General features: G+C 40.5%; 10 protein-coding genes and 2 long non-coding RNA genes across 12 annotated transcripts; 9 read left to right on the forward strand and 3 right to left on the reverse strand.

Annotated features, from left to right (window-relative positions):
* The first annotated feature begins 8,677 nt into the window (after positions 1-8,677).
* Positions 8,678-17,793, forward strand: LOC139752620 (probable glutamate receptor). Its single transcript, XM_071668378.1, has 13 exons — positions 8,678-8,773; positions 9,571-9,689; positions 9,821-9,955; positions 10,697-10,920; positions 11,077-11,205; positions 12,286-12,444; positions 13,069-13,159; positions 13,616-13,916; positions 14,438-14,655; positions 15,540-15,720; positions 16,483-16,582; positions 16,893-17,022; positions 17,295-17,793. Exons 1-13 carry the CDS (start codon positions 8,692-8,694, stop codon positions 17,406-17,408), a joined length of 1,983 nt encoding a protein of 660 aa, XP_071524479.1. The 5' UTR covers positions 8,678-8,691; the 3' UTR covers positions 17,409-17,793.
* Positions 17,794-20,395: 2,602 nt separating this feature from the next.
* On the forward strand, positions 20,396-29,682 carry LOC139752026 (glutamate receptor ionotropic, delta-2-like). Its single transcript, XM_071667813.1, is given in 16 exon segments — positions 20,396-20,472; positions 20,601-20,814; positions 22,028-22,125; positions 23,674-23,839; positions 24,006-24,122; positions 24,209-24,432; positions 24,580-24,679; positions 24,681-24,709; positions 25,044-25,202; positions 25,453-25,543; positions 26,602-26,902; positions 27,044-27,261; positions 27,851-28,031; positions 28,611-28,710; positions 28,805-28,934; positions 29,220-29,682. Coding segments are annotated over 16 exon segments (2,307 nt in total). The 3' UTR covers positions 29,322-29,682.
* Positions 29,683-30,682: 1,000 nt separating this feature from the next.
* LOC139752631 (uncharacterized) lies at positions 30,683-33,513 on the forward strand. Its single transcript, XR_011713545.1, has 2 exons — positions 30,683-30,788; positions 32,732-33,513. It is a non-coding gene; the product is annotated as an uncharacterized lncRNA (long non-coding RNA).
* Positions 33,514-33,805: 292 nt separating this feature from the next.
* LOC139752031 (uncharacterized) lies at positions 33,806-36,812 on the forward strand. Its single transcript, XM_071667826.1, has 6 exons — positions 33,806-33,890; positions 34,360-34,484; positions 35,204-35,320; positions 35,786-36,009; positions 36,156-36,284; positions 36,641-36,812. The coding sequence occupies exons 1-6, from the start codon at positions 33,806-33,808 to the stop codon at positions 36,810-36,812; spliced, it is 852 nt and encodes a 283-aa protein (XP_071523927.1).
* Positions 36,813-40,413: 3,601 nt separating this feature from the next.
* Positions 40,414-45,561, forward strand: LOC139752037 (glutamate receptor ionotropic, delta-1-like). The gene is made up of 8 exons (XM_071667837.1): positions 40,414-40,517; positions 41,077-41,167; positions 41,455-41,779; positions 42,414-42,637; positions 43,571-43,751; positions 44,070-44,169; positions 45,167-45,296; positions 45,428-45,561. The coding sequence occupies exons 1-8, from the start codon at positions 40,414-40,416 to the stop codon at positions 45,524-45,526; spliced, it is 1,254 nt and encodes a 417-aa protein (XP_071523938.1). The 3' UTR covers positions 45,527-45,561.
* Positions 45,562-45,569: 8 nt separating this feature from the next.
* LOC139752040 (probable glutamate receptor) lies at positions 45,570-52,462 on the reverse strand. Its single transcript, XM_071667853.1, has 10 exons — positions 52,349-52,462; positions 51,762-51,985; positions 50,676-50,834; positions 50,030-50,120; positions 48,579-48,879; positions 48,252-48,469; positions 47,833-48,013; positions 46,866-46,965; positions 46,211-46,340; positions 45,570-46,065 (listed from the first exon to the last, which is right to left on the reverse strand). The coding sequence occupies exons 1-10, from the start codon at positions 52,460-52,462 to the stop codon at positions 45,952-45,954; spliced, it is 1,632 nt and encodes a 543-aa protein (XP_071523954.1). The 3' UTR covers positions 45,570-45,951.
* Positions 52,463-64,897: 12,435 nt separating this feature from the next.
* On the forward strand, positions 64,898-67,526 carry LOC139752639 (uncharacterized). Its single transcript, XR_011713547.1, has 2 exons — positions 64,898-65,007; positions 67,152-67,526. It is a non-coding gene; the product is annotated as an uncharacterized lncRNA (long non-coding RNA).
* Positions 67,527-68,297: 771 nt separating this feature from the next.
* LOC139752647 (probable glutamate receptor) lies at positions 68,298-78,029 on the forward strand. The gene is made up of 13 exons (XM_071668398.1): positions 68,298-68,446; positions 68,812-68,933; positions 69,328-69,444; positions 70,002-70,225; positions 70,955-71,083; positions 71,433-71,591; positions 71,943-72,033; positions 72,912-73,212; positions 73,782-74,002; positions 75,020-75,200; positions 75,544-75,643; positions 76,163-76,292; positions 77,324-78,029. Exons 1-13 carry the CDS (start codon positions 68,362-68,364, stop codon positions 77,444-77,446), a joined length of 1,983 nt encoding a protein of 660 aa, XP_071524499.1. The 5' UTR covers positions 68,298-68,361; the 3' UTR covers positions 77,447-78,029.
* A 3,473-nt stretch (positions 78,030-81,502) lies between these two features.
* On the forward strand, positions 81,503-88,367 carry LOC139752652 (glutamate receptor-like). The gene is made up of 11 exons (XM_071668412.1): positions 81,503-81,793; positions 82,332-82,502; positions 82,656-82,852; positions 83,485-83,613; positions 83,717-83,882; positions 84,301-84,542; positions 85,097-85,281; positions 85,872-86,102; positions 86,923-87,101; positions 87,294-87,447; positions 87,708-88,367. The coding sequence occupies exons 1-11, from the start codon at positions 81,561-81,563 to the stop codon at positions 87,897-87,899; spliced, it is 2,079 nt and encodes a 692-aa protein (XP_071524513.1). The 5' UTR covers positions 81,503-81,560; the 3' UTR covers positions 87,900-88,367.
* A 1,066-nt stretch (positions 88,368-89,433) lies between these two features.
* On the forward strand, positions 89,434-102,043 carry LOC139752661 (glutamate [NMDA] receptor subunit 1-like). The gene is made up of 12 exons (XM_071668421.1): positions 89,434-89,572; positions 91,851-92,079; positions 92,484-92,654; positions 93,078-93,250; positions 96,303-96,428; positions 97,220-97,388; positions 98,116-98,357; positions 98,865-99,049; positions 99,374-99,604; positions 100,077-100,249; positions 100,381-100,534; positions 101,561-102,043. Exons 2-12 carry the CDS (start codon positions 91,859-91,861, stop codon positions 101,699-101,701), a joined length of 1,986 nt encoding a protein of 661 aa, XP_071524522.1. The 5' UTR covers positions 89,434-89,572; positions 91,851-91,858; the 3' UTR covers positions 101,702-102,043.
* A 14,967-nt stretch (positions 102,044-117,010) lies between these two features.
* LOC139752667 (probable glutamate receptor) lies at positions 117,011-121,672 on the reverse strand. Its single transcript, XM_071668433.1, has 8 exons — positions 121,540-121,672; positions 120,702-120,867; positions 120,256-120,497; positions 119,346-119,530; positions 118,401-118,631; positions 118,128-118,303; positions 117,648-117,798; positions 117,011-117,343 (listed from the first exon to the last, which is right to left on the reverse strand). The coding sequence occupies exons 1-8, from the start codon at positions 121,607-121,609 to the stop codon at positions 117,212-117,214; spliced, it is 1,353 nt and encodes a 450-aa protein (XP_071524534.1). The 5' UTR covers positions 121,610-121,672; the 3' UTR covers positions 117,011-117,211.
* A 2,203-nt stretch (positions 121,673-123,875) lies between these two features.
* On the reverse strand, positions 123,876-126,756 carry LOC139752046 (uncharacterized). The gene is made up of 4 exons (XM_071667865.1): positions 126,753-126,756; positions 125,090-125,333; positions 124,509-124,679; positions 123,876-124,122 (listed from the first exon to the last, which is right to left on the reverse strand). Exons 1-4 carry the CDS (start codon positions 126,754-126,756, stop codon positions 123,876-123,878), a joined length of 666 nt encoding a protein of 221 aa, XP_071523966.1.
* Between the last annotated feature and the right edge of the window lie 17,423 nt (positions 126,757-144,179).

Raw genomic sequence — 144,179 nt, forward strand, 5'->3', positions numbered from 1 at the left:
GTGTGTACCAGTAAGGTTGGCATTCAATTTTCAAGAAATCTCATGCACCCTTTCAATTTGCAGGTTGTGGCAATATATACAGAGCCTGGGAGAAAAGCTGATTACAGCTTTAGGAATGAATGCCCAACCCACAGAATAAACGTCCCTCGAGAGATCTTTGAAGCCATCTTGCTTAGTGTTTCGAAGAGAGTAGCCGACATCAGGGAGTAGCAGTGGTGGGTACTGACGCATCTAAATGTATAACACTTTCTCTCCTTGACCTTTCGATGTTGTGCGCAAGGTGCTACGCCATCTCAGACGTCGGTCACTGATGCTCATAGCGACACAGAATCGCCCTCAGGCTTTGGATACTGTTGAAGATAAGAAGGAAAGGGTTAGTCTGGTGGATGACTATCATCCAAGATCACTTGGAAGAAAAGTTCTGCGCCAGGAACTCTTACTCACCGACAACGGCCTTGCTTTCCAAATGTCCTGGTAGTTGATGCAGCCGACCTTTCATAGATTGCAGATGTCAATCATGCACCTAGTATTCACCTCTTAGGTACAAACGACATATCCAAAGAGAGAGATTGGAGAAGATCCTGAAAGAATATCGACACTTTATTCATCGTTTTTGGGAAGAAATTGATAACTTTATAATATCGGGAGTAGTACCTTGGACTGGCACTAGGTTCGCCTTCTTTAGTAAGGCTTCTAGTCTTAATGATAGAAGAGGTGAGCCTTTGTTGAAGGGAGGGAGTTGGGTTTACCGTAAACTTGTGGAAGTATTCTTAGATGCAGTCTGAGTTGCTCACGAGGGACGGCCTATGCCGAAATGAACTGGGTGTTTGTGAGTGTGCAGTTACGTGTATTTTGGTGAGAAACACAGCTCGTGTGGAGCAGGTTCATCCTCCCTCTTAAGTAAGTCCCGCAACGTCTCATCCACATGACAGAACATTCTGTAGTAATTCACGTGGTTTACGAAACAAAAACTCCCCAAGTTGGAAAAAAAATTGTCATATTCAATGAAAATCATAATGTAATTGGTGTGTCTGAATCTTGGTTAGATATATAAAATATAAGCTTTTGACATCATAGAATTAGAAAACCATTTGTGTACAATTTACTTGCTCTGTGGTCTAAGTCATGTCTCTCCTAAAAGTGGTATACACCTGTTGAGATCCTATATAGATATTCAGTGCTAAAAAAGATATTCATTGAGGTCTAATAAACGTAGGCTATTTAGAGTTAAGACCTAAAGCTAAGAGTAATTTCTTTTTTTTTCTTTTTTTAGAGTTCATACGCAGTGATAGAACTGACTTCATTGGCTCATCAGGATTCACAGGAGACAACATGCTTTTGATAATTAGGTTTCTCAATCTGCTTTTTTCTTTTGTCCTCTCTTTACTTTTTCTTTTCAAGAATGAATAGTCCAGAAATGAAACGCTTGTTTTATGTTTTTTTTGTGAGTGATCTTATGTTAGCAAGCAAAAAAAAAATCTTATTACATAGTTTTCAATCGAATCTCCAAATTAATGAGCTTGAACTGCCATATCCTATATAGATTTCATTCATTTGATGATTTCTTGTAGAAACTGAATCTCAATAACTTGGGATCATGGCATGTGATTTGCAGCAACGAAGAAAACTCAGAGTAATTCATTTTCTATCCCTTGTACAAGTTATTTTTCTTTTTTCAATTCAGATGTTAAAGTAAACCACCAAAGTTCAACACTCTAATCATAAGTTTATATGTACGTTTAATGTAATGTCCCTATTCATGATGATTCTACCAGTAGAAACTTTCAGTATACCACTTGAACAACACATTGCTGATGATACCTTGAACTTAAATGATGCGAGTCAACAGCATTTGAGGAAGTTATCAGAACTGGCTTTTAACGACAACATACTTTGGTTCAATGGTGATCTTTTACGAAAAGATCGATGGGGTGGCATTTAGACTTTCCAATGGAATCCATCCTCGCAAAACTTTTCTCTATGTAGCTCTTATCATGGAAAGTGGTTGGAACCATAATGCCCTGCAGAGTTTAAGCCAATTATATATATATATATATATATATATATATATATATATATATATATATATATATATATATAATATATATATATATATATATATATATATATATATATTTTTTTTTTTTTTTTTTGATATATTTCTTTCTTGTATCTCCCCTGATGATGTGATCATTACACGAAAGTGCACTTGGGAACTTATTGTGTTTCATTTTCCCCGTGGACTCATAGGAATATAGTATTATCATCATCATGATTATACTTTATCGCTGTCTCCCGCGTTAGCGAGGTAGCGCAAGAAAACAGACGAAAGAATGGCCCAACCCACCAACATACACATGTATATGCATACACATCCACACACGCACGTATACATACCTATGCATCACAACGTATACATATATATACTCACACAGACATATACAAATATACACATGTAAATAATTCATACTGTCTGCCCTTATTCATTCTCATCGCCACCCCGCCACACATGAAATAACAACCACCTCCCCCCGCATGTGCGCGAGGTAGCGCTAGGAAAATACAACAAAGGCCACATTCGTTCACAGTCAGTCTCTAGCTGTCATGTATAATGCACCGTAACCGCAGCTCCCTTTCCACACCCATTTTCCCCGTGGACTCATAGGAATATAGTATTATCATCATCATGATTATACTTTATCGCTGTCTCCCGCGTTAGCGAGGTAGCGCAAGAAAACAGACGAAAGAATGGCCCAACCCACCAACATACACATGTATATGCATACACATCCACACACGCACGTATACATACCTATGCATCACAACGTATACATATATATACTCACACAGACATATACAAATATACACATGTAAATAATTCATACTGTCTGCCCTTATTCATTCTCATCGCCACCCCGCCACACATGAAATAACAACCACCTCCCCCCGCATGTGCGCGAGGTAGCGCTAGGAAAATACAACAAAGGCCACATTCGTTCACAGTCAGTCTCTAGCTGTCATGTATAATGCACCGTAACCGCAGCTCCCTTTCCACACCCAGGCCCCACAGAACTTTCAATGGTTTACCCCAGACGCTTCACATGCCCTGGTTCAATCAATTGACAGCACGTCGACCCCGGTATACCAAATCGTTCCAATTCACTCTATTCCTTGCACGCCTTTCACCCTCCTGCATGTTCAGGCACCGATCACTCAAAATCTTTTTCACTCCATCTTTCCACCTCCAATATGGTCCCCCACTTCTCCTCGTTCCCTCCACCTCCGACACATATATCCTCTTTGTCAATCTTTCCTCACTCATTCTCTCCATGTGACCAAACCATTTCAAAACACCCTCTTCTGCTTTCTCAATCACACTCTTTTTATTACCACACACCTCTCTTACCCTTTTATTGCTTACTCGATCAAACCACCTCACACCAGATAGTGTCCTCAAACATCTCATTTCCAGCACATCCACCCTCCTCCGCACAACTCTCTCTCTCTCTCTCTCTCTCTCTCTCTCTCTCTCTCTCTCTCTCTCTCTCTCTCTCTCTCTCTCTCTCTCTATGTATATATATATATATATATATATATATATATATATATATATATATATATATATATATTTTCTTTTAAACTATTCGCCATTTCCCGCGTTAGCGAGGTAGCATTAAGAACAGAGGACTGGGCCTTTGAGGGAATACCCTCACCTGGCCCCCTTCTCTGTTCCGTCTTTTGGAAAATTAAAAAAAAAACGAGAGGGGAGGATTTCCAGCCCCCCGCTCCCACCCCTTTTAGTCGCCTTCTACGACACGCAGGGAATACGTGGGAAGTATTCTTAATCCCCTATCCCCAGGGATTAGACAAAATACTCTAAAGAATTATTAAGAGTCACATTATCACATATGACAGAGTTGATAGAGATGCTCTGTGGAAGGTATTAAGAATATATGGTGTGGGAGGCAAGTTGTTAGAAGCAGTGAAAAGATTTTATCGAGGATGTAAGGCATGTGTACGTGTAGGAAGAGAGGAAAGTGATTGGTTCTCAGTGAATGTATATATATATATATATATATATATATATATATATATATATATATATATATATATATATATATATATATATATATATATATATATATATATATATATATATATATATATATATATATTTATACATATATATCGTAAGGTCCATTATGATTGTAATATTAACTTCGTGAACTTCAGATACTTAACATTAACTAAAATACCAAATCAGTTTATCTTGTAAAGTGTTGCAACGACACTTCTACCCATACGACCCTAATGGTTTTTGTAATCACATTCTACATCCATGTGTTTAGATTCTCTATCCGCTCCTCAGTCACTGATTCATGGATCTCTCCGTCTATTGACGGCGATCCCCTGAATTCTCGTGCGCTGGCTGGTGCGCGCGTTAATAAATATGTTCGGGACTCAGGCCAACGTCTCAGTGCTCCACCACACCTTGCCTCACGCACCAACCTCTCCAGGGGATCAGCCCTCTACTGCTTCACAGCTGTAAGACCCTGTGTTGATTAATATACACCTTAGATGTTAGTAGTGACTTCTGCGTCTTGCTTGAGTCGTACTCTTGTGGATTTGTTGAGGGAAATGTAAGAAAATGAGGAGTTTAATCACTACGTGTACAGAGGGTTATCCAAGACTTATTCTAGGAGTCTGTCATGGGTAGAAAACCTTCCTTAGAGAACTGATTTTTGCTGATGTTAAAAAGAAAAAAAAGATAAGGGTAATGTAAACTTAAAGTCGTCAATATTGTGCAGTATGTGGGAGAGGAAACCATAGAGAGGTGGAAATGAGAGACATAATGGAAATAACAAAACGAAAGGTAAAGGATAAGGTATTATTATAGCATTTCTATCTAGTAGATGAGTTTCATTGCTAAATGATATGTAGCATGGTAAGTTTTTATGGTGTTTCATGGCCCCTCCAAGGGATGGAGGCTTGTTTCTCTGTATAATGCACACACATTATAGAGAATTATAATGGAGAAGTGTGTGTGGTTTTTAGATATGATCAGTGTCCTATGCTTTAACAAAATCGTAGCACTGAATGCCTGTGGGTGTGTCTGCATACGTTATTTCTTTTATGTGTGAACACGTATTTCGGTGTACATAATTATTTCGGTGTACATAATCATTTCGGTGTACATGATTATTTCGGTGTACATAATCATTTCGGTGTACATGATTATTTCGGTGTACATAATTATGATGCAGAAGATTAATCGTTTACTTAACAGACTTCGATTCAGCACAGGTATCGTTAAAGAATCTAACACCCAAAATTACTGAGTGTGGTGTGATAAACACCATCAGCTTATATCATCGTGAATCAGTGAAATCAACGGAAACTTTACGAAACGAGGTAAACCAGTAGATCAATGCTAGACTGCCGTTCAGTAATTACTTCTATAATACCAGCTTCTAACGATGGTTGCGTCAAAATTAATGTTCACCTGTGAATCCATGTTCACCTGTGAATCCATGTTCACCTGTGAATCCATGTTCACCTGTGAATCCTTATCATTTGTCGATGATATTCAACTATTTTTCAAGATGATAAGAAACGATCACTTGGGCTAAAAGCATTCGACCACTGTGAGTACAATATTCAGTATCTGTCATCTATACTTTGTCCTGAGAATATTCGTACGACTGACTTGGCTGAAATGTTTGATTTGATCCACACAGACCACCTATGAAGTACAGCCACCCAGCCCAGCAAACAGGTCTAGCTGACCGTGCGAGGTTTGTCTGGATGTGGGCGCGAGGCATGTCGACCCGATCCATCGCGCGAGCCACTGGTACCAGCACAACAACGGTGAACAGGTGGATCAAACGGTGGCAACAGGAAGGGAACGTCAACAGGAGATGCCGCTCTCTCAGATATCGTAATGATGAGTATCTTGAAGAAGGGAGATGGGCCTCTTTCCTGTACCTTAATCTCCTGGCCTCCGGTGAATTCAAGCAAGTCTCCCATCTCACCCAGAATTATCAGTGAGGCTTACCAGCTCCTCATCTCGAGAGACGTTCTGTTCTAGATTGAAATAATGTACTGTACTTTCATTCATATCTGTAATCAGTGTAGATTGCATTTAAAACTAGCCCTCAATCTTCTGTTAACGCCGCTATGGTATTCAGCTAATAAAACGTATGAAATTATTCTTGATAGCTTTAGAATATCTTTTGTCCTAAAACAAAACAAAAATCCAGTCGCAACTTTCATGCAATAAAGGATTTGATGATAAAGACAACAACTTTATTTGATTAAGATGTACTTAAAAGAACATTAGATTGTAAATACACGCATCTAGCATTAGAGAGAAAAATCTTATCATTATGATGAAAGAGACAGATATCTTTTGATCATTTTTTCCATCATCACTGCTGAAATAGACTTAAGTATATAACAAACGCATAATCAAATTTAGAGTATAACTTTATATAATTTCGGTTTGTGTTTGATAACATAGAATATCTAAACGAATAAAACGTAAGTGGAATTTGATATGATATGAAATATCAAAGATATTACTAATAAGCCATGGGACACTTAACATATGATCTGACCCTCTGGACATATATCTATAGACGTCATTACATCGGCATGAAAAATATAAGAATAAACTGGGACGTCATTACATCGGCATAGAAATCATAAAGAATAAACTGGGACGTCATTACGTCGGCATAGAAATATAAAGAATAAACTGGGACGTCATTACATCGGCATAAAAAATATAAAGAATAAACTGGGACGTCATTACGTCGGCATGAAAGATATAAAGAATAAACTGGGACGTCATTACGTCAGCATAAGAGATATGAAAAATAAATTGGGACATCAGGAAGTCCATATGAGTTTGAAAAACAAGTATCTATGTTACAACTTTTCATTTCATCCTTCTGTCTGTTGCAATGTCTTGAGCAAAGACTCTCTGCTCTTACCTCCTGAGAGATTCATGTAGCAAGATTTGGAATTTTCATGTATTGATTTATTAACAGTTTTAAGATATTAAAAATAATTTCGAAAATGTGGGTAATTAATATCTTTTCATTACTTTGGATAAATAATCATTCGTAATAATTATGATTATGGCATATCTTTTTTTTTTTCCAGTACCGTATTGGTTATCAGAGAAAAAAGTATGGTAGTAATGGCGTTCTTACAAGGCTTAAAATTTCCACTTTAAGGCCTTCACAAAACTACAGATTTTAGACAGATTACAAACGGCATGTGATGTTCTTTTGTTTATTTCCAAAATATTTTGAAATATGTGTTATGATGTATCTATGTAAAGCCATTCATGTTGAAACTGTACAAAGTCTTCTTGCATTTCCTGGAAGCAGCTTCTTAAGATACACTGCATTCTTATTTCACTGTATTCTTCATTCATGTCTTTATTTCTTTCTTCGAAATGGTGTTCTCATTGTGTTTTCGTTTTATATTTTCTCATGGAATTAACGCTTATATTTTGCATTCGTTTTACAATACATACATATATATATATATATATATATATATATATATATATATATATATATATATATATATATATATATATATATATATATATATATATATATGTATATATATATATATATATATATATATATATATATATATATATATATATATATATATATATATATATATATATATATAAATACATATATATATATATATATATATATATATATATATATATATATATATATATATATATATATATATATATATATATATCTATATATATATATATATACATATATATATATATATATATATATATATATATATATATATATATATATATATATATATATATATATATATATATATATATATATATATATATATATATATATATATATATATATATATATATATATATATATGTATATATGTATATATATATATATATATATATATATATATATATATATATATATATATATATATATATATATATATATATATATATATATATATATATATATATATATATATATATATATATATATATATATATATATATATTTGAGAAAACCAGTAAAATGAATAAACACAGGAGCTTCAAAACTTTCGACTATATTTGAAACCTCTGTCATGGATACAAAGTGACGGTGAAGAAGATAATGTGTATAAAACTATAACTGACCACACCAGCGAAACATGGAATTTCTGACTTGAGAAAAACATTGGATTGGTTGACCAAAAAGAGGGGAAGGTGAGGTGTGAATAAGCTTTCCATCTACCTAGTTAAGTAGATCAAATCCACCATTACACAGCTTTGAGGCTTTCAGTGTCCAGTAGACATTTCGTTATGATATCATTGATACGAATTATTATTTAGGGGTCATAACAATGGTAGAGTTGATAAGAAAGCATTCTATAATGAGCCATTCGATATGTGGCACCCAAATGGTCTAGATGTCTCGACTCTTCTCACTCCATTGGATGTGAATGATTTTGTCTGTTCTTCTCTCTTCCATGATTGGCAGTGTGTGTGTGTATGTGTGTGTGTGTGTGTGTGTGTGTGTGTGTGTGTGTGTGTGTGTGTGTGTCTTCTTTCCCGTGTATATATATAGCTTTTCTACTGTCTTTCCTCTATGTTGTTCAGGTGGTAAGCGGGAGGCAGAGATGGAGGTGCTGGTGAGAACCTCCTTCTTGTTCACGATTCTTCCCATCTTCTTGGCTCTCGCCCAGTTTCCTCGACGGGATGGTAAGTGGTCAGTTCCCTCACCTCAACACCATTCCAGAGTCAGAATTACATAAATCACGCTAACCAGAGATAAGTTAGAACCCACATACGTTGATCAGTTAAAAAAATACCAATGTTAGGTTAGGTTAGGCTATCATAACTCAGGTTAAGTTAAGTTTCTTTGGTACTGTGTTTCTCTTGTAAAACAAATATGAAAGGAAGGCAATCCTAACTTTAGAACCCTAACCTAATCTAACCTAACCTAACTTTATTCAAAGACACCACTGCAACAAGTTGAAGAGAGCTCTAGCGACAGTGGCAAATCCACTGATATGATTTTCTCTAACATTTATAGATAGGAATCGCCACTCCCATAATGCAATTACCATTTTTTAATCACCACTCCCATAATGTAGGTGACCATCTCTACTGTAAAATAATTGCAATTATCATTTTTGATTAGTCTTCGTCTTATTTGACTTAACTGAAATTTACAAAGTGTATGAAAATTAAGTTTGTACCAACATGAAATCAGTATCCAGTGGGAGTTTGAATGAGTCATGTTCAATGCCCGTAAATTCTTTTTTTTTTGATGTAATGAACAGCAAGGAAGTATTATCTTCATTTATCTGAACGACGTATCATACATGATGATATGAATAAAACCCAACAGACTATCAAGTAATCAGTAATAGCATTCAACACAACGAACTCCTCCTTTCTAAATATACGTCTAAGAATTCTGTCTTGAGTACTATAATTTATGTATATACAATCATCTCTAAAAGACCATCAAAAATTTCTTGTTCTGTTTCCAGATGAGACGATAACACAGGCCTCTGGGGCTGTGGGTGCTGTGGTCTCTGTGTCCCCACATCCTGACTGCTCAGTCTTCCTCATCACAGACGCCAACTCCTCGGCGTCTAGTGTTGCCACGGTGTGTAATAAGTAACTTCAAAAGACCGACAGTTCAGACTCGATAATGGTTTGATGTTACGTGAAAACAGCGTCTCCCTTTTCGGCAAGCAGATAACGCATTATTATCTATAGCTTCACCTCTCATTTCAGATGGTAGGTCAGCTGCGTGTACCAGGAGGCGTGGCGGTGTTCGAGGCAGCAGCAGCAGCAGCAGTAGTAGCAGACGGTCAAGAGGCTACCCTGATGCAGATGGAGCTCTCCAGGGTAGTCGGTGAGATTCAACGGGTAGGTCACTCACACGTCACCTCTTGAGGTGACTAAGTGACTGCTAAAGCAAGAAGAGTCAGTCGGTCATCACCGGTGAGGTGGGTGGGTGGGATATTCTTCAGGTATTGCTGAGGGAGGTGAAGCACTTTCTCTTTATGATCTATTTTCTTTCCGAGTTTCCCCGGGGTCTCTGTCTGTCTGGCACGGGCTACTGTCGTACCGATGGCTCGTCCTCAAAATGTCTCTGGTTAGAGTGATTTATGTATACGTCAGCTGCTTATCATGGAGAAGAAAACTGAGCTTGTCGACTCTGGTCAGAGACCCTTGTTATGTTCAATAAAAGCTTGAACTTGTCGTTGTAAGATTCCTTCATAAAGTGAGCAGTAACTATGGAGGTTCTGATCTAAAAATGCTGCTTCTGTGTTTAGTGTTTCTCAGTTTGGGGGATCAGAGACTACTACTGAGTGAAGGATCATTTAAAGGAGAGTTGTCGTCGAAACCCCTTTCAATGATCTTCAGATCCATCTTACAGATAGATGAACAGCACGTTTGCTGCTCTCACTACCCAGGCATTGTTCATGAAGAGTTGGTTTCGGCGGCGGTCGAGTACTGGTAAGAAGTCTTCTGCTCACCTTGACAATATACATCAGATTTAGTCAGTCACAGACTAGCCTCCTGTTGGAGGAAATAGTCACTCACATGTGCAGTGAGGAGCATAGGTTACTCTTCATAGTAATGCTGTCATGTTACCGTCGACAGCTGCGTCAGCTGTCAGTGTGTGTGACGGTGGTGGTGGTGAGCGACGACCCAACCTTCCTCGCCGCCTTCGTCGGGTGGTCCCTCAAGGGCCGCCTGCCGGTGTGGTCGACCAGGCTCCTCGTCGTCACCCGCCTGCCCCTGCAGGAGCTGTCCGACCTACAAGGATCCTTGTCCAAGGCGAATGCCATGTTGCTTGTTGTGGAAAACACACCAACCTCCCAAAGGTAACTTCGATTCTGTGTTTCAATTTGTTTCGCATGATTTCAAGTGCTATTACGCAAGACATTATTATAACTTATACCGTTGATTATTACTTATAGGGCTTATATGGAAAATTCTTTTGATAGTCTTTTTCAATTACGGATAAAAATCTTCGACAGGTGCTGTCTGTATATAAATCTACCAAACATTCCCCAAGAAGAACAGGCCTTGCGGGTTGCCTCATGGACGCCCCATCGGGGTCTCAGCCTCACCACCCACCTCCCACTCTTCCCTGACAAGTTCTTCAAGTACGTATATAAGATTTAGATATTCTAATATCAAAGAATATGTTGCTGAGTAACTCTACAATTTTTCTTTTCGTCACACACTCATACAACTGGTGTTGCAGTTTACATAATCTCAAAGAAATGCAATCTTATTCGTTGCCAAATTATCATTTGGTTTTGCCATCACATAACTTTACCTAAAATGAATTAGTACTTCTATCTTGCCAAAGACATACGATGTTACATATACATTACTTGATCTGAGAGATATGTTACTGTTAGTGTTGCCGAATACATCTGATGTTGTAAACAGTGTAAGATCTCTCCAGAAAAAGCTTCTTGGATTAGTAACGAGACAGTGTGGGTAATCTTGATGGGTAGTGGTAAATTCTTCTTCACTTGGGGGGGACTGGAACAACATGGAAGTAGACTGGAACACCTTAGGTCCGCAAGGGGGCAAGAAGGAGTGGAATCTTACTTACATAGAACTTTGTGTAGCAACATATGTCAGAAATCTGTAGGATTAAAGATGCATGATATGTACCAGAACAGCTGGACTTAGTTAAGCAGCAATTGGAAACATTTCTTACGAACCTCCACTTGGAAAAAGTGCCCACCCACTACTTGCATCAGATTGTGCAGTCAAAGAGGAAAGTCCTTAAGGACAAAAATGTCATTTTAAAACAGTATAGAACATAAAGAAAGGAATTGTGAAGACTTGAACCACTACTTTCAAGGATGTATAAGGAGGAGCCGGAATTCCATAACTTGGCTAGAGGGCAGAGCTATATCATACTTTGGGTAATCTGCAGACAGGGCGTAGGAAGGTATGTCGTAATGGTGAGGGAAGGATAAGCGAAGAGAAGAACAAATGCAACGAACACAAGGTAATACACGGAGCTGAGACAATAAAACAGTTGGTAGTTTGGGATTGATGAGTGTAAAACTCCATTTCAGTTTGCACATATAGCTATTAAGAAATAGGATCTAGTAGCTTACCACACTTATCCTTTTACACCGGAACCTCTCACGCAAATGGCGATAGGAATGACAAGTCTTCTGAGAAACTTCATTGTACTCAATATATCACTATTTTGCCAGATTTATAACCCGGCCGACGCTGGTAGTGGCCGTGGAGGCGCTGCCCTACAATGTAATTAGAGTAATAGATGAGCCTACAGCACCTGGTGGCCAGCGACTCACCTTCACAGGATCGATGGCCAACATCGTTGACTTCGCCTCCAGGAGTATGAACTTCACGTAAGTATAATGTTCTTGGTTCTAGTAAGGGAGGATATTGTGCAGTAGCAGCAGCAGCTGCAGAGTGCTACCTTTTCATTCAGATTTGAAATAATGATAGTAACAGCAACAATAATGATGATAATGATAATGATAAGGATATGATGATAAAGTTTGCACTAACTGATTTCACAGAAGAGGTTTTGTTATTTCACTGTAGATAGCGTTAATACTCCTTGTATGGTCTTTGTTATTTCACTGTAGGTAGCGTTAATACTCCTTGTATGGTCTTTGTTATTTCACTGTAGATGGCGTTAATACTCCTTGTATGGTCTTTGTTATTTCACTGTAGATAGCGTTAATACTCTTTGTATAGTATTTGTTATTTCACTGTAGATAGCGTTAATATTTCCTGTATGGTCTTTGTTATTTCACTGTAGATAGCGTTAATACTCCTTGTATGGTCTTTGTTATTTCACTGTAGATAGCGTTAATACTCCTTGTATGGTCTTTGTTATTTCACTGTAGGTAGCGTTAATACTCCTTGTATGGTCTTTGTTATTTCACTGTAGATAGCGTTAATACTCCCTATATAGTCTTTGTATAAGATCTGACCTCTTAGATGCTCAGATCTCTTCTCCTCAGGTATAGATACGTGCGATCGAGCGACAAGTCGTTTGGTTCCCGCCAGCACAACGGGTCGTGGACTGGCATGATAGGCATGGTCGTCAGGAAGGTGAGTATGGGTGATCATCACTCACAACGACAGACTGAAGGGGTCCGGTTATGGCACCAAACTGTTCTTAACGCTACCTCGCTAGCATGGGAAGTGGCGAATATATATATATATATATATATATATATATATATATATATATATATATATATATATATATATATATGTGTGTGTGTGTAATATATATAAATACGTGTGAATCAAAGATCCTAAAAGCATACACACCGTTGGATGTATACGTATTTTGCCAATGGATTAGTGCTTACTAAACTGTTGAAATCTCCTACAGGTTATTAATGGAAGAATGCAATGTACCAGGAAATACTTGTATTAATGTTCAAGAATACCTTTGCACATAACAATCACATAAACAAGACAGAAGAATAATAATTCTAGATTCCAATGATAACAAGCTTATCATTCTGTGAGTCTATATCTTATCTTTCTACACACAAGGAGGCAGACTTTGCAACAGGGCCCTTCGCCATGACCTTCTCGCGGGTTGAAGCGGTCGACTTCACCTACCGTGTGAGGTCTGGTGAAATGAAACTCATGGGTGCTACAGGGAGGCCAGAGGTGGCCCCGTGGGGTTTCCTGTTGCCCCTGACCTCACTGGTGTGGGTAGCTATTCTGTTATCACTGCTGGTGGTGCCTCCGCTGTTGTTCCTGCTACCCAAATGCTTCCATCTCAAGGACCTAAAGAAGGGAGATAAGTCGGCACATACGTTCATCTTCATTCGTATCTTATTACAACAAGGTAACTCATTGGTGATACATTATCAGTTGTTTTATTTATATATATATATATATATATATATATATATATATATATATATATATATATATATATATATATATACGCACGAATATAGTGCATATGAACGCGCACTTTTATAGAACACACAAATCTCTAGCAGCCAGGCTCGAACCCGGGACCCCTGTGTGGCAAGTGGTATCGGTCCGGCCTGCCACGCAAGGGTCCTGGGTTCGAGCCTGGCTGTTGGAGGTTTGTGTTCTATGATATATATATATATATATATATATATATATATATATATATATATATATATATATATATATATATATATATATATATATATATATATATAGTATATGATAGAAGGCAGAATGATTTGCTAGACGATGGGACATTGGGGTCCAACCCAGTCGACCTAACCTCTACTATGGGTTCCTCCAAGCACGAAGCATTCCATCCAGGGATGCCGCCCCCTTGCCAGGAAATGGACACTAAAAGTGGCTATATTTTCTTTCCACTAGACGTATCAGAGGAGGCGGTATTCGTGTGGGAGCGGCTGGTGTTGGGGGTGTGGATGATGATGACGCTGGTGTTAACCCGGAGCTACGCTGGCAACCTCATGTCCCTCCTGGCAGTAAGGCACCTTCCCCAGCCTTACCAGACCCTCCAGGACATTCTGGACGACCCGTCCGTCATTACGATATGGCAAAAGAACTCAGCGCCGGAGCAGTACCTCAGGGTATGTTGTTCTGATGGTTGCTTCGTCGAAGTAAAATACCTTCTTTTTCCATGTATGAAATATGGGAACTTTTGAAAATTACTAAGAAGAACACGTATTTGATGAATCCATTTTACAGTAGGACTCAGTTCTGCAAATGATGGTAGTATGTTTGTATATAAATTTCTTTTCTCTCGAATTCTCTCTCTGTGTAACTCATGGATAGTTAGTTCGTCTACATTCCCCTGGAGGTACCTTCCATAATCCTCCATTTCATTCTTTCATAACCGATTTAACTTCCTCATTACACTGCTCACAGCCTTTCCTCATACCTCTACATACCACCTTGTACATTCCACACATATTACCTGCACATTTTTTTTTTAGCGCTACATTCCTTCATCCCTTTCCTTCCACTTACTCTCTCATGGTGTCTTTGCACAACAGGCCACCTTAACAGTCTCGTTCGCTTGACCACTTCCTTTACACAAACATCATTTCCCCTTTTCCTAAACTCACCCCACACCAGACACACACACACACACACCCTCTAGGATATGACCGCACAGATCACCTACCGCTTCTTTCAGGCAAGTTCACTTTCATCTCTCCTTTTTGCGCGCCTGTATATGAAAACATAACTCAATAATGCTAAAGTACCTCGAACCACACTCAGCTGTTACATACTTACAGCATGTATGAACCTTTCTCAAACTCTGTATTCCCACACGCCTTTCTTATTTCAGCTTACACAACAAGTTTTGCCCAATTTCTAATTGCCGAATCACCACTCTCGAATTAAAGTTCTTTATTAAACAGGACGATAATCTGCTTTATATAAATATTGCCTCAGAGGTATGACTTCCGTTTTTGAAACTTCCTGTGTCATCTCTTACTCCTGTAAGTCCGTCCAGTCTGGGACGTTTCGGGAAATTGCCGACATGGAGGCAGAAGGACGACTCAAGTTCCACACGTCGTCTCAATTCTTCTCCAGCGTCAACACTCTGGTCAGGTGGGGTGACCACGTCATCGTGAATGACGACCGGACTATAAAGTACCTGGTGACCCTAGACTTTTCTCGAACAGGTTTGAAAAACTAGCCTTTTCATACGACATCTTGAAATGTCTCGTATGCTGTCTGCATTGATCATGTCATTGCTTATGTCTATCTAGTCATCCACCACTCTTATACAGTAAATGCATTTTCTTGTATCAATCTTTTTTTTTAACAAGTCTTTTGTTAATTTCGTTATGTTCTCTGGCTTTGTGTGTGTGTGTGTGTGTGTGTGTGTGTGTGTGTGTGTGTTCTCTGGCTTCGTGTGTGTGTGTGTGTGTGTGTGTGTGTTCTCTGGCTTCGTGTGTGTGTGTGTGTGTGTGTGTATGTTCTCTGGCTTCATGTGTGTGTGTATGTGTGTGTAGTATAACTTGCAGTACCATCCTCATCATTTTCTACCATACGGCCTTTTTCTGACAAATGAACCTCTTATCTCAAAGGCACTGCAGCCATAACCCATGTATGGTACATTACTGTGAACCACATACCATGAGAGGGAACCACTGTCTTCTATACTGTGAGACAGGAGAGACATAGATGACCGATGAATTATTTCCATATGACGGCAACACACTCTCGTGTGATTGGTACCCCTGAATGGGTGGTGGGTGAGGACAGGCATACCAACCCTCCCGAGATAGCCCTAGTCACACGTATAAGGTCGGAGTATATTTACGACCCCTACACCTGCACAGATACTTGTCTTAGCTACTGTACGACCAAAGTTAGAAATCAAACTTGCATTTGGACGAGAAAAAAGATAAAAGATTGATATGTTCATTTTGCGTTGACAGGTCGATGTGACTTCTACATTTCGAGAGATGGATTCCTGCCTTATTCTGCAAGCTTAATCACCCAGAAATATAGCCCACTTACGTATGGTTTAAGCATGAGGTATCTATCGATCTATCTATCTATCTATCTATCTATCTTCTATCTGTTTATCTATCTTTCTATCTGTCTATCTATCTTTCTGTCTGTATATCTATCTATTCCTCTATATGTAGGTAGATAGAAAGAGAGATAGATTAGTAAATAGATAGATGGATAGATAGATTTAGATAATTAAACAGATAGATAACATTATATATACAAATATTAAAAATGGAATATCAAATCAATAGAATATTTGAAATGTTTTTTTTCTTTCTTTGCCTTTAAGGTAAAAAAAAATATCTAACTCCACACCTTCCTATGTTTACAGAATCATGACACTGTTGGAGACTGGGTTGATATCATACTGGGTAACAAAGAGCATGCCAAATACCACTTACTGTCGCTATCCTCCGAAGAAAATTACGGTCAATACAACCATCGCAATGAGAAATGTTTGGGTACGAGAGGTTCACGATATTCTGTGAGGAATATCTGCTCTTTTTAATCAGCAGTTCATTCAAAGGAAGATTCATTCCCTCTATACCAATAATTGATGCATGAAATTCAACAAAGAATATTCTAATACTCTTCAGTAATTCATTTTAACTAAAAACAGACGTACGTTGATGAATATCACCAATAAACTGAATGATATTAAGAGAAATATTCTTTAATCTTCGTCATTTGGTTCATTTTACATTAAGGCAGATTTTTCGTTATCTTTTCTCAGGGGATGTTCGTCCTTCTTGGTGGTGGGCATGCGTGTGGCTTACTCCTCTTGTGTCTTGAAGTGCTAAGCTCCCTCAGCGGCCTCTCCCAAGATCTTCGGGAAGGATCATCGTAAACACGAGTGTCTGTTCGTGTGCCTTTATGTGTGAAGAAAAGACTTATATAAATGCGTAATACAGGAATTAGGATGATTTTTGGACGAAGCCTTATTACCTACGTACGAGCACTTCTTTCGCGAAAGAAAAAACCTTTTTTTTTTTCCTTTGCAATTCTTTCGCGAAAGAAGCGCACCATTCCTTTTTTTTTTCCTTTTCTTTGTTTAGTATTTGATTTTCACTGAAGGAAGTATTCTCTGTTTAAGGAACTGCTTCTGATGAGTTCCTTAAACGTCGAATTTCTTCGTTATATGAGCGGGAGGTCCGCCTTCTTTCATTTTCTTTTTTTTTCTTACAAATGCAAAAATGGATTCGCCTCGTATTCATCTTGCAATGTGAATTTTATGGTTTCCAATAAACTTCATGGTCTTCATATCCTCATATATATAATTGTGAATGTAGAATTTCCTTCCTTTGTATTTCTCGGAAAGCAAAAATGGGTATGTTTGAAGGAATAGTGGTTCCAACAATGTTGTATGGTTGCGAGGCGTGGGCTATGGATAGAGTTGTGCGCAGGAGGATGGATGTGCTGGAAATGAGATGTTTGAGGACAATGTGTGGTGTGAGGTGGTTTGATCGAGTGAGTAACGTAAGGGTAAGAGAGATGTGTGGAAATAAAAAGAGCGTGGTTGAGAGAGCAGAAGAGGGTGTTTTGAAGTGGTTTGGGCACATGAAGAGGATGAGTGAGGAAAGATTGACCAAGAGGATATATGTGTCGGAGGTGGAGGGAACAAGGAGAAGAGGGAGACCAAATTGGAGGTGGAAAGATGGAGTGAAAAAGATTTTGTGTGATCGGGGCCTGAACATGCAGGAGGGTGAAAGGAGGGCAAGGAATAGAGTGAATTGGAGCGATGTGGTATACCGGGGCTGACGTGCTGTCAGTGGATTGAATCAAGGCATGTGAAGCGTCTGGGGTAAACCATGGAAAGCTGTGTAGGTATGTATATTTGCGTGTGTGGACGTATGTATATACATGTGTATGGGGGGGGGGGGGTGGGGCCATTTCTTTCGTCTGTTTCCTTGCGCTACCTCGCAAACGCGGGAGACAGCGACAAAGTATTAAAGAAAAAAAAAAAAAAAAAAATATATATATATATATATATATATATATATATATATATATATATATATATATATACTTTCATCATCAAATTATGTTGAAAAATATACAAACTCTTATACGATATGGATTACGTATGATCAATGAGTCGTCTTGGCAATCCTGCATCAGGGAATTTAGTCTTGGCTCCCGCGCAGACCTGGGGCCCATAAATAGTGAGGTACATCGACCTCGCATTTCATACCTCCACAGCAGCTGCCTGGCACTTCTCCTACCACTCCCTCCAGCCGCCTGATCTCAACCAATACACAAGGTGTAAGATTCTCATACAGACTGACACTACGTATACTCGTGTTCGTGAAAATTTCTTTGCGTCTAAGCTGGAGAGAAAAAATTATATATATTTTTCAGTGTATTTCAAATAGATTTTTGTATTTTCTTTTTTCTCTCTCTCTCTCGGAAAGTTGCGTAGAAGGAATGCGCAAGAGAACTGTGGCTTTATATTGTTCGTTGTGTGTGTGTGTGTGTGTGTGTGCATGTTCATATCTTGCAAAGATGGAGGCCTTTAGCTATAGTTTTGTGCTCTGATATCGTTTGAAAAGAGCTAGAAGTGGGTGTGCTCTTTTCTATATAACACAACGATCTATCTATCTATTTACACATCTATATCTGTCTATCTATCTATCTATGTATCCATATTTCCCCCCAATCAAGATGCTACTTACTCGTCGAAATGTGTTTTGCGCTGTAATGTACATTGCACATACCCAGGAAACTGCTTAAGATTAGCAATATTTGCTGTACTCATATGGCGTCACTGAACTGCGGATCAGATCGCCTTCTGTAAGATCAGTTGTCACAGAAGTTATAGTTGGCGCCAGCTGGTCCTTGCCAATGTGAGTAGAGTAGTTTCATATTTCTTTGTCTCGTACGTTCTGAAACCTCCTCAAAAAAGATTATGACAATAGTGGATGCGTCTAGTGTAGTGAAGCGTTGATGAATTCCCTGGAGTGAGGAAGATGTCCATCATAACTCTCACGTTCATAAAATGAGAGGAAATGTGACTTGTTCTTAATCCTGAAAATTAATGAAGGAAAATCTATGAGGCCATAATCCTTTTTTTTGACCAAAGGGATGAGATCTCCCATACGTATCATTCTCACTCATGCAGTTGTGTAACGTGAGTTACCAAATGATTTTCTGAGTTAGTAGATGATTATTTGTGTCATCGTATATTCTAAGTCATATCATACATACCTTAAACAAAAGTGTCATGGTTTTGATGAAGGCAACGCGCACCAGATATTCCGGACTGCCGTTTTTGAACCTTTTGAAAAGCAATATACTTCTATGTGGCAAGTTCGTGGCTTCTTCAACAATACGAAAGCTTACTATGCTCCATGATGTAAATTCTGAATGTCAAAGTTCTCTTTTAGGTTCAAATCAAACTTTTCGATTAAATGTTACATACGTTTTGTAAAGGAAATCAAGTACTGAACCATAGTGCATATGTGAATAGAAATTTTATCTTTGTTTTATTATTCTTGATGGTGAAAGTCACTTCCAGATTATATGCCCAGCAAAATCTAAAGAACGTGGTTACTTATTGGTAGTTTTCGACACGGTATTTAATGATTTTGAGCTTACTAGATTCGAGCGAACCTGATCTTGCCAACAAGTTGAGTTGTCTGTGTAGAACACAGCAGTAGCCTTAAAGTCAGTGAAGACTATTTCATAAACATATATTAACTTTATTAAAGAATCCAATAGCCTAATCTTTGCTTCGACGGATAAAACAAAATCGTTATCTTCCACGTAATCCTAAGATCACTTTTACTGGGGCTCCTGCAACGTCGAGACTGAGCCACACACGGATGCAGGGGAACGATGGGCTCTTTGAGAGCCAACGAATCCTCGACTGAGGATGGTATAGCCTCACCGAAGATGACTATCAACCCCCCGAGGTGTAACCACAATTAAGCGGATTCTCCAAAAGGTATATCCAATACTTCATTTTCTTAAGACAAATGGACGTCAATTGATTCGGAGTCTTCTGGCTGAATAGTCTTTTATTTCATGTGATTCTACACAGGCCAATGGAGCATCGTCGCCCGTTCCAGCTGACAGCCCTGGCTGAGCGGGTGCGGTTCGTGTGGCTGTGGGAGGGTGGCATGTCCACCCGCGCCATTGCGCGGGAGACCGGCACCAGCGCTACGACCGTGAACCGATGGATAAAACGGTGGCAGAAAGAAGGCAACGTCAACTCAAGATCTCGTCCCGGCAGACGTAGGGAAAAGCTTCTCGAAGTACAAAGACGGAGTTATCTATTCTATCATAGCCTCTTGTCCTCCTATAATAGGATCCTCACTTGTTCTCCAGTATCATACATGTATACCAGCCACACTTACCAAATGACCCCCTTCTGGTTGAGGAAGGTACCTACATATATACCTTCCAAGTGTGATGATCCGTCATGGTAGCGGATCGTCCTAAATGGTCTGTCGCAAAAAATAAAAGGCCTCGAAAAGTCCCACTGGTGTGTTGCTGTTTGGATTATCTCATGTTCACATTGTCCCTTGGTATCTTGTTGATATAGTGATGTGTCAGACACCTAACGTTGCTTGTAGACGAATGTTCATATAAAAAAGGAGAGAGAAGCTAACATGTATCTGTCAACTCAGGATTGTCTAATGTAAAGATGGTTTGTACTTACTCAAGTAGAAAATGTAGTTTAACGTCAGAGAACTCGCTAATGAAAATAATAAACTGAATTTCATGTAAAATCTTTTTTCATTTGGTTCATCTTTCTGATAAACATTGATAGAAAAAAATGAATGATGGCTACTAATGATATCAGAAATACGCTGAAGCATATTTTAAGAACAGTAAATATTTCTCTAGAGACACTTACACAGTTTATGTTCAGTACTATACGAAGACTGTGAAATGTGGTAGAGTTTATCTGCAAGTGCAACACATACCTGATGATATCATGTCAGAGGCAGGCAATAAGCTCCAGTAACCAGTAAAGATCATATACCAGAGAAAAAGAAGAAAATATGATAATACACAACAATGAGAAGACTATAGCCTCGCAACAATTGCTCTACTTCTCCATGGAAATTCAATGATGTTATTCCAACACTTAGAATACTGCAGGTCCTGGTGGCTTTCACAACACGGTAAAAGACAAAGGATATGAATTTTCTTCAGTGTCAACCTGCGGCTGTGACTGGTGTGGTGTACAAAATTCTTTGTTAAGTTGGGATAAGTTTCTTGTTGGTCAGACGGGGAAACAGTTGGGAACACGTATTGATGAACATTAGCATAAGAACTGGCCAACACAATAATGGTTTACTCAAACATAAAAAGCTTCTTTTGATCACCAAATAGACTGATAAACGCTTCCACCATTAAAATCACCAACTATTCTCTGGGTAGAAATGCTGAGAAATCTTACTAAATCATAGACTCCCTCGGAAGAAAAAGAACTGATTTGTATACATTCATTTGTTTTAGGTGTTTGCTGGACAAGATGATGTCGCCTCTTACGTCGCTGGAGTTGATCACGGTTGTCTCTGCTATACTGGGATCTGCACAGTTTCCACACCATCATGGTAGGTGGTTGTTACAGGAGGTTAGCTGAGACTCGCTTCTTATATATATACACATAAAGACCAAGACGAGCAAGAATCTATGTTGACACTATGCCAACCATAATGACTGGCCAGTCTCGTGTCAGTTGTAGTTATTATTAATACTATTATTAGTATTATTACTATTTTTATTATTATTATTATTATTATTATCATTATTATTATTATTATTATTATTATTATTATTATTATTATTATTACTATTATTATTATCATTACCATTATCATTATCATTATTATTATAATTATTATTATCATTATCATTAATATCATTGTTATTATTACTATTGTCATTATCATTATCATTATTATTATAATTATTATCATCATTATCATTATATCATTGTTATCATTACTATTGTCATTATCATTATTATAATTATCATTATTATTATTATTATCATCATTATTATCATTATTATCATCATTATTATCATTCTGATTATGATTATCATTATCATTATATCATCATTATTATTGTTCTCATTGATATTGATATTATCAAATCTATTGATCTAGTACAGTATGCACTATGTACGAAGATCTGGCTTTGTGTCAGCACAATGGTCACAGTGTTCGTAGTGATTACCAGATAACATGAGATAAAATAGTCGAGAACACAGAGCGTTTATTCTGCTACAGTGGCTGGCAATACCTAAAATCTAGGTTCGACTGCCTCGTGGAGGAATTCGTTCTCACATTTCACCAAAGGATTATACCGTCTATAACAACGAAATACCCTAATACTCAAAGTGATTTAGAATCTGAATCACTGATATCCTATCATGGATAACGTCTGGGATACTGCCATCGTCTATTCTTTCATTACCTGTTGTTAAGGATCGAGAATACACTATGTTGGCTTGAAGTGACATGAATCTACGTTGTTTGCCTCATTACAATAGGATTGTGGATCGCCACAAGAGGATCATGCGTATAATGGCGATTGTTGATTTGTTTTTGTGGAATTTATCACTCGATAGAAATGGTTATTCGCAAAGCTTTTCAGCATAAAAACAGAAAATCTAAAATCTTAATTGATAAGTCTCTTTAGAATCATACACTTTTGCCTTCCTTTTAAAAAAATTCACCAGTCTCTTTGCAATAATGTTATTTCTTAAGATTTCTCCAATACTTGTGTTTTCTTTCCAGTGTGATTATGTAATTCATATTTGATTGCTGTTGTCTTAAGATTTTGTCAGATAAGATATGAGCACTTACGCCACACAGGTTGCTTTATATCTTATTTCTAACTGAAACCCAAGCGACTTACCGAAATTTTACCCAAGGAATAGTATTTCTAAAGAACTCTTTCCATGGTTCGGGACGTTCTCTTGTTACAGCCGACGACCAAAGTTTAATGTTTATAAACCATTCCAAACCACGAACATTAGGTAATACAATAAACCATGTTGTATGACTGGTGTGAGTGATTGAAAGTAAATCAGTATGTCTGAAGATGTAACTTATAACATGAACGAAGTATGAATACTGGAAACTCCCTCAAAGTTCATCATTTTCAAAGTTGTATGAATTTCATTCCTGGCCAGCCAAACATCATCCATTAGATCTGGCGTTTGAGGCGGTGGATGCAGTACTGTCAGCGGTGCCTCATCCACACTGCTCCGTATTCCTCCTCACAGATGCCAAGACCTCCTCATCCACTGTCTCTAAGGTCCGTTGATACACTCTCTTCCGTTTACCAGCCAACAGGTTAAGAAATTATGATGGAAATTGTATTGATCTGACGTTTTTCAATGTAGATGACGGCTACCTCCCGCTCATGACACAGAGTAATCCTCTCTTAACTCGAACTTCCTCTTTTTCCTCCGCTACATCAGGTGATGGGGCAGGTGCGAGCCCCCTGGGGGCTAGGCGTCTTCGAGGCGTCAGTCGAGAGCCACAAAGTCAACGCGACGCAGACGCAACTCTCCCGGATGGTCGATCAGGCTCGTCGGGTAGGTCGCTTTCGAATCTTGTCGTTTTCCTTCTGACGTTATTTTGGTCGCTGGTATCATCACTATTACCACTTTATCGTCCACAGCTTCGTCAGTTGTCGTGGTGCGTGACGGTGGTGGTGGTGAGCGACGACCCAGCCTTCCTCGCCGCCGTCGTCGACTTGTCTTACAAGAGCGGCCTCCTTGTGTGGCCGACGAGGCTCCTCGCCGTCACCCGCCTGCCCCTCCCGGAGCTGCAGGCCCTTCAGTGGACCTTCTCCATGGCAAACGCTATGTTACTAATTGTAGAAAATACCTCAGATGGATTTAGGTAAATAGTAACACCAGAAGTCTTTGCAGACGAATCCTTCAAGTGATTAAATTCACAGCACTGTTGAATACTTTTGATTACAGTGTCGTTAATGAGTATGTATTCACTTATGGTCAGTACTCTATTGCTAGACTCAATCCTCGACAGATGCAGTGTGTATATACACCTGCCATACAGTCCTAAGGAAGAACAGGCTTTGCGTGTTGCCTCCTGGACGCCCCACCGGGGTCTCAGCCTCACCACCCACCGTCCCACTCTTCCCTGACAAGTTCTCCAAGTGAGTACATGAGATATTCATTTCCCTCGGTATGACAACGGCTTGACGGATTGGCATATGATGTAGTTCAGTCAGATACTACGTCTTCTGTTGTGTATGCGATAGCTCTGAGTTTCAATGAGGCTTGATATAGAAATTTCAGACTTTTTCTTTTGATACATATTAGAATCTTTTGAGAACGGTAACTCGTACCCAGTTGGCTCCGTCGTCTTTTGAGGCCACCAAAAAAAAAAGCCCTATTGCATAAAGGTTGAACTGAAGTCAATACCAGACTTCCATCGTTGAATAACCTCATGTATGAGAGTGTAATACCAGTGCTCATGCTGCCAGACAGATTGCCTTCCCGACCCACGCTGGTGGTGGCTGTGGAAGTCGAACCTTACCATACAATAACGGTGACCAAGGACCCCAGTGCACCAGGAGGAGAACGCCTCATCTTCACGGGACGAATGGCCAACTTGGTCGACTACATCGCCAGGGGCATGAACTTCACGTGAGTGATCTGTTGCCTCTCATTAACGAAGGAACATATCGCTAGGAAAAAAAAATGTGTTACCTTCGTAACCTTTGTAGTATCTTGTCAGATATTTCGTGTATTCAAGATCTGTGTCAATATTTCAAGATTTCGATAATCAAAACATGTTTTTAGTCAATGTGTTTCAAAGGATGATAACAAGTATTAATATGACTGAAGTAAAAGGGATATATTTTGGCACCAGAATATTCCTTGATTCTTCCCTTAGGTACAGATACGTCAGATCGATTGAAAGAACATTTGGTGCCAAGCAGAAAGACGGGTATTGGACGGGCATGGTGGGCATGGTGCTCAGGGAGGTACGTGTGGTAAGGAGGAGGGAGGTTAAGTGTCCACACACTGCCAACAGGACAACACGTTGGATGTGATGGCTGTGGTGGTCGAAGGGGTGTGTGTGTAAGCCAACATGACAGATGACTAGTTCATCCATTCATCATAGTAGTTATGATGATGGTCAAGGATGTAGATTTACAGAAGCATTACCAGGACGAAAAGCAACGTACATTGATGAATACAAAGTAAAATACGATTGTCTGAAACTTGTGAGAAAGATGTGTAGAGTGACATATTTGCCCTTACGCTTTATGGGCTAAATGTGGTTCTTTCACATGACTGATGTCGGATTTTTCCTTTGCCATACATCAGTATTTCGATTTCAGATTTGTTTATTTCTATGGTTTTCCCAAGAGATGATCTTTCGCATGATGAAGACATCAACTGTCTTTTTAAAATGGTACTATTTTCTTGACTTTGACGTAAGAATGATGTGAAATATCAGGCACAGTTCACTAAGTTAATATGAGAAAATGCATTGTGTCATATCTCATTCCTCAAAATCCCTGAACCACTCATGATCCTTGATAACTACATTGGATACAACAGTCGGTAATGATTGCCAGAGTTCCTGGTAAGTGGCGGGGAAAATAAAATCGTTTTATCCATATCAAACACATGGAGGAAGAGGATCAATCACTAATCATGATGAATAATATGATCGAGTATGATCAAATTTAGCTTAATTTGAAAATACTTTCCTAAGAGAGATGCAGAGAAGCTTGAACTGGATAGCTTATTGGTAGGATTAGATGTTACTTTTTTTGAGCGTGTATGTATCATTATGAATAACGTAGTAGCTGTGTATTAAGCCTATTGCATAGTAGATAACACAAGGCGTTGCTGTAATAAGAAATTTGCTATCATTTGCTCTAATGCCTTCAGAAAATGGAGATAAAAAAACATTCTTTCCTGCCAAAAGTTTACTCTCACTTGCACATTAATCCCATATAACCATTATCAACATCTTTTCTTTTCTTATTCATATGTTTTATTAAAGTTCCTTCCCACCACATCTCTTCAGGAGGCGGACTTCGCAACGGGACCGTTCATCATGACCCCATCCCGCGCCGAGGTGGTGGACTTCAGCTGGCGACTGTGGACAAGTGACCTGCGGCTCCTGGGTGCCATAGGGAGGCCAGAGGTGGACCCCTGGGGCTTCGCTCTGCCTCTCGCGCCCATAGTGTGGTCAGCCATCTTGGCAGCGCTCCTGGTGGTGCCTACACTCTTGGTTCTACCGTCCCACTGCTTACAGCTTCAGGTGTCGAGGGAGGGAAAGTGGCTCAGAAATACGTTCAACTTCATCCGCATTTTGTTGCAACAGGGTAAGTCCACGAGGGTAAATGCAGCCATTTGTTGTTGTTGATATCTGGACCTCTTCTTGTGTGTATATACATTTATACATATACGTATATATGTTATGTTCTATATATTCATCAGTGCTGTCGTGTGACTTCATTTTCCAGACATGCTGCAAACAGGGAAGTGGTCGTGGGAGCGACTGGTGTTGGGGGTGTGGATGATGATGACGCTGGTGTTAACCCGGAGCTACTCCGGTAACCTCATGTCCCTCCTGGCAGTGAGGCACATCCCTCAACCTTACCACACCCTCAGGGATGTGCTGGACGACCCCACCGTAGCCATGATATGGCAGAAGAACTCGGCGCAGGAGCAGTATCTTCGTGTACGTTGTCCATAATCAAGCACACGTGAAGAGATATATGAACACACACAAATCTAACCCAGCTTTATGTACAATAAGTCAAATAACTAAGCATAAGATAAGGGAACTTGTTATCCACGTACGATATATATACATCATACCGGTAGCGTGTGCTTATACAAGCTTTTTTCTCATCCTTGTTTACGTACATTTCATCTACAAGCTGTCTCCTTCCCTGTCTCCTTCCCTACGTCTACACACTGTTTCCTATTTCTTGTAATCGTACACTCAGTCTACACACTGTTTCCTATTCCTTGTAATCGTACACTCAGTCTACACACTGTTTCCTATTCCTTGTAATCGTACACTCAGTCTACACACTGTTTCCTATTCCTTGTAATCGTACACTCAGTCTACACACTGTTTCCTATTCTTTGTAATCGTACACTCAGTCTACACACTGTTTCCTATTCCTTGTAATCGTACACTCAGTCTACACACTGTTTCCTATTCTTTGTAATCGTACACTCAGTCCACAAACTGTTTCCTATTCCTTGTAATCGTACACTCAGTCTACACACTGTTTCTCCTCCCTTTCAAATTCTTGAAGTCCGTCAAGTCCGGGATATTTCGAGAGATCGCCGACTTGGAGGCCGAGGGACGGGTCAAGTTTCAGCCACAGTCGCAGTTTCGGGAGAGCGTCAACACTCTCCTGAGGCGGGGTGACCACGTCCTGGCCGAGCCTGCAGCAACCGTAAGAAACCTGGTCATTCAGGACTTCTCACGAACAGGTTTTCGAATGCATCTTTTTTTTTTTTTCTCGCACGTATGATAAATATCTTTGGATGGTTTCAGAAGTATATCTTTTTATATATATGATGAATATCTTTAATGGTTTTGAAATATATCTCTTTGTCACGTTTGATATATATCTTTAATGATTATCAAGTTTCAAGAAGATAAGTTCCTTGCAACATATGAGCCAATTGCGAGGGAACTGTTAACAGAGAGGAAAATGAACTATAAATTTTCTTTCGACTTTCGATATCAAAATCGCCTATATTTTTTTTTTTCTAACAGTATGGAACTGATGCATATAATTCAAAATATATGTAAATATATGAGCTCGTGAGTGTTTGCTCACATATGCCTAAATGTACATATTCCTGTACTTTCTTGTGTATGTACCTATGTATGTTAGTATGTTAATTAATGTGATTACGTAAGCACCTGTAATTATCAATTTGTAATGTACTAAAGAATTCAGCCTCCTCTCCTCACCATATATGCTCTGGTCACAAAACCACATATATACGTATCAAAAACATGATTCAGTTCACGAAGCCTCATCTCACCATTTGTATTCCCAGGTCGGTGTGATTTCTACGTTTCTAAGGAGGGGTTCCTACCCTATTCATCAAGTCTAATTAGCCAGAAGAACAGCCCACTTCTACATGGTCTAAGCAAGAGGTACCAATACACTTGTTATCTGTGTCAAGTGAACATTTTGTGTCATATATATATATTATATATATATATTAGATTTCTTTGTTTTTCCACATAGGGTTAGGTCAGTGACTGAGTCTGGCATCTATCCTTACTGGGTTATAGGAATGCTGCCCAATGTGACACACTGCAGCCGCCTCCCGAAGAAGATTACTGTCAGCACATCTCTCTCTGCTGGCAACCTATGGGTAAATGAGACCTGAGAATATATAACGTAGAGTATCCCCTCTATATGCATATATATATATAATATACATATTCGTATATACATACCTTAAATGAAGGGAATAACTGAATTATGTTTACGTGTGACTAAGTCAAGGGATGGGGTAAAATATTTATATTGACGTGTGACTTAAGTCAAGGGATGGGGTAAAATATTTATATTGACGTGTGACTAAGTCAAGGGATGGGGTAAAATATTTATATTGACGTGTGACTTAAGTCAAGGTGACTTTGAGCTTGTTTTTCAGGGCATGTTTGTGGTTCTCCTTGGTGGACATCTTGGGGCTCTGCTGGTCTTCTGTCTTGAGCTGTTTGTAGCTCATGTCGTCTACCACAGCTCATTTAGCTGAGAGACGAGAGCCGACCATGGACTGGGGGATAGTGATGAGCGTTTGTCTAGTTACAGAGATACACAGCTTTCAACAGAACGATCAGGTTCAAAAGAGAATGTTACTCACATTGTGATGAATGTAAAAAAAAAAAAAGGAAATTTGAAAGGTTATGCTCAGAATATTGCATGCATATAATGATGTCTAAATGAGAGGAAACCTAAATATTTTCAGTGTTAAAGATCTACTATAAAGAAGAGACGGGATATAGATTGTAATCACATATATTGTTTATTGAGAATATGGAGGTCTGTCACATATCAAAGCTGCCTTAATCCTTTATACGTTTGTATTATGATCACTGTTTTCTGATATTTATGAATCTAACTTGAATTATGCGTAATAAATGTTTTCGCTTATCATTGTTTTCATTGTAGATTTAGTCGGTTTGTTATTCGGGATCAAGTCCCATTAACTGCTATAGAGCCATGAGAGCCATCAATGTTAAGTTATAACCACAAAGCGAAGATAAGAATAAAAATGGTTATCAGTTATCGGTAACTACAATATCTTTATCATGGGGATGGTGATCAGTGGTGGTCTTTGCCTTGCTAGTGATGATGTAGAGGAAAGTATGGATTAATAGGTAATGGTGGTGATGGGTGGTGGTGGTGAGAATAATGTTGGTGGTGTTGGAGATGGTGGGGGACGATGCTAATTTCTTTCCCTAGTGGTAGTGTGGGTGAGGAGGATGTTATTGTTGACGAGGGAGTTTCAGTCATTCTTGATATAATAGTGCTATCCTCTTTGCCAGTGTCTGCAGGAATATCTACTCACATTAGGTTTAGCAAAAGTAGGAGTAGCGGGTATTACTGGTAAGTATGACGTATGATGAGAGGGCAGAAGTGTCTGTAATATAGATCTGTCAATATAGATTTGCTGAGTTTACTAATAAAAATGATATTTTTGGTCTGATTTATCCTCTCACACATATATTGTCCTTTGTAATTTATACGATAAGCATCTTACCATACTTCAACGTGTTTTATATATATATATATATATATATATATATATATATATATATATATATATATATATATATATATATAAGGAGGTACTCTCGTGGTGGAATATGAGGGGAGGTGCCGCTGATAGTGTGAGAAAAGAGAGAGCCATTCAATAGAAAAAAAAAATTATCAAGCCATCATTGAAAACTATTATGAAATATTTAATCAGAGTCTCGTAAATGATGAATAGGGTCTCCCTGGCATTAACGATTAAGTCAACCAGTTATTCTATGGTTAGAAACTGACTACACTCATGTTTCCCTCGAGCCACACGTCTGTGTCGGTCTGCGCAGCATACGGCGCAGCCCCGAGTCGATAAATACGGCCGGACACTGGTTCTCTGTGGCATTTCTCCAGAGAATCGTCTACCACCGGGATATCGTCTCCTGAGACCCCTATTTCTACCCGCCAACAAGCTGTAAGAACAAGTATGACCTGTTGTTATAGTTGCGTGGCGATATGCTTGGAGACTGTAAAATATCTGTCATAATTCATGTTTTCAGATTTTCATTGATTTTGAGATTTAATGGAATATCATTCAAGAGAAATTCTAGTTACATCTTTTTGCCTTTGCTTTGTTTTTGTTTGAGTGAGTGAGTGAGTGAGTGTGTGTGTGTGTGTGTGTGTGTGTGTGTGTGTGTGTGTGTGTTTGCAAACGAATTACGAGATTAAATCTAAAATCTTCTGTAGAAGTGTGATAGAGGCACAGTAACAAAACTTCCCACACGCGTCAGTACAGTACATAAACCAATACAAACACACACATATACGTTCACGCACATACACAAATACACATTCATATATATATATATATATATATATATATATATATATGTATATATATATATATATATATATATATATATATATATATATATATATATATATATATATATATATATTTTTTTTTTTTTTTTTTTTCTCCAATCCTAAAGTGTCATTTCTCCCCAAAAGCCACCACAGGTCATTCAGAGCATAATGATGTGTTCGTAACTTCTGTAGCGAGAGTGCAGGGTAGCCAAACGGTAAGCTCTCTGTGTCTCCATTGTGTGAGGTGCATTGCTGGTATGAATGTTTCTCATATGCGATGAGTCAGTGTTTGTACAGTTGTAAGGATGACTCGTGTCCATATAGAAAACGCGAAAGTATAGCTCGTACATGTCTAGGGCACATAGTTTCAGATGGGTGTAATGAGGTCTGAACTGCCTTTTCGGTACTTTTGTTACAGCTTCATAATTGACGGAATTGATTTCACCCATTTTACTGGTAGAGTCTTATGAAAGCCTTTGAGTTGGTTCCAGCTAATTCAATGACAGAAACCTACTTGCTCAGCACTGGGAAGATTTATCATATCATGTCAGGTGTTATGTGTTGCTCAAGACTTATTTATGAGGGAAATAAATTTACATTTGGTTGTGGAAATGAAAAGAAAAATGAATGAGAAAATCATAATTTAATGTTTCCGACTCATAGTGTTGTGGATCCAATGCCTTATCTATATCTTACGTTTAAGAATAGTTGAGGGCACAAAAAGATGTCACGTAACTATAGATTCTGAAGTCTTTCCCTGTGTATCGGATAGAAAATTCATATAAAGACGAAAATATAGATTAGCTGTTTTCATCACCTAGGAATATGATTTGGTGTCCTTTTTTTCTCCTGAATTACATTTTCATTGATTTTCATCACCGCTCTACAGTTGAAAAAAATGCTTATGTTTATGGGTAAAAATCTCTCCCTATTTCTGCTCAGCCCTTAATGCCCAGTTGTGTCCAACTGAATAGAAAATGCTATTTACCATTAAGATTACTACCTATTGTTTAAAGAGTTCAAGTGGAACAGGAGGTAGGGTGGCATGCATGCTAACTCATAAACACTAAAATTATAGTGCATACGATTATTACAGTTCTGTTGCGTGTCCATATTGGGTCGTAACTGAACAATTCGTTAAAAAACTGCAGACGTAGAATTATGAAAATATTCAACACACTGATGACACAAATGGACGAGGGTGAAGTGAGTCAAAAATATGATTTTTTTTTTCATTGCAACCTTTACTGTGAACTCTGCCAACGTGAGGTCTTGTGGACAAATGCATGAGAAAGGCATATCATCCCATTCCACTTTCTTTTATCGTATCATTAAGCATCTTAAAGGCTATATATGAAAACCAATGACCAAACTACTATTCTAATGGTATTCCGACCATACGAATATATATATATATATATATATATATATATATATATATATATATATATATATATATATATATATATATATCTTGTACATATCAATTTGTATAGCAGTTCCCCAAAACATTGTCCCTCTGACTGTGTTTGTGTCTGATCTTGCACGCAGGCCTATGAAGCCCCGCCGTCATTTCCGGCTCACAGCTTTGGCTGACCGAGCAAAGTTTGTGTGGATGTGGGTGGAGGGCATGTCCACCCGAGCCATCGCGCGGGCGACCGGCACCAGCGCCACAACTGTGAACAGGTGGATCAAACGGTGGAGGCAGGAAGGCAGCATACACTCCAGACCCCATCCTGGCGTATGTCGTAAAGAGAGATTCCTAGAGATACAGAGACGGAGTTACTGCGTCCATCCTAACCCTATGGCCTTTGATATCTTTGACAGAAGCCCCTCGGCATGTCCTCCAGTGTCGTACGTCAGCCAGACGTATCTACTGACCCCATACTGGCTAAGGAGAGTACCAGTGCATCACTCTAATCTTGTTGTTGATTATAATAAAAATTATATCTAGAATTTTTCTCTACATTTCCAACACACATGTTTTTATATTTTGATTGTATGTCTACATATCATGATCGAAGGCGAATATGGAAGGTGGATGTAATTTGTTACTGATATTGTGAACATCAAAACAGAGGATGTTGTTTTGATAAAGTTCGAGAAAGCTTGTTGACAATCATTCGGTTGTTAGTGGCGCTGACCCCACAAACAGTTAAGGACTCAGCGTTCAGTTGGTTGAAATGTACAATACCTGATAATTAGTATTATTTGTAAATATCTGCTATATTTCTTTGATATTATCACTGGATATTTATCTATTATATTCTGGGGTCTACAGCGAAACAAAACTGTTTCAAAATATCAGGCAATAAACAATATGTTTTTCATTGCATCGTTGTTTCTTTTCATCATACTGTATCTATATATATCTATACAAATCTGTTTGTGTCGATGGACAAACAAATACATTCGAACCCTGGGCAATGCCTCGGGCTACCCTGGCCACAAGGAGGTTAAAAGACACACACACACACACACACACACACACACAAATACCAGAGAGAGAGAGAGAGAGAGAGAGAGAGAGAGAGAGAGAGAGAGAGAGAGAGTGTGTGTGTGTGTGTGTTTACTTTTCGTGTGTTACCCCATGTCTACTCCATACTCAGGTGCTGATCAGAAAAGATGTCGGTGCCAGTGAGGACTCTACTGTTAATCCTGGTTGTTCTCGTTGTACCAGTTGTTACACAGTTTCCTCGGTCGTCCGGTGGTAGGTAAACAATTTCACATTACCCTGATGTAGCTCACTACAGCATGAATCATATATCGTCTGTATTCCATCCTACTGTATTTCCTACATTACCCTCGGTCACTCTGTGTTAACAACCCGTTACAGTTTGTTGTCCGAATCTGCTTATAATTATTCTCCCTCTAGTTTAGACTCGAAGCTGTAAGCACTGTCTTTTTTTATTTCATTCAAGTTAAGTACAAGTTTGAGCTGGACACTTATACTTATTTACGAACGGACACTTATACTTATTCATTAATGGACACCTATACTTATCTACTTACAAACTCGTGTTCTTACGTATACAATATATCTCTTAAAGGCAAATGTTGGAAAGAGACAACGAATGCCATAGTTGCATATAATATATATACGACGCTTATCATCATGGCACCATAAATTCAACATTTTCAGCGACTGATTAGAAAAAAAATTTTCCACTCCGGCTCAGATGAACAGAAGGCGATCACATTATCTGCTGGGGCGGTGCGGGCCGTTCTCTCAGCGGTGGCACAACACACCTGCTCCACCTTCCTCCTCGCAGATAACAAGATGTCAGCGTCCACGGTCTCCAAGGTGCGTTTGTTTTTTTTCATAATCCCGCACGTACCAGCTGCGTGAAGGTAATGCAAAGGAATTCCAATAACAGCAAGCCACTGGGTTCTATTCGATGGTGCTTGTGGTGGTTAGAAGAGGTCAGGAACTCAAAGGGTTCGTGTGGTAATAGAAAGGAAAACAGACGGATGATTCCGTCTTTACTTATGAATACGTATAGAGAAATCAATGAAGAGATCTTTTCTATGGTTTTCAGTATCTTAAGCCAAGTGATCATTTTCAGGGAATTAATGGATCAATTGCCTGGGTAATGACACTCTCTTGCTTTTGATTTCTATAAACCTTCCTAGGTGCTTCTTTGGTTATCGTCTGCAATTTACTGTTTATCATATTAATAATTGTTCTACATGAATTTTGTCTACGCTACCTTCTTAAAGACAGGCATCTCTCTGTTGCATTGTTCCACGATAACGGGTTCATCCAAAAAGAAGGCCCCCGGCATTCATACATTAGCATATATGTCTCCTCTGCTACTTTGAAAGTTTTATCGAAGATTTTCCAGACTAAGTTCATATCATCATTCTTGACGACGTCATCCCATATTAGCCTATCATTATCTATCACTGTTAGATAGATGAGGATAATGATTATGTTTTTTGGTAGTTTGTTAGTTTTTCATCTTTTTATTTTTTTTGATCAAGTAATGGCAATATAGCTTTCATTTTCCTTCCCAACATCAGGTGTTAGACCAGCTTCGCACGCCCTGGGGAACAGTGGTGTTCGAGGTGACATCGAAGAGTGAGAAGTTTAATGTCACGCAGGAGCAGCTCTCCCTGGTGGTCGACAAGGCGCGACGGGTAAGGTCAGTCATACGTTATTACCGAGATGGACTGATCACCCTTACAGATGCTGCGGTGTACAGGTTGATCCCACATTACTACAGAGAGGAGATACCTGTTGTGTTCACATTACTGCAAGTGGAAGCAGAGCATTTCCCACTTGACTGTACATCTATGCTGAACTACTGACTCGCATCACTGAAGAAGTTGGTTACTTGGGTTTAAGACATATCAAGTGACAGGGTCGTTGAGTTATAACCAACGCCTGAAAAAGACTTCAATGCCTTCTTCAGGTGTTTAATATAATCTAATGCCACGTATACGCATTACATTATACATGTGGCCTCAGAGTTCCCTTGTCATTACTCTCATGTTAATACTGTTGAGACAAGATCACCCTCTCATATCTTCACATGCAGACAGGTCACGCTCACATAACCTCTGCAGCGGGTGGTGTCATTAATACCACGCTGACGTTCACAGCTGAGGGGGACGCTGTGGTGTGTGACGGTGGTGGTGGTGAGCGACGACCCAGCCTTCCTCGCCGCCTTCGTCGACTTGTCTTACAAGAGCGGCCTCCTAGTGTGGCCGACGAGGCTCCTCGCCGTCACTCACCTGCCACTCCCGGAGCTGCAGCATCTCCAGAGACCATTCTCTATGACCAATGCCATGTTGCTTATCGCAGAAAGTGCCATAGAATCTTTCAGGTATGGTTGATTTCCCTTGTTAGATACACCTCAAGGGATATCAGGATAGATATTGTCATATGTGATGATAATAATGGTATTTTGGTTGTGATGACCGTAGCTTTACTCTAACCAACAGTCTTTATTGTTGTTAACATCCTCGACAGATGCAGTGTGTATATACACCTGCCATACAGTCCCAGGGAAGAACAGGCCTTGCGTGTTGCCTCCTGGACGCCCCACCGGGGTCTCAGACTCACCACCCACCTCCCACTCTTCCCTGACAAGTTCTCCAAGTGAGTACATAAGACAAAAAATCTTTTGCTTGTTATGTCACAATGCGGACTTTGCCCAAGTCGATTATTCCTGTTAATCATCAAGCTATTTTCTTTTATTTCTAAGTAGAGAATAAATCCCCTCTGAGTTTCCCAAATGAGTATTATTGCTTCTTCATCAAGAGCGTATCTACTGGAAGTGAAAACCATCATGTATAAATCATTTCCAAGGATGCTTGAAAGGAGAGACCTTCTTGATTATAACTATGTGAAGTTCAGGTGATAATTTACGCCACTCAATCCGATGATTCACCTGATAAGGTTTTCTGCAAGAACTCGTACGACCAAAGTCTATCACTAGATCAATATCATGCCAGATTTCTCTCTCGGCCAACGCTGGTGGTGGCGGTGGAGCTGCAGACCTACCACACGATGGAGGTTGTGGAGGACCCGGAGGCACCAGGTGGACGGCGCCTCATCTTCAGGGGAGCTCTGGACAACGTGGTCGACTTCATGTCAAGGAGCATGAATTTCAAGCAAGTGTTCTGATGCGTCTCGTAGAGTAAAAGCATGAGTAAGAAGGTAAATTTTTCGTGAGCTTATCGACCTTGCACGAACTGTTTACCTTTCATATATATATATATATATATATATATATATATATATATATATATATATATATATATATATATATATATATTTGTTACTGATATTGTGAACATCAAAACAGAGGATGTTGTTTTGAAAAAGTTCGAGAAAGCTTGTTGACAATCATTCGGTTGTTAGTGGCGCTGACCCCACAAACAGTTAAGGACTCAGCGTTCAGTTGGTTGAAATGTACAATACCTGATAATTAGTATTATTTGTAAATATCTGCTATATTTCTTTGATATTATCACTGGATATTTATCTATTATATTCTGGGGTCTACAGCGAATCAAAACTGTTTCAAAATATCAGGCAATGAACAATATGTTTTTCATTGCATCGTTGTTTCTTTTCATCATACTATATCTATATAAATCTGTTCGTGTCGATGGACAGACAAATACATTCGAACCCTGGGCAATGCCTCGGGCTACCCTGGCCACAAGGAGGTTAAAAGACACACACACACACACACACACACACACACAAATACCAGAGAGAGAGAGAGAGAGAGAGAGAGAGAGAGAGAGAGAGAGAGAGAGTGTGTATGTGTGTGTGTTTACTTTTCGTGTGTTACCCGTGTCTACTCCATACTCAGGTGCTGATCAGAAAAGATGTCGGTGCCAGTGAGGACTCTACTGTTAATCCTGGTTGTTCTCGTTGTACCAGTTGTTACACAGTTTCCTCGGTCGTCCGGTGGTAGGTAAACAATTTCACATTACCCTGATGTAGCTCACTACAGCATGAATCATATATCGTCTGTATTCCATCCTACTGTATTTCCTACATTACCCTCGGTCACTGTGTGTTAACAACCCGTTACAGTTTGTCGTCTGAATCTGCTTATACTTATTCTCCCTCTAGTTTAGCCTCCAAGCTGTAAGCACTGTCTTTTTTTATTTCATTCAAGTTAAGTACAAGTTTGAGCTGGACGCTTATACTTATTTACCAACGGACACTTATACTTATTCATTAATGGACACCTATACTTATCTACTTACAAACTCGTGTTCTTACGTATACAATATATCTCTTAAAGGCAAATGTTGGAAAGAGACAACGAATGCCATAGTTGCATATAATATATATACGACGCTTATCATCACGGCACCATAAATTCAACATTTTCAGCGACTGATTAGAAAAAAAATTTTTCCACTCCGGCTCAGATGAACAGAAGGCGATCACATTATCTGCTGGGGCGGTGTGGGGTGTTCTCTCAGCGGTGGCACAACACAGCTGCTCCACCTTCCTCCTCGCAGATAACAAGATGTCAGCGTCCACGGTCTCCAAGGTGCGTTTGTTTTTTTTCAGAATCCCGCACGTACCAGCTGCGTGAAGGTAATGCAAAGGAATTCCAATAACAGCAAGCCACTGGGTTCTATTCGATGGTGCTTGTGATGGTTAGAAGAGGCCAGGAACTCAAAGGGTTCGTGTGGTAATAGAAAGGAAAGTGGAAGGATGATTCCGTCTTTACTTATGAATACGTATAGAGAAATCAATGAAGAGATCTTTTCTATGGTTTTCAGTATCTTAAGCCAAGTGATCATTTTCAGGGAATTAATGGATCAATTGCCTGGGTAATGACACTCTCTTGCTTTTGATTTCTATAAACCTTCCTAGGTGCTTCTTTGGTTATCGTCTGCAATTTACTGTTCATCATATTAATAATTGTTCTACATGAATTTTGTCTACGCTACCTTCTTAAAGACAAGCATCTCTCTGTTGCATTGTTCCACGATAACGGGTTCATCCAAAAAGAAGGCCCCCGGCATTCATACATTAGCATATATGTCTCCTCTGCTACTTTGAAAGTTTTATCGAAGATTTTCCAGACTAAGTTCATATCATCATTTTTTGACGACGTCATCCCATATTAGCCTATCATTATCTATCACTGTTAGGTAGATGAGGATAATGATTATGTTTTTTGGTAGTTTGTTAGTTTTTCATCTTTTTATTTTTTTTGATCAAGTAATGGCAATATAGCTTTCATTTTTCTTCCCAACATCAGGTGTTAGACCAGCTTCGCACGCCCTGGGGAACAGTGGTGTTCGAGGTGACATCGAAGAGTGAGAAGTTTAATGTCACGCAGGAGCAGCTCTCCCTGGTGGTCGACAAGGCGCGACGGGTAAGGTCAGTCATACGTTATTACCGAGATGGACTGATCACCCTTACGGATGCTGAGGTGTACAGGTTGATCCCACATTACTACAGAGGGGAGATACCTGTTGTGTTCACATTACTGCAAGTGGAAGCAGAGCATTTCCCACTTGACTGTACATCTATGCTGAACTACTGACTCGCATCACTGAAGAAGTTGGTTACTTGGGTTTAAGACATATCAAGTGACAGGGTCGTTGAGTTATAACCAACGCCTGAAAAAGACTTCAATGCCTTCTTCAGGTGTTCAATATAATCTAATGCCACGTATACGCATTACATTATACATGTGGCCTCAGAGTTCCCTTGTCATTACTCTCATGTTAATACTGTTGAGACAAGATCACCCTCTCATATCTTCACATGCAGACAGGTCACGCTCACATAACCTCTGCAGCGGGTGGTGTCATTAATACCACGCTGACGTTCACAGCTGAGGGGGACGCTGTGGTGTGTGACGGTGGTGGTGGTGAGCGACGACCCAGCCTTCCTCGCCTCCTTCGTCGACTTGTCTTACAAGAGCGGCCTCCTAGTGTGGCCGACGAGGCTCCTCGCCGTCACTCACCTGCCACTCCCGGAGCTGCAGCATCTCCAGAGACCATTCTCTATGACCAATGCCATGTTGCTTATCGCAGAAAGTGCCATAGAATCTTTCAGGTATGGTTGATTTCCCTTGTTAGATACACCTCAAGGGATATCAGGATAGATATTGTCATATGTGATGATAATAATGGTATTTTGGTTGTGATGACCGTAGCTTTACTCTAACCAACAGTCTTTATTGTTGGTAACATCTTCGACAGATGCAGTGTGTATATACACCTGCCATACAGTCCCAGGGAAGAACAGGCCTTGCGTGTTGCCTCCTGGACGCCCCACCGGGGTCTCAGACTCACCACCCACCTCCCACTCTTCCCTGACAAGTTCTCCAAGTGAGTACATAAGACAAAAAATCTTTTGCTTGTTATGTCACAATGCGGACTTTGCCCAAGTCGATTATTCCTGTTAATCATCAAGCAATTTTCTTTTATTTCTAAGTAGAGAATAAATCCCCTGAGTTTCCCAAATGAGTATTATTGCTTCTTCATCAAGAGCGTATCTACTGGAAGTGAAAAACCATGTATAAATCATTTCCAAGGATGCTTGAAAGGAGAGACCTTCTTTATTATAACTATGTGAAGTTCAGGTGATAATTTACGCCACTCAATCCGATGATTCACCTGATAAGGTTTTCTGCAAGAACTCGTACGACCAAAGTCTATCACTAGATCAATATCATGCCAGATTTCTCTCTCGGCCAACGCTGGTGGTGGCGGTGGAGCTGCAGACCTACCACACGATGGAGGTTGTGGAAGACCCGGAAGCACCAGGTGGACGGCGCCTCATCTTCAGGGGAGCTCTGGACAACGTGGTCGACTTCATGTCAAGGAGCATGAATTTCAAGCAAGTGTTCTGATGCGTCTCGTAGAGTAAAAGCATGAGTAAGAAGGTCAATTTTTCGTGAGCTTATCGACCTTGCACGAACTGTTTACTTTTCATGTATATATATATATATATATATATATATATATATATATATATATATATATATATATATATATATATATATTTATATATATAAATATATATATTATCCCTGGGGATAGGGGAGAAAGAATACTTCCCACGTATTCCCTGCGTGTCGTAGAAGGCGACTAAAAGGGAAGGGAGCGGGGGGCTGGAAATCCTCCCCTCTCAATTTTTTTTTTTCTAATTTTCCAAAAGAAGGAACAGAGAAGGGGGCCAGGTGAGGATATTCCCTAAAAGGCTCAGTCCTCTGTTCTTAACGCTACCTCGCTAATGCGGGAAATGGCGAATAGTATGAAGGAAGGAAGGATATATATATATATATATATATATATATATATATATATATATATATATATATATATATATATATATATATATATATATATATATTCAAATTAATATCGGCAAAGCTGATCAAACTACTCTTTCTCAGGTACAGATACGTGCGATCGGTCGAGCGAACTTTCGGCTCTAAGAAAAGCGACGGATCTTGGTCGGGCATGGTGGGCATGGTGGTCAGGGAGGTAAGTCATGGTAGCTATGGTGGTCAGGGAGGTAAGTCATGGTAGCTATGGTGGTCAGGGAGGTAAGTCATGGTAGCTATGGTGGTCAGGGAGGCAAGTCATGGTGAGAATGATGGTCAGACCATATCTTACGTATGTTTAGCAGCGAAGTATAGAATTTATCATTTAACCTGAGCTCAAATATCCTGTTACTTTCCACCCATTCATTCACTTTCTATTTCTTAAATCACAAGTACAGATGGTCATACAAAGGGTGGAGAGCCCAAATGCACATAGCTACATGTTAGCATGACGTGGTCACGCACCTGCAGGAGACAGATTTCGCGACGGGACTGTTCATCATGACCCCATCTCGTGCTGAGGTGGTCGACTTCAGCTGGCGACTTTGGACGAATGACATCCGGCTTCTGGGTGCCAGGGGAAGGCCAGAGGTAGACCCCTGGGGCTTCCTGCTGCCACTAGCACCCTTGGTGTGGATGGCCGTCCTAACGTCCCTGGCGGTGGCGCCTGCCATACCTCTAGTACTCATGAAGTGCGTCACACACAAGGCCCCAGGAGAAGGAAGATCACTGACAGACATGTTCAACTTTATTCGTGTTCTGTTGCAACAAGGTACGTTAGTGATGGTGTTCAGAAATATTCTTATCTTTCTTTACTTTCTATGTATCAGATCATTGTATATTACACACACACACACACACACACACACACACACACACACGTCACTGGGAGTGCAGTCTCGTCAAAGGACTTGTCACTGCAAAGCCTACGACTGCAGAAGCCTTTGGAAAGAGTTCGTGGGTAACACCAGGACTCTTTCATAGAATTTGGCCCTAGGAGTAATTTACTAATAAAATCAAATGTAGTGTTTTTCTCATCCGGGACTATTAAATCCTATCATCTTGTTGAAAAACCATAGTAGTGGAAATCAACAAATAAAGATTTTATCTCGTCCTCTTATTCTGGGTAGTCTTTTCCAGCTGGCTAGGCATACGAAGCAGCAAATTCAGTCTGAATTTATCCACAAGAGAGTGTGGAGCAAGCACCCATCACTTACCATTTTCAACATGAATTAATTGATCTATTTTCACAGAAATATGAATTACGAGTTCATTACATGGCTTTGTGGACTTTGTTAGATATTTCTACTATTACTGACCTCTTGTTGGCTAAATCATGTATAAGGTGATTTATATTGTATATATACTCTCCTCTCATATAAATTCCTGCTGATTATTTCTCCCAGATATAGCGGAGGAGGGGGGCTCTTCTTGGTCGTGGGAGCGACTGGTGTTGGGGGTGTGGATGATGATGACGCTGGTGTTAACCCGGAGCTACGCCGGTAACCTCATGTCCCTCCTGGCAGTGAGGCACATCCCTCAACCTTACCACACCCTCAGGGATGTGTTGGACGACCCAAGTGTCATCATGATATGGCAGAAGAACTCAGCGCAGGCGCAGTATCTCCGTGTATCGTATTCAAACTTATTTTTTCCCGTCATCAAATGTTTTCTTACAGCTTATTCATCTTGCAGCTTATTAAGCCTTCAGCAATGACGGTATGAACCACTTATATTCTCTAGGTATGATATGTCATCCCCAGGTTATCTGTTTGCATCAGTGGCTTTCCTCGTCTCTTCCCTTTCCCCTCTCCTGGTTTTACTCATCACCCTGATTACTAAAATTAAGGCTACTACTCTTCTTAAATTTTCTTTATATTAATTTACTTCATTCTTAAACTTCCTGTTCTTTAACTCACATTCTTCTTAAACTTCATTCTTAAACTTCCTGTTCTCTAACTCACATTTTTCTTAAACTTCATTTTTTTTTTAAGTGATTCACATCCTTTTTAAAATTCCAATTTTTTAGATCTACGTCCTTCCTAAGCTTCCTTTTCATCTATTGAGAATGTATAGACCATCGTCATCACAGGACTGGTGCGATAGTTTTAGTCGAGTGCAGCAGAGAGAGACAGACAGAGATAAGAATAATAGCACTTGCTCTTTAAGGTTTCCTCGTTCAGTGGGCAAGGAGCACAACAGAACATGTCTTTCATGGATTACCTCAGTCTTCGTATGTCAGCTTAGACTATGACTGCAATCGGTGTAGCTTACTATTTTCTCGTGGAAGTTAATAGATGAATGAGGAACGTCAGACAACACTCATATCAAAAGATATTTCTCAGTTTCTGATTATTTTTATGAAGAGACATTGAGATGTATAACCTTTGTCCATATCGTGTATAAACAGATAATTTCACTAACATGATTTTTTTATGAAATAAATTTATCATAGGATCTGTATTGGTGCTAAATGTTTTTATTTGATTAATGTGATGACAACACTGGTAGTTTGCATCCCATTGATAAGCTGTTTAATGTATATATATGTCATTCTTTCAAGTCAGTCCAATCTGGCACATTTCGAGAGATTGCCGACTTGGAGAGCAGAGATCGCCTCAGGTTCCACACACCAGCACAGTTCAAAGAAAGCATCGACACTTTGTTAAGAAAGGGAGACTATGTCTTCGCAGAACCTGCCACCACCTTGAGAAATCTGATAGTCCAAGATTTTTCGCGAACGGGTATGGGAGAATATCCTTGTCATATATTATGAATTTTGTAGATAGATCAAAAAGCATCTTCGATAGAGATGTTATTGTTATGTAAACTGAACGTATATGAAGCGAGTAGTTTAGGCAAACTCTACATGTCTCAGAATTATAGTTTTCAACTTACATGTAATGATAAGGATATGATTATTCGTAGAAAGAAAATTTGAAAGGTAAATAAACGTGAGAGGGCATGTGTGTGTGTGTGTGTGTGTGTGTGTGTGTGTGTGTGTGTGTGTGTGTGTGTGTGTGTACGTTAGGACAAACTTTTGCAATACTTCGCCTTCTCAGGTCGTTGTGATTTCTACATATCAAGAGACGGCTTCCTCCCCTACTCTGCGAGTATGATCAGCCAAAAGAATAGTCCAATTCTACACGCCATAAGCAAGAGGTACAAAGGTTTTCCTTTGGTGATGTTGTATATCATCTATTTAATGAAGTGTTCTTGATTGTGTCGGCATTTACAGATTTTACACACAGACACACACACACACACACACACACACACACACACACACACAGTCCAGATCTGTAATGCCTTCATTCCTCACCTACTCGCGTATCACTTCGTCTATATCCCAAGTAACACCCTCTTGTAATGTCTTCCTATCCTATATATCTGTTTTCCCATTACCTCTGACCCTACTGAACCAATTGACACATCTCTTTCACCATCAGTTCCTAGTCATAACTTTAAGATACCCCCTCCAGTTCTCACAGGCTATATTCTTTGTCGTAAGCATTCTCCAAGACATTGTTTAATACTATTCATCCCACACACATGAAATGATACACCTTTCCTCTTTATAGATACCATTCCTCTCTTTTTCTACTCACTTCCTTCTTGAACTTTGTTATACTTCTATGGAATGTCATTTATATTTTTTCCCCAAGGGCCATACACCAAGGCAACTTCATATTTTCTTTTTAGAAGTAGATTATGATGTAATCATAGGTTCAGATCCTTCATACTTAACTTCATATCTAAAGTATATAAAACAGCTTTTGTGACTTGACGGTAGCTCACCGCTTTTTGTCAAATGGATTGATGATTTCATAAGGTAATTTGATACAAGAGATAAAATTCTAATCATTTTTGGTTCTAGGAAATATCATTAAGGATGCTACCATAGTATTTTAGTTTATTTGGCCATAATTCTTATAAAATAGATATTTTTCCCAAAACATATCGTATATCTGATCCTGACTAATAATCTTGGATACAAGTTCTATACATTCCGATACATTTGTTACCTGGATCACTTTAGAAAACAGACAAGTCCATCATCATCATCTAATCATCCTTGTAATTATTATTCTTGCATGATTGTACGATACTCGGATATCTGACACTTCCAATCGACCAAGTCTTCCCCCATCTCACACAGGGTGAGGACGCTGGCAGAATCTGGCCTGTACCGGTACTGGGTAGTAGACATGAAGCCAAATGTGTCATACTGTCGACATCCACCTAGGAAAATCACCGTCAGTACATCTCTCTCTGCAACAAATCTTTGGGTAATGTATTCTCACAGTATTCCTTAAATGGCCCAAACCTTAAAGTATATCTTACGTGGAAATGAGATTCAAAGTGATCTGTCTACAAGTGACAGAACGTCACTGATGACCGTCTTTGCTGTGGTTTTCAGGGAATGTTTGTGGTTCTTGTGTGTGGATACGCTGTTGCTACCTTCCTCCTCTGCCTCGAAGTGATCACTGCTTGGTCAAAGTCAAGACAGAGACACTAAATAGCTATCACTATCAACACAGTAAGTGAGGCGGGTATACGCATACTGTATATGACGACACACACACACACACACACACACACACACAGACTTCGTCTGTTGTGCGGTGGTCAACACTGCAACCCAGTTAGTTGTACGAACTTTGCCACTTCACTTGGAGGTTCTAACTACAAAGAAAACACAGATAATCATTTTTTTCGTTGAGAGTTTATAAGGTTACAACGCACATAGTATAACATCAGGGGTCATGAATATATACAGCAAATGCTGTACGCATAGTTGGTACACACGGAGAAATGTACTATAATTATGGAATGAGTCGTATATTGGTAAGGCAACCATACCCACATTACCTGTGAGCCTCTATAAAGACCGGTATATATCTAGCATTTCCACACACACGCTGCTCCTTCAAGACCTTGTCCTCAACACCACTTCTTCCCGAGGTCCTGGAAGTGAAGACTTGGAGCAACAACCATCTCAAGACACAGGAGAAGCACCCCGCAGAAGTGCCCGCCAACCAGAACCATAAACATCCCCTGAAATGGGAAGACTTCGTCCGTCACATTCGAAAGCAATAGATTAGTAAACTGTGTCGACTTTCATTCATACATCCACCTACCGCTTTGCAGAACTAGTATGATGGCAGTGTCTTATGACTTCTTGCACACATGGTCTGTTTACCCATAGGTTGGCTGCAGAGAGTGAGGAGTTGACGATGATTTTTTTCGGAGGGTAGCGACAGTAGGTCGAGTTCGGTACCCGGTCCAGGTACCAGTATCGGAAAATACCGGACTCTACCAGCGTCATGCTCCTGTTTGGTGATACGAAAGAGAAACAGAAAAAAATGTGTGACTAGACGAGTTGATATGCATGTACACCTCGTATACTTAGAGTATAAAATGCTATAGTAATGACGATGATAATTATAATAATAATATAATAGATAATAATAACAATAACAATAATGATAGTAATAATGATAATGATAATGATAATTATAACAATAATAATAGTATTAATAATAATAATACTGAAGATAATTGATGACAATGATGATAAAGATAATAATGATAATAATGATAATAACAATGATGATAATAATAATGATAATGATAATGTTATTATCATCATTATCATTATTATAACTATCATCATTATTATTATCATTACCGTTATTATCGCTATCATTACCATTATCGTTATTATTCAAAGAAAAGAATACAATGATTTCTGTGTAATATCATTCATCAATATTTATACACACACACAAACACACACTTAGCGTAAAGGAGAATATGAGAATTTATGAAAACACGACTGAAGAAGGCACTCGCACCTCTTGCTTAGAGCGTGTGAAAGCGGACTCTTTTTCTGGACGACCAAGGCGAACTGCAGAGGCAGGAATCCATCTTTTGACATATAAAAATCACACCGACCTGTGAGTGGATAATTGTACGTTAGCTCGTGAAATTCAACATAGCAGTATATCGTCCATTTTCAGCGTACTGATGAATATTTCCAAGTCTTTTACACAGGGCAACGAAAATGATGAGGAAAATGTTTCTTAACCTCTGAGTCGAGATGTTGATACTGTGTGACACAGAGGAAGAATAAATGAAAATAGTGTTGATTGCCATCATCTTGTGCATATGGCAATTACATATCTAGTTTGCTGAACACTATATGATCAATGTTATTGATATTACAACGACAAGAAACTTATTTTGAACCCATTTCCACTCTTTGTAAATGGAATGTCGTTTGTTTTGGAATAATCGTGACTTACTTGAAAAGAATCTAACACCTTAGTGAATGAATGATATAAACTTTTATAGTATTATGAAAGTGAAGAGCATACGAAAGGTTAAAATGCTCTCAAAAAAAGTTCAACAGATGGGGTTCCACGAGTGTAAAACTCCATCCCCATACCACACGGATCAGTGATGACAACATGGTGATTGCACATATAAGCAGACACATTTACACAGACACGTACCTGCATGCACTTACAGAAGCACACACGCACATAAGAGTAAGTACATAATCCAGCTGAAGATTGCATAGATATGTACGAAACTTGCGTTAACAGGAACTTGTACAACGACACACATAATTAGACACATACTTAAAGGCATGCAAACAAACAGATGAAGATGAAATTCTACATTAAGACTCCAGGTTTTAATAACATAGATAATATGGACGTATTCATAGTGCCTGCTACTAACAATTCACTCATAAGATTGATCAACGTTGGGTCAAAATCCTTCATCAATTTTTTTTTCCTCCATTTTTTTCCGCACCTGTTCGCGAGAAATCCTGGACGACCAGATTTCTCTGAGTGACGCCAACGTCAACAATGATATGATCTCCCTGTCTCACCAAGGTGTCGACACTGTCTCGAAACTCGGCCAACGTCAGGAACTTGATGCGTCCTTCAACCTCCAAGTCGGCAATCTCTCGGAAAATTCCAGATTTGACGGTCTGGAAACATCGAGAAAGGGACGTTGAAGATCTACGGAAGCAAAACATGTGATACGAGAAGAGAGGATTTCCAATCTTTTCATATTTCCTGCTCGTCTTAGTCGCCATTTACGACATGTGGGAGATACGTGGGCAGTATTCTTTCTCCCGCAACCCCTGGAGTAATATATGCAAATTGTATTCACCATAAGACCACATCCATCCAAGAAAATAAACAGTTATGAATACGAGAACGTACCCGAAGATGCTGCTCTGTCTTTGAGTTCTTTTGCCATATCATGATTATGGACGAGTCGTCTAAAATGTCTTGAAGGTTTTCGTAAGGTTGAGGGATGTGCCTCACTGCCAGGAGGGACATGAGGTTACCAGCGTAGCTCCGGGTTAACACCAGCGTCATCATCATCCACACCCCCAACACCAGCTGCTCCCACACCCACACCATCGTCACGGATATATCTAAAGAGATGATAAACTTTCATATTTCATTTCCTCTGAAGCAGATGTCTCCATACATAACTTATGATTAATGAAAAGGGGTTTTCTTGAAGTCGTCTCGCTGTCTTACCTTGCTGCAATAAAATGCGGATGAAGACGAATACATCCGACAACCACCGTCTGTCTAATGACGCCTGAATATGGATGGCGTGTGAGAGTAGGAACAATACCGTAGGCACCGCCAGCAGCGCCGTCAGGATGGCCACCCACACCAGCAAAGCGAGGGGCAGCAGGAAGCCCCACGGATCCACCTCTGGCCGCCCCCGTGCACCCATGATCCTCAGGTTGTCTGTCCACAGCGGCCAACAGAAATCCACGACCTCACCACGAGCCGGGGACATCACGAAGGGACCCGTGGCGAAATCTGCCTCCTGCATGTGTGTAAAACATGAGGTCAAAGATCATCATTCGTTTCCACTGATATTTGGAATGTATGAAACCATGAAACATTTGTTAATGAAGTCAATATAATGACAAACGCCGTAGAAGTGTTAACAGATGGGGCAAAACTATAAACTCGCACATACTGCAGTATTTTGTATTGCATTGCAATGGAAACGTCATTACAGCAACTATATCTTTTAATGCATATGCACTTGGCTCATAGGCATATCTTTATCTCCTGACATCAAAAAGATAAAACTTTGTCTCTTCGCTTTTCAGTACTGTGTTTTGAAATTCTTTTCGAATATAATGTAGATATAAACTTGTCATTCTTTCTCAACGATATATCCTTTCATGAAAAAGATTTTGAATTAGAAAAGGAAACCTGGTACCAATCATTTAATAGATGTGTCAGTTAGGTATGGTAGCAACAAAGTTCATAGCAATTATCAAGTGTGTGACAGATATCGCAAACAGATCTAGACGGTTATAAATCTTGTGTAATCATGCACAAAGTCAGGTTCAACTCGACAGTTTTTTAGGATCAGAAAAGCTTTATCATTTGCCTCTTTTGTTTTTATCTTGTGAGTTTTACTACTAATAAAAAGAGTGAATTCCTTGGTTAATTTATACGTTATTATTATAATGGAGACTTCGATGAACTAATAAGTAGTTATCCAAGAGTAAATTTAACGTGCATATACTTATGCGATTTTGAGTTGATATAAAATGATTATAATGTAATCATATAGTAATCACATTTTTTATTATAATCCAAGGTAATTATAAATCTAAGTAAAAATAGTGAGCAGGAAAGGTGAGAAATATTGCGTTTTTTATCTTTTTCTCAAAAAAATGACTACATCTTATTCCTCAAGTTAATATAAAAAGAATGTCCAGGTTCTATAGGTAGAAACTAATTATGCTCTGTCACTAATGATATAGTACAACTTCTTCAAAGGTCATTTGTAAATACAATTGGAACACTTCGTCCTTCCTGATGGCCACTATATGATTTTTCTGACCAACAGATTCACCAAGACTCGTTATGTTACCACACTTCCCTTCACTGCTCACCAGACTCACCATACTGAACCAGGTACTGTCTCTCTTTGCCTGGTGGACCTCAACACTTACCTCCCTCATCACCAAGCCAATCATGCCTGTCCACGAACCATCGTCCTGCTTGGAGCCAAAGCCCCTGGTAGTCGAACGCAAGTATCTGTATCTGTGAAGAGAGGAGGAGGAAAAATAACACGTTGATTTGATGACTCTATCGTAACATAACATCTTGCAATATGATCCTTACTGCTTGATCCTTTAGTCATCTATATCTATTTCATATACGCTAGATAGAAGGGATAGACAGGTAAATATGATTGGTATACGTTAAGAAACAAGTTGCAGAAAAAACACTTTGATTTGATGACTCCATCGTAACATAACATCTTGCAATATGATCCTTACTGCTTGATCCTTTAGTCATCTATATCTATTTCATATACACTAGATAGAAGGGATAGACAGGTAAATATGATTGGTATACGTTAAGAAACAAGTTGCAGAAAGCCCCCCCCCCCCCCCCGCCCCCACCAAAAAAAAAAAGAAAACAAGAAAAAAAAGAGTAAATCCATAATTAGTTTTTTCTTTTAAGAATAAATCTTACTATAGGAGTTCCTCATGATCACTGAATTATAGACACATGATCATGGAGTGATAGGTCTTAAAGCATCTACCTTTCCTCGAGTTTTAAGCCTCGCTCTTGAAACACTATATTACTTACGAGAAATTCATACTCTCTGACATGTAGTCCACAAGATCAGCCATTGTTCCTGTCAAGGTGACCCAGTCTCCTCCAAGTGTCTCACTGGACTCCAGCATCGATATGGTGTGGTAGGGTTGGATCTCCACCGCTACCACAAGCGTTGGTGATGACAAAAATCTGGGATATAGCGATACTTCATTATGAACTGGATGGAAGCGTTTCCAAATAATTCACACTTGGAATTTCATTGAATAATTACAGAAACGATCATTTCCTTTAGCATCATTGTCTCTGGAGCAGAAAATGAGGCTATTTCATCCATAGTATCATGCCATAGATCAAGTACCTGTTTAATACATCATCGTTATCTCAGTCGTTTTTTAAAGGGCAATATGAAGCAGCTACTATCTAATGGCCGACTTCACTGGACACAGAAGGATGAAAAGCAACTCGCTAACAATGGTTAGAGAGAATGGTCATTCAGATTCAGCCAAGACTATTCCGGGTCGTTACATGTATCTAAGAATAACAAGGCAAGGTTAGATAGATGGCATAGACAAAGATTAAGGTCCATGTCACTTACAAACGATGACAGAAGAAACTTCAAAGTGTTACCTCCATACTCACATGGAGAACTTGTCAGGGAAGAGTTGGAGGTGGGTGGTGAGTCTGAGACCTCGGTGTGGCGTCCAGGAAGCAACATGTAAGGCCTGTTCTTCCCTGGGACTGTATGGCAGGTGTATATACACACTGCATCTGTCGAGGATGTCGTCCACACTTAAAACATATATATATATATATATATATATATATATATATATATATATATATATATATATATATATATATATATATATATATATATATATATATATATATATATATATATATATATATATATATATATATATATATATATATATATATATATATATATATATATATATATATATATATATATATATATATATATATATATATATATATATATATATATATATATATATAATGTACGTCAATGCCTCCTTGTTAACCAAATCACCATAAGTATTATAGTGGCACTTGACGTATACTGTTCACCAGATCTAACAAAGATGTGCATACCTCGGCGAACTCGTTGTGTTCTTGACAATGAGTAACATGGAGTTGGTCATGGAGAGAGCCTCGCGGAGGTTTTGCAGCTCCGGGAGTGGCAGGTGAGTGACGACGAGGAGCCTCGTCGGCCACACCAGGAGGCCGCTCTTGTAGGACAAGTCGGCGAAGGCGGCGAGGAAGGCTGGGTCGTCGCTCACCACCACCACCGTCACGCACCACGACAACTGACGAAGCTGTGGACGAGAAAGTGGTAGAAATACTGAAGGGACTTACCCATCTCCCAGCGGTAATGTGAGGGTCATGTACTCTCCTCAGTAGTAAAGTAAGAATGATCTACCTCACCTCAACTGTAATGATAGTTGACCTACCCACCACAGCAGTGATGTAACAGTGAGCCCATCCACCACAGCAGTGATGTAAGAGTGAACCCATCCACCATAGCAGTAATGTAACAGTGAACCCATCCACCACAGCAGTGATGTAACAGTGAACCCATCCACCACAGCAGTGATGTAACAGTGAAGCTACCCCTTTCAGCAATAATGTAACAGGAGAATCCACCCACCTCAGCACTGACGTGAGAACAACAGACTTACCATCCGGGCTTGGTGGACCACTTGAGATACCTGCGCCTGAGTTGCATTAGGTCCGTGGCCGTCCGCTTCCACCCTAAACACACCAGCGCCCCAGGAAGCCCATAGCTGAATCATGAATTGGCATCAGGAAGGAAATGGTGAATATTTATTTTCATATATAATTCAGCGAAATGACCATAAGCATATTCAACATACTTGAATCATTTGGATGGCTCATGAATTCCTTGTTGAGTGGGGACAGTGTTTGGCCTCACCGTAAATGCAGTGGATGATGGAGTCTTACTATCTGTGAACAAGATTGCAGAGCAGTCCTGATGTGGCAACACTGAGAACACGGCATCCACCCCCTCAGCTGTGTGTGTCAAAGTGGGATTTTTAGCTGTTGGATATGGACGGCGATATTAACATATAGATGCTAAATATTCATGACAGTAGTTGTTAACATGTAAACTCATACCTGTTACTTTTGTATGTCCTTTATATGTACTTTCTAGACTTCAATTAGATATAAAGTAATACTTTTGCATTTACTTATATACGTAAGGATGTCATTACTTAATAGAACTTTCTTCATTAGTAGTAAAGAGTGAGTAAAGACTTAGATGATAAGCGTTGGAATATTATCCTTACCATTATCATTATCATTATCAAAAGAAACGTCTAATATCATCCTTACCATTATCAATATCATTACTATCATTATCATTATCGCTATCAAAAGAAACGTCTAAACCTATTAGATTATAATGAGGAGACAATAAAGTTCATTGTTTTAAGGAGATAATAAAGTTCATTGTATTAAGGAGATAATAAAGTTCATTGTATTAAGGAGATAATAAAGTTCACTGTCGTACACCTACCATATAGGGAAGGAGGTTGTGCAGTGACCAGGAAGATGTTCCACGTTGTGAACAGAAGTAGAGACCTGATAGGCATCACCATCATCACTCACTCTCATCCAGCACCTGCACGTTAAGGAAAGAGAAATGAAACTGTTTACCCTCACACAAGACCAGATGACCACATATGTCCAATCTGATATTTCCTGGTATATGTTGTCTCTGTCTTAATAAGCAAACTTTCTTCTTCTTCTTCTTCTCTGAAAGGTTTTTCTTAGTTCGCCCCAACCAAAAGAGAGAAGATCGTCTCTTCTATGAGATTCAAGTAGGGTTTCCTCTCTTTGGGATTTTGGTGAATCTTCTGCCCTGGGCTTCGATATCTTCAAGGCAACAAACAGGGTGTGGCACAAATCTTTTTGTCTTATAAAATCCCCTTATCTTTTTCATTACAGTCGTTCAGGTGGTTCCTCTCCTATTGCCTAGCATTTATCGTCTTCATGAATAACCATCATTCCTATTTACTGTTCCATTTTACATACTCACTATATCTTACCTCCTCACGTCATTACTGATTCTTTTTCTTGCACTGAACTTGTTCCCTAAGTAACTAAGCTAAAGTTAATAGTGTACAAACACTCAGCTTACAATATCCTTTTACATCTCATTCATATCCTACTATCAATCTTCAAAAGATCATAGTACAATCCTGAAATAACAATGTTGAGGTTAGGATATCATCTACCTTATACTGAAGCGCATCGTAACACATATCATAAGATCAGGTATTGTATAGACCCCGAAATCATCGTTCCGACGAACAGCCATTCTATATCATTACGAGTCTCATTTGTCTAAGTATAGAGTACTGTTTGCTTATCTGGGTTGGCCCTTCTACCACCTCCACCATATCAACTCTCGTGTCACCACCTTTCTTCAACCACTCCTTTATCTCTGCCATGCGGTTGCTTCCTCTTCTCTGTTAGACAGGTATCGTTCAGCCACTGATCGCTATCGAGAGTTGTCTCCGTGTGCCCCAGACAGAGGTCGAGAAGGCTGGACTTTCGGCAAGCATTTTGGCTGCTGCTTCCCATATCATTTCTAAGGAAACCAGCCACACTAGGTGAGACCGTAATAATACCTCCATTCCACAGTTATTGAAAATGTAGTTTCCCAATTTAGTCTTTCCCTGTTCCTATAACCTTTCTAGATTTTACTACCAAGTCTGATTACAAATGAAGAGGTCAAATCAATTCCTTCAGTATCTTTCACAAATTCGCTATTTTGTTCCCTTTTCATGATGAACAGAAATGTATACTGCCATTAGAACTGGACGAGGATATTGTGTGTTTAACTCCTGTGATCATTTCAAGATATGAAGAAGAAAATGTTAAAGAGACCTACCATACATAAATCTTATTCAAAATCGTCTTTCTTTATGCTAGAAAAAGATATCCAACATCTTACTAATTCAGACACTTGCTTCCCAGCACTGAAGATGGGCAGTATTAAAACAGCACTTACGATTTGATACATCTTTATTGAGTCTTAGTGAGTCATTATCAAATTCATAATCTCGATATAAAGACTTGCTTATATAGTTATAGGGAGTGATACATACAGATGAATAAACAATAAGCGGGTACTTGGAAGAACATAACATCACAAAAAGATAGCACTGGAATATCGTAAACTACATGTAAAGACTTTTATCCAATGATTTAACGATAATTCTTATACAATTCCGATGGTTATTTCATATAACATTTTATTTCCTTAACAGTACACACAGTAAGCCTTTGGAAAACTACAATACATTAGGGATACATTGTATGATACGTAGATAATGATGTTAGCTGACCATCAGAACATAACGGGAGATATTTTCTTAAGTCAGCTACGTTAACAAAAGATACCATAGCATTAAAAGGTGACAATCTTTATCATCGCAGGATCAGTGTTTTAAAGTCCTTTTTGAAATAGGAAAGAATGCTGCTCTCTCGAACGTAACCTGTATAAGCAAATGTCATCCGAATATCCAACATTAACAGAATATCTTACCTTTTTAGTATACGCTTTTAGACATTAGCTTATTTCACCTCGTGTATAATGGCATGTTATATATTATGATTTACAACACTATGTGTGTGAGTTGGAGTAATGATTATCTCCCAAAACGCTAAAAGGATTCCTTTGGTATCAAATGATTCTGGAGGAGTTGTGTATTGATACGAATCTATGACTTTTCATTTGTTTTGAATATATATATATATATATATATATATATATATATATATATATATATATATATATATATATATATATATATATATATATATATATATATATATATATAAATTCTGATACGTTTAAGCTATGTCTTTATCTAGTCTTGGATAACGTGATACATACAGTGGTATACAGGGGTGAGCCCAGGAGGCTGATATGGTACAAGGGCTTGATATTACTGCAAAGTCTGAGAGATACGACAACCAGATTCGCAAGTTGTGGGAGGTACGATAGCCAGATGAGCAAAATGTACGATAGCAAGATTAGCAAGTTGGAGAAGATACGATACCCAGAGTCGCAAGTTCTGGGAGATACGACAACCAGTTTCCCTGTTTATGCTACGAGAAATCTTCTTTTACGATATCTGTCCAGGGCACACCTTGAGTAGACGTTACCCTCTCGCTGCCACCTTTTGATCCACCTGTTCACAGTCGTGGCGCTGGTGCCGGTCGCTCGGGCGATGCCGCGGGTGGACATACCCCCCACCCACATCCACACAAACCGGGCGCGGTCAGCCAAATTGGTCGGTCGGAACGGGCGGTGCTTTTTCATGATCCTGTGTGGAGGTCAAGGGCAGAGGGTGTGTATGTAGTCTCAACAACCCTGGCACTGGTATCTATCTATCTGTTTATCTATCTATCTATTCATCTATCTTTCCATCCATCTATTCAACTATCTAACTATCTATCCATCTAGCTTTCCATCCATCTATCTATCTCACTATCTATCCATCTGTCTATCTAACTATCTATCCATCTATCTTTCTATCCATCTATCTAACTATCTATCTATCCATCTATCTATCTAACTGTCTATCCATCTCTCTTTCCATCCATCTATCCATCTAAATATCTATGCAGAAAAAAAAAAATCACAAAAATATTTGTGCTGAAAACACTCGTAGAAAAGTAGACTCGTTTCCCAAGAGTTTAGCTAATTTCTTACATCTGAAATACGATAAAACACAAAACACGAAATTATGAAACCTTCTCTCTGTATCCTTACATTCATTTACATCACATTCTCTCACGTTTCCAAGGAGGAGGTTTGATATTTTCCCCTTTTTCCCTCCTTTGAAATACTCTGTGTTGACTACTTACGCAGCTGAATCTTCCCAGCAAACACGATGGGAATGAAGGCGGTGTGGGTTGTCAGGCTAGTGTGAGGTGAGGGGAGACGGGTGTGTCCTGGGATTGTGGGTGACGGCAGGAGCAACACTCAGAGAATGAACACTAGGTATCCAGAAGCACAGTATTTATGCTCTGGTGTCTGCGCAACGCAGCAAAATGCCCGAAGCCCTACTCTGAGACTCATTCTTTTTTTTTTCAAATTCCAACACCACCACATAAATTCCGTCTCTCTCGTGTGTCATTCTAGACTACACATGGGATCTCTGCGGTGGTGTTGGCGTTTAAAAGAATAATTAGGAATGGTTTGCACCTGGTGAGGCCAACACCCTCTCTACGAAACATGTAAAGATAAATTAGATGTTAGATAAGATTATCTGAACTACTGAAATGCAGTTCCACCTTTATTACATCATTACGGAGCGATGTGATCAACATATCACTATATATATATATATATATATATATATATATATATATATATATATATATATATATATGTAGGGGATAGGGGAGAAAGAATACTTCCCACGTATTCCCTGCGTGTCGTAGAAGGCGACTAAAAGGGGAGGGAGCGGGTGGCTGGAAATCCTCCACTCTCGTTTTTTTTTTTTTAATTTTTCTAAAAGAAGGAATAGAGAAGGGGGCCAGGTGAGGATATTCCCTCTAAGGCCCAGTCCTCTGTTCTTAACGCTACCTCGCTAACGCGGGAAATGGCGAATATAATGAAATATATATATATATATATATATATATATATATATATATATATATATATATATATATATATATATATATATATATATATATATATATATATGTATATATGTATATATATATATATATATATATATATATATATATATATATATATATATATATATATATATATATATATATATATATATATATATATATATATATATATATATATATATATATATATATATATATATATATATATATATATATATATATATATATATATATATATATATATATATATATATATATATATATATATATATATATATATATATATATATATATATATATATATATATATATATATATATATATATATATATATATATATATATATATATATATATATATATATATATATATATATATATATATATATATATATATATATATATATATATATATATATATATATATATATATATATATATATATATATATATATATATATATATATATATATATATATATATATATATATATATATATATATATATATATATATATATATATATATATATATATATATATATATATATATATATATATATATATATATATATATATATATATATATATATATATATATATATATATATATATATATATATATATATATATATATATATATATATATATATATATATATATATATATATATATATATATATATATATATATATATATATATATATATATATATATATATATATATATATATATATATATATATATATATATATATATATATATATATATATATATATCATATCCCTGGGGATAGGGGATTAAGAATACTTCCCACGTATTCCCTGCGTGTCGTAGAAGGCGACCTAAAAGGGGAGGGAGCGGGGGGGCTGGAAATCCTCCCCTCTAGTTTTTTTTTTTTTAATTTTCCAAAGAAGGAACAGAGGGGGCCAGGTGAGGATATTCCAAAAAAGGCCCAGTCCTCTGTTCTTAACGCTACCTCGTTAACGCGGGAAATGGCGAATAGTTTAAAGAAAAAAAAAAATATATATATATATATATATATATATACATATATATATATATATATATATATATATATATATATATATATATATATATATATATATATATATATATATATATATATATATATATATATATATATACATATATATATATATATATATATATATATATTTTTTTTTTTTTTTTATTATTATTATTATACTTTGTCGCTGTCTCCCGCGTTTGCGAGGTAGCGCAAGGAAACAAACGAAAGAAATGGCCCAACCCACCCCCATACACATGTATATACATACGTCCACACACGCAAATATACATACCTACACAGCTTTCCATGGTTTACCCCAGACGCTTCACATGCCTTGATTCAATCCACTGACAGCACGTCAACCCCGGTATACCACATCGCTCCAATTCACTCTCTTCCTTGCCCTCCTTTCACCCTCCTGCATGTTCAGGCCCCGATCACACAAAATCTTTTTCACTCCATCTTTCCACCTCCAATTTGGTCTCCCTCTTCTCCTCGTCCCCTCCACCTCCGACACATATATCCTCTTGGTCAATCTTTCCTCACTCATTCTCTCCATGTGCCCAAACCACTTCAAAACACCCTCTTCTGCTCTCTCAACCACGCTCTTTTTATTTCCACACATCTCTCTTACCCTTACATTACTTACTCGATCAAACCACCTCACATCACACATTGTCCTCAAACATCTCATTTCCAGCACATCCATCCTCCTGCGCACAACTCTATCCATAGCCCACGCCTCGCAACCATACAACATTGTTGGAACCACTATTCCTTCAAACATACCCATTTTTGCTTTCCGAGATAATGTTCTCGACCTCCACACATTCTTCAAGGCCCCCAGAATTTTCGCCCCCTCCCCCACCCTATGATCCACTTCCTCTTCCATGGTTCCATCCGCTGCCAGATCCACTCCCAGATATCTAAAACACTTCACTTCCTCCAGTTTTTCTCCATTCAAACTCACCTCCCAATTGACTTGACCCTCAACCCTACTGTACCTAATAACCTTGCTCTTATTCACATTTACTCTTAACTTTCTTCTTCCACACACTTTACCAAACTCAGTCACCAGCTTCTGCAGTTTCTCACATGAATCAGCCACCAGCGCTGTATCATCAGCGAACAACAACTGACTCACTTCCCAAGCTCTCTCATCCCCAACAGACTTCATACTTGCCCCTCTTTCCAAAACTCTTACATTTACCTCCCTAACAACCCCATCCATAAACAAATTAAACAACCATGGAGACATCACACACCCCTGCCGCAAACCTACATTCACTGAGAACCAATCACTTTCCTCTCTTCCTACACGTACACATGCCTTACATCCTCGATAAAAACTTTTCACTGCTTCTAACAACTTGCCTCCCACACCATATATTCTTAATACCTTCCACAGAGCATCTCTATCAACTCTATCATATGCCTTCTCCAGACCCATAAATGCTACATACAAATCCATTTGCTTTTCTAAGTATTTCTCACATACATTCTTCAAAGCAAACACCTGATGAACACATCCTCTACCACTTCTGAAACCACACTGCTCTTCCCCAATCTGATGCTCTGTACATGCCTTCACCCTCTCAATCAATACCTTCCCATATAATTTACCAGGAATACTCAACAAACTTATACCTCTGTAATTTGAGCACTCACTCTTATCCCCTTTGCCTTTGTACAATGGCACTATGCACGCATTCCGCCAATCCTCAGGCACCTCACCATGAGTCATACATACATTAAATAACCTTACCAACCAGTCAACAATACAGTCACCCCCTTTTTTAATAAATTCCACTGCAATACCATCCAAACCTGCTGCCTTGCCGGCTTTCATCTTCCGCAAAGCTTTCACTACCTCTTCTCTGTTTACCAAATCATTTTCCCTAACCCTCTCACTTTGCACACCACCTCGACCAAAACACCCTATATCTGCCACTCTATCATCAAACACATTCAATAAACCTTCAAAATACTCACTCCATCTCCTTCTCACATCACCACTACTTGTTATCACCTCCCCATTTGCGCCCTTCACTGAAGTTCCCATTTGCTCCCTTGTCTTACGCACTTTATTTACCTCCTTCCAGAACATCTTTTTATTCTCCCTAAAATTTAATGATACTCTCTCACCCCAACTCTCATTTGCCCTTTTTTTCACCTCTTGTACCTTTCTCTTGACCTCCTGTCTCTTTCTTTTATACATCTCCCACTCAATTGCATTTTTTTCCCTGCAAAAATCGTCCAAATGCCTCTCTCTTCTCTTTCACTAATACTCTTACTTCTTCATCCCACCACTCACTACCTTTTCTAATCAACCCACCTCCCACTCTTCTCATGCCACAAGCATCTTTTGCGCAATCCATCACTGATTCCCTAAATACATCCCATTCCTCCCCCACATAAGTATACTTATGTAAGTAGGAGAGATGGCCAGAGAGCGTTATTGGATTACGTGTTAATTGACAGGCGTGCGAAAGAGAGACTTTTGGATGTTAATGTGCTGAGAGGTGCAACTGGAGGGATGTCTGATCATTATCTTGTGGAGGCTAAGGTGAAGATTTGTATGGGTTTTCAGAAAAGAAGAGTGAATGTTGGGGTGAAGAGGGTGGTGAGAGTAAGTGAGCTTGGGAAGGAGACCTGTATGAGGAAGTACCAGGAGAGACTGAGTACAGAATGGAAAAAGGTGAGAACAATGGAAGATATATATATATATATATATATATATATATATATATATATATATATATATATATATATATATATATATATATATATATATACATATATATATACAGTGCATTCCTATGAGTCCACGGGGGAAAATAAAACGCGATAAGTTCCCAAGTGCACTTTCGTGTAATAATCACATCATCAGGGGAGACACAAGAGAGAAATATAAGTCAGTTGATATACATCGAAGAGACGAAGCTAGGACCCCATTTGGTAAACATGCGATTGTCCTTAGTATGTCTTCTATATAACATACAAACCTCCAACAGCCAGGGTCGAACCCAGGACCCCTGCTTGGCATGTGGGAGTGCTACCCAGGGGTCCCGTGTTTGATCCTGGCTGTTGGAGGTTTGTATGTGATATAGAAGTGCGCACTCACATGCACTATATCCATATATATATATATATATATATATATATATATATATATATATATATATATATATATATATATATATATATATATATATATTTGCTTGCCTTCATCCATTCCTGTCGAAACCCCGACCCACAGGAAACAGAATAACTAACCCTTGCCTCAGCGAGGTAGCGCCAGGAAAACAGACACTGAGTGAACTGATAGCTCGAAGCTTTCCCTTTTATTCAAGGTTCAGTTCTAGATCAAGTACATGCAACCCAGACAGACATTCAATTCAGTATATGTACATTCATCTTCATGCGACACCATAAGCTTAAAGTTCTCATGACCAGAGAATAGGCGGCCACTGGCAAGTGAGCATGCATATCGCATGGTGATTTCTAACCCCCTTAGCTCTATACCATATTTGTGGAGGACAAGTGAAAGGGAAATGTGTATATTACATGCTGCTCTTCGCTGATCTTCACAATATCTCGTTAAAGTCATACATAACTCGCTACGAGAAGGCGGATGCAATGACAAGTCCCACCCAGTGATACTATTATTTTCTAAAATCATTCAAATTAAAACTTTATTCCTCTTAGAGATGAAAAATCATACTTTTCATGTCTCTTGTGGTATTACTCCTACAGGAAAATGAACAATAGATCAGCTTTCAAATATATGAACCTTCAAATACGCTGAAATCATATTCCTTGATACTGAACTGGAACTGTGTCGAAGCGAAATGAACGAGTATCTCAAGCAGGTTAGGAGAAGTGTTGGCCTGCCGGTGGGAAGTCAGGGATCAATAAGTCTTAAGTCTGACGGTATTAACATAAATAATGGACCCCAATGGCTGGGAAATGACTCCCCTTGCTTCTAACATAATCAGATAACGACTGAAAGTCTCTTTTGCCAATGTCGACAATATTGTCTTCATACTGAGGTTTACTTTATCGTATAAATTTCTCAATACTTCAGTGGAAGTTAACTTAATTTGCCTCAATTTATTGGTCTTTTTGAGTTTCTTAAGAACTCATTTCTTAAACAACATGCACTCATGCCTCACATGCATAGTGAGAGAGTGTGTATGTGGTCTTGGAATTATCTTTAAAACTTGAAGAAGGTGTTAAAGATATTTCGGTTGGTGAATGTGGCAGCTTACGTTGAAGGCCTTAATGACCCCTAGCAGTTGATAGGCCTAAAGCCCAAACAACCAACGAACATACACTTCTCTACTTCATCGTTCCACCATCTTGGCTTCGAAGTATAGTGTAGTATAGTGTAGTGTAGTGTAGTATAGTGTTATGTAGTGTAGTGTAGTGTAGTGCAGGTTAGTGCAATGTAGGTGTGGTGGAGTGATATGTATTGTAAGTTAGTGTAATGTAATGTAGTGTAATGTAGTGCAGTGTAGTAAAGTGCAATGTAGTATAGTGTAGTACAGTGTAGTGTAGTGTAATGCAGTGCAATATACTGTAGCCAACAGGGTGGATAGGGGATGAGCAGCCAGACGAGCGACTGTCCTTTTATGTCGGGTGGACGTCATCAACAACTCCTCGCCTTTACCCGCTACCCACCAGGCGCACCCTCTCCATCCCCCTACACTGTGCGGGGTATGGTGGCGCCTGCCTGCTGGCCCAGCACCTCTCGAGGCAACAAGACCCCTGCACTGTTTACATACTACAACCTGGATTCTCCCTAACATCCTCTCCAGCCATTCCACGGTCAAACCTTACTGCCAGGAGCTCCCCCGAAGCCTCTCCAGCTGCCCAGAGTGATACTCACAACTAGGAGCTCCCCCGAAGCCTCCCGAGCTACCCGATGCGACAAATATTTTGTCAGAAGCCTCCCCAAGAGCCTCCTCACGCGACCAGAGGCATGATAAGCAGTGCTCTGAGACTGATCGTAGTGTTCCCTACGGCTTGCGTGGGTTCGGACGTCTCTTAACCTTCACAGGTTAAGGGATGTGACGGGGGGATCTCATGGTCCATTGGTTAGTGTCAGATGGAGAGCTTCTGTCGCCTCGTAGTCGAATGGATAGCACACTAGCCAACCAGCACATGGTCGTAAGCTCATATCCCCAGGGTCCAGTGGTAAACAGTTTCCATCTTTTTCATGCTTTTCAGTACAAATATTCGCCATTTCCTACGTTAGCGAGGTGCCGTTAAGAGCAGAAGACTGAGCTATGGAAGGAATTAAAAAATCCTCACTTACACCCCTACTCTGTTCTTTCTTTTGAAGAGTAAAACAGGAGCTGGTGATTGCTGAATGTCTGCTGTGTCCTTACTTTCATTTCTGGGTGGGATGAGGCGAGATGTCATTTCGCCTCAAGACTACGTGACCTTATGGTTCAGGGCTGCGTTGGCTGCGTCGACGCGTCTTATAAAACGACAACTTCGTGTGGTTTATAGAGTTATCAAACGAGTGACTTGTACAAGAAAGAAAGTTGATGACCTGACACACCCGTAGTGACCTGAGTGGAAGGAGGGTTGGGATTGGGTTACCTTAGTGTCCTCTGAACTCACGCGCGTTATCATACCACCCTCACTGCCTGCTGCAGCACCGCGTCACATGTGATCCTCTGAATATCTACTAGTTTCTCTGTATATTTTTCCTCCTTCTGTGATGTGTTGATATTTGCTTCTTGAATGTGTTGAAATACACGAAAGCGATTGAGCAAACTTTCTTCCTTTGATATTTCCTCGTGGTCTACGAGTTCATATATATATATATATATATATATATATATATATATATATATATATATATATATATATATATATATTGGAAAGGATCACAATTTTGCGCGTTATCAAGATATTCCTATGAGTCCACAGGGAAAATGAAACGCGAAAAGTTTCCAAGTGCACTTTCGTGTAATAATCACATCATCAGGGGAGACACAAGAGAGGAATATAACAGTCAGTTGATATACATCGAAGAGACGAAGCTAGGACGCCATTTGGACAGTCACATGTTTACCAAATGGCGTCCTAGCTTCGTCTCTTAGATGTATATCAACTGACTGTTATATTCCTCTCTCGTGTCTCCCCTGATGATGTGATTATTACACGAAAGTGCACTTGGGAACTTTTCGTGTTTCATTTTCCCCGTGGACTCATAGGAATATATATATATATATATATATATATATATATATATATATATATATATATATATATATATATATATATATATATATATATATATATTGTAAATGAAATAATGATACAACATATTGTTAATACAACTGAGAAAAGGAACGTCTCTTTTCCCAACTACAAAATAAACATCGAAATATACAGAGGGATAGATACATAACCCTCCCACCAATGAACATTCACCGCGCACCATCCTAAACAGACGCGACATATCAGCCCTCCTGGTTCTGCCAGAGAGGCGGGCAGGTCCGCCCCCATGCGCGAGTGGGTCCAGGCTTATAAATACCCTCGGCTGGATGTGTCCTCCGTTCAGTAGACACACTGCTCCTCCTGCTGCCTGGAGCCCGCTCCAAGGTACAGCCTGAAGTGGTCTCTAGAGGTGGTTTGCTTGTCCGTTGTTTGCTTGCGCTTCTGTCGTCCTGGTGTTACAGTGTCGAGGATAAACACTGAGGGAAGGGGCTATCCGTTCCTCTCTCTCTCTCTCTCTCTCTCTCTCTCTCTCTCTCTCTCTCTCTCTCCGAGTCTTTTGCACCCGTGTTTATGCCTGGGTTTGTGTGTGCTTTTATACGTTTGTAATGATTTGTGCTTCAGTTTAATTTTTTTGGGAGGGTTTGATTATGATTATTATTATATATACGTTTGCAAGTTAGCTTTTTTTTGTGCTTTTGTGCATTCATCAGTTTATGCAACTGTGTGTTTTTATTTTTGTGTGCGTGTGTGTGTGTGTGTGTGCGTGCAAGCACTGTACTTATTTGTACTCTCTACGGAAAGAGTTCAAAATGTATGGAGACCCATCTCTTGAATTGTCTTTATCTCAGCCAAGATTTTCTCTTTTATGCACAGCTAACGCCTAGCATTCACTGTAGAAAATATTTACAGTGAAGATATAGAGGGTTATGTGTGATATGCATGTTGACGAGTGTTAACCGTGTAAGATGGAGGACGTGTGTGATTCTGGACTGAACACGAACAACCCACTTTCTCTTTAAGAAGAAAAATACAGTAAAACTGAGCCAGCCAGGAAGGAAGGGGAACTTTGGCAGACACTGTGGTGTTGCCTCACTGCGCTGCCACCACAAACCCTCCCGAGTCGTGCTACTGTGAGAATACTATTTGTGTGTTACGATGAGGGAGAGAGAAAGAGAGAGTTTTCCACACAAATGTTGCCCCTCATCTCTTAACCTTATACGTATGTACCATGGCTTCTCTTCCCGTCTCTACACACACACACACACACACACACACCTTTACACACACACACACACACACAAACACACACCAAATACCCCAGCTCAAGGCAGGTACCCATTCATCGACCAGCCCCGCTAGGTGGATGAATGGCTGACTGTAGACCAATTGCTGTGCCCTGGATTGCTGTGCCCTGGATTCGAACTCGGGTGTGTCCATGCAGAGCTGAACATGATCCACTTAGCTCATAGAGATGATGCATTGATATACAGACAGACAGTACAAAAAGTCTTGAAATATCTGGTGTTACACAGGAGTTGAAAAAATCGCATTTGAGATTAACTTGGAACCTAAGGTTAAAGAAATATACTAATTCTAAAATGAAATACTGGTCTTAGCTATATATGTCCTGCATGATTGTCATCTACAACCTCATTGCCATGATGATCAAACTTGTCAAAATAAATTCCACAGAAAAGAAATTTTTCTTGAGTAGATTATATGAGGAAAAACAAGATCATGATATCTGAATATGGCATACAAATGATGCTCATCACCTTGAATCCTTATATTCTCATCGGAAATGGTCTTGAATCTGCTTATGGTGAGGGTGATGTGCTTTTGATAGTAATTACAACCCTAGAGTGAGCTAACTTCCAGCAGCTGGGAAATGTAGACTCCTTTAAAGGGAGGAGTTCTGTAACTCCCAGTGATATTACACTCTCGTCATAGGTGGATCTTCACTTGTCGTGTGTGTGTGTGTGTGTGTGTGTGTGTGTGTGTGTGTGTGTGTAAGTATGTGTGTGTGTGTGTGTGTGTGTGTGTGTGTGTGTGTGTGTATGTGTGTGAATATGTGTGTGTGTGTGTGAGTGTGTGTGTGTGTGTGCGTGTGTGTGTGTGTGTGTGTGTGCATGTGAGTATGTGTGTGTGTGTGTGTGTGTGTGTGTGTGTGTGTGTGTGTGTGTGTGTGTGTATCACTTCTCATTCATCTTCGGTGTCACATGTCGATGTATAATAATTTTCATTAGTAATTGACATGATACATTATGAATGGATCTGGTGACTTCACTGTGTCTTCTTAGATATCGAACAACCAAGATATATAAATAGTTAGGAGTCCAGATGACGACAACAAGGCTCATCTGCAAGTCTTATAACTTCTCTTGTTAACAGACACATGGTATATAGATCTAGCAAAATGGTAGAGGTTGATTAAGAAATTTCATAAGGCTTTGTTGTTCCTTTAAAGAAAACTGCTTAACAAACACAGGGGCAGAGTGAGAGACGCACTGACAGTCAGTCTTACACAGAACAATGGAGCGACGTCGGACATTTCGCTTAACTGGGGTTGACGATCGCATAGTGTTCATATGGATGTGGATGCGCGGCTGCTCCCTGCGCACCATCGCCAGGAAAACGGGCAGCAGCGTGACGACTGTGAGCAGGTGGATAAAACGGTGGAGGAGGGAGGGCAACGTGAACACCAGACCCCGCAGTGGCAGACCCAGTGTAGGGAGGAGGAACCACCCTCTTCGAGGAACACAGCCACCCCAAGGTGGTCCTCCTCATTCCAAGGGGTTGGCTGTGTTCCCTCACCCGCTCATGGGACAGATGTATCCTCCTCTGTCTTCCTGTTATTCCCACCCGTCCTGTAATGATGTGTCTATTAAACTTGGTACATGATCCGACGTGTCTTTTTGCTGCCCCTGTTGGAATGTTTCTGTCTCGCGTCATTTCTCAAGTGATCCGCTGCAGTTGCTCGCACTAGTCGCTTCCATATGATGTAAGGACCCTTGAACACACACACACACACACACACACACACACACACACTTTTACATGTGCTCACTCCATCTTTGCAGAGTCCTTCCAGTTTTCCAGAATTATATTCCGTTCTTACATCCAGGACGTCCTGCTGGCCTCCTTCTATCAGTACAATTGGATCGATGTTATTTCAAAAATTCTTCCTTCGTTCATTCTCTCCAGTCGTGCCGACCATCACAACCTTTGGCGTGTTCAGTTCATGTCATTCATGGTACAGATAGCACTTTCTGTATTCTTTATTTCGCATTATGTCTAACGAGAATTATGATGATGTCATTTGTTACTAACAGTAAGAAGGAGTAATGCATTACCCTGTTACTCTTCACTGAGTCTGGTTGTGCTCCTTGCCATGTCTTTTGGCGTTTTTCCCTTCTCTCTAAACTTTACGTACAATATGCAATTGTTGGAAAAAGAGATAGACAAAAAAATCTTGCATTCCCAAGATGATTTTCTAATCACAGAGTCATTCCAATGTAATCTCTTAATGATACAATATACATCTTGTTCATGCTTCTGCCAAATACATGTACGTATATATGATAAGTTACTATCAGTTTCCTTCGACAAAGTAACGTCTTCCTTTTCTTTTTATCTTCCTCTTGAATTCCTAATGTAGTGCGTCACTGTAAGAAAAAAAAAAAAAAGAATGGTGTCTGCTGTTGTGTCACTGCTGCTGTAGTGCATCACTGCAAAAGAATGGTGTCTGCTGTTGTGTCACTGCTGATGATGGTCTTGGCTATCACTGCCTCCCTGACCTATGCCAAATTTTCACGTCCATTTGGTAAGTTGAGAAATGGTAGTTCTCCATTCTGTCTTTTTTTATGTATATATATTTCTGGATGTCATGCATTCATTTTATATCTTGTCTGAGTATATTTGGACCCTACATGTCCCTCTTTTAATCATATCTTTCTTGAATTAAGTTAAATCTTGTCGCCAAACGTAGCTCAGAAATAAAGCAGATGACCCCCGCTATGGGTTAAGGGTACCATAGGTATGATAGCTTTTACTGAAGCATGGGATTACTTAGGATTATGAAGTGGACACACCTAAATTTAATGACCGACGGTCAAAATGGTTAAAACTATAAGTTACAAATATAGATGGTTATGTTTACTCAGCTTAATCAAAATGCTATGATCGCAGAGAGTGAGACTCTGGCGATAGCAGTGGGTGCTATAGACTCCGTCCTGTTGGGAGTGTCTCGTCACAGCTGCTCCGTTATGCTGCTCACAGATGGCAGCACCTCACCCTCCACAATCTCTAAGGTACGATAACTATGTCAGGTGTATGATATACTCTCTGGCTGTCAAAACACACCGATGCATACGATAGGAAACTTCTGGAAGAAATAATTTTTTTTTTTTGCCTCGTTGAATACCGACGTGTTGAATGGGTTCTCAAGAGCTATGATTCTTTATGTGAGTAGATATTCCGCTTTCATAATAGATGATATGATATCAGAGTCGACAGGTGTCTATAGTTAAATCAGTGACTGACGTCGTATAGTCAATGTCCTAAATTCCTTATGATAAGATTATTCAAACCCCTTTTAGAAACAAGTGCTCCTCACATAAATGTCTTATACGTGAACTTAGATCGTCGTCTCTATCGACATCAAGGAACTAATGCATCAAACTCTCCCACTTCCTGTGTTATCAGGTGAAGGGACGGCTCCATGCACCCTGGGGTGTGGCGGTGTTCGAGGCAGCAGCAGCCGACCGGGAGTCGAACGGGACGCAGGCACAGCTCTCTAGGGTGGTCGGCCAGGCTCGGCGGGTAAGCCACTCTCACACGACTGACAGAGGGGTTACAGCCACTCCCGTGCTCTCTGTTGAGGGAATTGTTGTCACTCTCACACAGATGGTGAAGGAGTGTAATCCACTTCCACTCTAGTCTTAAAGTAAACGTGTCACTCCGAAGTTAATAGGCCATTACGGCAGTAATTGGACGCGAGTAAACCATCAGTCCTGCTTGTTTAGGACAGTAGTTCCCCTATTGCATATATACTTACACAGTTTGAGGACAGTAGTTTCCCTATTGCATATATAGTTACAGATGCCGGTCGGTTTGCCATCACTGCCACAACAGATGGGTCATTGTCACATTACTTCTTAGACAAACTAGGAAGCTTCTACGTACATACCAAGACTGGTAGTTTCTTCTTTCGTTAACGGTGAAGTGTATACGCCTTTCACACACAACATTCACCTTGCGTAGGCCCACAGACATTACCGCTGTGGTCATAGGTCCCATTCTAATAAGGTAACTCCATCACCTTTATGGCAAGATGTAAAGGAACTTTCACATTATTTCATCCACGTTATCGTCCACAGCTTCGTCAGTTGTCGTGGTGTGTGACGGTGGTGGTGGTGAGCGACGACCCAGCCTTCCTCGCCGCCTTCGCCGAGTGGTCCCTCAAGGGCCGCCTTCTGGTGTGGTCGACCAGGCTCCTCGTCGTCACCCGCCTGCCCCTCCCAGAGCTGCAGGACCTCCACGGAGTCTTGTCCAGTCGGAATGCCATGTTGCTCCTCGTGCAGGATACTCCACAATCCCCAAGGTAGTCATGATGGATTACTCGAGTGAGATACACTGAAACGCTCATAAGAAAATGGATCCATACGACATGGCATGTGACTGACTTAGATGATCCAAAGTCGTGTATGTATATATCTAGCTGTAATGTTCGTGGTCATTCCATCTCTTCATTATTACTTTTGTGTAAATACAGAGTGACCCACGTGTCTAAGTCAAGGCCATCTCGTGTGAAAAGATAATAAGAAAAAAGAAAAGAATTTAGAATGTTAGAATTTTCTATGTCGGTATATATTCACAGACATCATTATAACGAATAGTGTAATACATTAGTTATGAATAACTACCATCCTAATGTATATATATTGGAAAGGATCACAATTTTGCGCGTGATCAAGATATTCCTATGAGTCCACGGGGAAAATGATACACGAAAAGTTCCCAAGTGCACTTTCGTATAATAATCACATCATCAGGGGAGACACAAGAGAGAAATATAACAGTCAGTTGATATATATATATATATATATATATATATATATATATATATATATATATATATATATATATATATATATATATATATATTCATTTCTTCTAATACTCAGCTTTTTTCGTACCATCATCTCTCTAATCACATCTGTTATCATATTTAGAAATCTTTAACTCGCTCGTTTATTTCTTCCCCCGTGTATGCATATTAGTGACAATATGTTTAACGATGGTTACTCTTCACGACACCTTCCTCCTGTAGGTGTAGCGTGTATGTGTACCATCCGTACAGCCCCTGGGGTAGCCACGGGTTCCTGGTTGCCTCCTGGACGCCCCACTGGGGTCTCAGCCTCACCACCCACCTCCCACTCTTCCCTGACAAGTTCTCTAAGTAAGTGGAATGAATCTGTCATGAAGTTGCTCTTTATCAAATCACAATCTTATCTTTATATTCCAGGCTTAAGCGAAAGTCGTTCTTACCTCATATTGCACTTCGTATGGAATGTAATCCTGTGTGTGTGTGTGTGTGTGTGTGTGTGTGTGTGTAGTTTGATCCTACTAATGAGAAAAGAATTCGAGAATCTTATATTTCGTGTTATAATAAGTAAGAAAAACTTGCTTGCATATCGCCTTGGATTCTTTAAGTAGATCACACATGCTTTCGTTTCCCCGTCTTGGTAAGAAACCATTGACGGTGTTCAGTTGCGGATCCTCTTCCCTCACCCGTCTTGGTCTGGCAGATTCCTGGTGGCCCCGGACCTGGTGGTGTCAGTGATTGTCATGGCCAACCACAACGCTGAGGTAATTCACGACCCTGAGGCTCCTGGCGGAAGACGTCTCCTGTACGCTGGGCCGATTGCCAACGTGGTGGAGTACCTCTCCAGGGGGCTCAACTTTACGTAGGTAGAAAGAAAACAAGATCTATGTATTTTGCTGCCAATGTTAAGGGAAATGACTGTTAGATTTGTAGTAATGGAATATCTTTCGTCTCAAGTCCATGAGCAACGGGGACCTAGATTGGTCATAACCCGTTAGGCTCATATTATTCAGTAGTTAGCAATTTCACCCAACTTACTGTCCCAACGTGGAGGTGTGTGAATACTAATATATCGCAAATGAACGTGCACTTTCATAGGCTCCACGGTCGGCATAGCCGAGTAGTAAGCGAACCCGGCTGCCATGCAATTATTACAGGGTTCGAATCCTTGCCACGTAGATCAGGTCTTTTTTTTTTTTTCTTCCCCCACCAGGTACACCTACGTGATCCCTCATGACAGAACCTTCGGCACCAGAGGGATAAATGGGTCTTGGACGGGTATGCTAGGGATGGTGAAGAGGAAGGTGAGTAGACCGATGTCACTAGTGTCTTCGAGGCTCCAGATGGGCTGAGCAGGGAGGTGAGTGGAGTGAAGCATCACACACTAGACTCAGTTGGTCAGCTCATGTATGAGTGACCCCCATGCCATAGTCTATGAAGTTCACTTCACTGGAGATAATGTACGAGACCTTAACTCTCGTACTAACCGTGCAAAGAACAAACATATGGTTTGAGAAAGCCGTCAATAGATATAGCTTAAAGCTAAATGATGGGTTCTGTAGTTTACAAATAGATATTTTTTGTACTTTCAATAGATATGGCTTAAAGGTAAATGATGGGTGCTGTAGTTTACAAATAGATGTTTTTTTTGTACTTTCAATAGATATGGCTTAAAGCTAAATGATGGGTGCTGTAGTTTACAAATAGATATTTTGTACTTTCAACAGATATGGCTCAGAGTTAAATAACCGGTGCTACAGTTTACAGGTAGAAATGTATCATATTTGATTCTCCTTAAAGACTTAATGCATCTATTATATATTTTCAAGTGCTTGTGTGTTTGTTTGCTATGCTTTCACAGCGGAAAACTAGCAACCTCAATGTTCCAAATTTTGGATGTAGGTACTTCAATATGAGGACAAGGTTATTAGCTTACTACACTTTGTTGTAACCATCAAAGTCTGGTTTCGAAAATATCCATCTTCGTTACACTTAGTTCACCGCACTAATTCAAAATAAGTTACCTCGCAGCTTTAGACTATAATGGAGTCACCTCAGGAAAGAAAGCGGTATCGAAGAGTAACAGAATCTGGTCTTAAAGACAATTAGATTGTCATGTTCTAAATCAGAATTATTTTCGTATTTTGATAATGTTTTTGTGTTTATTCGCAAACTCGTGAAGGAAGCGGACATTGCCATAGGCCCCTTCAGCATCACGTCCACACGATTTGAGGCCGTGGACTTCTCGTGGCCTCTGTGGTATGACAGCTCCAGGATTCTCGCCAGTCGAGGGCGGCCAGAGGTAGACCCGTGGGGCTTCTTGTTGCCCCTGGCGCCCCTGGTGTGGGTGACCATCCTGACGGCGTTGGTAGTGGTGCCCGCGGTAACCTCCCTGCTCTCATCTTGTTTCCTCCTCGAGGCTTCTAGCTGGAGCGGTTGGCTGTCGGATACATATCGCCTCTTTTGCATATTATTACAACAGAGTAAGTTAGATTTGTGTGTGTGTGTCGTATGACTGATTGTCTGTAGTGTATTTTGTGAATCTATGAAGCTAAACTATTTCGATGAACGTTCTATTCTTAAAATGGTATTTTAGCCATCAGTTTGAGGTGAGAGGTGGGGCAGAAACCGAGGATATTGAATGAAAGAAATGAGTCTTTACTGAGGCGGCGGTCTGTGTTGCAATGTAAGTCATCAAATGAAAAAGAAAATAGATATCTATTTCAGTCTTATATGAACGCTAAAGGAATCACAGACCACTAAAGTAGTGTGAGTCGAAATATTCTCTTCACTAAATCTCCAGGAATCTGTCATATATGCCATCTCCTCTGCTAATGCATTGTAAAAAATCTCTCAAAATAGTTGTGATTTGGCATTACCCCACACAAGTATGAACCTCCAAGACTTAATCTCTTGAGACACAGTTGCTTAAGAATGTCATATATACAGAATGTCACACTGCTGAAGCAACGATAGAAGTTGAGTGTTGATTATCTTGACTTCTTCTTCAAGTCATTTCTCTGAATCACTCCGTCTGTCCTCTTCCCTTTAGCTGTCTCGGTCGCAGCGGACTGGTGGTCGTGGGAGCGACTGGTGTTGGGAGTGTGGATGATGATGACGCTGGTGTTAACCCGGAGCTACTCCGGTAACCTCATGTCCCTCCTGGCAGTGAGGCACATCCCTCAACCTTTCCAGACCTTACGAGAGGTCATTGAGGAGCCTTCAACCGTCATGATATGGCAGAGTAACTCAATCAATGCAGAGTACCTCCGTGTAAGTCGCTCTCGAGAACTGACTCTCATTAAACAACCTCTTGTGCTCGGCAGTGATTTTTCGCTTTCTCCAGTGGATGTCTGAGGACGTGTGAGTTATTCGAACGAAGAGGGATGGACTGGGAAGTGGCTGCTTAATCACCCCACTTATATAAGACAGTTTGGGAGGGAGAACCGCAGACATCTTAATCATTAGTCTCACACCATCATTCTAAGTGATTAGTGAACAATTAAATGATTCATATATATATATATATATATAATATACATACACGAATATAGTGCATATGAACGCGCACTTCCATATAACATACAAAGCTCCAACAGTCAGGCTCGAACCCGGGGCCTCTACGTGGCAGGTGGGAGTGCTACTACGGCGCTGTTGTTATGATGTTACACACCTGATGGTATTATCAATGTAGGAATGGCCAAGGGTCAGTCGTCCATTAAAACTCTACCCATATCACCAGCTCGAGTTCAGAATTACAGCTTCAGGGAAGATAATGACCCCCTTGAATAGTTCCTCCCTCCGAGTTGACTCCCCAGGACGCAAGAAATATAAGCATTTAAAATGATTGTTAGAAGCTTATTACAAGTCATTGCTTACAACGTAATGATCACTGTAGGTGTCATGTTGTGCCATATGAGACCCAAGATTGAGGATAGTAGTATCATTTTTAAGGAGGCTGACTCTCGACCATGTAAGATATGATGGTAGGCAAAGATATCCTACCAAGTGACATCTGTCGTTACGTTTATGTCTTCTTTCATCCTCGTTTCTTTCAGTGTCTTCAATAAACACAGAACTACAGATTCAATCACAGTATCAGTCCTGAAACCAAACGTGAACTCTGCCGCTAAAAAATGAAATATATGTGAAATTAATCATTGACTCTGTTCTAGTTTCACGACAATATGTCCCTCTACTGGTTTAGTTCCATGTCACATTTCATGAAATCTTGTGAGTCGATATATTTTCTCCATCTGTTGTAATACTTGGCGTCACCTCCCTTCCTAGGTGGTAGAGTCCGGCATCATACGAGAGGTGGCGGACCTGGAGAGTGAGGGGCGTGTGTTATACCGCACACAGAGAGAATATCGGTCCATTCTCGATCGCTTGGTGGTTGCTGGTCATCACGTCCTGATCGATGTGGACATCACACTCAGGAACTTAATGGCTAAAGACTTCACCCAGAAAGGTTGGTTCTTTCAGATTCTAGAATTCTCTTTTATTTTCTTTTTTTTTTACAGAGAAAACCATACTGGACGCACGTCTCCCTTGAATACTATTCGTCAATGATTTACTAAGAAAAAAATAAGGTTCCATTACACCTGAACATTATTGAGGGAAAAGAAGATCAAGATATATGCATTTCATATATGCATACTTCAGATTACAATTTAGAAACTCAATATTATGTAAATTTCCCTCAGTTCCTCACATGTGTACATTAAACTTCTACTTGTATATTGAAGCTGAGATTCTGATATGATCTTTTTCTATAATAGATATTTATGATGAAGACGATCCTTGTATGGCAGGTGATTGTGTGTTCTACACCTCCAGGGAATCCATACTTCCCTTCTCGTCCTCTATCATAAGCCAGAAGGATAACCCCATTTTGCCGGCCATGCGTAAAAGGTAGGAATATTCGGGATATTCCAGGATATTCCCAGTATGTCTCAAATCATGATATGTATGAGGATAAGAGATGAGTAGCGAAGATATACCCGGTAAGTGGGAGTATGTTACGTATAACGATAGATATGTGTGTGGAAATATACTGTCTCTCTCCCCGTCGACCCAACAACATACAGATCAGTATATATCTAACCTAGCAATACTCTGGTGGTATATGGGGCCCTTGATATACGCACGCTAGATTAAAGTTAGACACTGGTGTGTATTAGTACGCTTATCCCTTCCGTAAGAGCTCATTCCCTTCTAGGCAGAGAAGACAAGTCTGCAGAGATTGAATCGCAGTGTGAGGCGGGCGGTCTGGGTTGTCCCCACGTCCTGTAGTGGCGCCCTTGCCTCTCGCGTGAGGAAAAATATCTCAGGGACGGAGTGAGTGAGGGAGGGAGGTGTAGGAAGTGTATCGGGGAAGGTTACCTGCACTTACCCGAAACATACAGCCTATCCTTCACCTGTATCTTGCAGAGTCATAGCGTTGACGGAATCCGGGATCTTTGAGCAGTGGTTTAAGACATCAGTTCCCAATTCTACCCAGTGTCTTCATGCTCCGAGGAAGATCACAGTGCAGACGTCCCTCTCCTTAACCAACCTATGGGTAATGTGCCTCATTATATGTATATGCAACACTGGTGAGAATATTCCTTATCTATAAGAGATTATTCTAATCTTATTTATAAATTTCGAAATCAATTTCCATTCCAGTATGTTAATTATATATATATATATATATATATATATATATATATATATATATATATATATATATATATATATATATATATATATATATATATATATATATATATATCCCTATGAGTCCACGGGGAAAATGAAACACGAAAAGTTCCCAAGTGCGTCCTAGCTTCGTCTCTTCGATGTATATCAACTGACTGTTATATTTCTCTCTTGTGTCTCCCCTGATGATGTGATTTCATATAGCAATACTTCAGTTACATTTACAACTTTATGAATTTCCCCAGACCTCACATGGTCTTGAACTCACTGTAAAGCAGTCAAATCCCGTATAACATATTGACATCCTTTCAATTCTATTCCGGGATGCCTACTCCTTCTCGCCCTCACATGCCAAAGGTTAACCCCATTCCCACAAAATCATGATATTCGATCCAATCTTTCCGACCTCTCAATATTTGGTAATGATCTATCCCTTCGTATCCTCACGTATCGAAATATATCCTCTTGGATATACCTGTCTCTCATCTCCCGTGCCCAAAACAACATTTCAAAAAACTCTGTTATGCCCTGATAACCACGCTCATTTTAATTTAACACTTCTCTATTTACGTTATCTTCCGATAAAGCTCACCTCACAGAAGACATTAGGTACTCGGGGGACGGCGTCTTTTCCCACGCACTAGTCCCCTTGCCTCCGTGCGCACAATCTATCCAGTACGCACGCTTGGAAGGTGATTACACGAAAGTGCACTTGGGAACTTTTCGTGTTTCATTTTCACCGTGGACTCATAGGAATATCTTGATCACGCGCAAAACTGTGATCCTTTCCAATATATATATATATATATATATATATATATATATATATATATATATATATATATATATATATATATATATATATATATATATATAATTTCTCTCTTTCAGGGAATGTTCGTGGCTCTGGCTGCTGGAAACATCTTTGCACTACTAACACTGTGTCTGGAAATGGTCAGACCTCCTGTTACCCAGACGGGTTGGAGCTCTATGAGAAACTCTTGCGGCAAATAAGTTACAAATGTTTTCCGTCTTATGGAATGAATACAATAAATACTCAAGTCATTTCACACCTCTGACACGTATAGCATCACATTCCTGCCAGTTAATTTCTATATCAATCGGATTGTACCTTTTTATATCACCTTCGATCCTTCGATAATTGATAACCTATTTCGCAGTTATTACGCTTCTTGCCCTTCGACTAAGTTTATCTAGATGGGGACTTACGACATGCCTTAAGAGTTAGTAGAAAGTGAGGTTTGACATCAATGGATTGAAGTTGTTCCTCTTACCCTTCGCTAATAACGAAGGTATGATTTGCTTTACACATCACGACCCATAAAGGAATTCCACGATTCTGATAAGTTTATGGAATGGGACGGAGAGAGAGAGAGAGAGAGAGAGAGAGAGAGAGAGAGAGAGAGAGAGAGAGAGAGAGAGAGAGAGAGAGAGAGAGAGAGAGAGAGAAGGTAATCGTATTCATATTTTCGTTATATTCGTTAATTCATCTGTCACACGCATGCTTGACGTATGCACTGTACTTCATTTCTTAAGACAGAATATACGACGGGTCCCGACGTAAAGACCATGTGAATTTCCGATGTTTTATTTCCCTTAATGTTTATTCAGGGTATTGGGCATGATAAATAATGGATTATCCATATAAATGCTCGACAATCCACGTAACTGAATCATCATGTATGAGCATTAAGCAAGTTTACATGGAACTTAAAAGACTGTATTGTTATGGATATATCTATATATCTATATCTATATATATATATATCTATATATATATATATATATATATATATATATATATATATATATATATATATATATATATAATATATATATTGTTCTCGGAAATCTTGAGTGGAGTTGAATGCTCCTAGTTCCTCCTGGTCAATAAATAGCGCGGTGCACACGCCCCCACAAGCCATTCCTCTACCACGGCTGCTGCTGGCAACACGTTCGCTCCTTGGGAGCCTTGCAGCTTTACCCTGACGCTCACCTCCACGGTGCTGTGTGTCTGCTGCTGTGACGCACCTGTGTCACCACCAGCGGTGAGGACCAGTCCTGACTGTGATCACTGTGTCGTGAAGGTAAGGACTCTCTCTCTCTCTCTCTCTCTCTCTCTCTCTCTCTCTCTCTCTCTCTCTCTCTCTCTCTCTCTCTCTCTATGTATACATGAGAAAATAAATCTATCACCAGGAGATATCACCCTGCGAAAGTCGTACGAGTGATCTGTAAATAAAGATAATGAAGGTCTGTTTTTTTTTCTAATGAAAAAAGTGTGAGTTGATAAAGAAGAATTCTGAAGATTCTAAAGACTGAATAAGTGAGATCCATGAGACGATAGCCCGAGGGATTAAATCAGTTATCTTTCTCAAAGTCGACCTTAGACCAAACATGGATGGGAAGGGTTTTAGAAACATATTGACATACGAAGAGACATACCAGCCGATCTGTACGTCTAAGTCCATCTACATGTACCTTGTGGAGAGAATATCTGAAGATCTAGACGCGAAGAAAGGCACTGGGAAGGAAGGCCGTGGGTCAAATAAGGGAAAGACTAAGTGAGGACGAGACATGGGGGAAAGTGAGTAAATGGAAATAAGAATAAAGGGATGACTGTATGATTAATCTAAGAAAAAAATATTAAGTTTAACCTGACTTATTTTTCACAGATAACAGTTCAGTAAAAATATGCAAAGAAGGCAATAGAAAATATCTTCCTTTAAGATGTTTGTCTGTGAAGATGACTATAATATCTATAGAAGAGTTCGGAAAAACCTATAAATAGAAGACTGACACACACACACACACACACACACAAACACACACACACACACACACACACACAGACCTACAAACACAGCTGACGAATCTGTACAAACTGGCAATAAATAGATGTTTATAAACACACATTTAAGTAGATGGTTATAGTCTCTATCTATGTTTCCTGTATGAAAATATCAGCGATTAATCTGAACACCAGACATTATTGATCAATTTGTATATATCTCGAGTACAAATGGCACGAAAAAAGAAATATTCCTCGGAGATCTTGTCAACATTTTCTTTTTTTTTTTTGAGACAAATTTTGTCAGAAACTGATTATCAGGGATTTTAAAAGTCATCTTATACCACTTTCGATGTGATGTTTCCTTTAATGAGGTCTTCGTACTTCTCGATCATCCATAGATATCTATCGCAATATGAATTGAAAAATATATGAATTATATCTAAAGTGCCAAAAAAAAAATGATAACATTACTACGCATACACACACTTATTCTATTGCTAGAAATATATTCTATAGCCAGGGTACTTTAACAGTCCTTCCATACCATGTTTCCTCTTGGCATCAACTGACGTGTTTCTTTTTTCGTGTCTCGTCGTTCAACAAACCCGAATCATCCACTCTCTCGCACAGAACTATGAAGCAGCTACTCCGCACACTGCGGCCCACTGATTTGAACGATCGTGTGGGGTTCGTGCGCATGTGGTTGAGAGGTTGGTCAGTCCCAGCGATTGCCCAGGCGACAGGCAGCAGTGTGACGACTGTGAGGAGATGGATAAAGAGATGGAAACGAGATGGCAATGTTAATACAAGACCTCGTAGTGGCAGGCCCTGCAACGTCATGTATCGTCTGATTCAAACACAGGATACGAAACACGTTCGAAGCAGTGAACCTGCCAAGACCTACCTAGACCAAGTGTACTTACCCTTCTCGTACCACTACAAGTCGTTCACTCCACACATTCTAAAAGGCGGTAGTATGATCTGCAGTCCCTGTACAGCTCTTCAGCAATATCCTTTCATTTAACGATTCATGAGATACCGAGCTAATGGTTGTTAGAATCCATGATGATAGCGATATGAGTAATATGTTATCTACTAAAGTTTGTGAATGTGCCACTTCGATTAGAAGAGTTCGAGTTTAAGAATCATTATAGATAGTAGAAAAACAGTATGTCACCTTGACAGGTAATTGCTTGCTTCTTGCTATCCTGTTAATTAGTTGAGACCAATTAGGAGACGGCATATCAGTAAGTGTGAATGTCTTTTAACAATATCTAAACACCATGTCTATCCTTATTGAGGTAGGACGTGAAGGAAAAAATACAGATCAATAAAACCAGGGAATTTTCATGACAAGAGGGATGATATATCCCAGTCATTGGAGTATTATTGAAGAGATTATAGACACGTAATTAACCATACTGACATGATAATCAAACTGCCTTGTAATGATTGTAGAGATTATAGACACGTAATTAACCATACTGACATGATAATCAAACTGCCTTGTAATGATTGTAGAGATTATAGACACGTAATTAACCATACTGACATGATAATCAAACTGCCTTGTAATGATTGAAGAGATTATAGACACGTAATTAACCATACTGACATGATAATCAAACTGCCTTGTAATGATTGAAGAGATTATAGACACGTAATTAACCATACTGACATGATAATCAAACTGCCTTGTAATGATTGAAGAGATTATAGACACGTAATTAACCATACTGACATGATAATCAAACTGCCTTGTAATGATTGTAGCTTTAGAAACAAAAGATGAAATAATAATAAAGATAAAACGAAATGAATTTGACTTTTCATACCATCACTTGCAAAAAAATATCTCCATGTCCTATTTCTCTCTAGCTTATCCCTTCCATCTCTCTATGTCTTTCTCCCGTCCCGTTCCCTTCACATCGATAAAAGTTCTGTTCAGCCGTCAGCTGTTCTATGTAACTCCCACTGTTTGTCGAATGCTGACCCTTATCATAGTTAAAGATATGTGAGAAATAATGTTGATATTGGCAAACGACGAAAAAGCAGCACCATTTCTAAAACAACTAAGCTCTCCAACCACACATTGTGTACTTTCACAGGGATTGAGAGCCAACTACAACACAGCATTTGCTTTCACAGGGATTGAGAGCCAACTACAACACAGCCTTTGCTTTCACAGGGATTGAGAGCCAACTACAACACAGCATTTGCTTTCACAGGGATTGAGAGCCAACTACAACACAGCATTTGCTTTCACAGGGATTGAGAGCCAACTGCAACACAGCCTTTACTTTCACGGGCATTGCAATGTCTCCTTCGCTATCTTTGCGTGTGCTGTGGCCACTGGTGTCGTTGGCGGTGGTTACTGAGGAAGTGTGTGGTATCCGTAGCAGCGGTGGCTTAGGTGGCCTATCAGTGGGTGGTTCCGTGCACCAGGTGGACGTGATGGTTAGTCAGGTGGTAGAAAACCACTTGGCTGGGTGTCACTTGGTGCTAGCCACCACAGAGAACAATGGCACGCTATCTTCCTCAATTCTCAGGTGAGTGAGTTACGCAAGTGCTTGAAAGGCAGTGCTGGAAACTGAGGAGAGAAAACAAAAGGAAAAAAAAATCTAGTTCATTATTTTTACAGTATACGTACTCAAAACACATGATTGCACGAGAGGTTCCCTATGCCACACCTGCACGTATGAGGTCCTTGCAATGTTCTCTGTGCAACAGCTGCAAGTCAAGAGGTGGTTGTTGACGACCTGTGTAACAGCTGCTGCCGAAAACGTTGTTTTTTTTCTTTTTTTTTAAGTTGTTCTCTGTACCACAGTTATAACGAGGGAATGCCGCATTTTCTTTTTCCATAGATTTGAAACATAGTCCAAAGACAGTGGGAAAATTTACTTGCTCTTTTAGATGATATGAAAAATACGTCGTCACAGTTGCTAAATATGGGTTCATGTCCCATCATCCTCTGACTTGTCGCATAAGTTTTATTGTGATATATAAGGACGTATAGACGTACAGGGATAAAAGAAAAAACTATAAGACATGACTGAAGGTAAATATCTTTTTTTTTTCTTTTTCTAGACGCCTTTTGGACATCGGGCAGGCGAGGGTCTTGGTGGAAGTGAGTAAACTATTTTCTCAGGACCAGCCAGTTCGAGATCACCTCCTGCAGAAGCTGTGGGGTGATGGCAGACTGACCTGTCGTGCACTCGTTCTTGTTGTAGACTCGCACAACACACATCTGTTACTTAGGTAAGGCTAATAATTTCACACACGTATGAACACACGTACTGTCGTATACGTCCTAACTTTCTATACAAAGTTAGGACTTTTCTTATGAAAGAAAAACCAATCGCTGTGAAATCTTTCCGATTGAAAAAGAAAAGGATAGAATTATCTTTCCAGATTCGTGGAGGCATCTAGACTATGGCTCCGGCCAGACATACCCACGGTTGTAATAAGTGGATCGAGTGTAGCGACATCCATTCTCCACCACACCAGCCTACGTAACACCATCCACCTGCTCTACCTCGCCCTCGAGAATGTCACACATATGAGACCCATAGTCAAGACATGGCTCAGGAGAGGAACCACTGGCAAAGGTAATATCTTCCTAGAACGATTCGTTTTCTACTTATACAAGTGGTGGCGCTTGTTCATATCTGGTGTTCCTGCTAGGTTTAACATCTTGTGGAAGTTGATTTGCATATCTGTTTTCAACACCAGCAAAAGAAAAGTATAGGGAAAGGATATGTATAGAGAGGGTGTCCATCTTAACTGTAGAATGTTGCTGCAGGGCGACACTCATTGAAACATCCTGCTGTTGATATTGTGCCATGTTTGCTAATAGGCGGGAGCGGTACACTACTGGGCGCGCAGGATTCGAACCCAGATCATCCTGAATGCGAGTCTAATGAGCTATCCGCTCATGCTAGAGATATAATGTTAATACTTTACCATGACACCATTTATAAACTTTTATAAGAAAATGGATACGGTGCAATATATTGGCCATAACTGTGCTACACAAATCACAATGTTTAGGAACTTGATATAAGGTCATACGTATTATGTTTGTTGATTAGATATTCAATTGAGAGTAAAATATTTCCTCCAATCTCCTTTACTATGATATAAAATGATGAAGAAATGAAGCGTCTAGTTTTTGTGATATCTAAGACTTTGTTACTTTTTTCTCAACAAACTCGTTACGTCGTATGAATTCCTTGGTTAGATGGAGGAGAGCGTGTGAGGGCGTTCCAAAGGTGTCTGTACTGCGACAGAGGAGAGATGGGCGTCCAACTTCTCCAGCGATCGAACCTGTCCGCTCCCAACCACTGGGAAGACAACATCCTCTTTTCTGGTACGTCATTTACAAGGGTGACATGTAGTACCTCACATGCGGCGAGAGAGAGAGAGAGAGTGTATGTCCTTCGGTAACACATTCCTCCTGGTGTTTCCTCCAGACCACCTTGATAACTTCATGGGCCATACCTTCAGGGTGGTGACCCTGGTGTATTTCCCCTTCATCACGTACGACAAGGACGCCACACACCCTGAAGGCCCTGTCTCACCCCTGGACTCCCTTGATGTTCGTATGCTGGACGCCATCGCGGCTCACCTGAACTTCACGTACGTGTCTGAGGACGTCTCCCTCTGTGTACGTAGAGACGAGATGAGGAGATAATGTGGGAGATGCTCATGAATGAACGCAAGTGTTGGGGACTTGGAATGTGATGGGAATCGATTTCTATGTCGGGAGGTCAGATATATATATATATATATATATATATATATATATATATATATATATATGTATATATATATATATATATATATATATATATATATATATATATATATATATATATATATATATATATATATATATATTGAAAAATCACGTATGTTTAACACACAATTTGTACAATCATCAAACATTTCTTAAAAATTAATTCTCGAATAATACATGAATATCATTTCTTTCACATCAAACACTAGAAAATGTGGTTCGTTCCTAATTAATGATATATAAGCAACAGTTCTTCAGGTACGAGATACGGGAGCCATGGGATGGGACGTGGGGCGTGCCTCTGGCTGGTGGCAACTGGTCGGGCATTGTGGGAACCCTGCAACATGAACAAGCAGACTTCTCCCTCAACCTGACGCCGTCACCAGCGAGGATGGAGGTCATCACCCACTCCAGGATCTACACTCACGATCCCTTGGTCATAGTGTCGCTCAAGCCAGGTCCTCTGCCGCGACACCTCGCCCTAAAGAGGCCATTTGTAGGTGCTGGAAATCTGTTATCACGTTCGCTTCGTGTGTCGCGAATTTGGAGACATTCTTGAAGGTGGAGCTTTACAGAGTTGCTTGATTCTTTCTGGGAGGGAGGGAAGGTAGAGTTGAATAATGTCTATGGATTAGTCACCTAGAATTTCTTGAGTTTATATCTTAAAATGGGTTGGAGGTGTGGAGGAAGTCTCTTGTGCTAGAGTTTGTGTGGAGTGCAACGTAGTGGAGGGTTTGAAGGATCTAATTCTCTGACTTTCTGAAATGAAAAGGAATCACTCACAAGACAAAAGAAAAAACCTGAAAGACAAAAATTCACTCCGAATAATCTACTCTCAAAACATTTACGACCATTTGATGATTGTTTAAACAGTACCTACTTTCAACCATACGCCTGCGATGGCGCCACAGTCGACCCATAAAAAACATACAATATGTAAGTATACAGACGACATATCATACTATAAGACATGCAGATATACAGACGACACACCATATCACATGACATGCAGATATACAGACGACGCATAATATCAATCCTCCTCGCTTTCCAGATGAAGTGTGGATAATGGTTATCGTGTGCACATCCTCCGCTGGTGTTATCCTGTGGCTACTGCAGAAGGTGTGGTCGAGGTGGGCAGCCCAGCGGAGCATCAGGCTTGACACCGCTCTCTTCTATAGCTGGGGTGTGCTACTGCAGGATTCGCCGGGTAGTCCTCCTGCTAATATTAGCAGCCAGGTGAAGATGCTTGGGTATTACCAGCTGAGTAATGTGTTGTGATATAGTGATAAGTATTATCAATAATGGAATGACAGGAAGGGACTTAAACTGAGAGAAAGGATGGGATAAACAGTTTGGCACTGTTGATATTTACTGTTGTTATGTGAATTTTTACTGATGAGATATTTACAGAGGTAGCTAGACCTCTGAATATGGGAAGGGGTCCTGGGAACGTTTTGTTTAGCTTTGTTTTGTTTAACTGAACGAAGATAGACACAATTCCATCGGAAACAAAAGTGTAAGAAAGAAGATTTTAACAGCATGCTACGTCCTAACGTGTAAGTCGTTCAGAATGAAAAAATATAATTTGCAGTGGGTAACCCTCCCACCCTTTTTTTTTTCTTTTACGAAGCATCAACTCTGGAAATTTTTGGAGACAGTTTTCTGCCACGCTCAGGATATGTGATGGATTCGAAAGCGTTTGGACACACATTTGTTTCATTTTCTTGACAGTAACCGGCACGTACTCTATGCAGCTTTGAGACTGCACTCCATGCAGGAGCAGAGAAATGATGGATTCCTTCTGAGTAAACGTCTCCTCCCCTCAGGTATGTGTGGGTTGGTGGTTGTTATTCTGCCTCGTAGTCACAACAGCCTACCGTTCCTCCCTCATTGCACACCTGTCCGTCCAGAGTAAGTTCCCCCCAGTCAACACTTTCGAAGACCTCCTGAGCAGAGAGGGTTGGTCTTGGGGAGGTCTCGTGCTCTGGGGAACTACGTTTCTCTACTTCAACCAGAGCAGCGACCCTGTCATCCAAGAGGTGTACAAACAGATGCCGGTAAGTTCGGTGGTCTGAAAGAGGGACTTTGATATTTCTTTTCTCCATGATGATGATGATTCTAACACTTAGTCTGTGGCGTGGAATCATAGGCGTGAGAATGAATAGGGATTGAGACTGAAGAAAGGAAGTTGGTTAATGGAGGTGAGAAAGAGGGTTAGGCGATAGGACAAGATGGGGGGGAAAAATCGCTCCATATCAACGACTGCCTGCGATAGACCGATCCCAGTGATAGTAGTGCATTTAGATTCAAGGGGGAGACAAAATAACAGGTACAGAAAGGATTCGAAAGCAGATATATATACCTAAAGCTTATGAAAGTCTTTGGAAATTCAAGGGGAGACATAATAACAGGTAAAGAAAGGAAGGTTCGAAAGCAGATATCTATATATGCCTAAAGCCTATAAAGTCTTTGGAGATGTAGAGGACCGCATCAGAAGACTCACCAAAATCCTTAAGAGAGGAAAGGCGTTGAAGACGAAGTTTATCGTCCGGATGATACAGACTGACGGAGTGACAAGAAGGATATCTCTTATTTGACTGTCAGTAGCGCATGTCATATATCAATTCTCCACAACACAACGCAGTATCTATCTTAAGGACCTCTTGGTTACGAGTCGAATGTTATGGTTCCTACACCACCGTAGTATGTGAATACAAGTGATATTGTTTTCCAAACAATATTAAGATAATTTCTTAGTGTTATTAGCACCATGATTCTCATATGGAATCGTGTTGATGAATTCTATTTCAAGATCGAGAGAAATCTTGTATCATCACACTCAGACGAGTTCCTCGTTCCCCCCTTCTCGTCTTCCAGACCTACGAGGTGGAACAAGGAATGGACCGGGTGCTGTCTGGCAGCTTCTCGTACGTCACCGTCAAGTCGTACACGAAGATTGACATCGCCTCTCTTTACTACGACGAGTACGGCAACACGCCCATCCACCTGGGCGCCACTGAGTACCCAGTCTTAGGGGGTAACTCCTGGGGCTTTCGGTGAGTCATCTTTTTTTTTCCTCCACTGCTCAACACTGCAGGGAAAACTCCCTCCTTAACCTAGAGACGAAATCTATCCATCTAGAGAAGAAAATTGTTACTATCATTTAACTCTCCTGGCTGGATAATGAGCCTAAGTGAATTAATTATGATAATTTTGAGCATATTCTCATCCCTTATATCATTTCCCAGGCAAGGAGCACCGTTTTTGAGCCAGTTCAGGAGGACGAAGCAGCGGCTGATTGAGACAGGGATGGTGGACCACTGGATGGATGATGTCATAAAGATCAAAGTTAGGCAGATCAGGGAGAGCAGGAGCGGTGAGGGCGCGAGGATGGCCTCTGAGGTGAGCCAGAGAGAGAGAGAGAGAGAGAGAGAGAGAGAGAGAGAGAGTCAAAGAAGCAAAGTAACTAATACAGTCAGAGAAGCAAAGTAAAGTAAGTAACACAGTCAGAAGGAATCTATCATTTCTCTGCTCCTGCATGGAGTGCAGTCTCAAAGCTGCATAGAGTACGTGCCGGTTATTGTCAAGAAAATGAAACAAATGTGTGTCCAAACGCTTTCGAATCCATCACAGACTGAGGCTTAGCAGCAAATCGTCCACAGGTGGAGGACGGGCAGGTGGTGTTGAGTCTCGACCACCTGCAGGGTGTGCTCTACCTGCTGCTGCTGGGCTACGTCGTCGCCTTCCTCGCCCTGGTAGGGGAGAATATGACGTTCCGCCACGTCGCCCGTCTTCAGCCTTCCCAAACAACGATGAAGGAATCTCACGCGGGAATTTCCTTTTCTTCAGGTTAACGCAAAAAAAAAAAGAAAAAAAAATATCCACATCCAAACTAATTTTGAGTAGAAATACCATCTGAAGACTCGTTTTTTTTTTTTTCTTGCTCTTATCACAATACTGTGGTAATGCTCGACGTCTTTGGTTCCGCTGTCACACAAGTGACTTCGAAGTTAGCGATGCAAACCAACTTCGAAGTCAGATCAAAGGCTCTTCCAGTGCCAGCGGAATATAGATGACCGCTATTAACATGATACTTCGTGAATGATCAGTGGAAGAGTAACAGTATGTTCATGTAGAGGATGTTTACGAAGTATATGATTTTGTATTGAATAATATAACTGTTCTGAAAAATTGTAAAGGAAAACAACTTCAAGCCTAAAGAAAGGCAATAGTAATTTTCTATCAATGATAACATTACTATTATTCATATTCATGTTATTGTCTACATGTTTTCTATTCATGTTACTGTATCTATCTATCTATCTATCTATCTATCTATCTATCTATCTATCTATCTATCTATCTATATATATATATATATATATATATATATATATATATATATATATATATATATATATATATATATATATATATATATCAATTCATAATCCTTCTCTGAGGTCCTGTGTAGTAATTTATGACTAGATCAATCATTTCATCAATAGAATGTAGGGATATGGAAAATGGAAATAAATGATACGAACATTTCTAAATCATACATACCAGGCAAACATCTTGGCCACTTGTATATTTCTAAATCAGTCTTTGGGTGATGCTATGATATGTGACAACACTAGTTTAGGGCAACAGTGAGGTATATATAACCATCAGATGATAAAGTTTCTTTCATCATGTTTACTGTACATGTTAAATGTTTTTCTGTCTTCTTAAGTTAAGTAATGTCGTATAAGTAATACTTTTTTTACGAGATGAGTGAAAAATAAACTTGACTCACAGCTGCAACAATGATCATTTCATCTTTTCCTCTCCATCATCTTATATATTTTCAAAGAGCAATTTGCCACTTAAGGCAGTAACGTGAAAGTACTCGTATAGATGCAGGCAAAAATGAAAGCAAAGATGTTGAAAAATCCTGAATTCCGTGCGTTTTGTGAACAGGTAAGATTTGTAAGAGCACAAGGGTGAAGGAACACGAAGGATTTCAAGTCAAAGACAATCCACCAGGTTATATGTGATAAAGGACGAAATCTGGAACTCCTAGACCAGTGTGGTGAGAGTAGAAAGACATAATAGATATCTCATAGACCAAAATACTATAAACTTTTCACGGCACTAAGGAGGTGTAAATAATCTCTTCCAGTCTCTCATGCCTGTATCAACTGATAACCATAACTTGAGTTCTTGACACCGATATAAACCATCCATTTTCTATAAGGAGAGGATGCCTTCTTGCCTATATGAACCTCACCCAAGAGTTATCGATCACTGGCACTCTCACCACCAGCGAGATGCTCCGCGAACATCGACGCCAATAAAAACCCCCGTTGCACAGGTATCACGACTCAATTCTCTGCTGGTCGCTGTCGCCAACAGTCCATAAGCCGCACACACAACACCACACCACCATCCCCTCCTCTCCCTCATCACTGGTGATACGTCTTGCGTTGCTTAGTGGTGAGGGTTGACGACCCACATTTGCAACTATTCAGTGCTTTGACTTATGGTAAGAAGAACCTTTCTCTCTCTCTCTCTCTCTCTCTCTCTCTCTCTCTCTCTCTCTCTCTCTCTCTCTCTCTCTCTCTCTCTCTCTCTCTCAATCTATCTATCTATCTATCTCTATCCCTCTCTATTATCCTAAGGTGTACAGAGAGGTGTGGGAGATCTGCTGTAGACGTGTGTGTACAATTACCCATCTACACTTGTACGTGGATGGAGAGAGTTTTACACTCGTGGGAGCCCGCCCACATCTCGTGAACTTTTTTTCTTTCTCTGCTATCCAACAGCTTTTTATGTCTCTGTATAAAGTTAACATTTGCCGTTTGAAAATGAAGTTTACTGCATCAATGCGTTACTCGTGTACTATCAAATTACTTTGTTATTTCTTTTATAACAAGTTCCTCGCTTCGTCTCATGTTATGACCTCTATTTGTTCTCTCCTCGCATCTTTCGAAGAACAGTTCACTGTCTACATCAACGAGCTCATTGAAAAACTTGAAGGTTGTGATCAGATCACCCCTCACTCTTTTCTCTTACCAGTAACTCAGGACTCTTAATTCAGATGTGTCCGTACATTCGTGTCTGTGAACGTATATGTTCCTAAGTGTTTGTGATTACTATTTGTGTTTACTATACGCGTGTTATTGGGGGGCCTTTTATACTCGTGTTACTCTGTTTCTCAACCTTGCATATATATATATATATATATATATATATATATATATATATATATATATATATATATATATATATATATATATATATATATATATATATATAACTCCTACATACAATTCCATGCATCATCATATAATTAGTTGATCAGCACACCTTACCTGACTCTTCTTCATAACACGGTAACTCTGGTGACTTCACGATCCAGTTTTCCACGTCACTGAGATCCTGGATGTACGTCTCCTCCCGCACAGAACGATGGCGCGCCGACGTACTTTTCGCATGACGGGTTTTAGCGATCGCGTAGCCTTCGTCAAGATGTGGGAGAGCGGCAGGTCTGTGCCCTGCATTGCTCGCGAGAGTGGCAGCAGCAAGACGACGGTGAGGAGGTGGATAAGGAGGTGGAAAGAAGAGGGCGACCTGAAGACAAGACCTCGGTGTGGTCGACCTCACCGTACCGCCGAGAACCCACTGTCAGTGAAGGAGGAGACGGAGGATTTCGACCACGTCTTGAGGGCCATCATGGCTAGCCATGCATACCTGAACCAACGTTATCTACCGTTCTCTTACTACTGCAGTTGTATGATGTGTGTCTTTACCTAAGGCCTGGAGACTTAGTACTAAAAGGGGGGGGAAAGGGGGTGTCATGCCCTTGGGGGCCTTGTTGATTTGGGAGGGTCGTCACGAAATGGTATGATGAAATCCCATAACCAGATCTGAGTTGATAGCTTGTTTTTTTCGTTCTACTTTTCCGATGATCGTGGAGAGAGAGAGAGAGAGAGAGAGAGAGAGAGAGAGAGAGAGAGAGAGAGAGAGAGAGAGAGAGAGAGAGAGAGAGAGAGAATTAGCTTTTCAGAAGGCCAACCCAAACAGCAAAGTGTGATAAACTCCTCTCTCTCTCTCTCTCTCTCTCTCTCTCTCTCTCTCTCTCTCTCTCTCTCAAATTCTGTTGTGGCTATTGTTATGTCTTTGTTTTGAGGACGTGAACGTTGACAACACATGACACTCTCCTAAGGAGTTAGGTCTCTGTTCACTGTGATTCTTAGAACATCACAGAGTACAAATGTAATCTTATAACTTTTCTAAGGAAAAGGAAACAGAGATTAAAGTATAATGAATTCCTGTTGTGCCATTTAGTCACCCTTTACTGATCGAGTGACAAGACCATTCCATATTGTACAAACTTGCTGGCCAGATATGGATAGTGTGGGTCCGCGCGATGGTCCACCAGGATGATATATTCCCCTTCGACACCTGATGATGACAGACCCTCGTGGTTGAAGGAGACTTCTGACTCACGCGCTTCCACAATACAGTGCTAGTCCTCCTCCAACATACCATTTATGCATGTATTTACACACACACACACACACACACACACACACACACACACACACACACACAGCCAAGAGGAATATAATAGAATTAGGACAGTATCTCGACGGCAACAATCATTGTGGCCTGAATAATGATAACGGATAAATGTAGTGACGGTAAGTCACTGTGGCCTGAATAATGATAACGGATAAATGTAGTGACGCTAAGTATCTTATAAAGATAACCAACTTCCTCCTAAAATAATCATATTGATTATCACTTTATCTTTCCAGCCACTACGATGCCTCCTTCACCTTACATCCTCCGTGTACTGTGGCTCCTGGCGTGGCCAGTGGTCGGAGGCGTCCGTGGGCGTGACGCAGAAGGAGGTGGTCTTGTCAACAGGCCCTCCAGCCAGGTGGAGACGATAGTAGGTCAGGTGGTGGAGCGCCATCTGGCTAGATGCCACCTGGTGCTGGCCACCACCACAGACCCAACGCCGATGTTTTCCTCAGTTCTCAGGTGAGCGAAAAGTGCTTCACAGACGTACGAGACTTCCTTCGCCTAAGCAGAAGTTTGAAGATTTTGGGTGATTGAAGACACACACACACACACACACACACACACACACACACACACACACACACACACACACACACACACACACACACATACACATTTACCGATCGGCTGCAAAGACAGGATGAACACTTGGGTTGCATGTGGGCCGACTGCCGCGCCCAGGATTTGAACCCATGTAGAGGGAGGTGGCGGCCCCAAACCCGATGGTGAATCATGGTCAGTAACGCTAACCACTACACTACACCTATACACACAGGAAGTCGTAGTGGTCTATATAGATAAAAAGAAAAGACGTCCTGAAAACACGGAACGGAACAGAACCTGAAGTCAGGGTTTGATTTCAGACATCTGGCTGCTGGAGGCCAGACCAGTGTTGTGGTGGAGGTAGGATCTCTGTTCTCCCAGGAGCAACCAGGACGGGATCATCTCCTTCAAGGACTATGGGGCAACGCCAGCACCAACTGCCGCGCGCTTATCCTACACGTAAACAGTTTCATCACAGCTTTCCTCTTCAGGTGAGGATTTAAGACAATAGAGTATAGCAAGACGTACGAAATAGTATTCCATGTACCATTTGTCTGTTCTATAACCACTTGATTCATACGAAAAGGACATCTAATGTCACGTTTTTGATCCTGTTGATGATTCTTGGTACAAGTCATGTATTTTGCCCACTCCTGAACGGGTTATATATTTTCGTTTTCTTGTAAGTTTTCGTCTTTGTTATATATAGAAATGCTCAGATCTCAATAAGAAATGTGACACATTTATATTTGAAGCCTTTCTTTTTCAGCTTATGATACATTACATCAGACACTTTTACTGCAAATTTCAATTCATGTGTACATACTCATTGAATGCGTCCACACACACACACACACACACACACACACACACACACACACACACACACATACGCATCTCATCTTCCTTTTCAGATTTCTGGAGTCATCTGCGTTGTGGTTGCAGCCGGATACGCCAGTAGTTGTGATCGGTGGGAGGAGAGTAATGGACACCATCTTGCACCACGCCAGTCTACGTAACACCATCCATGTGCTGTACCTCTCCCTCGACAGCCACCCCCACCCTCACCGTCCACATTCTCACTATGGTAAACCTTAGGATTACGACTAACGCAGTGAAGACGTTATTTCGTCCCTTAGTATCATCTCCTGTGCGACTGACAGCTTCTAGATAGAGTCCGCCATCTTAAAAGGCGAGATCTATTCCTAACATACTGTCTTGCTTTACAAATACGCCCCCACAGACCATCACTGATCGACTAAGGGAAGGTTTCTGGCATGAAGACTCAGACTATGGTGACGACTGTCAAAATGACATACCACAGATGGACAGACAGACATGGTCCTGCTGACGTATCCCTCGTCTTGAGGTCTCCAGTGAGGGCAAGGTCGTGAGGCCAAAGGTGTGTAAGCTTCATTCTCCACAACCATCTGTGACTAATGCTGAAGACAACTCTCAACCAGAAAGATTCGTCGCATATCACCAGCATCATGTTGGAAGTGGACGGACGGTGCTGTGAGGGTGCCTCTGCTCACGTAGTACACACGCATATCTTTTTTCGTTTGTATTTCTTTTTTCAAATCTATTATACATTACCCTCCCCCACCAACATGGAACTGTGATTTTAAAGAGAACGCAGTAACGGGATCTTCAACATAAAAATTATATCTAACGAGATCAACATATCAACATGAGAAGGAACGAACTACCAAGGACTTGTATACACTAAGAACTAATGATCAGTCACTTTCTATATAGTCGAGGGTAAATATGAACTTCATCTTTCATACTCTGTAGGGTCATTACTTGACGTATGGCTCAGACAAAAGGAACTCATAAAAAGATAACGTTTGTGGACGAAAGAACATCAGGGCGTGTGAACACTTCAGGGATTACAAAAGGAACTCAGAAAAAGATAACGTTTGTGAACGAAAGAACATCAGGGCGTGTGAACACTTCAGGGATCATAAAGCTTCTGTGTCATCAAGTTATCTTAATATAGAGTTATGTTACCACCTTCCAGCGTTTCTAGGTGACTGTGTCATCAAGTTATCTTAATATAGAGTTATGTTACCACCTTCCAGCGTTTCTAGGTGACTGTGTCATCAAGTTATCTTAATATAGAGTTATGTTACCACCTTCCAGCGGTTCTAGGTGACTGTGTCATCAAGTTATCTTAATATAGAGTTATGTTACCACCTTCCAGCGTTTCTAGGTGACTGTGTCATCAAGTTATCTTAATATAGAGTTATGTTACCACCTTCCAGCGTTTCTAGGTGACTGTGTCATCAAGTTATCTTAATATAGAGTTATGTTACCACCTTCCAGCGTTTCTAGGTGACTGTGTCATCAAGTTATCTTAATATAGAGTTATGTTACCACCTTCCAGCGGTTCTAGGTGACTGTGTCATCAAGTTATCTTAATATAGAGTTATGTTACCACCTTCCAGCGGTTTCTAGGTGACTGTGTCATCAAGTTATCTTAATATAGAGTTATGTTACCACCTTCCAGCGTTTCTAGGTGACTGTGTCATCAAGTTATCTTAATATAGAGTTATGTTACCACCTTCCAGCGTTTCTAGGTGACTGTGTCATCAAGTTATCTTAATATAGAGTTATGTTACCACCTTCCAGCGTTTCTAGGTGACTGTGTCATCAAGTTATCTTAATATAGAGTTATGTTACCACCTTCCAGCGTTTCTAGGTGACTGTGTCATCAAGTTATCTTAATATAGAGTTATGTTACCACCTTCCAGCGGTTCTAGGTGACTGTGTCATCAAGTTATCTTAATATAGAGTTATGTTACCACCTTCCAGCGTTTCTAGGTGACTGTGTCATCAAGTTATCTTAATATAGAGTTATGTTACCACCTTCCAGCGTTTCTAGGTGACTGTGTCATCAAGTTATCTTAATATAGAGTTATGTTACCACCTTCCAGCGTTTCTAGGTGACTGTGTCATCAAGTTATCTTAATATAGAGTTATGTTACCACCTTCCAGCGTTTCTAGGTGACTGTGTCATCAAGTTATCTTAATATAGAGTTATGTTACCACCTTCCAGCGTTTCTAGGTGACTGTGTCATCAAGTTATCTTAATATAGAGTTATGTTACCACCTTCCAGCGGTTCTAGGTGACTGTGTCATCAAGTTATCTTAATATAGAGTTATGTTACCACCTTCCAGCGTTTCTAGGTGACTGTGTCATCAAGTTATCTTAATATAGAGTTATGTTACCACCTTCCAGCGTTTCTAGGTGACTGTGTCATCAAGTTATCTTAATATAGAGTTATGTTACCACCTTCCAGCGTTTCTAGGTGACTGTGTCATCAAGTTATCTTAATATAGAGTTATGTTACCACCTTCCAGCGTTTCTAGGTGACTGTGTCATCAAGTTATCTTAATATAGAGTTATGTTACCACCTTCCAGCGTTTCTAGGTGACTGTGTCATCAAGTTATCTTAATATAGAGTTATGTTACCACCTTCCAGCGTTTCTAGGTGACTGTGTCATCAAGTTATCTTAATATAGAGTTATGTTACCACCTTCCAGCGTTTCTAGGTGACTGTGTCATCAAGTTATCTTAATATAGAGTTATGTTACCACCTTCCAGCGTTTCTAGGTGACTGTGTCATCAAGTTATCTTAATATAGAGTTATGTTACCACCTTCCAGCGTTTCTAGGTGACTGTGTCATCAAGTTATCTTAATATACAGTTATGTTACCACCTTCCAGCGTTTCTAGGTGACTGACGCCATAGAGAATGGCGACGTAAAGTAGTAACCAAAAGAGGAACCATATTTCACAGCAACGTCATGGCACTTGGATGTTTGCTAGAGTATTTGATGGAAATACATTTCGTCTCAGTGTCATATGTGGTGGGGTGTGTTTATCAACTTCCTCTGACTCACTGGCGAATCAAAGCTCAGCTTTATGGTCGGATAATTTTATTTTGGAGAGTGATACATGAAGGCAAATGCTTTCACAAGACGGATTTGAGGTTGTCAGTAGCTTCCTTACTGTAATTTTGTGTTTTTCTTTACAAATGAGAACTGGTGTCAATATATTACGGTCTTTATAACATCTTCACTCCATCCTCTTTACTCTACACTTTTGTTACTACATTTTCTTTTCTTGTTCAGTAAGAAGTGAGGCTGTGGAGGTGTTCCGACGATGCCTTTACTGCAAAGACGGACAGATGGGGATCCACCTTCTACAGCGATGGAACCTGTCTTCTTCTGTCCACTGGGACGGTACTGTCTTCTCTGGTACGTCAGCTTGAAGAAATGTCTACGTATTTTCATGTCTGATATCTATAACAATAAGCTTTTCGCTTCCATGCATGGACTTGACGAAACTATGTCTGTGGACTGAAAGTCAGCAGCCCATGTGTAGGATGTGGCAGAAAGAAGACAGAGCTACTTGGGCTAAACAGAGTGTTGTATAGAGCTACATAGATAATACAGAGCACACAGACACCAGGCGAGGTGGTCTGGTCTTAACTCGACTGAAAAAAGAATGTAATTCACATAAAAACAAGTGAAAGAAAAGGATAGCAAAGCGAAAGCTCTGACCCTACGCACCACTCCCTCCGGCAGTACACCGTACAGGAAACATGTAGAAAAAAATACCTTGCAGAACTAAAATGTTCTTGGGAATTTTTCTTCTTTTTTATGAGAAGGTCAGAAATTCGAGTGAACGTGAATTGGTGATATATCCCATCAACGAGTACATGCATCACTTGACTTATATTTATATAAAGTTAATCATAAAGATAGGCTATGAGCTCCAACCTTGAGACTTGTATCCATATTACCTCAGATGTGGAAGAATTATACAGTAATTCCTTTCTAGTTCCATAAAAAGAGGCCGCAGAGAGAGAGAGAGAGAGAGAGAGAGAGAGAGAGAGAGAGAGAGAGAGAGAGAGAGAGAGAGAGAGAGAGAGAGAGAGAGAGAGAGAGAGAGAGAGAGAGAGAGAGAGAGAGAGAGAGAGAGAGAGAATCCTGACTCTGGAATGACTTCCTCAATATATATATATATATACATCTATATATTTCAGAGAGGCTTGAGAACCTGATGGGGCAGACGTTGAAGGTGGTGGCCCTCGAGTACTTCCCCTTCGTGACCTACGAGCAGGAGAACGTCCTGGGTCCTGACGACCTGCTGACACCAGTGGATTCCTTGGACTCCCGCGTCCTGACCACCATCGCCTCACACCTTAACTTCACGTAACGCCTCTATAGAGATTCTGATCACGTAACGCCTCTATAGAGATTCTGATCACTTAACGCCTCTATAGAGATTCTGATCACGTAACGCCTCTATAGAGATTCTGATCACGTAACTCCTCTATAGAGATTCTGATCACGTAACGCCTCTATAGAGATTCTGATCACGTAACTCCTCTATAGAGATTCTGATCACGTAACTCCTCTATAATGATTCTGGTGATTCTGTTCGTAGTTCTTTTGTTTATGTTCTTGATACGACAGAAGGTTTATCTCTGTTCTAACGAACTGTTTAATGTGGTTAAGGTAAAGCCTCTAATTTTGTTTCTCCTGTCCCTTGATAGACACAATTGTCTGTGTGAGAATAAGGAAGAAAACTGAATGTAGATGAGTTGTTTCTTTTTGGGTAGAAGTCACGATTAGGATTTTGGCTTCGTCGTCATGTGGATGTAGATCAAATCTTCCCCAGGAGTTGCTTAGGAATTATATTAGACTTCGCCAGTAGAGATGTAACTCATATTCGAATACCCATCTGGAATACTCTTTCACAGTGAACATCTACCAGGTTCAACACACACACACACACACACACACACACACACACACACACAGAGGGAACTTAGAATATCCCCTTAAGTGTATAGTGCATATGTGGAGAACAAGTATGAAGATGAGATGAATTTGTACAACAAATGGTATGAAAACTTAATCCTTTTCCAAATTGCAGTTATGAGCTGCGGGAGCCATGGGATGGGGCATGGGGCGTGCCTCTGGCTGGTGGCAACTGGTCGGGCATCGTGGGAACCTTACAGTATGAACAAGCAGACTTCTCCCTCAACCTGACGCCGTCACCAGAGAGGTTGGAGGATATAGCCCACTCCATCATCTACAGTTATGATCCTCTGTTTATACTCTCACTCAAACCTGGGACTTTGCCTCGATATTTAGCTCTTATGAGGCCATACGCTGGTAAAAATACCTAGTTCTAAGCACATGTTGGTCTGTGTTCCTCATAATCTTACGCACATCTGCTCATAAGCTTCACTTACGGGTTCTAACATTAGGAGTATAGCTTATGTATCTTTACGTAAAAGTAATATAGTCACAGTGAAATTCCAGTTCCAAGACACTACAGTTTAAGACACTTCTCTTCTATCTTTAAGTAAGTGATGTGTTACCGACCATCTATTAGCATGTTTTGTTGTCGTAACAAATCACTTCCGTAGGTTCGTCTTCTCAAATAAGAGTAGATTAGATTCTTCGATGTTTTGGAATTGATCAGTCCTTCTTCAGGTAAAGCTCGGGTTATATGCACTCTCGTTGGATTATCATTGAATTACGTTGTTGTTCATCTCTCTTTACATCTGTATCCCAACATACGAGTGTTGCTGTGTCAACAGAAGGTAGAAAGACGTGACGTAGTGTACGTGTGATATACAACCACGACCTGGATATGTGACCTCCATCTCATTCCAGACGACGTATGGGTCATGATCATAGTGTTTACGTCTCTCGCTGGCCTCGTTCTGTGGCTGCTGCAGAAGACATGGTCCTCGACGTCAGGTCTGCGATTTGCAAGGCTTGACTCGACAATTTTCTACATGTGGGGCGTCTTGTTGCAAGACCCTCCCAATCATCCCCCTACCAACATTAGTGGTCAGGTGAAAAGTCTGGGTTTCATAAAAATTAGTGTATTGTGTATATCTGTACCGAGGGATGACATCGATAAGTTTCGGTAGACTTGAAGAGCAGCAGGTGTTTTTGAGAACCTGGGAATAATAATGTTGGTAAAGCTAAATAAACAGATGAGAATAACAATATCTTTCAGCGCTCACGTCTGAAAGATTCAGCGAAGTATATCTATATTTAGTCCATGGAGAAAAGAGGTGCATAAAACATGAAGTAAGTGAATACATATTATGCATAAATTAGCTTGTAAGGCAATGTGATTTTCTTATCTACATATTTCTTAATTTCATCTTCAGGTATTTGTTGGTTGGTGGTTGCTGTCATGTTTAGTTATGACCACAGCCTATCAGTCCTCCCTCATTGCACACCTGTCAGTTCAGAGCAAGTACCCACCTATCAACACCTATGAAGATGTTCTCAGCCGAGATGGCTGGAGCTGGGGTTCGCATGAACTGGTAGGGACTACTTTCCTCCACTTCAATCGAAGTTCTGACCCTGCCACCCAAGAACTCTACAGAAGCATGCAGGTAAGGCAAGTGTTCCTCAATGGATTCGTGATGATATTCTTCCTTTCTATTAATTCCTTCCTTTTTTTTTTTCTCCATGCTTACGAATTCTGATTTAAAGCTTAAAAGTATTTTCCTAGTTGATCAGTTAACCGAGCCATCAAAACATGAGGTCTTCTGTAGCTCTTGAGCAGACGAGAGTGGGGTCTCTCTGTCTGTCTGTCTGTCTGTCTGTCTGTCTCTCTCTCTCTCTCTCTCTCTCTCTCTCTCTCTCTCTCTCTCTCTCTCTCTCTCTCTCTCTCTCTCTCTCTCTCTCTCTCTCTCTCTCTCTCTTCCAATCAATCACTGCAGCCTGTGTCATCCCGAGGCATATGACATATCAAACTCCAGGATAGAAAAAATAGCACATTTTTTGTTGCTGTTGTTGTTGTATGCCCGACGAAAGAAACGTGCTCCCATTCTGGTCTTGATTTTAATGACTCCTCTTCTTCAGACCTACAAGCTGAAGGATGGGGTGGAGCGCGTGCTAGGTGGAGCCTTCTCCTACGTCACGTGGGAATCGTACATTAAGATTGAGACTCCTGTCCATTACTCTGGTAGCAACACGCCCTTCCACGTCAGCACCACCGAGTACCCTGTTTTAGGGGGTAACTCTTGGGGCTTCCGGTGAGTTTAGATCGTCCCCACCTGACGATGGTTGAGGGATAAATGAGTGGGTTACATCTACAGACAAGTACACACCGAAGCATAAATGAATTTTTTAAACATTCAGTCATATTTTTTTTCTTTTCTACTAGGAAGGGCGCCCCGTTCCTCGGGCAGATCAGAAGGCTGAAGCAGCGGTTGGTCGAGGCCGGGTTGATAGACTGGTGGACAGACGACGTCATAAACAATGACGTCAGGAACAAAAAGGCGAGGCGAGGTGGCGAGGTCGTGGCCACGTACACTGAGGTGGGGCGCGCTAGACGCACGAGAGAGAGAGAGAGAGAGAGAGAGAGAGAGAGAGAGAGAGAGAGAGAGAGAGAGAGAGAGAGAGAGAGAGAGAGAGAGAGAGAGAGAGAGAGAGAGAGAGAGAGAGAGAGAGAGAGAGAGAGAGAGAGAATGATGACAAGACTGTGAGAGTAAACACTTAGACATCTCTACTCTTGTGCAGCTTTATGGAAATCAGGCTGGGAAATACGACTTATTTATTGTGTGGTGAAGCTTACACAAGCTTTAAATCATTCCCCCCCGTACGTAATTCACAGCATAGTGCAGTACTTTATGAGATATATCTACATGTATGTTTACTGTCTTTCGTATCTTTTTTTGTGCTGGTTTGATACCACGGTTAAATGATGCAAAGTAACTCGTCATCTCATCTTGCATCACTTGCATTCAGGAAAATTGTTTACCCTATGACGTTGCAGCTCATCGCTTCTCCTCACAAAGCCAGTCACCTTCCTCTCTTCCTTCTAGCATTGCTGGGTTGGCTGACTGTCCTTTGTACTTTTCGGTCTATCGACTGCCGTTTTTTTATTAAGGACGCGAACCTCAAATCATAACCGTCCCTTGATTATCAGATCTTCATTACAGTAGGGACCCTTACGCTACACTTTTGTTTGGTAAGAATCCCTCACTGACTCTATCCTTCATTCTTGTCCATCATATTTACATGATTTCGACCTCTGATCAACATACTCGTAAGCCAACATAACAAAAAGCATCATGACACTGAACACCTAAGGATGAATGTGGATGAACATCTATGGACGCTTGAAATATGTTCTCGTCATAAATTTTTTCGCATCAGTGTTCTTTAGAGTAGCCAAGATATATAAGCAATTATGAAGATTACGAATAACAACGGTGTATCCTTATGTATGATTTGTATCTGCTCTTACTTAAGCTATTGTGTCATTTCATTTTACTCATGGGATGATGCGTTACTCTTTAATCCCTTGGCGAGTGAGAGTTAATGTCATTGATCGTCGACAGGTTAATGACGGGCAGATGGTGTTGGGGCTCACCCACCTGCAAGGCGTCGTGTACCTGCTGCTGTTAGGCAACATCCTCGCCTTCATGACCTTCTTGACGGAGAGACTCATCCATCAAATCATCGTCAGCGGTTCTGAATAATGGAGGGAGACACGACCCGCTGTCGGAGCCTCGCCACGATCAGGGAGCCTCGCTCTTCAACTAAAAATATATCTTACGTGTTTATAAAACGCATGGAATCTACGATTTCTGAATTTATTTCCATTCATTTACTGACCACAGTGCTCTGCATACTTTCACTTTACCACCTTAGGTGACGCATTTTCCTACAAGAATATGATGATGGACAGGAAAAGATAAAATAGTCAGCGTTGCAGGTGTGAGGGCAAGTCATTCTTCACTCATTTCTCAAAAAGTTTTCCATATGAGATACGACATTGCATAAGAAAATAGATAAACACTTTACATATACAGTAAACTTGATGAGTAAAACTTTATCAACCTTATTACGTTTGAGAAGTAAAGGCATTACAGGTTAAGTTTGTCTTTTTTTTCTCGATGTTTATCATGGTGTTGGATGAGGCTCGTCTTCTTCAGGAGTTATGATCTTCAGCGTCTCGTCTGAAGCCCCGGGCTGAGGCACAGTTAGGTAGGTAGGTAGGTAGGTAGGTGCTCGGTGAGCTGCTCCCCCTCATTACTGAATGAGGAGACGGAAGACATTCTCCCCTAATAAGGTGAAGAGGCCAATGGAGTATCCCAGGGGCAGGAAGTAGAACACACCTTGCAGATGATCCAGACCCAAGACCGCCTGCTTCTCATTAACCTGTGGACGCCATGGATGTCATATGTGATAACAATACATACCCTCTGAGAAATAATAATGCCTATCACTTGGTCTACTCTGAAAAATGATACATAACATGATAACACTGGACAGCATTGAGAGATAATAGATAAAATGACATGATAACATTGCATGTCTACAAAACTCACAGGATGATTTTCTGCATTACCCTCTGTTGATGAGCTCTGAGTACAACACATGAGAGTTTAACACATGTTGGTAGAAGAATTCTATTCCCTCATCTCTCATGTAATTCCTTCTCTTTAAGGCCAATTTGACCCCATGAATTCAAGATTGGCTTTCCCAGGAATATGCACAGTGTTAAGAATGATTGTTGAATAGGAATATTGATTTTTTGTTGTAAAAATGAAAGAAAATAAGGAAGGCAAAAGCACCAACGGCTTATGATATCCTAAAATCACGTCTGTGGAATAGCAGGGACACGTGAACAAAGATAACGTAAGAAATAGTTACATAAAGAGAAGGTTAGAACGTTTTTAGTAAGTACAAGAATTAGAGAGGGAAAGACAGACTGAGTGTCGGTATGTGTAAAGAATAGTCGATGACAGACAAGTCAGAGATATGGATCAGTATGAAATGGATGGTACAAAGACAAGGTCAAGTTGACAGAACAGAAATGAGATGGACGACGAAGACGTCGGGAAGTACCTGGGACTCCACTTTGCTGTGCCATTCTATTCTGTACTATCCAATCCTATGCTGTGCTATACTGTCCAATCCTATGTTATGATATACTATCCAGTCCTATCCTATTGTCCTATATGAGACTATATCTATGTGTAACGCGACAGAACCACAAAGGATGATATATGATAAAAATTAGATGATATCCTGCACACATAAGAATAAAATGGTCCATTCGTAACGAATCATTTTCTTTTTTCTGATTCTTTGTGAGAAGGTACAGGTCTCTCTCTCTCTCTCTCTCTCTCTCTCTCTCTCTCTCTCTCTCTCTCTCTCTCTCTCTCTCTCTCTCTCTCTCTCTCTCTCTCTCTCTCTCTCTCTCTCTCTCTGGCGGCAGGCAGCCATCTACCAGGGTACTACCTGCCCAGTTATCTTGAGGGTTCGTGGCGGATGCGCAGTGAACCACCATCTTAGTGGCTGTCGGGTGTCACTATTCCCTCAGCCCAGGTTCCTCCTGTCTTCTCCCTCTCTCTCTGCCTTAGCCATACGGAGGCTGCTGGCATTCAGCACACGACCATACAATGTCTCCATCTGATACACGTAACACATGACAGATTGTAGTAACTCACACTATTCGCCTTACAATGCGTAAGAATTCTCTCTCTCACGCCCATGTCATGTCCCTACCTCAAAATGCACAGTGTCTGCAGTTCCGCCACCGTCTGCCCTCTTATTTCTACCATCATTTTCTATGACCTCATCTAACCAACGGTCTATCAGACCAGCCTCGACCAGTCGCTGCTTCAGCCTCCTGATGGGACCGACGCAAGGCGCCCCCTGCCTGAAAAATACATCATAGCATCTAATTGCACAGTACCCCTCAACCAGGTGGGAAGACATGGTAAGTAAGGAGCTCAAGTTAAAGAAGAACCGACTTAAGAAAAAAAAGATAAATTCATTACACTCAAAGACGAAGTACATGATGTTCCTCGTATTATTATAGAAGGATACTTTCAAATAACCCACCAGGACTAGGAATTCTGCTCTTAGGGTACATGGAGGAATAGTTTGTACGTAATGTTATCGGCCCATATCTGTCACTCCAGCTGCTAAAGGGAGTTTTATACACGGGTTTTTCTTCAGGAGACATTACCAATGGTGGTTGAAGATGTGGCTGTCGGAACACGACATCAAATGTGGTTCATGCATGATGATACACCAGCTCAATCAGCCCTTATGACGAGGGAATGTCTTCATGATGTGTATCCTGACAGATGGAGAGGCAGCGGTGGTCCCAAGCTATGGCCTCCTCAATTACCAGATTCGAATCCTCTTTCTGTCCACTTGTCAAGTGATTGGAAGAATTTAGTTTACGCTACAGAGGTTTCAAGCACAGTATAAACTGTGATCACTAGATCGTCATACATGCTAAGAAGAGTGAGAAGGTAGGATGGACACCCTCATCACTGTTTGACACTCGTGGAAAACGATGACATAAACTTGCCTGAACCCCCAGGAGTTACCACCGAAGATGGAGTACTCAGTGGAACTCAGGTAGAGTGGCATGTTGTCATGTCTGTTGTGGTAAAGTGACGCAATGGCCGTCTTGGTGTAGAGACTGGAGACTATGAATGCAAAGCCTCCCTCCAGGACCCTCTGTATCCCGTCCATCAACTCGTAAGTCTGAAATAAAGTCATAGTCATTCATGTACAAACTGGAGCTAGTGTTCCAGCATGTCGTATGCTAATCATTAATATTTCATCTGATGCTAAATGAGGAAAGAGATGCTAATGTGGTGGGTGTCACAAAATGGATGTTTATAGATTATTTTGAATTTCTATCATACACAATATCCTACTGGTTCTGTTCTTCGACGAAGATATAGGAAAAAAATCACTTGGTTTGTGGAGAGTTTAAATACATTGTCACCTTCCGAAATGAGGTGTATACAAGAAGATTCACTCAATAAGAAAGAACTAACTTACTTAATAACCATCAGTTTAGTATATCTAATGTACACTTCAGTTCTCAAATACCTGTAATGTCTCATCTTGTCATAACATTTGGGGTGATGCAAACATGGGGTCCATGTCACGCAGAGGGACAGCATGAGAACAATTCTTCCTCAATGAAGAATTACGTGCAGGATTTCATCACGCTTGAGTCACTCGTAAGAGTCAGTATAACTAGAGTATTATAGTCACCTTCAGTATGAAAGAGCCTCTGACATGGTAATACCCCTGCCAAGTGTATATCCTCAAGGCCAGATCTAATACGGGCCACATAATTCTCTCCAGAATACTTCGTTATCATTCTGAATATTTGATGATATATTTGCTTATGAAAAATCAAAGAAATCTAAAAATCGTATTAACAAAACGATTTTAAAAGTTCAACACGAGCAAATAGTATTAGCTTGCCTGACTCCTTAAAAAAAAAAGGACTTTAACGATCTTTATCACAAAAAAATCTATGAATGATAAAGACAAAGTCCAGTCACCTAGACCCGACACCATACAACAGGATTGAACCCCACCCACACATACCCACACATACACACGCTGCAGCGTTAACTCAACAGTATAACATCTTACTCACAACATCTCACTCACTTCCATGTGTTTATAGATTGCCTGGACGACGGGATCAGTGCTCTGATTGTAGTATATGAAGAGTGTCCCCCACAAGTATGTACTGCCCCAGGATAAACCATCTCGCTGCAGAATGTCTTCGAAGTCGTTGATGGGCGGGAACTTACTCTGGACTGTGAGGTGTGCAATGAGGGAGGAACGGTAGGCTGTGTCGATAACCAGACAAGACAGCAGCCACCAGCCCACAAGCACCTACACACACATGAGAAGAAATACACTGAGGTTATGATGTAGTTTGAGGAGACCTTATCTAGCCATCAGTCGAGTGAAAGGAGGAACACATACACATGCTATGTATCAGTAGAACATTGTTTAGTTTTGTGTTTAGATAGGTATTAATCTACGGTGGTCTTCTATTGTGACGTTCATCCAGGTTACTGGGAGAAAATGGAACATACAAAACTAAGAAAAACGATGACATTCTCACTTAAAAAGTGCATTATTATTGCTTCGTCAATAAGTTAAATTCATACTTACTTTGAACACTTTATTGTGTCCTTCAAACTCTCCTCTAACATGACAGTACGCATGATCTACGATCATTTACACGTGAGGTATGTCATTCTAGGAAAGGTATAGTTTTATTTCATCCATCTCTTATACTACCTCTTCCCCAAAATACAAGGTAGTTATAGATCAAATAAGTCCTATCATTACTGATAGGTTCTGCATGATCATTCATGTCCTATTATGCTTTTTTGCCTCACATTTTCTAATAGATGTATCACTACTCTCATGTTTTCTGACCAAATACTTCATCCTACAATACTAAGTAAATCCTTTACTCAAAACGCTAGTAATTTTGGTAGTCCGTTTGATAACCAAATCTTGATGTTACCATGAGTAATAAAGATCTAGATGAGTTATACAAGCTTTTTGCCAATCACTTTCCTAAGTATTGGGTTTGCTGGAGAGCTTCAGACTCAAAGCGACTTTAAGAACATGAAAGTTTGTAAGTTAGTGAGTGGCCTCAGTTTTGATAGATGACTGTATATAGTTCATACTCTAGAAACCAAAACGAACGAACTTTCATGAAGCAATGAATCTTTTGAGGGACGTAAGTGGATAGCGACACCTTCTTAAAACTCCTGCGGCATTTCCTATTGGAGCAACCGTTGCTAAGAATAAGTTCTCATGGTAGCACAACCCTGATTGACAGAGATATTTCAGGAGGATGAAATCATAAGCAATTATGAGGGTTCTAAGACACAAGACTCACTAAAGGTGAGTTCTTATTCAATGATGTTACTCAAGCAATTATGAGGGTTCTAAGATACAAGACTCACCACTGGTGAATTCTTATTTCATGATGTTACTCACTACTCACTAGCACTATGTAAGAGCAAAATGCTGTGTGTATTACAACCAGCTTATCATATCTTTGGAGGGAGATAACCGTTCTCACCTGTCCACTGATATTGGAAGGACGTTCAGATGGCTGGTCCTCCAGTAATGCACCCCAGGTATAGAGCAGGGAGGAGTCAAGGCTGAGACCACGCTGTCCCGACACCCACGACCAACCCTTCTGCAGGAGCCAAAGGATGACGCCAGCAACTAGAGTGCACCCGAAGATCGACGTCCATAGTCCCCCTGGAGATAAGATGAAGGTCTATTGTTTGTTATCAGTTGTGAGAGGCGAGATATTGCAAGTGCTGGTGGTGTCTCGTGAGCATGATGACTATGTGGAAACTCATTAAGATACAATTTTGTCATGAATCTTGCTACTGTAAGAATAGATGAAGAAAAGTTTAGAAATATGAAAACTTAGATTTTTGTGTGTGGAGAGAGAGAGAGAGAGAGAGAGAGAGAGAGAGAGAGAGAGAGAGAGAGAGAGAGAGAGAGAGAGAGAGAGAGAGAGAGAGAGAGAGAGAGAGAGAGAGAGAGAGAGAGAGAGAGAGAGAGAGAGAGAGAGAGAGAGAGAGAGAGAGAGAGAGAGAGAGAGAGAGAGAGAGAGAGAGAGAGGCATCTCATTCTCTCTTGACCAATGAAGTTTAAACATTCGGGTATGTTATGTTAACATCACACAGATATATAAACTGTAACGTGAAATGGTTTATGCCACCTTGAGATTGAAAGAAACTGTCTCCTCTTTATCCACTTTACCTGCAAATGGTCTTATAAGAGCTAGACGCCTGGGCAAAGGTCTTGGCTTGAGTGACACTATAATCATAGGATCATAACTATAGATCCTGGAGTGGGTCATGACCTCCATCCTCGCCGGTGTGGGCGTCAGGTTGAGGGAGAAGTCCGCCTCATGGTGTTGTAAGGTTCCCACGATGCCCGACCAGTTGCCACCAGCCAGAGGCACGCCCCACGTCCCATCCCATGGCTCCCTCATCTCGTACCTAAAGCAAGTCTCGATTTTGTAAATTGATCTCATCATTTAGACCAAGTTCCATGCATGTTACTATACATATAAGGTCATATATATATTTCTGCATTATCTTTTTCGTCTGCGCCAAAGATAATCGGACGAAAGAGGGAGTTTCATCTTAACGTGAAGTTGAGGAGTGTAGCGATGGCGTTGAGTATACGAATGTCAAGGGAGTCTAAGGGCGTCACTGGACCGTGTGGATCCGATGTGTTCTTCTCGAAGCTGATGAAAGGGAAGTAGACGAGCGTCACCACCCTGAACTTGTGGCCACTGAAGTTTCGAAGCTTCTCTGAAAAAAGAAAAGAAGAAAAATCCATTTTTCTTTATCGTATTGCGATAGTGATTCCGTACTTATTAGATTGTTATTTTATGTCACATGATGTTATTTTATTCGGAAACTTTTTACCTACGACGTAGATTATTCAGTAATCTCCCCAATATGTTTCACTTCACTTATATCATACTTTTCTATGTCTATGTCTGTTTATCTCTTTTCTTGCATGTCTAAACTTTAGGAGAGTCTATCTGTCTCTTCTCCTGCATGTCTTAGGTCTGGGGTGAACACTACATATATCTTGCCTCTTTGTATTCAGCCGAGAACATCTGGTAAATTGCCTTTACTATAACCCTCACGTTCCTTGCTCATCTTGTGCTCTGGTATCTTTTTTTTTATAGCATTATTAACAGCTTGTTCATTTTACAGTTCCCTGGTGTGCTGAGTGAGCAGATATCTCTGTAAATCTTACATTTGTTTTTATATGCTCGTCTTGATCAGTGGCAAAGTCACTGCCCATGTCTTATAACCTGAATGAGTTGAAATAGATATCATTAAGTCAGAGACAGAGAGAGTCCCTGTTTTTGGGGGGATTAATACAGTAAGAAAGCTAATATATCAAATGTAATAAATTGGTGTAGGAAATTCTGTCCATTGGTGAAGTGGTCAGGTTGGCTACGAATGAAAGGGCCTTGGTTTCTCTCTCTCTCTCTCTCTCTCTCTCTCTCTCTCTCTCTCTCTCTGTCTACGTATAACAGCGAAACAGATACACTGAAAGTGGACAAGAATCTCACTCATACCAATCCAGAACTCAAGGGCCACAGACATCTGACGACTCCCGGGAGAGAGGATTCTCATAAGAGAGTAGCAATAGGGACACCTAATACTTATCAAGGCTGCTCCCCCTGCAGGCGACGTACCTGGGAGGAGGAGAACATCGCGCCACTGAACATCTGAAGACATTTTCGTCTGCTGGAGCGTCCTGACTCCCAGCTGCCCCTCGTTGCAGTAGAGACATCTTCGCTTCACCTTCACACGCTCGCCTCCTCCTCGAAGAAATAGGATATTCATAAACTCGATTGATCATTGGGTTGTATCATTCTGTAAACAATGTCTGGAAGAAAGAACCTCTTCCCCAAATTTACAAATAGATGGAGCATGTGTTGGGATATCTAGAGATTTTATATCACTGCTGTCTTTCCTCGAGTTTATATGTATATCTTTCTGGAACTGAAGGGTTATTTTTGTAAAACAAATCCTAAAATGTGATTATGATGAACATCGAATCTAAGCAAGTGACCATCTGTGTTGAATGAAATCAAACATTACCTCTCTGAAAGTCTCTTTTCCTGAGTCCTGTGGTGACTGGCGATGCTGGACGTGTGAGATGGAAGGTGAATAAGAGGACGTTGATGGTGTTGCGTAGACTAACATGGTCGGCTATGTTTGCCACGACGCCTTCCTCACCTACCAACACCACATGTGTCTCTGGCCACATCCATAGCCCAGATGCCTCCACGAATCTGGAAGAATATATATATATATATTTTTCTTGGTCTACACGAACAATTAAACTTACTTCTCTCTCTCTCTCTCTCTCTCTCTCTCTCTCTCTCTCTCTCTCTCTCTCTCTCTCTCTCTCTCTCTCTCTCTCTCTCTCTCTCTCTCTTATCTGATTCATTGTGGGTTTGTTATCAAGAGATTGTAAATCAGTCACTCGCAAATACATATTTCTATTCACAGATCATTCTGAGAGATTCAAGGTTTAGGCCTTGGGTAAGGATGCCTAAAAGTATTTGTCAGTTGGAGTAACCAGTTAAGTATTATAAACATTAGTACCATACTCCAGTATATCTTGCTTTCCTTTATCATTAGTGGTTGAGGTATTATGATTCGGAAGCGTTTACAGAGCTTTAAGACATTCATTTACAGGTTGTGGAGTGTCAGTTCATTGAGAGAGAGAGAGAGAGAGAGAGAGAGAGAGAGAGAAGAGAGAGAGAGAGAGAGAGAGAGAGAGAGAGAGAGAGAGAGAGAGAGAGAGAGAGAGAGAGAGAGAGAGAGAGAGAGAGAGAGAGAGAGAGAGAGAGAGAGAGAGAGAGAGAGAGAGAGAGAGAGAGAGAGAGAGAGAGAGAGAGAGAGAGAGAGAGAGAGAGAGAGAGAGAGAGAGAGAGAGAGAGAGAGAGAGAGAGAGAGAGAGGGAGGATCACACTCCCCCAAAAAAGGTTCCATTACCTGAACAGGAGGTTGGCGTCGTCCATGTCCTCGCCTACGTGGAGGAAGATGGCACGGCAGGTCATCTCCGGTCCACCCCACACCCCCTCCAGCAGGCGGTCTTGTGCTGGCGGCTCCTGGGAGAAGAGCGAGTCTACCTCCACTACAACGCTGGCCTGGCCTCCAGCAGCCAGGTGTCTGTAACACGCCAGATGGTTCCCACTGTGAGGTTAACGCCCTCGAGTACACAGAGTTACCTTGGACGAGGCTGAACCATCGTCTGTTGGGAGTACGATCTCCCGTAAGAACTTCTCGCTCCGAGTTCATTGCCCTGCTACTGGAGGTAGCGCAGCCTTGAAGCCTCCGGGGTTCCTGGGGTTATATGTGCTAAACTCTTATCCATCTTTTTGTCATTGTCTTTTTCAACAGTACTCTGGTCTACTCACCTGTGGATTGAGGAAAGTAATGTGTCTTTGTTCTTTGTCGTGGCCAGCACCAGGTGACAGCCAGCGAAGTAGTGCTCCACCACCTGACTCACCATCACGTCCACCTGGTGCATGGAGCCACCCACTAGGCCGTCTACAGTGTCGTTATTGCCATACACCTCATCTACAACCACCAGCCATATCAGACACCACAACACACTGTTGTGAGAGGAAGAAGGCATCAGTGGCCCTGGAATGGTGATGATTTTAAGATATAATTCGTTGGTCCACCAGAAGGTTTCCATAAAAATGCTATGACTTGTTTATACTATCAACTCACACCATTTGATATGGTCTATCTAAACTATACTTATTGCTATGTTTGAGATGAGGACAATGGTTTCCTAACGCTTGCTTTACGCGAGCGATTATGAACTGGTTTACCCTCACACGTACAGAGGCACAAGGGGTCATGATGTGGTTCTTAGGTGTAGAGATGATAGCAAATGTTTGTGAATCGTGTTATATGTCTTATGACCTAACATAAGTGTTGCTGTGAGAATATCAATTTGGAACTGAATATTCCAGTTGAATTATGATCCATGATAATGTATTTAACAGAATAATTTCCCAGATGAAGACTTCTTGAAATTGTTGTTAAATGTCTTTGAGTTCTTGATAATCATAAGTGACTCATCTGATAAAACATATAAGTGGATGATAAGGACACTGATAAGCTGGAGGTACAAGTTATCAAGGAATCGTATCCCATATGTATATAGTTATAGAATCCTATAACATATACTCTTTATCTTTACAATCAAACATTCGCTGCTTTCCATGATTGATAGAGATACGATACCCAAAGGAAATGATAATATTCCATACTCTTGGTTTACCAAAGTATATGTACCAAAGTATTGGGAACGACTTGCGTCTGACAGCTGACTATCTCAGAGGTTTTCTTCTTCCCCTGGACACTTTGAATATGAATTGAGTTCATACTCAGAATATATACGCGGTGGTACACATCTTCAGTGGTATTTTCATAATGTAATGTAGAGAAGCCTTGATATATATATATATATATATATATATATATATATATATATATATATATATATATATATATATATATATATATATATATATATATATATATATATATGCCATACCTTCTCCTGCATGTGACGAGCATCAGAAGATAAGAATTAAACAGGGAAAGTTGAAAATATCAAGACTCTATTTCCCTCTCACAATGGTTCATATAGATCACCCACATCCAGTGTCGTAACGCCCATATTGTTCGTCTTATCTATTTTGTTGGTCTATTGAACATTCTCTGAGTGTCAGGCATTACACCAATACAGAGAGTCTGACTTGACAGCTCAAGTGTACACGTTTCTGTTCGCCATTTTTAAGAATAAAGGGTATTAAGATACTAACCACTGAATCAGGATACTTTACTTAATAATACAGTAACAGGAGTACATAAATATCCCACTCTATACAGTGAACCAATTACCAATTATAACACAGCACACATGTGTACTACCATCCATTCACTCGCCTACGGGTTTCAGTCCTATCATCATAAGGAGAAAGAGAGATGAGTGTTGGAGTAGATATTCCAACACTACATCGTCCGTCTGGCTGCTGCTCATTTGTTGCGACAAAGTGACGGCCATTGAATATCTGTCCAGCGGCTTGTATATCATGATAGAATTATTAAGATGAGATGTGGAGGCTGTCCAGCGTCTGTATATCATGATAAAATCATTAAGAGTAGATGTTCCACCTCTTATGATAATGGAGAGAGGGTTGGTAGGGGCAATGTAGGGTCACACTGGGGAAATAGAATGGGGTCATGGAGGCATCGTAATTTCTGTCCGTTGCTTTCGACAATGGTCGTATTCTGTTGCGACAGGGTCTACCGGAGCGAGGTCTTGTGCTCAGGTTACGCTCTTTTCTCCACCTGTTTATCCATCTTCTTACAGTCGTCACGCTGCTGCCCGTCTGCCGTGCAATGTGGGGGATGGGTTTGCCTTGTACCCACATCAGTACGAATGCTATGCGATCCGTGATTTCAGTCAAGCGCAGTGGTCGTCGCTTCTCCATAGATCTGTGTGCGAGGACTTAATAAGAGACTTTGCTTCAGAAGGAGCCACTGGTAGTGCAGAGAACCGAACGTTTGGCAGAGGGTGAGATGATGTGATGATGATGTGTGCACTAGGTGCGGACCTGGTGAACATAATGGTGTTTAGTGAGATTTGTATTGTCTTGTGGTCGTCCTGAATTCGACACTTACTCGACTTATAAAATAGGGGTTTGATTGAACGTTAAAGTCATTATCATTTCTAAATCGTTATAGACACACACACACACACACACACACACACACACACACACACACACACATGCATACGTATATATATATATATATACATATATATATATATACATATATATATATATATATATATATATATATATATATATATATATATATATATATATATATATATATATATATATATATATACATATATATATATATAATCTTACCTTGCAATAACGTAGCGTCTATATTTAGCGGTGCTGTTCACGACGGGTTATCAAGAGAGAGAGAACATATGCAAGATCGAGAGGCAGCACAGCAATACTGCTACTCCCGGCAGGAGCTTGTGAGCAGCTGGAGCTGCAACATAGAACTGAGTCGTGGACAGCTGGGAGGCTGTATTTATGGGCCTGAATGCATTGCTGCCCACACATCCACTAGGGGGAATGCCTTTACGTGATTCATGCCTGACAGACAAGCGATTGAGTTCTATTTTTTTTTTTTTTTCGTTTGTCATCTTCTGTGTTGGAAAACTAATGATGAAATTACGTCAAATTCCCAGGTTGCAGTTCATGTCTATATATATCTGGGTTACATATGTGTATCTTATTCTAGTCATCGGGTTCTGTCATGGTAATATATATATATATATATATATATATATATATATATATATATATATATATATATATATATATATATATAGTTTTGAAAGAGGGGCAAGAATGAAGTATGTTGTGGATGAGAGAGCCTGGGAAGTGAGTCACTTGTTGTTCGCTGATGATACAGAGCTGGTGGCTGATTCATGTGAGAAACTGCAGAAGCTGGTGACTGAGTTTGGTAAAGTGTGTGGAAGAAGAAAGTTAAGAGTAAATGTGAATAAGAGCAAGGTTATTAGGTACAGTAGGGTTGAGGGTCAAGTCAATTGGGAGGTGAGTTTGAATGGAGAAAAACTGGAGGAAGTGAAGTGTTTTAGATATCTGGGAGTGGATCTGGCAGCGGATGGAACCATGGAAGCGGAAGTGAATCATAGGGTGGGGGAGGGGGCGAAAATTCCGGGAGCATTGAAGAGTGTGTGGAAGTCGAGAACATTATCTCGGAAAGCAAAAATGGGTATGTTTGAAGGAATAGTGGTTCCAACAATGTTGTATGGTTGCGAGGCGTGGGCTATGGATAGAGTTGTGCGCAGGAGGGTGGATGTGCTGGAAATGAGATGTTTGAGGACAATGTGTGGTGTGAGGTGGTCTGATCGAGTAAGTAATGTATGGGTAAGAGAGATGTGTGGAAATAAAAAGAGCGTGGTTGAGAGAGCAGAAGAGGGTGTTTTGAAATGGTTTGGGCACATGGAGAGAATGAGTGAGGAAAGATTGACCAAAAGGATATATGTGTCGGAGGTGGAGGGAACGAGGAGAAGAGGGAGACCAAATTGGAGGTGGAAAGATGGAGTGAAAAAGATTTTGAGTGATCGGGGCCTGAACATGCAGCAGGGTGAAAGGCGGGCGAGGAATAGAGTGAATTGGATCGATGTGGTATACCGGGGTTGACGTGCTGTCAGTGGATTGAATCAGGGCATGTGAAGCGTCTGGGGTAAACCATGGACAGTTGTGTGGGGCCTGGATGTGGAAAGGGAGCTGTTGTTTCGGGCATTATTGCATGACAGCTGGAGACTGAGTATAAACGAATGGGGCCTTTGTTGTCTTTTCCTAGCGCTACCTCGCACACATGAGGGGGGAGGGGGATGGTATTCCATGTGTGGCGAGGTGGCGATGGGAATGAATAAAGGCAGACAGTGTGAATTGTGTGCATGGGTATATATGTATGTGTCTGTGTGTGCATATATATGTGTACATTGAGATGTATAGGTATGTATATTTGCGTGTGTGGACGTGTGTGTATATACATGTGTATGGGGGTGGGTTGAGCCATTTCTTTCATCTGTTTCCTTGCGCTACCTCGCAAATGCGGGAGACAGCAACAAAGCAAAATAAATAAACAATATAAATATATATATATATATATATATATATATATATATATATATATATATATATATATATATATGTATATATATATATATATATGTATATATATATATATATATATATATTTATATTATTTATTTATTTTGCTTTGTCGCTGTCTCCCGCGTTTGCGAGGTAGCGCAAGGAAACAGACGAAAGAAATGGCACAACCCACCCCCATACACAATATATATATATATATATATATATATATATATATATATATATATATATATATATATATATATATATATATATATATATATATATATATATATATATATATATATATATATATATATATATATATATATATACATATATATATATATATATATATATATATATATATATATATATATATATATATATATATATATATATATATATATATATATATATATATGTATATATATATATATATATATATATATATTTTTTTTTTTTTTTTTTTTTTTTTTTTTATACTTTGTCGCTGTCTCCCGCGTTTGCGAGGTAGCGCAAGGAAACAGACGAAAGAAATGGCCCCACCCCCCCCCCCCCCCCCCATACACATGTACATACACACGTCCACACACGCAAATATACATACCTACACAGCTTTCAATGGTTTACCCCAGACGCTTCACATGCCTTGCTTCAATCCACTGACAGCACGTCAACCCCTGTATACCACATGACTCCAATTCACTCTATTTCTTGCCCTCCTTTCACCCTCCTGCATGTTCAGGCCCCGATCACACAAAATCTTTTTCACTCCATCTTTCCACCTCCAATTTGGTCTCCCTCTTCTCCTCGTTCCCACCACCTCCGACACATATATCCTCTTGGTCAATCTCTCCTCACTCATTCTCTCCATGTGCCCAAACCATTTCAAAACACCCTCTTCTGCTCTCTCAACCACGCTCTTTTTATTTCCACACATCTCTCTTACCCTTACGTTACTTACTCGATCAAACCACCTCACACCACACATTGTCCTCAAACATCTCATTTCCAGCACATCCATCCTCCTGCGCACATCTCTATCCATAGCCCACGCCTCGCAACCATACAACATTGTTGGAACCACTATTCCCTCAAACATACCCATTTTTGCTTTCCGAGATAGTGTTCTCGACTTCCACACATTTTTCAAGGCTCCCAAAATTTTCGCCCCCTCCCCCACCCTATGATCCACTTCCGCTTCCATGGTTCCATCCGCTGACAGATCCACTCCCAGATATCTAAAACACTTCACTTCCTCCAGTTTTTCTCCATTCAAACTCACCTCCCAATTGACTTGACCCTCACCCCTACTGTACCTAATAACCTTGCTCTTATTCACATTTACTCTCAACTTTCTTCTTCCACACACTTTACCAAACTCAGTCACCAGCTTCTGCAGTTTCTCACATGAATCAGCCACCAGCGCTGTATCATCAGCGAACAACAACTGACTCACTTCCCAAGCTCTCTCATCCCCAACAGACTTCATACTTGCCCCTCTTTCCAGGACTCTTGCATTTACCTCCCTTACAACCCCATCCATAAACAAATTAAACAACCATGGAGACATCACACACCCCTGCCGCAAACCTACATTCCTACCTATATATATATATTTCATATATTACGTTTTATGCCAAATGAGTTGGAATCATTAAGAGTTGGCTTGCCACCAAACTTTAATCAACATACGACTATTCATTTTATTCTACATATCAAGACTATACAACTTTATGGACTACAGTGTCGAACTCTCTAAATGGATCCCTCTAATTCGATGTGTCTGTCGGATCTTAGCTTCGCTGTGGACAGGTGTTCGGTACATCTGTCTTCAGTAGGGAGGCAGTGGGTTAAAAGGTCCTCCTCCGAATCCTCTGTATTATTTAGGGATGCGCTGGTAAGTTAGTTCCTCGGCTAGGAAAGTCGCCAGAGCAATCACATAGCCCAGGAAGAGCAGATAGAACACGCCCTGCAGGTGGTCGAGACCCAGCACAACTTGCCCGTCCTCAACCTGTGGACGGCAATAAAGTAAAGTCCATTTCAACAGATAACCCCATTATAGACCAACAGGTTTCCCTTCATCTGTTTTTCTCACGTACTCCCTTAACCTCTGTCTTAAAAACACAGGAACAGATCAACAGATTGAGGGTAAAATCAACTGCCCAGGAGGAGGTAAGATATAATCAGTTAAGTCTTCCTGAAGTCACAAAACCTAATCGAGATGTAAAGACGAGGTATTTGTCATATCTTTACAACCCATTATGGTAACTTACCATTTACCCTTCCATTACCACACGAGTGTGTTACTGACCCACCTCAGAATACACGAACGCTTCCACGCCTTTCTTCTGTCTGTTGTTTCTAATATACGTTTCTATGGCGTCGTTGGTGAGGTAGTCGACCAGGCCGGCGTCAATCAGTCGCTGCTTGATCATTCTCACCTCACCAAGGAATGGCGCCCCTTTCCTGGGAGATTAGAGAGTTGAAGTTTGGGCCACAGTGGTTGACTATGTACGGTTGTGCAGGTAGGCAGAGGGGTGTGTATTATGAAGGAAGATATGGGATGTGTCTAGGACGTATACTAAGACTGGAACTGATGTGGTCAATGCTCCAAACCTCTCCATAAAACTTGTTCAGTGATACTAAATTTTCTGCCATCGATCTTGAGTGACTGATTGCTCTTAATGCGAAAATCTCATACCTCTTGGCAAGACCTGTAACATATAAGTACTAAAAGAGGTAGTCGAATGTCATAAGCATCATGCAGTGTCATGCACTGTCGATGGGAAACTCACCGGAAACCCCAGGAGTTACCCCCGAATACAGGGTATTCGGTGGTGCTCAGGTAGAAAGGCGTGAGGCCATATTTGTCCTGGTAACCTGCAGTCCCAACCCTAATGTAAAGCTTGAAGGTGATGAACGAGAAGCCTCCGGACAATACCCGTTCGAACCCGTCCTTAAAACTGTAAGTCTGAAAGAGAATTTCATGAAAGAGATGAACCTACCATGGCGTATATGGTTTTAAAACCTTCAATCATCCATACCACCGTGGGTTTGATTCCACTCACCTTCAACTTATGGTATATCCCTTGGGTGATGGGATCAGTGCTCTGGTTGAAGTAGAGGAAGGTCGTGCCATGTAAGGCGTGGATCCCCCACGACCATCCTTCTCGGTCCAGAAGGTCTTGGAAGATGTCGATGGGCGGGAATTTACTCTGGACGGAGAGGTGAGCGATGAGGGAGGAGGTGTAAGCTGTGCCGATAACCACACACGTCATCCACCACCAGCCCACGAAGACCTGGGGAGAGAAAAAGGAGAATATCACATGAACAGTAAGTGAGGTAGTGTCAGGAATAGATGAAAAAGAGCCACATTTGCTCACATCCATTCCCTAGCTGTCTAGTGCGTTACACCTATTCACAACCAGGTCCCACATAGCTTTCCATGCCCTTGCTCTTCAATCTTTTTGTACATCTGTGAGTCAATTATCCACTGTATGAATATTGATTAGTAATAATCAATGTAAACCTTACGCTGGGTCTGCTTGAAAGCGTTTGTTAGAGCACATTGTACTCATTTATCACAGTAACCATTAGTTACCCGCTTCTAAGCTGTCTATTACCTATATTTAATTACCTATATTTCCACGTCCATTCATGAGGGATGGACTGGGTGTAAAATATCTCTGTATTATCAGCTTAATTTTAACGTTGGAGCAATGAGTGACTTCACTAAATGTAATGCACTGTACATACTTACCAAGTCTGCCGAAATGAGTTTTCAAGTGAGACAAATAATTTCCGTCATTTTCATATCCCGTAAAGTTTCATGGCACCATATCATGAAATGTCTATTATTCTATTTATCGATATATATATTTAACCAAGAGTAAATAGCTATGTTCTAATATGATATTCTATCTATCATTCCGCTTCTTTAAAACCTTCATAAGGGAATGAAATCCTATGTTAATCATAAAAGCTTATTAGCGAAGCCAAAGAATTCCTTCTACCTGGCCACTGATATTGGCAGGAACCTCAGTGATTGCCTCCTGCAGTAAGGCACTCCAGCTGTCGAAGAGAGCAGAGTCGATACGGATGCTCCCCTGACCAGACGCCCATGACCACATCTTCTGCAGGAGCCACTGGGCGACGCCAGAAGCTACCGTGCTCACGATCACCATCACCCATACCAAGTCTGGAAACGACAGGGACGAACATTAACGTGAATTTCTATGAGCAAAACAGATGAGTCCACTTTTCCTTCCGGGTGACGCTGGTAAGAACTGGTGTTCAGATACAATATCTAGAAGGAAATGAGACTGAGATGGCGTATTTCCACGTTATGAAAGACAAAGAATCAGAGATCAGAGGGGGATGTGATGCATAGGGATAGAGTCTAGGTGTGCGGTGATGAGTGGAGTGTGAGAAGGAGGAGTAATACAAGATATACAAAAGTGAATAAAACTTGAGTGACACCAATTACACATATCAGCCCTAATGTGATATATGTAATGACTGCATACCATATGCGGGTGTTTAAACTCTGTCTTTTAACACTAATACCAATTCTAGTACAGGATTATCCTTTCTCGTTCCAGTGGTGCTATACTAGGCCTGAAATCCCGCTCTGAAATCCCGCCCTGAAATCCCTGGGATATCTGGATTAGATTACGACCCAACAACACACCCGTCATTCAACTGGCTTATAAAGTTTGCAGGTGTGAGAGGATGTGTAGATTCTACTCCTCCCCATATCATCTGACCCTTCACTGTTGTTGACACTTCCAGGAAACATACCTACGTATAGATGCCAAAACATCTACTGTAAAGTAGGTTTGAACCCTCCACTGTGCTCTCTTTTATGAAGGTACGCACGATCGTACACTACACAGAGAAATATAGAGCAAAAATCCCTGTCACCTGTGAATGGTCTTATAAGGGCGAGGTGCCGTGGCAAAGGTCCCGGCTTGAGAGAAACTATTTGTAAGGGATCACGATTGTAGATGATGGAGTGGGTGATGACCTCCATCCTCGCTGGTGACGGCGTCAGGTTGAGGGAGAAGTCTGCTTCTTCATGTTGCAAGGTTCCCACGATGCCTGACCAGTTGCCACCAGCCAGAGGCACGCCCCACGTCCCATCCCATGGCTCCCGCATCTCGTACCTAAAAGAACACCAATCACTGGTACCATTCTCTTTTGTCCTGACAATGGAATGAAAATTTGTGCATATCAGAGGTTGGGAAATAGGAATAAATGCATAAAGAAGTTATTAGAAAGCTCGTTACGGAACGATATCACTAATGGGAGACAAAAGAATGCACTAAGGGAAAGCTAAAGTGAAAGAGATGGACGTATGTGACCATTACGTGAAGTTAAGCTGGTGGGCGATGATGTTGAGGAGACGAACGTCAACGGAGTCGAGTGGGTACACAGGATCTGCAGGATTTTCACTGACCCTCCTGTAGGCGATGAAGGGGACCGCGTCCAGCGTGACGACCCTGGCAGTGTGACCCATCATGTCTTTAGCTCCCTCTGAAAAGACATCATCGAAAATGAATTTTTTTTTTTTTTTTTTTTTACCTCTTGATCAACTTCAATTGGCGATTGTAATTTTTGGCACTGCAGGTGTGACTGAATCGTTCGAGGAACATATGTGACGTGACATAGATTCATTATGTAGCACTGTCTCTCCGAGCGATCAAGTATATCTTTGGTATTTGTCCTTTAGTCTAGAATGTTGATCATATCTAGTAAGTACTGACGTCGAGTGATCAAGATGTCATTTCTATATCTGTCTTTTAGTAAAGAATATCGATCATATCTAGTGAGTACTGAAATCACGAAGATTTAATATGACGAATATTCGCACAGGTCTGCATGATAACATGATAAATAGCTTAAATGAATAGAGGAAAAATTGATTGAATTGGGACATTGAAGTACACAGGAAAGAACACATGGGAAAGACAGACAACAAAGTGGATGAGGTAAGAACAGAATAATCAAAGGTCTCTGTTTCTATCCTTTTACCCTCCTTGCAAACTGACCCAGCTGGAGGAAAGAGATGATAAAAACGGTGAAGCATATAGGGGATCAAATTTGAGGATTGAAGCTACCGCATGATACAGAATGGAGAGTATATCTGTAGACAAAGTGATGGTACTGAATGCCATAAGGGATGGTGTTGCCCTTCATCTGACGTACCAGGGAAGGTGCCGTCCCATTGGATGTCAGAGGACGTAGGTGATTGGTGCAGAAGCTGCTGGAATCCCATGTCTCCATTCTTGCAGTAGAGACACCGTCGGAATACCCTCACACGCTCACTCCCTCCTCCTCCTCCTCCTCCTCACAAAGTAAAGAGAACTTCAAAAAGAATTTGCGTAAGTGAGCGAGAAAAATGTGCAGTCAATTCCTAGATTGTATATTTTTCTCTAATTTTTTTGCATTTATTATACTTTGTCGCTGTCTCCCGCATTTGCGAGGTAGCGCAAGGAAACAGACGAAAGAAATGGCCCAACCCCCCCCCATACACATGTATATACATACGTCCACACACGCAAATATACATACCTACACAGCTTGCATATGTATATATATATTCCTATGAGTCCACGGGGAAAATGAAACACGAAAAGTTCCCAAGTGCACTTTCGTGTAATAATCACATCATCAGGGGAGACACAAGAGAGAAATATACCAGTCAGTTGATATACATCTAAGAGACGAAGCTAGGACGCCATTTGGACAATCACATGTTTACCAAATGGCGTCCCAGCTTCGTCTCTTCGATGTATATCAACTGACTGTTATATTTCTCTCGTGTGTCTCCCCTGATGATGTGATTATTACACGAAAGTGCACTTGGGAACTTTTCGTGTTTATTTTCCCCGTTGACTCATAGGAATATCTTGATCACGCGCAAAATTGTGATCCTTTCCAATATATATGTATATACATATATATATATATATATATATATATATATATATATATATATATATATATATATATATATATATATATATATATATATATATATACATATATATATATATATATATATATATATATATATATATATATATATATATATATATATATATATACATATATGTATATATATATATATATATATATTTTTTTTTTTTTTTTTTTTTTTTTTTTTTTTTTTTTTTTTTTTGTCGCTGTCTCCCGCGTTTGCGAGGTAGCGCAAGGAAACAGACGAAAGAAATGGCCCAACCCCCCCCCCCCATACACATGTACATACACACGTCCACACACGCAAATATACATACCTACACAGCTTTCCATGGTTTACCCCAGACGCTTCACATGCCTTGCTTCAATCCACTGACAGCACGTCAACCCCTGTATACCACATGACTCCACTTCACTCTATTTCTTGCCCTCCTTTCACCCTCCTGCATGTTCAGGCCCCGATCACACAAAATCTTTTTCACTCCATCTTTCCACCTCCAATTTGGTCTCCCTCTTCTCCTCGTTCCCTCCACCTCCGACACATATATCCTCTTGGTCAATCTCTCCTCACTCATTCTCTCCATGTGCCCAAACCATTTCAAAACACCCTCTTCTGCTCTCTCAACCACGCTCTTTTTATTTCCACACATCTCTCTTACCCTTACGTTACTTACTCGATCAAACCACCTCACACCACACATTGTCCTCAAACATCTCATTTCCAGCACATCCATCCTCCTGCGCACATCTCTATCCATAGCCCACGCCTCGCAACCATACAACATTGTTGGAACCACTATTCCCTCAAACATACCCATTTTTGCTTTCCGAGATAGTGTTCTCGACTTCCACACATTTTTCAAGGCTCCCAAAATTTTCGCCCCCTCCCCCACCCTATGATCCACTTCCGCTTCCATGGTTCCATCCGCTGACAGATCCACTCCCAGATATCTAAAACACTTCACTTCCTCCAGTTTTTCTCCATTCAAACTCACCTCCCAATTGACTTGACCCTCACCCCTACTGTACCTAATAACCTTGCTCTTATTCACATTTACTCTCAACTTTCTTCTTCCACACACTTTACCAAACTCAGTCACCAGCTTCTGCAGTTTCTCACATGAATCAGCCACCAGCGCTGTATCATCAGCGAACAACAACTGACTCACTTCCCAAGCTCTCTCATCCCCAACAGACTTCATACTTGCCCCTCTTTCCAGGACTCTTGCATTTACCTCCCTTACAACCCCATCCATAAACAAATTAAACAACCATGGAGACATCACACACCCCTGCCGCAAACCTACATTCACTATATATATATATATATATATATATATATATATATATATATATATATATATATATATATATATATATATATATATATATATATATATATATATATATATATATATATATATATATATATATATATATATATATATATATATATATATATATAGATAGATAGATAGATAGATAGATAGATAGATAGATTAGCCTCAACAACGTGAACTTCGACAATACGAACATCAATGAACGGAGGAGCAACATGGATTTTACAAATGACCACTTGCAGTAGCGCGCCGCTGTACACTTGCATCATTACCTTTCTCAACGGTTCCCTTCCTGAGCAGCGTCTGCACGGATGGTATAGGAGGGGCGACGTCATCGAGAGCCAGGAGGATCAAGTGGATGGTGTTACGTAGACCAGCGTGGTGGACGATGGTTGTCACTGCTGTCCTCCCACCGATCACCACTGTGGTTGTGTCTGGCTCTAGCCACAGTCCTGATGCCTCCAGGAATCTGACGTAAAAGGAAAGAAAATATTGTTAGGTTTGTCTTTTCCACCACGAGATGCAAATCGTATTGATAACATTTTCGGTAGATTGTATATGGGAAAAAAATTTCTCCTAGAGAATAAATGTCCTTATTTGACGTAATGTTTCCACCCATACGTTGCCACAAGGGGCTTTGGCACGTGAAAGAAAAACAAGAAAAGATAAAGTCTGTTTGCTCTTTGAATACGGTCGTATTCAGCTGTATGAATCATCTCATTACTTAACATTTACGAAGAAAATACACAGTCTAGGATAAAGTGAAAATTCACAGTCTTGGATAATAGAGTTATGCTTTGGTACAAATGGAAGGAAGTGTAGAAGAATGATGGAATAAACTTCAGACTTCATTACTTGATCGTGTATTCATCAAAGGCGGCTCCAACATACAGGATGAGGGCACGACAGGTGGTCCTCGCGTCGTGCCAGAGACCATGCTGGAGGTGGTCCTGTGTTGGCTCCTCTTGAGAGAACAACAGCCCGACGTCCACCACTTTGCTGGCCTGTCCTCCAGCTGACAGGTGCCTGGAAGAAGGATTTGGATTCCATCACAAGTTAACATCTGATCTTCCTAAACACATATTAAGTAAATAAACAATGATTTATTGATTCTAGGCAGACGATTCGTCTACAGGTACACAGTTGAGGTATTACAGATATTATACAGACTTGAGAAGTCTTGATGGATAAAAGTTAACTAACCTACTAGATATGGTTTGAGATGTCTTGAGATTGGAGTTGAAGGAGAATAACCAAACATCCTCTTGACTGAGGTTTTTCATGTACAAATGGATATCTATCGTTCATATAGTGTTAAAAAAATCCATTTTCATTTTGCTATCGATTCATATAATCCAAAAAAAAAAAGGTAATCCATTTTTATTTTGGTTAAAGTGATTCTCATCACCCTGTAAGTACAGACGTGACCTACTTACCTGAGAATCGAAGGGAAGATTGTGGTGTGGTCTGTTGTGGTGGTGGAGGCCAGCACCAGGTGACACCCAGCCAGGTGGTGGTACCTCACCACCTGGCTGACTATCCTGCCCACCTGGCTCAAGGAACCATCCACTAGACTACCAGACTTGTCAGGATGGTTGAGCGCTTCCCTCGTCTCCACCATCCACAGCAACAGAACGCTGGATACGAGAAGCCCTACTGAAGAAGAAGGCATTGCTGTCGCTGGAAAGACAAACATGAGAATAAATCTTACTATTAATCTAACATTATGGCACCTCCGAACAACACACTATAGAACGCACCTCCTAACAACACACTATAGAACGCGCCACCTAACAACACACTATAGAACGCACCTCCGAACAACACACTATAGAACGCACCTCCTAACAACGCACTATAGAACGCACCTCCTAACAACACACTATAGAACGCGTCACCTAACAACACACTATAGAACGCACCTCCGAACAACACACTATAGAACGCACCTCCTAACAACGCACTATAGAACGCACCTCCTAACAACACACTATAGAACGCGTCACCTAACAACACACTATAGAACGCGCCACCTAACAACACACTATAGAATGCACCTCCTAACAACACACTATAGAATGCGCATCCTAACAACACACTATAGAATGCACCTCCTAACAACACACTATAGAACGCACCTCCTAACAACACACTATAGAACGCACCTCCTAACAACACACTATAGAACGCGCCACCTAACAACACACTATAGAACGCACCTCCTAACAACACACTATAGAATGCACCTCCTAACAACACACTATAGAACGCACCTCCTAACAACACACTATAGAACGCACCTCCTAACAACGCACTATAGAACGCGCCACCTAACAACACACTATAGAATGCACATCCTAACAACACACTATAGAACGCGCCACCTAACAACACACTATAGAATGCACTTCCTAACAACACACTATAGAACGCACCTCCTAACAACACACTATAGAACGCACCATCTAACAACACACTATAGAACGCACCTCCTAACAACACACTATAGAACGCACCACCTAACAACACACTATAGAACGCACCACCTAACAACACACTATAGAACGCACCACCTAACAACACACTATAGAACGCACCACCTAACAACACACTATAGAACGCACCACCTAACAACACACTATAGAACGCACCTCCTAACAACACACTATAGAACGCGCCACCTAACAACACACTATAGAACGCACCTCCTAACAACACACTATAGAACGTACCTCCTAACAACACACTATAGAACGCGCCTCCTAACAACACACTATAGAACGCACCTCCTAACAACACACTGTAGAACGTACCTCCTAACAACACACTATAGAAGGCACCTCCTAACAACACACTGTAGAACGTACCTCCTAACAACACACTATAGAACGCACCTCCACCTCCTAACAACACACGTCATATTCCATTGCTTCCAAAATAGGAAATTATCTGATCATCACAATATAGGTTTGTCAAGATGCCTTTCAACTCAGTTTGAAGATTGTGTTACAACACCCATGTGAGTGGGTGTTGTAACACCACATTTGGTATTCAAAGAGACTTCAATTGTTTTTTTTTCAATATTTCTTGAAAAATTACCCATATCTGACAGCACACCCGAATCCTGATTCCGTGTCATAGAAACAGATTTAATATGTGTTTTCGATTTCCTTCTTTCTCTCTTTCCTTAGCCACACTTCATAGAATATGAGACAGATAAGTAAATAGCAAAGATATTTCACATATAATGAATGATTCTCCACCATCATCCATAGGGTAAGGACACAGACACAACCTGATGAGGATTAAGAGTCGTTTTCTTAATAAATTTCTTACACAATAGATTTGTTACTGTTACTAACCAGCCGCTCAAAAGGATCATTTTGTTGACGCTTGCATATTAACGTATTCCAAAACAGTTATGAGTAATGTTAAGAAAACCTAACTTCATTTCCACCAATGTCTTTCTCTACACACTAGAAATGAACTTAATGATTATAAGAAAGGAACTCCTTAGAGGACCAGAGGTATAAACGATTGTTGGCGAGCGACTTTGAAAGATAAGAGAGACATTTGGAAGATAAGGTTATGTGAACCTTTTTTCTCATGACTTCCCAGATAATGATGTGAGAGGGACACTCTGCTCCTCAAACCATAAGGATTAATCGTCTCGGTATAGAAATTCTTCTTCACTTTCTTCTCATGATCTCAGTATCAGACGGACGGTAGGAAACGAGGGAAGGATGAGGATGTCAGAGGCTGGTATGAGAACACACTCCTGCTGGACAATGGGATGATGGGTCGTACGACCCGGACGTGTCGTTCCTCCTCGTACACCGCTTGTGCTCTGTGCGCCATCGGAACGCAAAGTTTGCGACGGGGTCTTGTGTTCACGCTACCCTCGAGTCTCCACCGTCTTATCCATCGCCTGACGGTCGTCACGCTGCTGCCCGTCTCTCGGGCAATGGCTGTTGGTGAGACGCCCCTCACCCACATCCACACGATCGCTACCCGGTCGCTCAAATCAGTAAGACGTAACTTCCGACGCCGATCCATCGTTCTGTGCGAAAACAAAAGGTAAGTTTAGGTTGGCTTAACATCGGCGATCCGATAGCGATAACGGACGCTTATAAGATCACGAAGATAACGAGGTTATCAGTCTTATCTTACTATCTCAGCTGCAGGAGAGACGTTTATCAGAAAACATGGATATTCATCAGTCGAGATGAGACTGATGACACGGTGTTCATCTGGTTACATACGAAGTCATGATTTATCTATCTGATTGATAGATATATCGAAGACATTTGCTGAAAATAAGAATAGTAACTTTAGATCTGGACCAGACGATTAATTATTTCAGTAGTTAAAAAAGAAAATAAAACGACCCACAACAATATCTTAAATGGAAAGCTTGAGGTACCATAGTGAGGGACTGAGTTACACAAACATCACAACTCCAGTGGAACAAAAATAACTTTAAGGGAAAAACTTGAAGGGAAAAGACATTGAATTTGTCCAGCAAAGAAGGACAAGCCTAAAGGGGAGGAAAGCCTATAGAGAGTGTAAGTGAAGTACTTAAACTACCATCTTATCTACGACAGATGCGAATACATCGTCATACACAATGGGAAGAAAATAATGCACAGACAAAGAGACAAAGACAGAAGATGTTCATCCTCTACCTCTTAGCAATATTGTGAAGATTTTGAAAAACCTGTTTGCGTCAGTGGGGGAATATGATCGAGCGCTTCCTGAGCTCTGTAAAAGGTTCTTGGACAGGAAGTAAAAAGACACTGCAGGCGATGTTCTCAGAGAGCTCCTGTAACGAGGCTTTTAAACAGCTGTTCAGTGAAGTTCGAAGAGTGACAACAAAATGATGGTTGTGAAAATAGGCAAAAAAATATCTGACGAGATCTGTGGGATCCAAGCTTGATGTAGACATTGATCAGCCAAATAATAGAGATGAGAGTTGAAAAGACGCATGCAAGAGGCTTCGAGGGAGAGAAAGATTTCCTTTCTTTACCCTCGTCTTTCCTGTGAATCACGGAGGTCTGTTTATGACGTTCTCTCAAGAGGCATGTATGATGGAACATGAAGCCTCACTTTCCCCAAGAGTAAAGAAAAGAAAAACGTAGTCTTAGATAAGCTTAAATTTTTTTTTTCTTCGGTGCTACAAGCTTAGAAGAGTTTTGAGAGAGAGAGAGAGAGAGAGAGAGAGAGAGAGAGAGAGAGAGAGAGAGAGAGAGAGAGAGAGAGAGAGAGAGAGAGAGAGAGAGAGAGAGAGAGAGAGAGAGAGAGAGAGATGTGGTTCCAGTACGAAGAAAATTGGTTAAACTCTACTCACGATCGCAGACGACCTCCTCCTCCACCACTGGTAAGGGGCGACTGGGCTGTTGCTGAACGATGGAGAGGCAGCACGATACACAGGAAGACTAGGGGAATGAGAGAGAGAAAAAAAAATAGAAAGAAAGAGAGAGAAAGAAAGAGAATGAAAGAGAGGGAGAGGAGTCTTGTTCACAGCAGGAGACGAAGCAAAGGAATGACCGATGGGGGTCTCTGCGAGTCGGTATTTATGGAGCCAGGAGAAGACAACTTCAGCAGCCTGCAACACTACGGAAGGTTCATGACTGACGAGAGTCTCCTCCACACACACACACACACACACACACACACACACACACACACACACACACACACACACACACACATGCACCTATTGTTCTGCTGGGGCATCATCTGTTACAATAGTCTGAGACAAACGATGTTACATTCATGCCCACCATCGTCTCAAACTTCAGTGTGAAAACAGTGGGTATACGTGTCACCAGAGATTAGCTAACCATCCTCTACTGTCTGGAATTACTCTGTTAGTATCTTCACTAGACAGGTTGTCAACACACTGTTGCCTGTTACTTATGTAGTCTATAGGCGTTGCTCCGTTTATAAACGGAGAACATCCCAGGGACGAATAGAAAAAAAAAAATTGAACTCATGATCAAAGGCACAAATAAAAAAAGAATTGAACTCATGTAATCGAAGCCAATGAATTAATCTTTGATCTTTAAAGATTGGAAATAATCATCTCATGATTATCATTACACTACTGTAACTTAACACGACTTCGAGAAGATCCATGAATAAAAAAAATGAACTGTCCAGATTCTGAAAAGACGAGGATAGATCTTTAAAAGAGGAAATCTATCGAAGTCAGATTGGGGAGGTTCTTAGCGAAGGTCGAGTGGAATGGTTGGGTGTATGTTGGTAGTGACGGGTCGAGAGCGGGTCTCCAGAGCGATGCAGCTGTGACGATACGCGTCTGGCATTCAGCATATCAGATGTGAATGTAGTTCTCTGTTTCATCTTTCAGGAAGCTTGTCAGATCTCGGGCAGATGTGTTCAGGGGAAGATGTAAATAGAATCATATTGTCTTTGTAACTGTCGGTGTTCTGCACTAAGTACAGTCACCCATCCCAGGTTATTCAGTGTATGATCGACAATCCCAAAATCACAAATGAAATATCGAGTTCAAAGATAAAAAAAAGAAATGTTCTCAAGTGTAGAAATAAAATCCAGAATTTTACCAAAGTATGAATTCAAATTGCAACACATTATCAATTCTCAAGAAAAAACAGAAACCTAAGATTTGAAAAAGAAAGGAAATCTAATACAATGTCAATAGAACTCAAATCTTTATGGATGAACTTCATTAATGTCTAACCAAAGTAATGCAAGACTATCACCGCCAACACACACAGGAGTTTCAAGAGAACTTATTAATAGATTAAGCAACACAGATACACAGACGTTGCTCCCTCCCTCATCATCTTTAAGTAATGGTATTTATCTATTAGTAATGACATAACAAAGTGTGGCTCCTTTCTCTTTATACTTCCTCTTAAATTCACGATCACCATTTCCTGCATGAGCGAGGTAGCGTCCGCAAGAGATGACTTGAACCTTAGCGGATAAAAGATCCTTATGTGGTTCTTTCGTCTGTTCCTTCTTTTGGAAAGCAATACAGGAGGGGAGGACTTACAGATTCCCGTGTTCTTGCCCATCTTCATTGCTTTCTGTTACACAGGTGGAGATACGTAGGAAGTATTCTTTCTCCCTCATCCCCAGGAGGTATATAAAACATTATCTAAAACAGAAAGAAACTAATAAAGAGACGATATTTGCATATCATAAAGACTGAGAACCATAAACCAAAGAGTAACATTCTAACATTGACCAGAAAAAAGGTCTGAAAAATGGCCCTGCATTTTCTTTTATATTTCCCCTAAAAGTATATTTGTTTTATTTTTCAATATAGACGACATTTTCCATTCTGGATTAGATTCTAAGGCACAAAGGTTGTTATTGGAACATTCACTTCTATAAACAAGCTTTGAGAAAAAAAAAATATCGTGTGTCCAGCCCCCTTCATTTATTCTTTTAGACAGATAATTCATATTGAACTCGACGGTTGTAGACGAATGTATTACGTATTACTAACGTTGAGTTGAAGGGGAGGTTTTACCCTTTTAGTTCTTGGTGGCGTGTTCGATAATGGGAATACTGCTGGTGGCTCGTGAAAATTGTCGCGACGTTTCTTGGCAACTCCACCTGATCGAAACAGATCCGAAAGGGTAACGTTATGTCCGTGGCGTCGGGAGAAGGGACGCCAGGAGGGGAGAGAGAGAGAGAGAGAGAGAGAGAGAGAGAGAGAGAGGCGGGAGAAGTCTCGATCGGCTTCGAGTGGTGTGAGTATGTCATCCCGAGACGCGTGAGCCTCCTGGTGGGACCCCCTGGTGTGTGTGTGTGTGTGTGTGTGTGTGTGTGTGTGTGTGTGACCCCTCCTGCTGTAGGTGTCCGAGACGCGCCTTAGCAGTGGTCACCGTAGAAGCCATGTGGCAATGAAGGTCTGTAGTATACACCATGAAGTGATCCTCGTGGACAGAGGCTAACTTGGATGACTAGTCTCTTGTTTTCTTAGGCGTCGAGCCGAGTGTGAGCTGATAGCCGTACTGTCGTAGTGTCTGGTCGAGGATAAGATGCGAGCCTGTCTCTACTCGTTACTCTGAGGAACTGTATGTGTGACTCATTGCCACCCTGTGTCAGATAACTGCGATTGAGAGGTAAATCAATATGGAAATCCTAGAGGTATTTTAATTTCTTGTGCCGTTAGGACTCAGTACTTTTCTTCAGTGTACAGTACACGGCTCCGTCAGGGTAAGATGTCCAAGTGAAAAATTTCTCAACACCCCACAGTCGTCATTAATATGTGTCTTATACACGTTCAAGAGAGAGTGGTGACCAGTGGGTGTAGGGTGGTGACTAGTGAGTGTAGGGTGGTGGCCAGCGGGTGTGGGGTGGTGAGCAGTGAGTGTAGGGTGGTGACCAGTGAGTGTAGGGTGGTGAGCAGTGGGTGTAGGGTGGTGGCCAGTGAGTGTAGGGTGGTGAGCAGCTGGTGTAGGGTGGTGACCATTGAGTGTAGGGTGGTGACCAGTGGGTGTAGGCTGGTGGCCAGTGAGTGTAGGGTGGTGACTAGTGAGTGTAGGGTGGTGACCATGAGTGTAGGGTGGTGACCATGAGTGTAGGGTTGCGACCAGTGGGTGTAAGGTGGTGACCAGTGGGTGTAGGGTGGTGACCATGAGTGTAGGGTTGCGACCAGTGGGTGTAAGGTGGTGACCAGTGGGTGTAGGGTAGTGGCCAGTGAGTGTAGGGTGGTGACCATGAGTGTGGGGTGGTAACCAGTGTGTGTAGGGTGGTGACCACGTCGCAATGGCACTGCAAGACCTGAAGCCAAGATCGATAATATACCAATACACTCGAAAACACGTATTGCCAAGAGACATGACCTCTGCTCATCAAAAGCCTCTCGTCACTCTTACTGCATACTTCCATAAGGGTGAATATGCATAGTACTATTATGTAATAAACGATTTTAAGCATTGTTGGTCGTGACGCATTCAAGGGCCGCCGAGGGTCGAGCGTATAGGTTGGAATCCTGGTTGCGGCAGCCGGTCTACAGTCAACCCAGCTGTTCATCCTTCCCCTAGGAACTGGTCGACAATGATCTGGCTTTATATATATATATATATATATATATATATATATATATATATATATATATATATATATATATATATATATATATATATATATATATATATATATATATATATATATATATATATATATATATATATATATATATATATATATTTATCATACAAACCTCCAACAGCCAGATCGAACCCGGGACCCCTGTGCCACAAGCGGAAGTGCTACCGCTTGGCTATGGGCCTGGCTATTAGGAAAAATGACTATTCGAATACTATGTACTCGAATACCCTTCGTCTCACGTTGGTGAGCAACGGGGTCTACACCGGTCATTTCCCGACAGGCGCACATAGCCAGCAGATAGCATTTTCCGAACCTAACTGTACAACGCGGAGGTATATGAATACGAACAAAGTGCATAGGATCCTGGCTGTTGGAGGTTTGTATGTTCTATGAAGGTGCGCATTCCTATGCACTTTGTTCGTGTATATATATATATATATATATATATATATATATATATATATATATATATATATATATATATATATATATATATATATATATATATATATATATAATTTTTTTTTTTTTGCTTTGTCGCTGTCTCCCGCGTTTGCGAGGTAGCGCATATATATATATATATATATATATATATATATATATATATATATATATATATATATATATATATATATATATATATATATATATATATATATATATATATATATATATGGTGCAATAAGCAGGCACTTTCACAGAATACATTATGTCCCTCTGACAAAAGGATTGGAACTGCTCCCATTTGTGTGGGAAATGGTCACGTGAGGGTTAGGCTATGGAACCCATACCAGGGAAATGACTATTCGATTACTAGTAATGGAACGCTCTTCGTCTCACGTCCGTGAACAACGGGGTCTCGACCGATCATATCCCGTTGGGTTTACATTACCCAGTTGCCATTTGTGCATCTCGGGTAGAGAGTTGTAACACTTGCGTTGCCCCGTCTCTTAATTGTGGACATATGTACCAAGTCTTTACTTCTATGTATGCACACACACACACACACACACACACACACACACACACACACACACACACACACACACACATACACCAGCCTAAGCCAAGTACCCATTCATCAACCAACCCTGAGGGGCGATGAACACTTGGGTTGGGTTCGTGGGCCGACTGCCACTCCCAAGACTCGAACCTATGCGGATTCGACCCCTGGCTGTGCCATGCAGACTCATGGTCTGTAACGCTAACCACTATATCAAGAAGACCCGTCTGTGTGTGTGTGTGTGTGTGTGTGTGTGTGTGTGTGTGTGTGTGTGTGTGTGTGTGTGTGTGTGTGTGTGTGAACGAAATTCAATGAATATTTTCTAAAACCTAATCTTTCATCAGTCATCCGTCTCCTACGGGAATCGAAAACTTGTCCTCTGTCTAACCTTTCGAGGCCTTGCCATTGACTGGAAGACCCTCCCACAGTCTGCTCTGAGATGATCCGGGTCCATAAATACAGCCGGGTGGATGTAGCACGGGTCACTCCGCCACTGCAGCTGGTGCTGTTTGCACGCCTGGGTGCAGCTGGTGCTGTTTGCAAGCCTGTGGTGCAGCTGGTGTTGTTTGCACGCCTGTGGTGCAGCTGGTGCTGTTTGCAAGCCTCTGGTGCAGCTGGTGCTGTTTGCACGCCTGTGGTGAAGCTGGTGCTGTTTGCAAGCCTCTGGTGCAGCTGGTGCTGTTTGCACGCCTCTGGTGCAGCTGGTGCTGTTTGCAAGTCCTTGCCGGGTCCTGTTGTAGCCCACGTCAGCCAGCTGTTGTTAAGGTATCGTCCGTGTTACGATGTGATGCCACGAGTGAAGACCTTCATCCAATTCCTGATATTGTTGATCATCTTATTAATGGAGAGAAACCTCTCTCTCTCTCTCTCTCTCTCTCTCTCTCTCTCTCTCTCTCTCTCTCTCTCTCTCTCTCTCTCTGGTCACATTATGTCTTCTCTCACCTGTATGAGATGTGAACTTCTGATATAGCAATTTTGACTGGGAGAACTGAAGCAAAATGTGTGTGTGTGTGTGTGTGTGTGTGTGTGTGTGTGTGTGTGTGTGTGTGTGTGTGTGTGTGTGTGTGTGTGTGTGTGTGTGTGTGTGTGTGTGTGTTTATGTGGTTGACTTGACTTTGTGTTTGTGCTTGTTTGTGTTTACCTTCGTACGATATCAAGGTGAACTTTTGAAAAGTACGTAGATTATTTGTAATCTCGGTCTATTACATCATCATTATAGCTTTTCCAGTGAATAGGTCGTGTGGCGTATATCATTTTACCTATTGGTTATCAGGGTTTCCTTATCATACAGTTATCGGTAAGTCTTTTTTCCCCAAGATTCTTGCAGTCACCTCCCTGATCACCCCATCTATAAACAGATTAGATAATCAGGGAGAAGTAACACAACTTTGACGTATACCCTCCTTCATCGGTAACCATGCACCTTCCTCCCTTCCTACTCGCACACATGACCAACAATCTCTGTGATTAGTCCTAATTCCATTCACTTACTTTCAATTTACCCTAATTATTCGTAGCACTTTCCATAATGCTTTTCTGTTAACCTTATGGTTCACCTCCCACAGATCCAAAATCATCACATACAAATCATTCTCTCCGGGTATTCTTTTTTTTATAAACATTCTTAAGAGTGAATACCCAGTCTGCACATGATCTAACACCCCTGAAACTTCACTGCTTCTCCCGTCAGCTTCTCTGTGCTCGAAACCCATGCTCTTAATCACCACTCTCTCACACACCATACTTGGTACACTTAAGAGACTTTTGCGTCAGTAATTTGAACATCTACTTGTGTTCCCCTGGCCTTAATAGAATGAACCCACACAAACACTCCGTCAATCATCATGCACGTCACTTTAAGCAAGAGAAGTGTTGCACACCCTGACTTACCAAACAGAAACACCGTCACTCATTTTCTAGAGAGATACAACCGCAATCTCATCCACTACTAACGATATTCCACGTTCCGCCATACTTAAGGTTTTCAACACTTACTCTCTTTTCATCATCTTATTCACTATGACTCACTCGGTAAGCCACATTGTCCCAGGTTTACTGTATATGTCCCTGAGTCATCTAACATATTCAGGAGTCTCGAACACTCAATCTGTCTCTTCTTTACCTCTTTCTTTTTTTATGTGTCTGTTATCACTTCCCCCATCCCCTCTTCTTATTGTCACGTCCATTCGTTATCTTAATGTTCCTGAAGTTCACCGATACTCTCTCTTAACCCATCTTTCTTCTCCTCCTCCCTTTCATTTCTCGTACCTTTCTCTTCGATCATCTGTCCCTTTCTCTTTTACCCCAATTAGTCCAGTGGGAAGATTAGGATATAGATTTGGCAAGACTTGCCATCGTTGATGAAATAAAAAGTTATATTAAGACAGTTGAAGTATGTATTCCACAGGAGTCCGTATACTCTAATCCCATCTAAACTATAAGGAAATGTTCAGAACCCGTTTTCGATCTTATGTTTAAGTATCATTATCTTTAGATAGAAATATTTATTGATTAGCATACATACTTATATCAAACATCAAGTAGCAAAAAAACAAATATGACAAAGACAACGAAAGGTTGTGATTATTAACTATTTTATTTGTTATTCAAACGTATATTTCTCTTATACTATTGTGTTTTGATGGGGATGAGGCAGCATCAAGACAAAGTCATAGGTCTTGTAACGATTCCTTATATCTTTCTCTATATTTTCCATATGCTGTTGGAACTTAAACTCAGAGATTTAAGAATTCAACTCCTTCCTTGATTCAAAACGTACGTGGCTCTATATGCATTGTCTTAATATCCATTGAGATTTCTCGTTATCTTTTTTCTTTCCTGAGTCAAATCGAAAAGTCCCTGATGCATAAGATAAGAAAAGCCAGCCCAGCTTATCTTAACATACGATCATTTCCCGTTCTTTAAGGTCACCTTCTGTAGATAAGCGATAGTGTTGTGAGCTCTCGGTTGTACTCTCATCCATATGCTATGTACTGACGCTGCTGTCACAAATCACGGCGTTAAAGCATGACTGTATCTACTCCTCCACAGAATTATGGAGCGAAATCGAACTCTACAGCAGACTGCTTTAGACGATCGCATCGTCTTCGTCAGGATGTGGGCGGAGGGCTGGTCAGTGCGAACTATTGCCCAGAGGACAGGCAGTAGTGTGACGACTGTGAGGAGGTGGTTGAACAGGTGGAAGCAAGAGGGCAACGTGAATACAAGACCTCGCTGTGGTAGACCCTGTAATAACACTCCTCTAGTCACACAAGTACTGGAGGAGGAGCACCCGATCTGTCGCATGGAACCCGTCCCTGTCTCCAGTTTATTGTCCAACATGTTCTACTCTCCATTCTCTTATAGGGCGTCTGGTGGTGACTTGAGAGGATAGAAATTCACTCAGGATAAAAGACCCGCTGACATACAGAATATTCTCCCGCCACCTCAACATCTGGAACTTGATAGATGATGATTCCTACGTGGTCGAATCGGGATTTTCTTTTTTCTCTGTTTTGACACCTCTGAGAAGCCAGTTGCCACGATGGTGATGGCTCGTAAAGTCTCGTCAAGAGAATGAAGAGTCACACAGTGGATAGCAAGGGTCGATATCTCTCGTTCTTAGGTGTCACTTCTTGTGCAGACGGTGGAAAAGACAAATGTGTCTCCTAAGTCATTGATGAAAGGACTACATATTCCAAGCAGAGTCATATTCCCAGTAGAGTCACCAACCATGTTCCCAGTAGAGTCACCAACATTCCCAGTAGACTCCAACATTCCCAGTAGAGTCACCAACATTCCCAGTAGACTCCAACATTCCCAGTAGAGTCACCAACATTCCCAGTAGAGTCACCAACATTCCCAGTAGAGTCACCAACATTCCCAGTAGAGTCACCAACATTCCCAGTAGAGTCACCAACAATAGGTAGTCAATACAAATTCACAAGACTCGGGTGTGTTATCAAAGACGATTAATTCCCATTGCTGGTCTAAGAAGCCGAGGGTGACTGGACCACAGAGCAGTCCTTCCTGATTACCATCACAAGGCAATCTATCACAGTGATCCAAGTGGGACCTATATATGTTAACTTCGGCAGAACTCATCGAAAACAGTGTGAGGAAGTTTCTCATTCATATAGTGTTTATTTCCCTGACAATCTGTCCTCACACTAATGTTGTGAGATCCTAGTCTCCAAATCTTTCCCTGATTGTCCAATATAGAGATGGTTACAGTCTTTACATGGGACTTTATAAACAACACCTGTATTATCTGAAGGGCTACTTTTGATGAGGGCTTTCTTGATGGTGTTGTCATATTTGAATACTACTTGTATATTAATTCTTTTGAGAATGTGAACTCATTCGCGAAAATTCTTATGGAAGGGGAGAACAAGGATTATTTGGTCACTCTAATGTTCTGGCTTATTATTCTGGCCACTGTAGAAACGTTTCCTTGCTGTATTCTGACTCTGGTTAAGTATATTCATTGTGTATCTTTGCTCCTGTCCAATGTACTGAATCATTTTCAGTTCATCATCTAAATATTCAGGATCTGAAATCCTACATGCTCTCAGGTGCATATCTTCTAGACTTGGCATTGACCTCCCTGTTCAAGCATCACTGGAAACATTAGAGACTCCTCACTCCTCGCCTCAGTTAGATGTTCTCAATACATGCAAGACCGATTGAGAGAACGGTCAGAGAATTAGTTCCTCATGCTTCAATTCTATTGTCCTTTCTATGAAGCCTATAGATTTTGTTCGCCTTCTTTTCTTTTAATAATCGTATGTTTGTAACTAAATGTCTTTCTTCATTCACCTTGTGTACCTCTAGAGAATTCATTCAAACTTAAGAAAATGTAAGAAATAAATGGTTTAAGAACTATACACATGTATTATTGAAAGCCAAACATTTGAGCACCGGGGCAATATAACCATCGTAGAAAAAGACCTAGAAAGCCTGTTGAATTCAAGAATTCAATATATATATATATATATATATATATATATATATATATATATATATATATATATATATATATATATATATATATATATATATATATATAATATATATATATATATATATATATATATATAATCATGCTGACAACTGCGTGATCCATACCAGTCGTGCATTCATGTAGAGGTTCAACACCATCTTAGGATATAACATAGAGGATGACTGAAGCATTTTGTATTCATTCCAAATGTAGTGTAGAGATGAGGTGTTCACGTACACAAAAACAGTTATCAAAAGTTAATGATGATACGACGTGTGGTGTAAGACGAAGTGTATCATAGTCAACTCTCGTATAGAAATGGTTGTAAGAGATAAGATTTCCGGTATTTCTCTTTTCAGTGATATCGATATGTCTTCCTTACTTTGTCCGCTGGTGCTCTGGCTTGTGGTACGGGTGGTGCCCACCACGCAGGCGCGTGATGGTGGTGGTGGTGGTGGTGGAGGGGACGAGTTCAGTGGGCTAATGGATGATTCCTCGAGCCAGGTGGGCTGGATAGTAAGTCAGGTGGTGAAGCACCACTTGGCTTTGTGTCACCTGGTGCTGGCCTCCGCCACCACAACAGACCACGCCACAATGTTCCCCTCGGTTCTCAGGTGAGTAGGTTACACCTGTATTTGCGAGATGGTAAGAGAAAATTTAACCAAAATGAGAATGAAGTTAAGAGCATAACTGAACAGAAAATTCTGTACCTGTTCCTTCTGCAAACACATGAAAGGAGATGTTCTGTTACTTCCTGAACTACAGACTCAATAACTTGTGTTAGTTTTCATAATATCGTGTCATAACAAGCAAGCCATGTACTCAGGGTAGGTACAGGAGTCAGTAATGATGGACATCAAACGCCTTGTTCCAGACGGATGGTGTCTGGTGGCCATGCCAGCACTATTGTGGATGTGGACAGATTGTTCTCTCAAGACCAGCCAACACAGGATCGCCTCCTTCATGGCCTGTGGGGTGATGCCAGAGCTACCTGTCGTGCCCTCATCCTCCACACGGGTGACAGCAGTGATCCTCTCTCACTCAAGTAATGGAAGTTTGAAGACTTTTTATTCTCTCCTCTTTTCTTTTGTCTGTCGTGTGTACTACTAAATAGCATGAGAGTCGAGTCCCTGGAGCTTTTGAATGCCTCATGACTACTTTGATCATAAGTGTATCATAATCTCTTCGTTCTTCTGCCGATGATGGACAAGTGCAGTGTTTTAACAGTAATTCTGTCTCTGTGAATATCCTTAACACTTAAGAATGACTTAAGTATCTACATAAATCTCTCTCTTTCCACCTTTCTCAAAACAAAATATGAACCTGATCATGTCCTCTACTCTCTCCTGCAAACCCCACACATGTTGATCTCAACAAAAATCGCCTCCCAAAGCCTCTCTAAGTCACATGCAAACAAAAGTGAGCGATGAATTAAGTTTTTCGAGAGGAAATGTCTTTTCTATATTGACTTTACTGTAAGTTTGACTCTAATCAAACTTACAATAGATATAATCAAACTTACAATAGATACTTGTTAGTACGATAGATAATTATCCGTACGTAGACTCGTAGTAAGATAAATTATCTGATAGTCTTTCCAGATTCTTGGAGGCGTCAGGACTGTGGCTAGAGCCAGACACAACCACAGTGGTGATCGGTGGGAGGACAGCAGTGACAACCATCGTCCACCACGCTGGTCTACGTAACACCATCCACCTGATCCTCCTGGCTCTCGATGACGTCGCCCCTCCTATACCACCCGTGCAGACGATGCTCAGGAAGGGAAACCCTAAGAAAGGTTAATGTCTCCAACAACATGTCGTTGCAAAGTGGAGGGCTTACGTATAGAAACAAGTCGCTGATCCGTTTATAAATGATCTATATTTATAGAATTTCACGTTTTGGGAGGTTAATATACAAAAAAAAAGATTCTGGCAAGTAGGTACCTACTACTACTACTACTACTACTGTTCATACCTGGTAAGTACAATTATCGTAGACCATAGTACATGACACCTTCAGCCTGAGGGCAGTAGAAGACCCCAGCAGATGATGTAGGCTGGATGATCCTAGGAAACTGTGAGTATTTCATGACAAGTAAATGATCAAGAATCCCACTAATGTTTGCCTAGTAAAAGCACTTGGTTTTTTTTGTACGTATTTTTGTAGTGTGTTGTATAAAGCCTCACCTTCCATCATAGATTAACGAAGGCTGGCAACCAAGACCAGAGCCAAGTACGGAATCACCAAAATAGATTTAATTGTTAGGATTAACAACTTACTCCCAGTTGAAGTAACTTACGCAATGCATACGCTGAAGATATGAGTATATATGTATGTATATATCAGCCATCACTATCAATTAATTCCTTATATTATCTTTTAAAAGAATTCCTTATCTCAGTATCAGGCAGCGAGCGTGTGAGGTTATACCGACGATGTCTGTACTGCAACGATGGTCAGATGGGTGTGCGTCTGGTGCAGCGAGGGAGCCTGCCCTCTGGCGACCTGTGGCACAACCTCTTACCTGGTGCGTCCACTAAATGCTCACGATACTTTCCTGTCTCTATCATTATTTTCATTTCTTAGCATCATCTCTGTGTCGTACTGCAGTAACTACAATAACCCCATTTGCCACCTTGGTACGAAGTACTTGCCATCACCAACTTACAGTCTGAATGACATGAAATCAACGAATAGTCTACAAAAGACAAGAAAAAGAAATCAACGCAAAGAAAAAGAGAATAAATTCTTTTATGTATACCATCATGGAGGGATATGTATCACTGAATCTGCTTAGCTTAGAGGAGAGAAAGCTTAGTGGATTTTGTGGCACTGTCAGTTACCACTGGGGGGACACACAGTAAACATACGGGTCATAGATGTTGGAGAATCATAGCTTCTTATGATTTAGTAATGTTAGAGGACGGTGATCGGTGTGTTGCTATGCGTGATAGACGAAACTCATCTTATACAAAGGCGTTACCCAAGTCATCAGATCATCAACTGATGTACATATGTTTAGGACTTGAACCGACTTCCTCCATAATTCGCCAGGGAACAACAGTATTATTTCCATTTCGAATAATCACATTTTGAATGTTTAAAAGAAAGGTATCTGTTATCTCAATAGTTCATACATGTTCATACACATTTTCCTCCATATGTTAAACACTGAGATGTATATTAACTAATTATACCTTTTTTTCCCTCATTTTCCTATGCCTTTCCTACGTTCATCTTATTCCTGAGTCTCTCTTCTCTCAACTCTCGTCTCTCCCGATCGTAATTTGCTTCCAGTTCACTCCTTTTTGCCTTCAGAGACTTTCCTTTTTTGTTTGAGGGTTCAGGTCTGTGATCAAACTTTATACGTTGAATATGGCCACCTTATATCATAGGCATCTCACAGACAACCAATACGTATACATGCTGGTGGTGTCCTGTCACCTCATACTTATCTTCGACACAGCTTTCACCTGTGAATCACAAACATGTCATTCCCTTATATTTCACAGTTACGGTTATATAGACGAATTAAACACACACATTGTCATGATTGATATATTTCTACCCAAGACGAACACAAGTAATCTCTGTCTCGTGATTGTACGTGACTGATGCACAGGCAATCCAAGACACGAAGTCGTTCTCATGGGACGAACCAATACCTACCTGTCGTGTACAACTTGCCCTCTTGGCACAGTGATAAGGAATGGGTTAAGAAATTTATGTTTTTTTTCATATCTATTTCCAGAGAGACTTGAGCACTTCGGTGGGCACACGTTCAAGGTAGTGACCCTGGGTTACTTTCCCTTCACTGCTTACGAGAAGAAGAGCAAAGGTCCCGGTGCTCTGCTGGCTCCACTGGACTCCCTTGACAGTCGAGTGCTCGACACACTCTCGGATCACCTCAACTTGACGTAAACCTGATGTTACTTTGGCTTCGTCTGATTTCAGTGTCCCCGATCTTTCTACTGGGTATCTTTTTTTTTTTGGAATTTATAAATACATTTCTGATCTGTTCGCATGTTTGTTATGTTATCTGTTTCGTTCCCGTGTGTGACTGACAGAGACTTATCCACTGATAGTTGAGGTACGAGAAAGATAATAAATGTGAGGGGAAAAATCAAATACAGTACTAGTGATTGAACGATCACCTTCACTGATATACAAATAGACAATTTGGAAGTAATGAAATCCAAGTGTTTTTGTAAAGGTTTTCTTCAAGAATCATGCGACTGATCCAACACCACAATCTTTGGATCTGTCATCTATTTGTGACTCAGCTTGAGTGAAAATACATCCGTACATTTTGCATCAAGCTTGACCCATCAGTTCTATGATCTATGAAACAATGAAATCCTTTGTATGCCAAAAGATAAAAAATCTATTCATAGGAAAATAAAAAATCTATTCATATTAAAGAATGGATAATCTTGTTATATTTTTTTTTATCTCTATGAGTGCATAGAATATCTACGTCATAAGATTATCTTGTAGCAATGAGTTATACGTAACGCTTAATGTATAAGCTTTATGAAGTCACTTTCATTGTATAACAGGACAAGTGCATTCACGGTCACCTTATGGACTGATATGCTCTTCAGGTACGAGATGCGGGAGCCATGGGATGGGACGTGGGGCGTGCCTCTGGCTGGTGGCAACTGGTCGGGCATTGTAGGAACCCTGCAACATGAAGAAGCAGACTTCTCCCTCAACCTGACGCCGTCACCAGCGAGGATGGAGGTCATCACCCACTCCATCATCTACAGTCATGATCCCTTGAATATACTCTCACTCAAACCAAGAACTTTACCACGAAGCTTAGCTCTTATTAGGCCATTTACAGGTGACACACACACACACACTTTTTTTTTACCTTTCATTTGCCTTGTTCAGTTGTTCATTTGTTCACAACCTGAGATATCATGGTGGCAATTCTTGGAAGGAATGATAAATTTCATATCTTTTTTAAACCTGATCATCTCTTTTCTGTCAAAGGGTTGTACTGCAGATCTCCATTATATAATGGCTCAGTGAGGCGCTGGAGCTCTCTACACTCTCCCTCTCATTCCAGTGGAGGTTTGGCTGATGATCATCGTGTGCACGTCGTTGGCTGGGGTCATCCTATGGCTCCTGCAGAAGGCCTGGTCTTCGATGTCAGGACATCGTAGCCTGGGATTCGACTCCGCCTTTTTGCAAAGCTGGGGCTTCTTGCTCCAGGAGCCGGCTGTTCGCCTGCCGACTAATATAAGTGGCCAGGTACGACCACATGCGTGACTAGCTACGTCGAATGTTATCTGTAAGATGACATCTCCTTGGTGCAGCGGTTAGCGATCCTGACTGTGACGTATTCACTGGCCGCCTGGGGGTTCGATCCTGTATAGGTTCGAATCCTAGTTGCGGCGGT

The sequence above is a fragment of the Panulirus ornatus genome, chromosome 2 (assembly GCF_036320965.1).
Source record: "Panulirus ornatus isolate Po-2019 chromosome 2, ASM3632096v1, whole genome shotgun sequence".
NCBI lineage: Eukaryota > Metazoa > Arthropoda > Malacostraca > Decapoda > Palinuridae > Panulirus > Panulirus ornatus.

Bases quoted from the DNA above. Each gene is read 5' to 3' on its own strand.
- LOC139752037 (XM_071667837.1), top strand. From the start codon at position 40,414: ATGGAGGTTGTGGAAGACCCGGAAGCACCAGGTGGACGGCGCCTCATC. The intron at 41,780-42,413 runs GTACGTTAGTGA...TATTTCTCCCAG, and splicing joins TCGTGTTCTGTTGCAACAAG to ATATAGCGGAGGAGGGGGGC. The intron at 45,297-45,427 runs GTAATGTATTCT...TGTGGTTTTCAG, and splicing joins TCTCTGCAACAAATCTTTGG to GGAATGTTTGTGGTTCTTGT.
- LOC139752652 (XM_071668412.1), top strand. From the start codon at position 81,561: ATGTCTCCTTCGCTATCTTTGCGTGTGCTGTGGCCACTGGTGTCGTTG. The intron at 85,282-85,871 runs GTGAAGATGCTT...TCCTCCCCTCAG, and splicing joins CTGCTAATATTAGCAGCCAG to GTATGTGTGGGTTGGTGGTT. The intron at 87,102-87,293 runs GTGAGTCATCTT...ATCATTTCCCAG, and splicing joins GGTAACTCCTGGGGCTTTCG to GCAAGGAGCACCGTTTTTGA.
- LOC139752667 (XM_071668433.1), bottom strand. From the start codon at position 121,609: ATGGGATTCCAGCAGCTTCTGCACCAATCACCTACGTCCTCTGACATC. The intron at 119,531-120,255 runs GTGACAGGGATT...TGTCGTTTCCAG, and splicing joins CCTTATAAGACCATTCACAG to ACTTGGTATGGGTGATGGTG. The intron at 118,304-118,400 runs GTGAGTGGAATC...ATTCTCTTTCAG, and splicing joins GGATATACCATAAGTTGAAG to ACTTACAGTTTTAAGGACGG.
- LOC139752031 (XM_071667826.1), top strand. From the start codon at position 33,806: ATGTCGGTGCCAGTGAGGACTCTACTGTTAATCCTGGTTGTTCTCGTT. The intron at 33,891-34,359 runs GTAGGTAAACAA...ACTCCGGCTCAG, and splicing joins GTTTCCTCGGTCGTCCGGTG to ATGAACAGAAGGCGATCACA. The intron at 36,010-36,155 runs GTATGGTTGATT...CATCCTCGACAG, and splicing joins AGTGCCATAGAATCTTTCAG to ATGCAGTGTGTATATACACC.
- LOC139752040 (XM_071667853.1), bottom strand. From the start codon at position 52,462: ATGATTCAGCTATGGGCTTCCTGGGGCGCTGGTGTGTTTAGGGTGGAA. The intron at 50,121-50,675 runs GTAAGTAATATA...CTCTCTTCACAG, and splicing joins TCAGAGAGTATGAATTTCTC to ATACAGATACTTGCGTTCGA. The intron at 46,066-46,210 runs GTAAACAGACCA...TTCCCATTTCAG, and splicing joins TCTCTGCAGCCAACCTATGG to GGGATGTTTATGGTTCTGGT.
- LOC139752620 (XM_071668378.1), top strand. From the start codon at position 8,692: ATGGAGGTGCTGGTGAGAACCTCCTTCTTGTTCACGATTCTTCCCATC. The intron at 16,583-16,892 runs GTATCTATCGAT...CTATGTTTACAG, and splicing joins ACGTATGGTTTAAGCATGAG to AATCATGACACTGTTGGAGA. The intron at 17,023-17,294 runs GTACGAGAGGTT...ATCTTTTCTCAG, and splicing joins TCGCAATGAGAAATGTTTGG to GGGATGTTCGTCCTTCTTGG.
- LOC139752661 (XM_071668421.1), top strand. From the start codon at position 91,859: ATGCCTCCTTCACCTTACATCCTCCGTGTACTGTGGCTCCTGGCGTGG. The intron at 92,655-93,077 runs GTGAGGATTTAA...CTTCCTTTTCAG, and splicing joins ATCACAGCTTTCCTCTTCAG to ATTTCTGGAGTCATCTGCGT. The intron at 96,429-97,219 runs GTACGTCAGCTT...TATATATTTCAG, and splicing joins GGACGGTACTGTCTTCTCTG to AGAGGCTTGAGAACCTGATG.
- LOC139752647 (XM_071668398.1), top strand. From the start codon at position 68,362: ATGGTGTCTGCTGTTGTGTCACTGCTGATGATGGTCTTGGCTATCACT. The intron at 68,934-69,327 runs GTACGATAACTA...CTGTGTTATCAG, and splicing joins CACCCTCCACAATCTCTAAG to GTGAAGGGACGGCTCCATGC. The intron at 75,201-75,543 runs GTTGGTTCTTTC...CTTGTATGGCAG, and splicing joins TAAAGACTTCACCCAGAAAG to GTGATTGTGTGTTCTACACC.
- LOC139752046 (XM_071667865.1), bottom strand. The intron at 124,680-125,089 runs GTAAGTAGGTCA...TCCTTCTTCCAG, and splicing joins ATCTTCCCTTCGATTCTCAG to GCACCTGTCAGCTGGAGGAC. The intron at 124,123-124,508 runs GTAATGAAGTCT...CTTTTACGTCAG, and splicing joins TTTGATGAATACACGATCAA to ATTCCTGGAGGCATCAGGAC.